Source organism: Phascolarctos cinereus, unplaced genomic scaffold (genome assembly GCF_003287225.1).
Source record: "Phascolarctos cinereus isolate Bilbo 61053 unplaced genomic scaffold, phaCin_HiC Scaffold_726;HRSCAF=1367, whole genome shotgun sequence".
NCBI classification, from domain to species: domain Eukaryota; kingdom Metazoa; phylum Chordata; class Mammalia; order Diprotodontia; family Phascolarctidae; genus Phascolarctos; species Phascolarctos cinereus.
This window is the reverse complement of record NW_027556098.1, coordinates 204,973,972-205,114,200: the sequence shown is the minus strand read 5'-3', so window position 1 is coordinate 205,114,200 and position 140,229 is coordinate 204,973,972. Positions and strand designations below refer to the sequence as shown.

At 36.0% G+C, this 140,229-nt stretch overlaps 1 protein-coding gene and 1 long non-coding RNA gene across 6 annotated transcripts; both read left to right on the top strand.

Annotated features, from left to right (window-relative positions):
* Window positions 1-20,576: 20,576 nt before the first annotated feature.
* On the top strand, window positions 20,577-67,785 carry LOC144454343 (uncharacterized). The gene is made up of 3 exons (XR_013482738.1): window positions 20,577-20,874; window positions 66,617-66,707; window positions 67,157-67,785. It is a non-coding gene; the product is annotated as an uncharacterized LOC144454343 (long non-coding RNA).
* A 17,506-nt stretch (window positions 67,786-85,291) lies between these two features.
* Window positions 85,292-133,224, top strand: ITPRID2 (ITPR interacting domain containing 2). Of its 5 annotated transcripts, none has more exons than XM_021006383.2 (18): window positions 85,292-85,771; window positions 86,387-86,432; window positions 89,736-89,785; window positions 90,623-90,679; window positions 92,669-92,708; window positions 92,807-92,902; window positions 94,978-95,186; window positions 95,894-96,585; window positions 108,643-108,715; window positions 109,855-109,946; window positions 114,783-115,979; window positions 117,124-117,204; window positions 117,314-117,441; window positions 117,813-117,963; window positions 120,954-121,019; window positions 121,743-122,198; window positions 130,724-130,847; window positions 132,039-133,224. In XM_021006383.2, exons 1-17 carry the CDS (start codon window positions 85,558-85,560, stop codon window positions 130,826-130,828), a joined length of 3,753 nt encoding a protein of 1,250 aa, XP_020862042.1. In that variant the 5' UTR covers window positions 85,292-85,557; the 3' UTR covers window positions 130,829-130,847; window positions 132,039-133,224. The 5 variants fall into 5 exon arrangements, with proteins under 5 accessions (XP_020862042.1, XP_020862044.1, XP_020862043.1 ...); XM_021006385.2 differs by having other exon boundaries at window positions 92,804-92,902; window positions 117,326-117,441; XM_021006384.2 differs by having other exon boundaries at window positions 92,804-92,902; window positions 120,954-121,007.
* Window positions 133,225-140,229: the final 7,005 nt, after the last annotated feature.

Genomic DNA, 140,229 nt, shown 5'->3' with positions numbered 1-140,229 from the left:
ACCATTTAATTTGTGTGACCATGGAAAAGTCACTTAATCTTTCTGGGTTTCACTTTTCTCACTTCTAAGGTTCTTTCCAGATCTAATGATCCTATGACATGACCTCAACAACCTTAACCATTTATGACAGATGGGCCAACTAAGTAATCACATTGCTTGCTAGGCTGGGCCCAGCACAATAAATGATTATGGAAGGGAATTTGATTAATTGAATTGGGAAAGCAAAGTCAATTGTCAGATGGCATTTATTAAGTGCCTCCTATATGCCAAATGCTATGCTAAGTTCTGGGGTTACAAAGATAGGCAAAAAGCAGTCCCTCTCAAAGAGCTCACCGTATAAGGTGAGAGACAATACGTAAAAGAGTATGCACAAATAAGATATATACAGGATAAATTGGAGATAATCAACAGTAAGGGGGATCAGGAGAGGCTCTTTGTAGAAGGTGGAATTCGATCTGAGACTTGAAGGATGCCAGGAGGAAGAGAGGAAGAGGGAGAATGTCCCAGGCATGGCAGAGAGCCAATGAAAATTCCTGGAGCTAAGAGATGGAGCCTGGTATTAAAAGGAAGGTAAGGAGTAAGTTGTAAGAAGATTGGAAAGGGAGGAAGGAGTCATGTTATGAAGGACTTTAAAAGTCAAGCAGAAGATTTTATATTTGATCTAGGAGAAAGGAACCATTGGAATTTATTGAATTGTAGGGATTATTGGGGGGGGTGTCGGTACAAACATGGTTAGACTCATGGCTTAGGAAGATCAATTTGAGAACCGAGTAGAGGATGGACTGGAGTGGGGAGAGACGAGGCAGGGAAACCAACCAGCAGACTCTTGCAATAGTCAAGGCATAAGGGGATGAGGGCCTGTGCAGAGAGGTGGCAGTGTCAGAGGAGAGTAGGGGCTGTATTTGAGAGATGTCAGTTAAGTAGACGGAGGCAAGGAAAGAGGCCTACCATTTTTTCTGCAAATAACATGGCATTGGTTTGTTTTGGTGATGTTGGCTTTGTGCTGCTGTTGTTGTTGTTTTTGTTTTTTGTCTCAGTTTCTTATCTGATCTGTCAAACCAAATCAGATTTCTCTTTAATTTAGCATGAGATTCATTCACTTGAGTAGTGATACAAATGAAATCCACAGATTTTTTTTTTAATTTGTAAGTTGATGCTATAATTTTGAATATCTGTCTTAGTGCCTCCCCCACTTTCTTGGTTTCTTTCTTTCTCCTTTCTCTTGTCTCTTCTTTATCTCTGAGTTATCTCACCCCCCAAAATAGTCACTGATCTTCTAATTAGGAACAATGGATGAAAGTTGAAAAAAGGGAAATTTAGGCTTGATACAAGAAGAACTGCTTAATAATTAGAAGCATGAGGAGAAAAAAATGCAGATATATATGAAGCCAAGGTGGTCAACACTATCACATCTCTGGGAATTTTAGATTTGGCCTTGAATTAATCCTGACCTTCACGTTCTCACTCCTCCCCAAGGTTTGGGCTTATACCATGGGGGAAGTATATATCACTTATTGATCACTTGTTTTTCACATGTACATCAAGTGGACATCACTTGGTAATCAGTTGTTCAGTCCCTGACAGGGACCCTAGACCTTATCTACAATCCATAGGAAGTCGACCCATTCTTTTGACTTGTGTGGAGGGAAGTTTCCATAAATACACACAGCCAAGCCTACCCTCTAAGACAATTAAAACAAACTATCAGCTAAATCCAACTGACCCAGAATACAGTACTTTTCCTGGGTAGCTGGAAGCCCTGTCTACCAGTTGGCCCCTCTGTACCAAGAGCTCCTCATAGCAACTCCCAACATGACCATCCCCACCTCTTAAATTAATTCTCCACCCCTCCAACTCCACTCAGGATCCCACCCATCACACTGAGACAGTGCCAGAGACCTGGTACTCAGACCCAGATTGGAACAGAAACCAGGATCCACCCCACCCAAGGATCCCTGTTTACCAAATTGAGACACAATGGATAAAATTACATTGAGAAGTGCAAATACATTGATGCTGATTTCTTCTTAACCCTGAATCCCACAGAAGCCCCTCACACCATAACGTTCTCGGCCTTTTCTCTGGAAATCACAGCCTGCCCCCCAGATGGCATAAACCTGACTGGCAATGAATAGTAGTCCCTACTGTACCTCCTACCCCCATGACACTCATCACACCCCTTCCCTTCCACCAGTGCATCACCTTCAGGACCTCCTACCAGCTTTCACAGGCCCTGGTATCCTGCCTGAGTCCCTTGGAGTCCCCACTGAACTGATGATGTGGACTTCCCCCAGACATTTGGTTACAACTACTAGAAGCTCTGCCTACCCTTTGATTGGGACCAGTCTAAACAGAGGTAATTCTTATGCCCTCCCACTCTACTGACATAAACCGGGGCTTTGCCACAACAACTCTAAACTCAGCCTACCATGTGAAGACTAATTGAAGGCTCCCTCCTCAGGATCACTGTCTTCCCCTCACTTGCTGATGGACTTCAGAACACTGTTCTCTAGCCTACCTACAAAGGAAATAATCACCCACACAAACACAAGTCCTCATCAGGCACAGTGGCCACTGGGACAATAACCCAGCTGCTGCAACAATTGGACTTCCCTGAAAGCTTCCAGGAGCCCAAATGACCCTCCCTAAGAACCTGTCCCTTCTTTTGTTGTCACCTGGAGCCCTTCCTACCTTCCAGCAGGAAAATCACCATCAACAAGCTAGCTGTTTGGAAAACTTAGTAGTTGACCGTAAAGAATTTGATCCTGATCTTTGCTATCCCCCAAATTCTAATTACAGGGTTTTAAAGAGAAGTATGATCCAAATGACATCAGGGATAAAAATAAATCTAAATAGTGCATTTCAACACAGAAAAGTAGGAAAGGAATAGCCTTAAGTGTCATTAAGAGATGGTGAAGGAAGGCAGAAGCGGAGCCTAAATATTAGAAGGAAAAAATTGACAGGTTGGAGAAGAATGGGTTACAGACAGAGGAACAAGAAGGAAAAGATAAAGTTCCTCTCATAGAATGCAATGTTAAGACACTACTGTAAATAACCAGTGACATAGAATATGGGCAAAAAAAAATAAGAGAAAAAAATTTGGATTTGTTCTCTTGAACTTAAAATGGAGATCAGATGTCCATTTTGGGATGTACAGTAACAATATACTGATGGATCGTTGGTGAGAAAGTTCATGAATACATAATTTTTGAGCAGTAAGCTTCAGACCAGGCTGTTTTGTTTTGTTTTGTTTTAACCCAGCACATATAGCCATGAATTCAGTGAATTCCTTTCAGCAAGGAACAGGCATAAATCAGGAGCCAGCTAGAGTTCAGTGATGTGACAAGTACTATGCTTTGTGTTTTGTTTCACATTTTTACCCAGTATTAAGTAATTAACCAATAGAAGTTGAAAGATAACTCATTTTTCTTTGTTTTACTCAGGTCCCAGTGTGCTTTAAAATGATTTCAAAATTGATTTTTTTTTCTTTTAACCATGAAAGTACTTGCAAACACATATCTAGAGAGGCAAAACAACATTAAATATAAGCATGATTCCAAACAGGATGAGTTAAACTTATGTACTTCAAAACTGGTTCTATTCTTTAAGATTGGATTCTCTGAGAACAAAATGCAGAAAAGGAACATACAGAGAAAGGGACAACAGTTGTAACCCTACAGGATTGTCCAGAGAACATAATGATCTCATTCTGAAAATTACCCTCCTTGAATAAGTTAACAAAAATGGAAAGCCCTGGATCCAGATAAAGCCATCTAAAGCAGCACCTAGCTGTGTATTATCATAAAGGTACTTAGGTGGATAATTATAATGTTATAATAGTCCAAATTATTTAATTAGCAAATAGTTGATCACCTACTATGTGTAAGACAGTGGAAAAAAATGAAACAAATAACTAGTGAAAGGTGATAATAATAATAACTGACCATTTAAAATTACATCAATTTTATGGAATACTTGTATAGACATCACATCTGGCCCTGTGAAATAGTGCAAGTCTCACTATCCTCATTTTATGGATGAAGAAACTGAGGTCAGAGAGTTTAAATGATTTCCCCAGAGCCACATGGGTAGGGAGTATGAGAAGCAGTGCCCAAAATCAGCTCTTCTGACTCCCCAGTCCAATGCTTTTTCCATTATACCAGATTGTGTTTATTCATGCGTGCGTGCATACACACACACACGTATATTTTTTCTTTAGTGTACAGAAGCATAAGTGGAACAAGGCAGAGACTGTTGAACATAAAATGACAATCCTGCCTTAAACAGATCTCTTACTTATAATCCTCACATATGATATGAATGGCTTCCCTGGCCATGTGAATGAAGGGACTATAGTTTTCTCTTCTTGACCTGGGATTTCCTTTCTCTTCTTTCCTTCCTCTCTTCCTCTCATGCTGAAGGAGCCTCTTCCCATTTCCCTCATGCAGGCCTACCTCTCTCCTCCACAGTGTTTATCCAGAGCAGGATCTGCAGTCCTAGGAATAATGGTAGTGAAGGCAAAGAGCACTTCTCCTCTCTCCCCTTATAGATGCTTTCAGGGCTACCCATTCTTTCATTCAATAGCATTTAGTAAATACCTACTATGTGCTGGGCTCTCAGGGTGCCAAGACAAAAATTCAGTAGTTCAGCCCTCAAGGACTTACTACTTCATTATATCTCCAACCCCACTTCTGTCTCTGAATATTTTCACTATATTCTCCAGTTTTTGCTCTAGCTCCTTTGACAAAATGCCAGAAAATAACATTTTTTAAAAGAAGGGAAAGCAACACATTATGTCTAAAGTGGACATTAATATTACTTGGATACTCTATTTACAAAGACACACCACTATGTGACCTTTGTCTTTCCCTAAAAGGTCTAAATTGGGAGCAGAGGAGGAGGAAAGGGAGGAAATTTTCCCTATGAAGGGAGAAGGATGTTAGACTGCTCTCTCATTTAATTGGGAATTTTAAAGGTAGACAGGATTCTGAAAAATAAAGATGAAATCTGAAATCCTTCTATTTGTCTTTATCACAAGGATCTGGTTCCTCTTTCCCTCCTTATGTTAGTCATTTGTGCTTGTGACATCAGAATTTCATTCTGGAGAGCCTGCCTTCCCACTTGGTATGACTTCATCAGTAAAAGCCTTTCTCTGACTTGTATGAAATCATCTTCCCCCAAATCTATGTAGAATGTGTATTAGCTTTCCCCTCCTAGATTTAAGATACAGCCTGACATACAGAGAAATCATGTCATGTAGAGGAAAAGTAAAAGGTGGACTTCTATCAAAAAAATCTGGTTTTGAGTCAAAGATGTCATTTATTAGCTGTGTGAACTTGGATAAGTGATTTTGCCTCTCCCTGCCTCTGTTCACTCTTCTATGAACTGTGAGTATTAATACTTACATTACAAACCTCCTAGGGTTGTTGTGAGAAAAGTGCTTAATAAATTGCAAAGTTTCATATGCTTAGAAGGTTTTTGTTCTTTTATTTCAAAATAGACTGTAAGCTCCATGAGGGCGGGGACTGTTTTAGCTAAACTTTAAATGCGCCCTATATAAAGAAGAACCTAGGTTACACAGTGGATAGAGCACTGGGTTTGGGGTCAGAAAGACCTGAGTTCAAATGTGGCCTCAGGCACTTACTAGCAAGTCACTTAACCCTGTTTACCTCAATTCCTCATCTGTAAAATGAAATGGAAAAAAATGGCAAGCTACTCCAGTATCTTTGCAAAAAAAACCCCTAAATGGGGTCCCAAAGAGTGGGACACAGGTAAAACAACTGAACAACAAATGTGTGTCCCAGCTCCTACGACAGTTCTTTGTTCTACCATAGCAGGTGCTTAATAAATACTTGTTTTACTTGTAGTCAAATTGAAAATGTACTTTATTTCTATTTAAATTGTATGTAGTTTGTCTTTTAATGGAGAAGCTCATTTTTTAGGAAAATGATCCTTCATAGAGAACTTGCAAAAATGTAATATAGTTTTCAAACTTTAGCATTTACGGGTTAGTTCCAAGCAGTTCAAGAATTCTTTACATTGAGAACGTAAGGACAACAGCATTTTAAAGGGATATTAAGGCTAGTGAATAATTTTAAATCTGATAAATTCTACCTTATCTAAAAGAGAGTCTTTCAAACTGGCAAAGATTCTAATATGTCAAAACAGTCATCACAGATCACTTGGTTTCAGTTTTAAAAAAAAGATATGCATTGTTGAATTCTGCACACTGTTCAGTAGTGTACTAATTGACAAAGACATAAACAACTGAATAAAGAAAGCTAGCATAGGGGCAGCTAGGTGGCGCAGTGGATAGAGCACTGGCCCTGAAGTCAGGAGTGCCTGAGTTCAAATCCAGCCTCTAACCAAACACTTGACACTTACTAGCTGTGTGACACTGGGCAAGTCACTTAACCCCAACTGCCTAAAAAAAAAAAACTAGCATGAATTTTGACATCATTATAGGATCTAGAAAATGTTAGACACTAGATCCAACAGGAAGGTGGAGACCATTGCAACATTATGAATATGGTTGTGAAATCTGAATACCATTCTCACAACCAATGCTTTCCTAAAGCCCTACTGAATTCTAGATAGCAAAACAAAACAAAACAAAACAAAACACGTACAATGAAAAATCCTGGAATAAAGCCAGTCTACTTTCATTGTAGGGTTGCCCATACCAACACTGCTTCTTAGGTTGCTCACAAGAATAGGATTTATGAGAGCAGGATACTTTTATAGACTTGATGTGATGAATAATATAGCACAATTATGAGCAAGGATGATAGAAGAAAAAAATCTGAGGCTATGCCTCAGTGAATCCTTGTGCAATGCAGCATGACTACATGCCTGGGAAAGGAAAAACTTATAGACCAGTTTGCATACAGCTATAAAAAATGGAGTTGCTCTTCCTGAATATTCTTGGGCCAGCTTTGAGTCTAGGAGGTGAAGTGATAGGACCTTTGGAAAGAAGCTATAGAAACTCGTTAATGTATAAACCTTATTCATGCACCTTACGAAAATGAATGGTGATCCTGAACTGGTCTTTGAAACCACACCTATACACAAAGATTATAATTATAATGGTTCAGGAACATCTCTTAAAATGAAAGATGGCCGCATATAGTAATAGCCCAACCCCACCCTTCAACTTAATAGTAAAAATTTAGAAATTTCAGCTATCTAGGATACAGATACCAAGCTAGAAATGAAAACTCTTTTAAATAGTGAAGAAAATAGATACTATAGAATTCGTGCTGATTACTCTTCAAGAGAAGCATAGAGCCCCCACTTTGGCCTAGTTTGATTTTGAATTGTGGCATCTAGTAAAACTGGCTACTTGATTTCCCTGGTTACCTGGGAGGGAACAAAATGGAATTATTTACTGTAAAGGTAAATAGCACCAAAAGTCCTCAAATTCTAGTTCTGATATTTATCTGATGGCAGCAAGGTGATGTGATGGAGACAGCATGGAGTTTGGAATCAAGGCAGACCTGAGTTTGAATCATGTTTCAAAAACTTAATAGCCATGTGACTTATCTTTGTATCTCCATTTCCTCATCTATAAAATGGGTAATAATAGAACCTACCTTTGGTGAGGGTCAAATATGTTAGCACATTTGAAATGTTGTGTGAACCTTAAAGTGCAAGTTAACTGGGTAAAACATTTCATATCTTTGGGCCTTAATTCCGTCGTCGGTAAAATAACAGGGAAAGTGTTTTTGCTAACCTTCAAATACTGGATAAATGTTAGCTACTTCTACTATAACTTACTAGCTGTGTAACATTTGACAAGGGCTTTAAACATTTAGGGCCTCACTTCATTTGTAAAATGAAAGGATTGGACTATATTGTCTATAAGGTTCTTTCAGTTAGAAATTTATAATACCACTGAAACAATCAAGTAGCACTTGGCTGTTAATGGCACTTAATAAGTAATAGGTTAATTTGGAAGAGAATAATAATATAATTTGGGGAGAATAATAATAAGTTCTGTTTCAGACATGTTGAGTTTAAGCTGTATACAAGACATCAAGTTTTAGATATCTAAAAGGCAGTTAGTAAGACAAGAGCTCAGGAGAAGGTTAGGGCCAGATAAATAGATCTGGAAATCTATGTAGAGATGATAATTGAACCCAGGGTACTGATGAGATCACCAAATAATATATTACAGAGGGAGAAGAGAACAGAAGCCTGGGAAATACCCATACTTGGTGGTGTAATACATTCAGAAAGTGGATATAGTGAAATAGTGAAAATATAGTGAAAATAGATTTAGAAAGAAAATGCTCCTTAGCTGCCTAAATTATTAGATGCCTTGATTAGCTGTTAACTTCAAGTATATGCAATTTTTTCAATACAGAGGTAATAAATCCATTTGTTCTTTCTGTCTTCAGGACACAACAACTTCAACAAAAAGGAAAAAAATTGCATCAAATTGAAGCAGGAGAGATTTTGGTTAAAAATAAAGTAGAATAACCCTGGTAAGGGACAAAACCCCTAGAATGTGAAGTTTGGAGGCAAGAGAAAAAATTGGTAACAGCTAACGTTTCCATTGTACATTAAAGTTTTCAAAGCACTTTAAATAACATTATCAAATTTTATTCTCACAGCAATCCTGTAAGATAAGCATTGTTGTTATCCCCATTTTATTTATTCATATTAATGTTTTTCAATCAACAAGGATCAATTTCCCCTGACCCCCACCAGCACCTCACTGAAAAAGCAAGAAAAATTAAATCCCTGTTAGAAACATAATAAGTGAAATAAATTCCAGTATTGGCCATTAAAAACAAAAAGTCTCATTCTGTGCTCTGAGACCATCACCTCTCCATATGGAAGACTGGTATGTTTCACCGTGAAGACTCTGGAATTGTGGTTGTTCTTTGCATCATTACAGCTCATTCCTAAGCCTTTCAAAGACGTTTGTCTTCACCATATCATTGTATTAAGTGTTCTGGTTTTTCTCACTTTCATTTCATGCACATCTTCCCAGGTTTTCTCTGAAACCATTATCTTCATTGTTTCATATAGTAAAATAGTATTCCATCATATTCATATCCCCAACTTTCTCTTTACTGACACTGCCTCCTACTCGGTATATTCGTCTTCTCTTTCCTTTCCATTTTTCTTTAAAATCATCGAAATATAATAAAATCCTTTCCAGGTTCTCTATCTAATTAGACTACCCCTATGACTTCTGATGGTGATAGGATTTTGAGGAGACACATACATCTTTTTCTTACATTAGAATGTAAATAGTTTATCTTTGCTTAGTCCTTTATGATTGTTCATTCATATTTACCTTTTTTTGTTTCTCTTGACTCTTATATTTATATTTCAGTTTCTACGAAACTTTGATCTTTTCATCAGGAACACTTAAAAGTTCTCTGGTTAGTTAAAGATCCATTTTTTTTTGAAGAGTAGAATTATTTTCATGTTTACTGAGTAAATTATTCTTATTTCTAATGCTATATATTTTGCCTTCTAGAATATCCTATTCCATGCCCTTTGCTCCTTCAGAATAGTGACTGCTAACTCTTGTGTGATCCCCACTGGCTCCTCAGTACTTCAATTATTTCTTTCCAACTGCTGACAATATTTTGTCTTTGGCTGAGAAACCCTGGATTTTGACTATATTGTTACTAAGAGTTTTCATTTGAGGGTTTCTTATGGGGAGTTTATTGGTGGATTCTTTGTATTTCTACCTTGCCTGCTAGTTCTAAGAAATCTGGGCAGTTTTCTTTTATTATTTCTTAAAATATTATTTCTAAGCTATTTTTTGTTAATAGCTTTCAGGAAATCAAATGATTGTCTGTCCCCAATCTGTTTGCCAGGTAAATTATTTTTACTATATGTCTTAGTTTCTTACTTTATTTTAATGTTACTTGTTGTCACATTAAGTCCATAGGTTCTTTTTGATCCATTCTAATTTTTATTGAGTTTGTTTATTGGGAAAGTTTTTGTACCTCTTGTGATAATCTCTTAATTCCCTTTCCAATTCTTTCTTCCATCTCTCTCTCTTTTTTTTCATTTTTTTTTCTCTAGAGTCCTCATTTTTTGGGGGGAGGGGGGGACAAGTTAATCAGAGTTAAGCGATATGCTCAGGGTCACATAGCCAGTAAGTGTCAAGTATCTGAGGCTGTATTTGAACTCAAGTCCTCCTGACTCCGGGGCCAGTGCTCTATCCACTATACCATGTAGCTCCCCCTCATTTAATTTATAAAAAACTTTTTAAAAATTCTTGCTTCATCTCTTCCAGGAATTCTAGTTGAATTTGTGCCTGATGTATTTTTCTTTAAGAGTTTGCCTGTAGATGTTTTGAAGTCATTCTCCAATTCTGGATTTGTGTCTTGAGCATCCCTTTCACCATAGTATCTTTTTATGGTGAGATTTGTTTTGTTTGCTCATTGTTCTAGTCTTCATGATTTGGACTTTTTGTTAGGGCTGGGCTCTGTGCCCTTCTGAAAGGAATACCTGTACTGATACTGCTGCTGCTTTGGGTATTGAGAATGGTATTATTACAGGATTTCAAGGACATGCAAGTTTTCAGTGCTCTCAGAGTGCTCTCAGTAAGGACATGGTATGATCACTGTCCTCCTAGTTTGAGCTCCACAAATTCCTAACCTGGCTTTGGGTCTGAGCAACTTTCCTGTGAGCTCATCCTGCTGGAATTTGAGTAGACTGCTGCTGGCCTCAGCCACTGTCAACCAGTTGGCATTGTTGGAACTGTAGTTTCTGTGACAGAACTGCAGGCTCCCCTTTGGTGTGACATTCCTGTCCTGGTCATTCTTCTACAGGCTTGAAGGTGGACTTGAGGCTCGGAATAAGACCCTGCTCTGCTCCTGGGATCAGAGTCACAAAGCACAAGTCACAAATGCTTGCTCTGAGCTTACTTCTTGCTCAGTACACAATCTAATGCCTTCAGTGGATCCTTGCCATGGAATACTACTCCTGGCAGTAGGTCCTCTCCTCACCCATCCTCAATCTGTGACCAGACCTGGGTAGTAAGCAACAAAGCTTCTAATTAGGACTTGTTCCTGGATCCTGCACAAGAATAGGCCTCTCCATGCCGGATCTGGGACTTCTTCCCTTGCTTCACAGTACCTCTGTGCAATGGAATGCTCCTCATGGCTATTTTTAGTCTCCCCATCCCACATCTATACACCTCAAAATAATGACTAAATATGGTATTTCTTGGACTTACTGATCAAGGCTTGGTCTGATGTATTTTATATATTTGTGTGAAGGTGTTTTGTTTTTGTTATTTTTGGAGGGAGTCAGTTTTACTTCTTTCTACTCTACCATCTTGGTTCCATTGCCCATTATTCCCATTTTAAAGATGAAGAAACTGAGGTTGCAAGTTGTTAAGTGACCAAGATCACACAGTTAATAAATGTTTGAAATAGGATTTGGTTTTCCTGACTCCAAGTTCAGTGTTCTCTTCATTGTGTCACCTATTTGCCTAGAAAACAACCTCCTTGCCTGGACATAGTGGCCCACAGTCTGTACTGAACCATCTAGAACTAACTAAAGGTTGAAGTCTGTGCCAGATGATTTTTTTCTAGGTCTCTTTCAGTCTATAAGAAAACCAGATGGTCAAAGACTTCACTTTGCTTTTTTTTCTTTTCTTCTAAATGGTGTGCTAGTTTCTCCCATTTAGGAAACAACATGTACCATAATTTTAAAGAGTAATCCTTTCAGGCTGTTGAATATCAGGCCATTCCAGTGGTTTGAAAAAATTAAGGAATGGCACAAGATACTTTTCAATTCCCATAGTGGAACTTTATTCCTGGAAGGATCTTGCTTAAGAAGTTTCCTCTGTCTTTTAAAGGAGTATACCTCTCTGACATCCCAGAAAATTAAAGCCAAGCCTCAATAGCATCTTGTTGGAACTCTCAATTTAGAAGATAACTATGATGAGGTCAATAGAGGCAAAATAAAAAGCTCAGATGGAAGAGAGAGGTTATAAAAATGATAGAGTCCATGATGCTTTGTAAAAGGGAAATAAGCATGGATAGATATAGATATAGATATAGATATAGATATAGATATAGATATAGATATAGATATAGATATAGATATAGATATAGATATAGATATAGATATAGATATAGATATAGATATAGATATAGATATATAGATGTGCTTTCATTATTTCCATGGTACATATGAGGGAACTGAGGGAAACAAGGTTAAACTGTGCCCAGGGTCGCACAGCTAGTAAATGTCTGAGGCTAATTTGAACCCAGGTCTTCTTGACTAGAGACCCAGCACTCGACACTGTGCCACCTAGTGGCCTTAAAAACATCTTTATAAAAAGCATCATGCCTTTATGAAAACATCATTGTTATTTCCCAACACCCACTCCAATAGAACCTTCCTTTGTAGTACAAAAGTATGGTTAAGCAAAGAAAATACAAAATTAACCACGTCAAAGAGTGTATCTTTTATTCAACATATACAATGTACCACCTTTCTACCTTTTTATCACTTCCCTGGCTCATATGTGGTCATTGCATTAATCTGAGTCCTGATGTCTATTAGTTTTGTCTTCCTGTACATTATTATAGTTCTTGTACATTTTGTTCTTTTGTTTGTGCTTACTTAACCCTGCATCAGTTCATACAAGTTTTCCAAAGTTTCTCTGAATTCTTCCTATTCTTTGTTTCCCATTACACATAATATTCCATTACTTTCATATATCACAATTTCTTCAGTTATTACCCCATTGACAAGTAGCCATTTTATTTAGGACCCTCTCCTTAAACTCTACATGTTGTTCCATTGCAGTCCATGTTGCCAAGATAAGCTTCTACAAATATATTCCTTTTCCTTCCGTGAGTGATAAAGGGTAAATTAAAGAATAAAGAACTTTTAAGTCATTTTCCTTCTTCACTCAAAACCATCTTCCTTTCTCCCTGTTCCCTTCCCTTGTCACTATATTTACAATTGGAAATATCACAGAGACATGTTGGATATCTTGTTTGAATTGTCTGAGGCAAAATAATTCCTTTGAAAACCATAGAACAGATGCCAACAAGTTAGTCTGCCAGCTAGAATGTCATCTTTTAAATACCTTGTTATGGCAGCAATAAAAAAAAAATCTCAAAAACAATGAGCTATTTAGAATATCAATCTTCCATTTCAGTGCCAAGAAAATTAAATCTGGACTGCCCATGATCATTCGACTGTGCTTCAGTGTTCCTGCTTCTCTTCTTGGAACCATGTTGTTATTTCCTAAATCACTGTGACCTATCAATTAGACCAATCCATTAATTCAAGGTACTCTGAGTAATATGTTTAATATAAGTATTCATTTTATGACATCATTTATTTGTTATACTAAAACAGAAAGAAAATCTAACTACTACAATGATGTAAAAGGACAATGTCCACTCTGGCCTAGCTCTCAATACCTGAGGGCAAGAACACCTGTCAGATAGCAATTTTCCAGAGCCAGGAACAATCAATATATAAGATCTGTGGGAGGCCCAGCTTCCTGTATTCCTAGATTCTGGACCCAGTATTCTCCAAATGAGTGCCAAACCAGCTTCCAGCTCTCCCCAATGTTTCTCCTTTTCCTTTCCCTCCCCTATTTGACCCTAGAAGTGCTTGGTTTGGCTGTGTCAAAATAATAAAGTTAGTAAATTGGGTTTGTATTGTCATCTTTAAGAGAGGAAATGATTGTATAAGGTTCTTCGTATCTTTTTTTTTTAAAGCGGACGTTATATTGTTAAAAACTTGATATGAACAAGGAACTTACATTTCTAAATAACTTACCCAGCAATGCTTCCTGGTTACAAATGATCTTCAGATAAGTAAGAGAGACTCAGTGATATTAACCAGAGTATTTTCTGTTTGAGTTATAGGGTCTTCTTACATAATATTTTGTCATAATTTCCAAAGTTTAGCAGCTTTTAAACAAATATTGTCCTAGGAGTTTTTGCAGATTTCAGTGCTGAATTTCTCCAGTGCTGTTGTTTGTTATTTGGAGGAATTTGGGTACAACAGATTCATGTTCTGGAAGTTTCCTTGACCAAGGAAACATAGCAGAATGAATACGAATAGTTGTTTTCAATCTTAGGAATGAATGCATGAAAAGCATTAAGCAATTTACTAAGTGCCAAGCACTGTGCTCAACCTTGGGGATGCAAATACTAAAGTAAGAAAGAACTTTCTCATAAGGACCTTGTATTCTAATACAGAGAAATAATGTACTTGCAGGAATCACGGCCAGGGAAGGATGTTTTAACCTGGAAGTTTCTAGGATGGTCAATGGAGCCACAGGGGAATAGCCTGACACATCTTTTCCCGTAGTAATAATTATATTCATTTTATTATATCCCAGAGCAAGAGAAAGAAAGCTTGGCAGTAGGGGATGTTGGTAGTGGCAAAGGGCAAGGGTGGATGGTGGGAATATTGGCCTGGCTCAGAGGGATATAAAGGATAGTCTGGCCTGGAGCCCCTGGATATAGGGTTTATGTGAGTTTGTACATACTTACCAATCAGCAGAGCTCAGTCTCAGGGTAGGAGTCTAGAGATGAGTTGATTAAGTTCTCAAAGCATGGTCTTTGGAAATCTAGTGGTCCAGAATATGCAGCAGCAGGGCAGATGCAAGAAGGACTCCTGGATGGCTTGATCATCTCAGTTTTTAAAGGCCTATTTTCAGGCCTTTCTAAAGTTATTGATTCATCCAGTCTCTTATTTTTGGTTTTCACTGACTTCTTAGCAGACAGAAAGTATGGAATTTAAATTGAGGAAGTGGTGTGAAAGTTTTAGCTTAGATCTAAGATCAAAACAATCTTCTATTCAGACTTCTGTACACAATCACATCAGAGGACGCCCCATCCCACTCTGACAATGGTGGATCACGACTTTATGGAAGAGAAAGCTCTGTTTGTATCATTTACACAACAGAATCAAATGTTGTTCTAAAAGATGATGGTGTTCTAAAGGGAATCCCACATGACTATCACAGCCTGAAGGATGATAACTAGGATGGGAAATATCCATAACAGATCTGAGGCAGAAAGAGCTAGAAGACCATCACTCAGTCCCAAACAAAGTTCTGTGAATTTTCAGGCAAATGTGGGGAATCCTGTATATGTCCATCATTTCCTCAGAATTGGTAGAAGCTACGGAAACTCCACAACTAGTGTTTCTCCTTATTATTTATTAGACATATTTTGAATCTTGGACTTTTCAACCCAAGCCCTCAAAACCTAAGTGTAGGGAATCTCCTTTATTTTAATTTTTATTTTTAGGCAATTGGGGTTAAGTGACTTGCCCAGGGTCACACATCTAGTAAGTGTCAAGTGTTTGGTCTGAGGCTAGATTTGAACTCAAGTCTTCCTGACTTCAGGGCCAGTGCTCTATCTAGCGCACCACCTAGCTGCCCCAGAATATCCTTTTTTTTAATCTTCTTGTAATCATAATTTTAGAAGTAGAAGGCACCTTAGAGGTTATTGAGTTCAGCCCCCTGATTTTAGGAATAGTTATGCTAGACGTGTGAATTAATTGGTAGAGAGAACTCCCAGGAAAAAAAAAACTCCCTTTATCAATGTAAGTTAGCACCTTCTGTGCAAATCATGATCTTAGAGCACTAAGATATTGAGTGACTTTTCCAGAGAAAGTCACTCACAACCACTACATATCAGAGAAAAGACTTGAACTTAGGTCTTTGTGACCTTAAGGCCAGCTCTCTAACCACTGTACCAGGCTGTCCCCATTTTACAAATAAGGAAACTGAGACCCAATAAGGTTAAGTAATTTTCTCAGAGAAAGTAGAAAAGCTAGAATTTGAACTCAGATTCTTCTAACTCTAAGCACACCATACCTTCTACTGAGTGCTGCTGGCTGTCCAAGATTTTCTTTGACCAGGAATTGAACCCAAGACATAGCAATGAGAGTTCCAAATCTTGAGCATTAGGCAAAAAAAGGAATGACTCCCCTGACATAGCCAATTTTAATTCTCATTGTCTCCAGAGTTATAGAGAAGACCTATGAGATCAGGTGTGGTTAGAGGCAAACCTACAGCTAATTCATTCTCATAGGGGGTCTGAAACCTGCCTGAAATCCATCAGTTCTAGATTTTAATGTACCCTTTTTCATCTCTTCTCATATGGGTCAAATGACCCAAACCCAAGGAAAACTGGAATTCTTTTAGTAATTACAGCAGGTTAGGAGGTTTTGGTTCAGCAAAGAAATTATGTCAGTCTTATTATTTTGGCACTGGGTTCAAAGGGTTCCTGTGGTCTGACAAAATGGAACATGAGTTTGCTTATAAAGTTATGCCCTGGCCCTCTCTCCCAGAGCCAAGCTGGCTAGATTTCCCCCTCAAGGTGCTAGGGTATCCTGAGAAGCTTGTAGCATGTCTCTTTCTCTGTCATCATATGTTTGAGCCCCAACTGACAAGGTTATTCCAATTTATTAGGGGAAAACTAGCAACCCCCCCCCACTTCCATTTACCAGTAAATATCAGGTAACTTTAACAGAAAGATATTTTCTTCAAAGCTATAACAATAAAAATAAAAGAAATATCCTCCCCCCCACCCACCCCATACCTTCAGGACATACTCTCCTGTCTCTGAGGAAGTAGGCTCAAATCTTAACAGTTCCTACATAGGATTAGTTCTTACATAGCATCAGTCTCACTAAGTTCATATCCAAAGAGGGCCTTACTACTTATGTAAATCCTTATTTCAACTCTCATTAGCAATGATCCTGAAGATCAAATATCACTCTTCGTTCCCCTTGAGCCTTGAGGCTGAGTTGGCTGTAAAACCCATGGACTCTGGAAATCTGGGATGCTATGGTGCCCTCACAACCTTTTAAACTGTCAAGGTTGAAGAGAATCTACTTCCTCCACCAAGAATGGGGTGGGGGTTGGGGGTGGAAATACACAGAGGCTAAAGACTGAGGCCTGTTTCTAAGAGGTAACAAAGTAGAGGAAGAAGCCCTAAGGCTGCTCTTCTTAGTGCATGGTCTCTCACTGGATATTGTGAATAAATGAGTCATAAAAATCCCCAAGATTAAATGAGAGAATAAAGAAAACAGCTAAAACTGACAGGCCTATACAGGTGAGTGGGATGGAGAAGAGGATGAGCCAGAGTTGTGACTTAAATGGAGTCTCAAAGCAAAGGATCATGTGCAAAGGAGCATTGGCTTAAACTCAGTCCAGCCTGGGTGGGTTTACAACACAGAGTGTTTTCTCTATCTTGGGTCAAGTACTGGGCATATTCCCAGTGTTGGAATGAAATGCATAGCACGAGGAAAGCTAAAAGGACTCCTGTACTGTATATAATCTTTAATACTTACCTTACTGGAAGGGCCAAAGGCACCCTTGTGTATATATAAAATTATTTCCAGTTGAACAAACATCAGAATTTCCAGTTGCTGGCAAACAGTGCATCCACAGAAAAGAAATATGCCAATTACCGAAGCAAAGTGCCATGAACAACATAATTATATCTAAAGGATATAATAAGCAAAGTTTTTGATTATTAGATCAAATGACGTTGTATAAATAACATAGTATGGAGAGCTTCTTGCCAAAACTTTAGCTTTATATGGCCTCAGTAAAGTTACTTCACCTGTTTTACCTCAGCTTAAATATCTAGAAAATGAGTTTAGAACTAGTGTTTTTATAGAAATGAACCCCACACTGATTACCAGTCAATTCTTATCTGGTAGAATATTCTTTCATTTTTGTGATGATTCCTAGTACTCACCATGGCCAGTACCTCTCTACTCTCTATTAAAGAAAAAATTCATGATATATAGATATGAGATTTCTGTATAGTCTATAAACCTCTGGACTCTCTTGATTCTTACTTTAGCTGTGTTTTAGTGTGTGTGTTTCACCACCCTTTCCCATGTCCATGTTTGCATTGAAATCATTGAATACTTAAGTGTGAGTTGATTTAATTTGCAGAGTTTATGCAGTTCTTCACAGAACAGCTCTACCTACTCACTCTCTGCAACAAATGTTTGCATATAAACTATAACCTCTTCATGGTTCATGAAACAAGACATTTGCAAGTACTTATCATGAGTGCTGCAACATAAGATAAGCAAGTGTCTCATAAAAAGGATTTTTCTTGTTCCTTTTGATTTCGAGAAAAAAAATTAACTTAACCAGTTCCTAGATTTGTCTTTCCAAGGAGAAACTATAATCGATATTTTCATTCAGCTGCCACTTTGTTTTGTCTCCTGGTGAGAAGATTAAAATTGTCATGATTCAGTTCTTCTAGTAATATGTGCACTTAACAGTCACTGGACAGGTATATTACATTTATGATGCCAACAGTCAAGTTAATGTGCATAGATAGTCTAAAACCACATGATTCTTTGCCCCTTCTGCTTTTTGGGGTTTTTTAAAGGTTTTTTTTTCTGTTACTCTACCGTAATCATTGCAGAAACAAAAGGAGGACTCGGAGATCTGATGGCCACTTTGTATTTTTATTTTGGGTGGGTTGACTTGACCAAATAACTAAATATATCACCAATGGTCAGATTACTGGTGATGAGGCTCCAAGTACTTAAGCTGGTTCTCAGAAAGCATAGACTTTCTACTGACTTTCTATCATTGCAGAATATACCACAGCTTGTACTTTACTCACATAGCCTTTGGGAATTCCCATTCACCTTCAAATCTCAATGAGGGGGTTAAAGTAGGATTTTGTGTACTGAAACTGATCTAGACAAACCAAGTGGCTTTAAAATTTGTTTCTGGGAGCACTTTTGCCCATGAATCTTGTCATTAAACAACAGGATCCTAGTCATTAACTACTTTTCCTGAACTTTGTCTGATCTGTAAAAACCCAGGATTATAAACCAGCTAAATAAATAATATTTTTAAAAAATTAAATTAATAACTTGTTTCCTGTTTGTTTACAATAAAAGGAATGTAAAAACCCTAAAATAGACATATTCTGAACAAGGATTAATTAAGCTTTAAAGACTGGAAGAACTTTGGATTAAATATTTTAACAAGGTCTTTAGTGATGCTACCTTAGGTCTCTGTTAAAAGGTTTTATAGAATCACAAAAGACTTTCCTTCTCAAATCTCCCTCCACAGCCTACCCCAGTTCCCTGAAACTTCAAACTTTGTTAACTCCTTCGGGTTAAGATCATGTCTCTGGAAAGCTGCTATTATCATGAGAAGGAAATCCATTATTACATTAAAATATATCAGTAAAGTGAAGGAAGACCACAAGAGAGGTACAATTTGCTGGATAGGAATAATAAAAGAAAAGGGATATAGAGTCATTGGAAGGCAGAATTGAGTAAGATATCAAATTAGGTAATTTGGTCAGCCAGGAGATGTATGAGAGTGCTAAATACCAAACAGGACATGGAAGTATTGGTTTGTACAACAGGGAACCGAAAGGTAAGAGGCCTGAGGACAAACTTTACCTACTTTAGAAATCTGCCTAATGTTTGAACCTGAGAATGATCCAGAATTTAATCCAGTGTGTTGCACATAGCAGGCACTTAAGAAATATCTTGTTTTGTTTTGTTCTGTTTTTTAAATTGAATCATAAATTGTCTTTGAAATTTTTAAGTTCTTGTTCGGTCGTTTTGAGTCATATCAGATTCTTCGTGACCCCATTTGGAGTTCTCTTGGCAAAGATACTGGAGTGGTTTGCCATTTCCTTCTCCAGCTCATTTTACAGATGAGGAAATTGAGGCACATAAGTTTAAGTGACTTGCCTCGGGTCATATAACTAGTAAGTGTCTGAGGCCAGATTTGAACTCCAGAGGAATCTTCCTGATTTTAGGCCTGGTACTCTAGCTACCGCGCCACCTAGCTGCACCATTTTTAGTATAACTATAATATAGAATTCATGAGTCTGTGTTCTACTGGAAAGAGTATATTTGTAGTCACAATTTTGAACCCTGATTGTATCACTTATTGCCAGTGTGTCTTGGGACAAGTCATAACCTCTATAGGCTTCTAATTTGTAAGATGAAGGGATTGAACTACAGGACCCACCAAATTCTCTTTCAGCTTTGGTTCCATGATCCAACATTTCATATAAATAATCACCATTTACCAAGTTAGTGGTACTTTGTTAGCAATAATAATGTATCTACTGTTTAAGATTTGCCTGGCATTGACCTTTGAGAAAATCCTCAAACACTTTGAAGGCCTAAGCAGGTGTAATTTTAGGGATCCCTTAACTTCCTATATACATCTAATGCTAGTACCAAGGAAGGTGAAATTCTAACTTTTGAGTAAAGGAATATAATGCTACATTATTGTGTTAGAATTGCCTAGTTCACCCCAGTGGCTAATCAAAGCTGCAGGCAGAATTTGGGAAGGGAGAATTCATTACTAGAAGTGGAACAGGGCCAGGATAGTATTACCACCAAGTCCCTATCTCTTGAACCATCTCTCACCTTTTCATCGAGTTCCTTCAGTGACAGATACAACAACACAAGACTGGAGTTTAAAATGAATAATACGAGTCAAGGAAGTGAGACAGGTATGTAAATAGGACCCAAGGAAGGGATAAGCTAAAGGAATGTGCAGGCTGTTAATTAAGGCTTCTTTTCAAAATGAACAATCTGATGTGTTTTGAGAACTGTTATCGGTCCTTCTGCATTTTTGAAACATTCTTCTTTAGTCTGCCTTTAATAGCAGATGTGAGCTAATTGCTGTGAGTTAATTGAAAAGGATTGTTTTCTAGTTGCCAAGAAACAGATTTCTGACAATATACAGCCTAATATGCTTACGGATCAAGCTTCCTGATTTTTCTTTCAGAGTTTAAGAGTACATGCTGCTGTAATTCAGTTGTACCCTGAGAAGTACAGCTCTACAGCAGAGGTGGTCAAGCAAGCTTTCTACTTACTACAGCTTATAAGGTAAGAATTGGGTCTTGAAAGCCATTACTTTGTTCCCTGCACATAACTTTCCTGTATCACCTGAGTGCTTTGGTTTGGAAAGAATCTGTGTATTTAAAAAGAGAAGGTTTTTAGATTTGGGATGGTTTTTTTTTTTATGGCAAGGGAGACTTCTGTGTAAATTTGTAATCCTTTGATTTTTTGCCACTGGAAGATTCTGGGAAGAATAGGTAGATGTTCTGACAAAAGTCCGTTTGTGCTGGCATAGTTTGGAGGTGTTCTAAGTTTGGTCCTTGTTAGTTTCTGGGTGGCAATAACACATATACCAGGCAATCCTGAATGCATGTCAGGGCTAAGCTATTACAATCACTGCTAATAACTAACTGAGTATTTATATCAATACTGAGTTTGTGGTACTTAGGTTGCAACATTTATATTTTTTAAGTAAGAAGGGAGAATTTCGACTGTGCTATGTATATTCTCTCACCCTTTATTTCTATCTGCCCGTGTATTTTTCTTAAATTTACCTCTTTGTCTCTTTCATTTGCCATTTGCCTTTTCATTTTTTGTTGGTCTTGGATTCACTTGGCTAAATTAAGAATTCAGTTTGTTGTGAGGTTAGTTCCTACTTGAAAAGTAAAGTCTAGGCATTACTAGACTAGCCATCTGTTCTCAGTGTCAAAGCACCGTAATATAAATTGCTCTTATGGGGTGGCAGCATAGAGAAACTGCTTAAAAATGTTGTTCTCAATCAAGATTTCTAGAACAGCTAAGTCTCTACTTCCCTTCTTTCCTCCCTCCTTTTCTCCTTTTTTCCATTCCCTCCTACCATCTCCTCTTCCCTCCTTCCTTCCCTCTTTCCTTCCTTTCTCCCATTCTCACATCTCTTCCTTCCTTCTTTCCCTCCCTCTCTCCTTTCCATCCCTTTTCTCCACCCCTCCCCCACTCATTTCCTTTCTTCTTTCCAAGCTTACATTTGGATTTTCTCCCCCTTCTGCTGATTGATGAATGGTCATCATCATTTTAATGGTCCAAGCAAAACAAAGTAATGGAATCAGGATTTCCTTCTTTCCTTCTTCCTTCCTTCCTTTTGTTCCTTCTTTCTCCTTCCTTTTGTTCCTTCCTTCCTTCTTTCCTTCCTTTTCTCCTTCCTCCAATATATTTTCTATCTTATTGATCTATCTTTTCTAGTATGATAAATTCAGTGGCTAGCAATTCTTACAGAATTAATGATGCTTGAGCCAACAAGTGTCTAGTAGCATTATTTCAAGCCTGAAACTATTAAAATTCAGAAATTTTATTGATCTGTGCATAGACTTAGGTTGTGTCCTGCATGCCCAATAGATGCATACCTAGACCAGCATAAAGTTAATGAATATTGGACATTGAAAGTGAATGTCAAAAAATTGTACAAGACCATAGTGAGAATTACTACTTTTGATCTGCCTCTTCAAGGTCACAACGACCAGTCTTTTCCTTGACACTCCTCCTTTTCCCTGGCATATATCTTTTGAGAGTAATTTTATCTATGGAAATAGATATATGGAAATAGATAATATACAGAAAATTATCCAAATACTTAAAATAGGTTTTTATTAGTTTAGAACTTCAAGCTACCTAAGTATACATATCCTACACATTATGATTTCTTCTGTTGCAGCAACTCTTCATGTGATCATATGATTTAAGTTTCATGAAAACGATCTCTAAAACTTTGTGGACACAGTTGTATGAAATAAGTTTGATGAAGCAATCAGTATACATGAAAGGATACTGTTATGGGTAAATGTGCTCTACCCACTGTTTACTTTAAGCTGCCAAGCTAGAGATTTTTCTTTTCTTGAATTCACTAGAAATAGCAAGGTTTAACTAGTCTGCTAACAATCACAATCCTATCACATATCCCACTTGGACTCAAAGCACTACTTCTAAGACTCAGAAAGCAGTAATTCAAACTAGCTTATCTGAGCATGTGCACAATTTACTTTTATAAATATGAAGTTTTATTGTTACTCAATTTTTGTTGGTAGCATGTATTTGTTTCCAGGTAAGATGTTATCAGACTTATACCGTTCCTTTTCTCACTTTGTCAGAAGGCCTGATCTTTACCTAGAAAGATAATTTGGCTAATTCTAGGGCATTACAGCCCCATAAAAGTACCCCTGCTGACAGTGTTTCTACATGAGTTCTATACTTATGGTGGGAGGACTTACTTGCATTATTTTTAATTCAATATTTTATTTTTTCCTTAACTATAATTTTTAATATTTGTTTTTTTAAAATTTTAAGTTACACATCCTCTCTCTCCCTCCTTCTCCAATCCCTCTTTGAGAAGGCAAGCAATTTAATATAGGTTGTATATGTTCAGTCATGCAAAACATATTTCTATGTTAGTGGTGAAAGAAAACAGACCCAACAAGAAAAATAAAGTAAAAAAAACCTTCAATCTGACTTGTATTATTTTTTCCACTTAATAGCATTTTTTTCCAATAACATGTAAAGATAGTTTTCAACATTCACTTTTATAAGGCTTTGAGTTCCAATTTTTTTCTCCCTCACTCCCTTCCCTCCACCCTCCCCAAAGTGACAAGCAATCTGATAGGTTATACATGTACAATCATATTAAACATATTTCCACATTAGTCAGTTGTGAAAGAAGAATCAGAACGAAAGGGGAAAAACATGAAAAAGAAAAAGCAAAAAGTGTGAAAATAGTAAGCTTCGATCTGCATTCAGACTCCATAGTTCTTTTTCTGGGTATAGATAGCATTTCCCATCATGAACCTTTTGGAATTGACTTGAATTATTTCTAAAAGTTATTTTGGAAGATGATTTCTGACAGTAACCATCAGTCTTAAGCCACTTATATTACTTATAATTTAGTAGACAAGGATGAGATGATTATAATATTAATAAAATCAGATATAGGTGTTTTATATCATATCATGAAAATCCTTTACTTGAAAGATCTTGTTTCCCTTTCTAAAACATTTTCAACCTTTTCACAAAAAAAAATGTATGTTAACTGAGATTTATTTGATCCTATGTAGAAAGTACTTCAAAAAAGCGTTCAAAGAAAAAAAAAACCAACTCAGCTATAGCGTTAATGTAATATAATACAACTCAAGATAATTCAAGTTGGACTTTACTAGTAGTCTTGGTCAGTTCAGAGAACATGATGGTCATAATGTCATGGAAACAAACATACTTGGAAATGACTTTGGAGATTATCTAGTCTATGGCTATTTAGCCTCTATCTGAACAGCCTCTCCACTTCAGTAATGGAGAACTCACTACCTAATAAGCAGCCAATTCTATTTAGTGAGAGTTCTAATTGCTATAAAGTTCTTCCTTATTGAACTGAAGTCTTAGACCCTAGAACTGTAGCTTCTTACTAACAGTTCTGTCCTCTGAAGCTACATGCAATAAGTATACTCCCTCTTCTAAAACAGACATTGAGATACTTGAAGATCACTATTGTGTGTTACCAAATCTATTTTCGTCTGGACCAAACATGCCTAACTCCTTCAAGCATTCCTTGTAATATGTGATCATCCAGCATCTGCTTAAGAGCTGCCATTGACAGCGAACTTTGTAAACCCATTCCATTATGAAAGACCTTCGATTTTTGGTATTCTCTTCTTAATAGCTGACATTTATTTCCCTTTGACTTTATATTCCTATCCTCCAGAATCAAATTCTCCCTCTCTACATGACAGCTCTTCAAATGTACAAAGATCACTCTCGCATCCCTGAAAGTCTTCTCAAGGCTAAACATTTCCATTTCTATTGTTATTCTTTACGTGACATGGTTTCCAGGCCTCTTGTTGTTCCAATTCCTCTCCTTTCAATACTCTTTAATTTTCAGCAGCCCTCTTAAAATATGATACTCTAAACTTAACACTATAGCTATAGCTAAGATTTATATACTGCTTATTACATGCCAGGCACTATGCTAAGTGTTTTACAATTATTACCTCATTTGAGCCTCATAACAACCCTGGGAGGTAGGTACTAGTATCACCCCCATATTATAGATGGGGAAACTGAGGCCAAAAAAAAGGTTAAGTGACTTGCCCAGAGTTACACAGCTAGTTAGTAACTGAGGCTAGATTCGAATTCAGGTCTTCCAGACTCTAGGCCCAACACCCTATCCCAATGTACCACCTAGCTGCCCATAGCTCAACTACTGAAAAATGTATTTTTAAAGCAAATAATAAATAAATACTGCTATTAGTAGTCAGGCAGGCAACAAACATTTATTAAGCACCTACTATATACTACATACTAAGCCAGTCTTTGGAGATATAAAGACAAAAATGAAACATTCATGTCCTCAAAGGGCTTACATTTTATTAGGGTGACAACATGTTCATAAACGAATATATATAAGTCACTTGCATGCATATACTCCTTGTATACACACACAAACATATAAATATGCATGTGTAAATACAATTCACTTATATATGTGCATACACACACATACCCACACATATACACACATACATATACTCTAACAACCTCTCTAATCTCCAGCTGATCCTCTAAGTCTCTGAATTGTGAAAAGTTGTCAATCTGCATTAGGAGAAGAACTTTCCACACCAGGAGTTCCCCACACCATGAAATCAAAGGCCTGCATGGTTTCCCTCCTCCCTTCTACTCCCCAAAAAATTATTACCTCTTTCCTTCCAGGTTTATTTCATGCAAAAAAATGACAAGAACAACTTCATCTCCATCTAAATCAGAATAAGAACATTGGATTGGATCTAGTATAGAATCCAGCAATTTACAAGTATAGATATCCTTTCTGGTTGAAACTAATTCATAAATCAACACTCATTAGATGAGATTGTTTAACCATCTATGAACCCAACCACATTATTTCTGTATCTGCATTTCTTCATATTATTCATAAAGATATCATAAGAGACTTTGCCCTATGGCTTGCTGATACCAAGATAAACTATGACTGTGGTAGCCCCCCAATTTGCCAGTTTAACATTTAGCTACATGGTACCATCGTGCAGCAGGGGTATATGGGATGTTCAGGGAAGACTAACATCTCTGTTGTGAGGGCTTGCCAAGCCCTTTTCAGGGCTGCACATCCACTTTTGACATCCACCTGCACCCAACTCTCACTTCTGCCTCCAAGAAGCTATAGCATGTACAGTGGGCACACCCCAGCAAAACCATCTCCACAGATGGGCTAAACCAGGTTGAGGTTAACCAACAGGCCTCAAACTCATCATTGAGTTAGGGGGATGTCTATCCCAAGCAGGTGAAGACTTTCCCTGCAAAATTAGAGGATGAGAGCAATTTATTCTAATGGCCATGAAAGTGGTGAAATAGCTATTAGGCAGAGCTTAGGAACTTGGTCAGACATCAAAATGCCAAAGTCATCCGTTATATCCTGAGCCATCACCAATAGTATTGACTTTTGTCTTGCCACAGGACTTTAGTGACTCTAGAAAAGACAGTGAGATTATCAACTTTACACAGCTCTGCCTCACTTAAATCCAATGCATGGCCAAGTCAAGACATCACCTTGTGATGTCATTGGCCCCCTTTGAAATGAAGGATAAACATCTGGCACCATGAATACAGCACCAGAGTCAGAAAGATCTGAATTTAAATCCAGTCCAGAGACTTACTAGCTGTGTTACTCTAGGCAAATCACTTAGCCTCTGTTTGCCTCAGTTTCCTCATCTGTAAAATGGTGATAATAATAGCACCTTACCTCCCAGGTTTGTTGTGAGGATCAAATGAAATCACTGTAAAGTGCTACGCATAGTGCCTGGCATATAATAAATGCAATACAAATATTAGCTATTATTACTATCATTACTATTATTTTCCATGATGGAGAAGATAGAAATAAAATAGCAGTTGATTACTGCTGCTTTCTCTGAATGTGTCCCATCTTGACAATGCTCCCTTTAAAATATAGTGCCTAGAACAGTACACACTATTCCAGCCATCGTCTGACCAGCACACAGTACAATGGGACTATTATCTGACACTGTGCTGCTGCATCAATGCCGCCTAAAATCACATTAACTCTTTTTGAAAGACACATCACACTGCTGACTCATAGCGAACTTATAATCAACAAAAACCTCAAAAGCTTTTGTACTTGAATTGCTGCCTGGGCACTTCTCCCTGGTCCTACACTGCTACTTTGCTTTCAAGTTGTATAATGACTTCGCATTTATCTCTATTAAGCTGTTTCTTCCTAGTTTCTGCCCCTCATTACCCTGGAGGATCTTTTTAGTTTCTGATTCATTAATAATCCCTTCCAGTTTCATGTCACTGACAATTTGGTAAATGTACTATTTGTATCTTTGTTCAAATCTTTCATTTTTTTTTAAAATCAGATAAGACATAGGCTAGAATTAGGACTCACAGTATGACAATAGAGACCATCTCTAAGTGGAAACTGCCAAGCGAAAGATTATTCAATTACACAGTAGTTTTTAGATAAAGATTTTAATGATCAATCTACCCAACTATATTATCAAACTGTATCTCAAAATGCCTTGATGAAACACAAAATATACTATGTTTACGTTCCCCTAACTCACTGTTTTGTGAAGCCTGTCAAAAATGGAAATGAGATCAGTCTAACAATAACTTATTCTCAGTGAACCCATGCTGGTTTTCTATGATCATCACATCTTTTTTTAAAGTGTTCTTAAAACATGCATTTAACAATATATTCTAGAATTTTTTCCCTCCAGGATTAATATCAAGTTCACCAGTGTAGTTTCAGGAATCTCCCCTCATCTTCATTTTGAAATAGATACAGTGTTGGACTATGTCCAGTCTTCTAGCATCTATTTCATTTTCTACGTTCCTTTGAAGATCACTGATAGGATTTTAATGAAATGTCTACAAAATTCTTTCAGTGCGCTGGGATGTAATTATTCTAGTCCAGGACACTAGAATATATTTAGAGCAACTAGTTACTCTTTTATTAACTTATTCACCTATAATAAATTTGTTTCCTCTTATCCATGTTTACTCTACCCTATTCTAGTCTAAAGAGCAATTTATTTAACAAAGAATATAGAAGCAAACTAGGAATTATGTAATTCTTTTTTTTCTATTTTCTGTTAGCAGCTTAGTAGCACAGTAGATGGAGGAGGTGGCACGATGATTGGAGTACTGGACCTAGAGTCATAAAGACCTGAGTTCAAATTCAGCCTCAGATACTTACTGGTTATGTGACCTTGGGCAAATCACTTAACTTCAGTTTCCTCCTCTACAAAATGGAGGTAATAATAGTACAGGGTTGTTATGAGGATCAAATGAGATATTTGAAAAATGCTTAATATAGTACCTAGCATGTAGGAGGCATTATATAAATGATATTATTATTATACTATCCACCCCAAGAAACAGGTCTCATAGCCCACCTTGTTCATTTTGTATTCCTCTCAAATACCGACATTTGTTCTCTTAGTGTTTTTCACAAACTTTGGTTCATATGGTAGTAGATTTAAAGATGGAAGGTATCTCAGAAGCCCTAAAGTCCATTTTACAAATAAGGAAACTCAGGTAAAAAAAACAGGTTCAGTGACTTGCCTAAGATCACACAGGTAATAAGTGTTCAGAGTGAGATTTGAACCTGATTCTCTGACTCTAGACCCATTGTTCTTTTCACTGTACCATGAGTCCTCATTAGTTTCTGTGATACAATTTTCCATGTCCATTATTATTATTATTATTATTATTATTATTATTATTATTATTATTATTTGCCATAAGTACCAGTGCAGTCCTTGGACTGTTCATCTGTTGTCCTTACTGTCATTGTACAATTGGCCCTTTTCCTTTTCTAATCTTATTTCTTTGATAATATATTTCATATCATCCCTCCCCCACATAAGATATGGTTGGCAATATAACGTAGCCTAGTCATGTCTGACATATATCTCTCTATCGCTTTTTAGGTAACCCACAATTTTTAAGCTCTGAAGATTATGCTTAATGATTTGTACCAATATACAAATCCTGGAAGATTATTTGTGTTAAAATAGGTTTTGTGATTTTATATAACTTAGCAGCTTAGAACCATGAAAAGAACTACACATTCATTCTTCATCATGTACCCATTGCTTCCATCTTTGTCTTGATCCCATCTCATCTCCACTTCTGTAAGCTCCCTAATTGATTATCCTGCTTCCAGCCTTCTATCCAGTCAAATCTCCCATCAGTCACCAATATAATCTTCCTAAGGCACTGGTCATGTCGTGTCCCTGCTCAAAAACCTTCAGCATCTCCCTGTTGCCTGTAAAATAAAATACAAGCCCTCAGCCTGTCATCTAAATCTTTCTACAATCTGGCTCCAAATTACTTTTACCAACTTTTTTTTTTATGACTCCTTTTTAAGGGTTCTGCATGTCAACCAAACTGGACTATACCTGGATAGCAAACTTGATTTTCCATTTCCCACCTCTGTTTTACATAGGCTGCCCCAATGCCTGGCAGGAATTCTTTCCTCATTCTTGGCTTTCAAAATTCCTGCTTTCCTTCAAAGTTCAATTAAGGTATCACCTCTTTGAAAATGATCAGCCCAATTGCTAGTGCTTTCTCCCTCCTCAAATTGCCTGACATAATATTTATTGGGGTATTTGTGTTATCCCTCTCAGAGAATGTAAACTCCTTGAGGGCAAGAACTATTTTGTTTTTTTCTTTAACATCCTAAGATATGACTAATGGATGTTTAATGATGCTTAATGGATATTTATTGCATTTTTGTATATATTTCAATAATTCAGTTGAATTTGATTAAGGAGCTTTTCAGCCTGCTTTTTAAAGGGAGACATTCTAGTGACTGCATTTTAGCACCCAGGAGCTGACAAAGATGATTGACCCCCAGAAGCTGGTAGAGCCAAGTGTGAAAAAACATGAGATCAAAAGAGGCAGGGATCTACTGTATGAAGCAGAAGCGTGATGACCAACAAAAAACCAAAGAGAAGCAGTATGATGACATCATACAGGAGTGTTAGAAGTATGAGTTCTGTTGGTCCCGTGACCCCTAGATGTATGTTTCAGCATCTGTTTCCCAATATGTGGCTATTTATTTATGTTAGTTGGCCACACATGTTCCCTATGTGCACACCCTCCCTGTATAGTTGTATGTGTTCTCTGCATATATGTTATCTCTCCTTGGTGGCATAGTAAATCATGTGTGACAGAAAAGAACCTTCTCTTGTCACTTTTTTTGCTGTGCTAGTTAATGAAATGACTTTCATTTAAACTGAGGTGCCCTTTGGCTGAATGACAAAAGTAATCATATTGCTAGGGACTTCTTAGCTATGGTTTTGAGTGGGTGCTGCCCTGTATTTTACCTTGAATTAGGGTTAGCATTTCTGAAGGCCAATGTGTAAGACAGGTGTTTCAGGAGCTACAATGATATAACTGTCTCTAGCAACACGGCAATTGGTTGGTTGTTGGACAGCCTTTCATATTTAGTATTCTAAGAGTTGAATTTTTAGGTCTAAGACGATATAATTCTCATCTTCCTTTTCTGCCATTCCCACTACAAAAGTTCAGGGCAACTACAAAGGAATAAAGGCAACTTTGCATTTTTTCTTGTTTCAAAGGTTGCTGTAGCTCCCTCCCCCAAATTACCTCTAACTAGCCAACAAGCCTCTCTGAACTAAGCTAGATTGGTCCTTGGACAGCAGACACAGTTTGGCTCCACACTAGACCTAAAGCCTTTCTAATTTGGGAGACCATGCCACAGCTTGGACTCCACTAGCTTTGCAGAACCTTAATAGTTCTCCTTAATGGTACAACAAGGCAATGGACTAGGACTTTTTGTGAAGATCATTTGTATATGTCTCTTTAAAAATCTGAATAGTATATCTTTCTATTCACATGCCTCCCCCATTTCTACCTCATTGGTATCATTCACAAATTCATCATCAGAATTTCTTCTCGGGAAACCTTCCATCCTTTCCGAAACACCAGAGACATTCATATCTTATACTCTTTTACTTTATCAGACTTAAAATTATGAAAATGATTTTAAATAGTCTGGAAGATTTTTAATACTCTAGAATTCCTATGTTTTGCAAGCTATTGTTTTTAAAATAGATTTTACTGATATATTTTGGTTTTGTATCACCTATATAATTGGGAATCAAACCTATTGTTTTAAAGTTAATATTTCATTCACTAAGATAGATCTGAACTATGTTTTGTATTGTTCTTGTTTTTGACTTTTCCTCCCTTATTTTACCCTGAGGAGGATGAGATGTCACCTGATGGGTGGTAGCTTCAGTGAAAAAAATCTGCCAAAGCTTTCATGTGTGGGGCACCTGGGTGGCGCAGTAGATAGAGAACCAGCCCTGAAGTCAGGAGGACCTGAGTTCAAATCCGGCCTTCGACCAAACACTTGACACTTACTAGCTGTGTGACCCTGGGCAAGTCACTTAACCCCAATTGCCAAAAAAAAAAAAAGATTACGAAACTTTTATATGCCTCTAGCTTCTTGCTAGGATTTAGCTACTGAGTAGTAGATTGATTATGACCCTCTGTCAATGGAAGGAGTTCCCACACCAGGAGTTCTGCCTGTTGAATAAATCATAAATCCTCCAAGCATCAATGAATTCATGTCACTTAATGGCATTGTCAGAATACAGTTACATGATCGTCTTTGCCAGCTGAAATAAAGAAGTGCTGTTTCTTAAAAATACGGAACAACATTATTATGTTTTTAGTACAGAGTTAGACTGGTCACAGATAAAACAGTATTCCCTAGCAATATACAGCACATAAAACAGAAATATTTAGTAAAGGCCTGGTCAGTGTAGGATCTTACATGGATGTTAACTCTTTCCTCTGATGTGAGATTTATCAAGAAGTGCTACCATTATAAATATCCTATTTTTTTCTTATAGCATTCAATCTTGCAGAGAATGAAAAAAAGTCATTAAGTACCTTAAAACCTGAGTTGGCTGCAATCATTCTTTAACTTCTGCATGTCAGGCCATGAAGTTAGTCATACATTCATCACCAGAGAGATTTATATTAAAAATGTTGCTACCTTCTTTTCTAAAGGATTCTAATATTTACATTTGACTCATACTACACGGGTCATTTCAAGCAACAACAAAAAATTAAGTTGGTAAGTTTGCAGAGCTTCAAAGTAGAGAATGCTTAATCCCGGGATAATGAATATCTGTAGCAACTGTCCAATTTGAAACACTCTCTCTTGAATTTTTTATATAAAGTAAAAAAAAAGGATCATTGTGTAACTTCAATTTTTTTAATCTGCTCTTAGAAAAAAATGGTTATTTCTATGTATTGGAATATGAAAAAGTGCTTCTTTTTTTCTCTCTTTTTTTGTGAGGAGTAAGTCAAGTTTCATTTCAATTAAAATACTGAGGTTTTCTTCTCTGATTAAATTAGAGAAATGAAGGGCTTAAAGGTGCTTTTTGTAGTTCTTAATGCATTGCAGCATTTCTAATTCTGAATGAGAATTACTTGGGAGTAATCTCATGTTGGAGAAAGAGTGCCAGGTCTCAAATTGGGAAGATCACTATGAAAAATCTCAGCAGTTATTTGGTAAAAGACAAAGTAAGGATGTTGCAGAAAATGCTCCATTATTTGAATTGGAGAGGGCATCAAATAGTTTAAAATCCCCTCAGAGTTAACAACCAATAAACCATGAGTGTGCTGAATGACCATTCAGGATGAGGTTATCCTCTAGAAAAAAAGACTGGGGTGTCCACTAATGCCCAAGGGGCTTGTGAGCAGTTTTCAGGAGGTCTGTGAACTTGGTTTGGGGGCAGGGAGGAAATAAAATTTCATCTTTTATTTTTTAATTAACCTCTAAATGAAACATAGCATTTTCTTCTGTTATTCTGAGAAGAGGTCCATAAGATTCATTAGATTGTTAAAGGGTCTATGACATAAAAACGACCCCCTGTGGTAGAACTTAACAGGCAGGATTTTGCTAGACCTTCTTGACACTAGTTTCTCTGGGGAAAGCCAGAGATGGGACATTCAAAGTATTTAACTTTATTAGGTGTTCTTAAGAAGTTACTGAATAATAACAGTTCTCTGTTATCAGGTTTACCATTAATTTCTTTGCTAGAAGCAAGGCTTCTAGTCCCCAGTGACAACACCCAGGACAATGAATCATATTTGAAATAAGGAAGGAAAAGTATTCGTCAACTTTCCCATTGATTCATAAGAACCCCTAAATGTACCAAGCTCTTAGAAAATGTTTTTGAAGGAAAGGGTTGGGGTGAGTGGGGGGGCACTGCTTAGTGTTAGCATTGAAGGATCTGATCTCAGATACTTACTTAGCCCTGTGACCCTGGGCAAGTCATTTAGCCTTTTCTCATCTAGAAAATGAGGATAATAATAGTATCTATTTCCCAGGGTTTTTGTGAGGATCGAGTGGGACAATATCTGTAAAGCATTTTGCAAACCTTAAAGCTCTGTGTAAGAGCTAGTTATCATTATTTTCTGTTAGTCACACAAAGAATGAGCAAATGGCTGTTTTGATTCACAGTGAAAGTATACATTATTTGTAACTAGTCTGGGGATATGTTCTTGGTTTCCTGATTAGGACAAGAACTGTTCTTCATCTTGTTTCCATAACTCCAGAACTTGTACATAGTACTTAATCACCCTTCATGGACTAGTTGGTCACTGATTTTATGAAACTGGGGAAATACTTAAGAAGATGAACATTTTCAGCTGCCAAATCACAGGCACTTTGTCACTTGTTATATGTTTTGCTTACTATTTAAAATCTCTATCTTTCTTAGATAAAAGAAAAAACAAACAACTTAGCGTATGGTGCTTAAAGGGAAACAAAACCTTTCCTCTGAATATGCTGCTGTCAGAACCTTTTGGATGGTAGTCAAACCCTTCTGTAATTTCCTGCACCACTTTTAGCTTCCTTTTGCACCACTCATTCCAAGTATGCTCATGGAACGTCGAGGAGATGCCAAATATTGTTTTGAGTGTTGTACTTTAACATAACACAAACAAGCTTGCTCCAGATATCTTAAATCAGAGTTCAGAGATAAAGGCGGAAATACACCTGTGCTTATATAAATATATATATATACACACACACACACACACACACACACACACATACACACACACACACACACACACATATTGCACCTTATTAGAAAGTTCTGTATTGGAGATCAATTTAGCTCCTGATCAATTTCTTATCAGTGAAGGGTGGAGAAGAAAGGATTATTTGAGTGTGTCTCTTTTTTTAATCCTTTAGTCATAGGTAGTAACAGCTGGGAGTGGGAGTTGAGGAAGAAACATTTTTATCACCCATTGTTATCACACAGGTTTCACGGAGATGAGATAAATGGAAGCCTAGCACAGAAACTTCCCAGAAAGACTGCTGAATATGAACCTAGGCAGAGTGATGGGTTTTCAATCTTCTGTCCTTAACTTTTTAATGTAGGATAATAGAAAAATCAATTTAGAGCTGGAAGGGAACTTACAGGTCATTTATTTTAATCCCTTCATTTTACAGATATGAAAACTGAAATAGAAAGAAGTAAAATCAACTTGCCTAAGGTTACACAGGTAGCAAATGGTAGACCTGAATTAAAACACAAATGCTCTGACTTCAAATCAATTTAATTCCATTCAACAAACATTTATTAAGCACCTACTACATGCAAGTCCCTGTGCTGAGTGCTAGAGATACAAAGACAAAAAACAAAATCATTCCTGGACTCAAGGAGCCTAGAGCCTAATGGAAGAATAATAAACTTTCTGAAAGCAAATCTTGTTTATACTGAACTACCTGGTTTCTTGACAGGGCAGCTAAATGGCACAGTGGATAGAACATTGGGCTTGGAAGATGAATCTTCATGAGGTCAAATTCAGACTCAGACATTCACTAGCTGTGTGACCCTGGGCAAGTCACGTAACCCTGTTTGCCTCATTTACTCATCTGTAATGTGAGCTAAAGAAGGAAATGGCAGTATCTTTGCCAAGAAAACCCCAAATGGAATCACAAAGGGTCCAATGTAACTGAAACAGTGGAACAACCATAACAAGACCTTCTGACAACCCGAGTTTTGGCCATAGTCACAATACAGCTTCCTCAGTCATTTATCAGTGTTAATAGGCCTATAATTAATAATCCTACAACGGCTGACTACTTGGTACTTTTTTTTTCTGCTTAGCAACTGAAACGCAATCGCTGCTATACTTTAATCTCTAGTTTTCATGAAAACTTTAGAGATAGGGAATGGGCCACAGAATCAGGGAGTGAGAAATAGCATCGTAGACCTAGAGTTGGAAAGCATCTTCGAGATAACCTAGTTCAATCTTTTCCTCAACAAATGAGAAAACTAAGACCCATAGAGGAAAAATTACTCACCCAGGGTCACCCAGGTAGAAAGTGGCAGGGCCAAGATCTGACCCTGGACCCTCTGCTTCTAAAGTGAGGGCTATTGCCACTACACTGCATTGCCTTCCCTAACCTGGATGGAAATGTACCCCTTCCCTGAATTCCCTTAGCATTTATTTGACTTAGTTCAGGTGCCACCTCCTAGACCTTTCCTGATCACTCCATTTGCTAACACTCCTAAACAGTATTTATTTACCATGTAAATAAGTACTTTGTATTTGTCTTTGTACATGTTGTATTCTCCCAGTAGAATGTAAGGTTCACGAGGGCAAGGACTTTTAAAAGAATTTTTTTAATCTCCATTTCCTGGCAGTGTCTTACATGTAAGAGGTTGATTAATAAAAACTTGTGGAATTGAATTGTTACTGCATACCACTTATATGAAATGTAATAAAGGGTCCATATTATAGTTCTATAGAATATTAGTATAATTATCCTCCCAAACAAACTATAAATTCCTAAAAAGTAGGGAAAGTGTCTTAGTTACAGCTCACTTTTGCCTAGTACTTTAAGGTAAACAAAGTTCTTTTCTTACAATCATCTGTGCCACAGGTAGCGTAAGTATTATTATCTCTAGGAAACTGAGGCCCAGGGTTTCACAGCTAACAAGTGTCAGGTTCAAACTGAGCTTTATCCTGATTCGTGGTCAATGTTTTTTTTCTTGACTTTTCTACGCAACACACTGATTTTTCTGTGCACACCTAGCACATAGTATATGCTCAACAAATTTTTTTTTAATAAATGAAGTCATCTTCTCAGTTATTACAAATAAAGTGAATTGTCCTATTCAACATTTACTAAGCACCCACTATATTTTATCACTATTAGATGTTTCACAGCCACACTGACAGGCTTTAATAACTGAATAACATTCATACATACTATAGCCTGATATGTTTTCAGTTTGCAAAGCATTTTTCACTTGCCTCACTTTATCTCATTTTATCTCTACAACTATCATTTGAGGTAGATAGGGCAGAAATGATTATAACTCCCATTTTGCATATGGGGAAACTGAGGTTCAAAGAGTTTAAGTGATTTGTCTATGGTCACACAGCAGGTTAGTGACAAATAGTTTATGAGAACTCAGATGTCTTGACTTCTAGTATAATGCTTTTCCCGCTTTATCAAGGTGCATCCTTTGTACAATTTGTCAGCTACTAAGAAAAAAAAAATTAAGTCTTCTTACTGCCTCTATAATTTAAGCAGATAACAATAAACACTTTCCCATCACTGAAGGTCTTCGCGCAAAAGCTGGCTGAACCTTTGTTGAGTATATTGTAAGTAATATTCTTATTCCACCTACATTAGGTTGGACTAGATAGCCTTGGAGACCCTTTCCAGATCTGAGATTCTGTCACTGTTAGTCTGTCAATCAGATGATAGACCTTCTTTCTTCTCCCTCCTCCCTCACCCTGCTCTAGGAAGCCTAAATATCTCCTAAGAAATTATTTCCTATTCAATTGTTTCAAAACCTTTTTTCCACTGACAACTATTGCTGAATGAATAGATTAATTCTTTAACCGTGTAGAGTCCTTTGACAAGCCTTTACAGTAAAATGTTGTAAGACAAAAAAAGGATGAATTTCTTATGAATTCTCTAGGGGCAGTTAGGTGGTGCAGTGGATAGAGCACCGGCCCTGGAATCAGGAAGACTAGAGTTCCAATCTGATCTCAGACATAGTAACACTCACTAGCTATGTGACTCTGAGCAAGTCACTTAATCCCAATTGCCCTCACAAAAAAAAAAAAATTCTACCTAATTCAGGTCTCTCTACAGGCCATCCAGGAACAAGATTCATTTGGTTACAAAGGTCATGAATGTAATTATGTCTAAGAGACTTAAAACCAAATAAAGTCAACAACATATGATGCCTCTTGTTTGCTCAGTGTACCCAAACCATTTGCCTTTTTCATTTACGTTCTTCAGATGGTTTTTTTCCTCTTTGTTGCATTGAGAGATAAGAATGATTTTTAATTGTTTAGCTGAATTAATTTCTTATTGGGCCACAAATATTTGAACAAAAATAGGGAAAGGTATTTAAAGGAGACTGCAACTTACTTTCTCCATCTTCACCACAGTCATCATAAAGCATAATCGAAATAATTCTGTGACCTTTATCATGAAGAAACGGAAGTGGGAGAAACATTTTAGGAATGTTTTCTTTGTCTCCAACTGTAATATACAAATACCACAAATGGCTAGAGAAGTTTCAACTCAGAATTTTACTAGATAAGCTAACTATGTATAAGACTTTATACAATGCTCATAAATACTGGTGGAGGGGAAGTCAAGGCTGTTTTCAAGTAGGTTTGCATCATGGGATTCTTTTTGGACTCTTCCAAATTATTCCTAATCAAAACCTGTTGTAGATTACAGTTTGCTGTATGGCATATGGTAGTTACTCAGGCACTAATAGCTAACTAGAGTTAATGGATAAATGAATTTTCATCAACTTCTTGCCTCTGGTTGAAAAAATAACGTATTCTCTGGCCACAATTCTTTTATGCTTACTATAGTTAATCCATTAAATATCCCTAATTTGTCTTTAAAACTTCTATTGGGAAACAAAAGATGTGGGTATAAAACTGTCACATACATACATATGCACATTCTTAGTAGAGAGGTGTTAGAAGTGTAGAGATATATTTTTAGACACAGCAAACATTTTTGTTTTACTTGACTACATGTATTTGTTACAAAGTCGAGGATTTATGAAGGGATAACTCAGTGGGTAGTATTAGAGATACAAAATAAAAAGAAAAAGATATCACTAAAACATTTAAAATTACATTCATAGAAGAAAAAAGTTAAGTTCAGAAGAGCATACAAACAGGAATTTTATCACCATTTTATTACATTTAATATATGCTCAAAAAAACATGTAACAAGAGTTCATGGGCTCACATATAATCTTTTTTTGGTTCTTTGTATGTTAAAATGTTTGTGTTTGTTGATGATTGTCAGGTTCTTAATTTAAAAACAGGAAAATTTTGAAAATTTATGACAGGTCTGAAAAGAAAAGAAAAGTAGAAAAAAGAAATGAAAAGAAAAGAAAGAATGAAGAAGGTCTTTTGGGTACATTATGGAATTTGAAAAGGGAAAGGATTTGATGTGAGTGCTAATTGCGTATAACATCTAACACCTGTATTTTCAAAAACAACTTACTTTCTATTTGACAGCCCTATAGCTACAGTTTCCTGAGATGTCATGGCAAAGCTTGGAAAACATTGCAATTCTTAGAATCATAGGATCCTAAAGTCAGATAAGGCCTTTGAAATACCATATCCATCTTCTTACCCTGTGCAGGAAATCTAAATGGTTTTCTAGCCTCTGCTTAAGTGCTACCATTGACAGAGACATCTTGACCTCATACAGCTGGCCATTCTATTTGTTAGTAATAGCTTGTTATAAAATCCATGCTTACATTGAACTGAAAACTTCCCTCATGTAACTTTTACCTACTGGTCCAAGTTCTACCTTCTGCAGTTACAAATAATAATTCAACTCCCTATTCTATATAAATCATTCAGATTTATGAAGATAGCTATTGCTCCTTTCCTTAAGCTTGCTCTTTTCTAGGCCAAACATTCCTTCAATTCTCCCTCATATAATAGAATTTTAGACCTTTTGTCTTCCTTGAATATACTCCACTCTGCCAATATCACTATTAAATCATGGCATCCAGAATATTCTAGTTGCGTTATTACCAATTATTGTGTATAGTGAGACTATTATCTTCCTTGTTCTTACTTCTAGAATAGAAGTGAATAGAAGGTGAATAGAAGGCTAACTTTGCCAAACCTGAAAACATTTTGAAGGCCAGACTAGATCTTAGACTTTGTTATCTACTTACTTTAATAGATACATTAAACCTAAGGTTAGTTATTAAAATATCTGCGCATGGCATATATCAATATAACTGAAGTGACATTTTGCTCTTTCCAAGGAATCTACAGGAGCTTTTAAAAACTCTTCCCTAGTATCACATATGAAAAAGCTTATAATCCTGCTAGAATTTTCAGATTCTTCAAAACAAGTATCAGTGTCTTTTAGTTACAATTAACATCATACTTTTCTATTTTATGTTCTTAATTTTTTAAAAATATTGGTTTAATCATACATCAATACTTCAGAGATCCATGAATTAATGAATAAGTAAATGAATATTTATTAAGTACTTACTATATGCCAAGTACTGTGCTAAGCACAGGGATACAAATAGAAAATTAAGTTAGTCCTTGCTCTCAAGCTCACATTTTCATTGGGGGAAACAACATATATAGGATGATTCAGATGCAGGGTGGCTAAAAAGGCCCCAAAATCCTAAGGGTGAAACTGCAGGACAGAAGACAAGACCCATTTATCCCTAGGGTTTTTTAGTAGGCCATATGGCAGGACCTAGGGATGTAGAGAGCTGAAAGAGAGTAACAGTGGGGTTGATGTTAAGGCCCAATGGACCTTAGGACACAGAGTCAGTGCAGACAGCAAAGTCTAGTGGTCCTCCATCTTACCAAAAGGAGGTTGACTTCTTTGCAGATCCATGGTTTCAATATGGTGACCTTAGTTATAGCTCTTCATTAGTTACTCTGGCTAAACAAATTCATCTCCTGCTATCTAACATTCTGGTGATGAGACCTGGAATGAGACTTAAGTCAGTCCTCAGACAGCAAACATATAATCCATAGTCAGAACCAGACTTTGAGTCTTTTCAGTTTGGGTAGGATTTACCAGAGTTTATTAAGGTCCACTGGTGAAGCCTTTTTGAGAACTTTGTGTCCCCTCCATGCCACGGTAAGGCCTCAGAGGAGGACTTAGTGAAGATTGATTACATTAATGCTCCAAAACACTCTCAACTTTCAGTGTCTCCAAATGATAGAATGATTCATTTAAATTCAGGTGACTATTAGCAACCAAAAAGTCTCTGTGGTAACCACAGGAAAAGTCTATAATTTTATGGGTTGAAAAACAAAAAGTAATATTCATTCTTTGGTAACTAGAAAATGAACAATGTTTAAAAATCCCAGAACAAATGTGTTTATTGGTTTGTTTTTAAACTAGCTCAAAAAATAATTTCAGGGTGGAGGGGGAATTACTTAGTACATAAGTACTGGAACAGAAGTTTATAATAATAATAATGATAATCTAATAAATCCTTCTAAGTGTCTTTAAGTTCTATTTCTCAGAATACATTTTAGCTGTCTTTAACCTGGCTCCATAAATGAATTATTTTTAATATTTTGATAACTTTATTCCAATATAATTGGTTTCCTTTCTGTAATCTTATGCATTTTGTTTTACACATTTCAAAGCATTATTCTGAGAAGGGCTCCACAGGTTTCACTAGAAATCCAAGAGGTCCATGACCAAAAAAAAAAAAAAGGCTAAGAACCCTTGCTCTGTACTTTTTAAGAATGCCACAAATTTCAGGTAGGAAAACAACAACAACAAAAAGGTGATTTGCTCATCTTCATAAGGTTCAGTTTTTTTATTAATGCAAAGGTAAGAATCCTGATTTTTAAATTAATTCTTGCTCTTGTCTTCTTCAGGCTGGCTGTCTTCCAATATTTTCATATGTTGCATTCCATATTGTTCATATCACAAGTTCAAGTGCCTGTCATGTTACTGAATAGCCTAGCCTCCCTTGCTTTGTTTGCACATTTCAAACATTGTTAAATTACCCATTGCAGACCATTAGATAGTTGTCTATTATGACCTATATTCATAGATGGAACTCTTTTCCACAAATATTCTATTTTAAGTAAGCGTAACAGGAAAATGAATCTAGAAGCCTGTGATTTTTTGAAAACTGAAATATTTTAAATACATGCATATATGAATATAGTGGTTTATTGCTAAAAGGGATTTACATATATTATCTTATTTGATTATCACAATTCTGTGAGGTGATTGGTATAGATATTAGTATTACTATTATAGACATGAGAAAACTGAAGTCCACAAAAATCAGGTTACTGACACCAAGGCAGATGCCTGGTAAGTGACAGAGCCAGGACACAAATTTAAGTTTTCTGATTTCAAGTCAGAAGCCTTTCTGCTACATCATGCTTTCTAGCTTTACAAAACTAGACTACAGTCTTTTCTATGTTTTAAATTTCATTCTCTCTATCCCCTCTCACCCTGCCCCTCCATTATCATGTTTAGACCTTTGGAATGGAAAATTTGTCTTGTTTGTTTTTGACTTGGCCATACAAATAAAAATGTCAAAATACTTGTTTGTTACTTGTTCTATTATGTATTTGAAATGGGGAGAGTGTTAATCTTCCATTTACTTTAACCATAATAATGGAAGAAGACAAAGCTATAGTAGAAATATATATACACACATATATGTAAGTATATATGTGTGTGTACATATAATGACAATCCCCTAAACATCCTCTACTCCTTCCATTAGCATAGATGATGGGGAAAATGATGAGAAAGGGCCCCCCCACTAAGTTGGGTAGTTGCTGAAGTTGTATTCAGAACATGGTGGGAATGGTTGTAGATGGCATTATAATGGGGAGGCAATCCATATCCAAGTAGGAGGAAGCAATGCTGATGAAAGCTACAGGACTCTTTAAGGATGGCCATGTGACAGTTGGTCCATTATAGGCTAAATGTTTGAAAAAATAGCTAGAGAAAAATTAGACATATGTCAATACCTGGCCTCCCTTGCTCTATAACAGCACTTGTCACAGGTGACCAGTTGATCAGAATGACTTTCTCTGAAGAAAGAAGAGGCCCTTCAAACTCCTCTTTCCATTTAATTTCCTTTCTCCATTAAAACCATTCCATGTTGTTATGTTATTTTTAGCTTGTCATCTTTGAATAGAATATATGTTCCTCCCTCCATCTCTTCAAATGTACAGTGTCTGGTACACATTGATCACTTAATAAATGCTTATTAATTGGTGACTGACATGTTCCATTCTTTTAGGGACTTCATAGGTTTTCATCAACTTTGATAAAATAATTTTTGATAAATTGGATTCAATTGAACAAACATTTGTTAAATACCTGATATGTTAGAGAGCATTTTGCTAAGTGCTAGGGAATATACAAAACTTAGATAAGACATGATCCCTGCCTGAATGGAGCTTACAGGCTAATATGAATGTGATCTATACACAGACAACTAGAATACATCAGATTTTCAATGGAGAGTCAGCAGGAGAGTCATTCAATGGATGGAATGCTAGATTTCAATAGAATAAAGAAGATATTAATTTGAATCTCTTCAAATATTTACCAGCTGTGTGACCGTGAGCAAGTCATTTAACATTTTCAAGCCTCTGTCTCCTCATCCAAAAGATGAGGATAGTAATACCACCTGCCTTGCAGGATTACTATGAGAGTCATATTAGATAAAGCAGGTAAAGTGTTTTACAAACCTCAGCTATTGTGATTAACATCATCAGAGAGTTACAAAAAAAATTATGTTAGGTCCAATGGGGTAAAATAATATTGACTGAAGAAGACTTCCTGGGGGAGATGGAATTTGAACTTAGCTTTAAAGGATGGGCCTGAACACATCAGGCAAAGAAAGAGAGAGAGGAAGAATATCCCTGATATAGGCAATAATAAAAACAAAGGTGAGAGAGTCCATACACTTTGGGTAAACAACAGAGTATATGTAGAAAAAGTATTAAAATGAAATAAGTTTAAAAAGAGACATTGGCAAAGCCTTGAATGCCCAATTCAACTTCTGGAAAAACTCAGTGAATAGCAAGGAGTTTGAACCTTACTTGGTAAGTAATAAGAAACACCCCCCCTCCAAATTTCAGGGGAGAGTGAAATCATCAGAGTTATATATTTAAATTAAAAAGAAATTTAACCTGTCAGTATATAAAAAAGTGGACTGAAATAAGAAAGGGTACACACAGGATAACCTGCTAGGAGGCTATTGCAATAGATTATATGGGTGGTTATGAGGACCTTTTCTGAGATGGTTTTTTGTCTTAGGATCCTTAATGCCATGCATAATAAATGCTTCTTCAATATATGAATAAAATGTGACATGTATTAAGAGGTTGAACCAATAGAATTCATGAGAAGAGAAAAGAAAGAATCAAAGAGAGTTTCATAATTTCAAACATGAATGGCCAGGTGAAAAGTAATACCTTTATAGAAAAAGAGAAATCCTAGGACGAACAAGTTTAGGGTAATACGTAACAAGTTTGGTTCTAGACATGTAGTTAAATTTGCAGTGGGATATGCAGGAAGAGAGAGGTTTCCTGCAAGTGGTATGATGTGGTCTAGACTTCAAAAGAGAGGGCAGAGATGGAGTAAAAGACTTTGAGAGTCATTTTTGTAGTGGTTATAATTAAAGCTTCAAAATGAATGAATTTGCTAAAGAAGAGGAAAAAAAAGATGAGAAAACCTAGATCAGAAACTTCAGGAATATTTACTTTATGAGAGTCAGGAAAAAGACAGAGACATTGAAGAAGAAAGAAGGAAAAAAATAATAAACTATAGTGTCTCTGAAACTAGAGAGGGATATGGTGTCATGGACAGGGATGATCAATAATGTAAAATGTCTCAGAAAGTAAAAGAGGAGGAGTATTGGAAAAAGGCCATTGGATCTAGAAATTAGGAACTTATTGTTGACCTTTTAGAAAGCAGTCAGTGAATAAGCATTGATCAAGTGCTTATCATGTTCTAGACTCTATGCTAAGCATTAGGGAAGAAGGGCATAAAACCAGATCCCTGACCTTAAAGGTATTTACATTACAATAGAGGAAGAGGAAAGAAGGTGGGGAATGGAGCTTCTTTCTCCTGCCCTAATCTCCACTCTTCTGAGGGAAGAGGAGTAGAGAAGCAGGGTCTTGCTTCTGACCATCTGCCTCCCATTTCATATGGTGTTTGCTCCCAATCCAATATCCAGCCTCCTTTGGAAAGAAGAATGGTGCCCTCCACTCCATAATGAACATTCTCTCTCCTGGTCATACCCTTCACATCCTAGTGATTCTGAACCCCCATATAACATTATCTGAATCCCATTTCCCACTCCCCACCACATGATTCTTTTTTTATTCCCCTAAACCCTTCTTTCCCAGAGTTACAACCAAATACCACCCAGCCTTTCCACTGTGCCCTCTAGAATGCCTGTTCCAGAGGCAACAAACTTCCCTAATCCTAAATCTTTTCCTCTTCCATTCCTTTCATCTAGTAGCTATTATTGAAACCTGGATCCCTCTAGATGATATAACCTCCCTAGCTACCCTTTCCAGTTCTAGCTGAACCTTCACTCATTCTCCTCAGCTTGCTGGTTGAGGCAAGGAAGTTGGAATACTTTGTGTTCCCTATTGCCACTTCCAGGTTCTCTCCTACCTCCAGCACTCAGTAACCTTTTCTCCTTTGAAGACCATGCTATTCATATCTACTCTGCTAAAAAATAGCATAAGGCCTGAATGAACAAAGTGTTTCTTCCTTTTTCCTTCTCTTCACTTGTGTAAGTTGAATGATTCAAAATGGGGGCAAACTCTATTTTCATATAACCTGAGTGCTCACTAATGATCAGGCCCATTCCACTGTGATTGCTACCCTCATCCTTAATACAGACTCTATTTACCCCCTAAACAGATATGCAAGAAAATTTTCTTTCCAGTGCCTGTATCAGTCATCTGAAATAGAGCTGTCCACATCAGTCAGCCAACCAGCATTTATTAATCACCTTAGGCGCCAGGTACTATGCTACATACCTAGTCACCAAAAATATTCAGTACATCACTATCCATGGTACCTCCAAATTTATCTTCCTAGTGGCCTTTTTTGCATAATGAATGTATTTCTTATCTTAAAGGACTAGGACAAAATAGAAAAAATTCTGCCTGGGTTTATTGGATTAAGCAATTATTTCTCAAGTATCTGCTATATATGTAGCCATTAGCCAGTGAAAAGCAATATTTTGAACCAGTAAAACTTCAGTTTCTTTAGGGCCAGGATGCTTTTTGTTCGTTTGTTTTGTCTTTGTATCCAAAGTATCTTTCATAGCGCCTTAGATACAGTAGGTTTTTAATAAACTGAATTATAGTTTCTAGGAAGATGGCAGGGTAGGTCAGAAAATTTCAAGCTCTCTAGATTTTCCTCCACAAAAGAGATAAAATAGCGCCTCTGGGCAAACACAGAGTGGTGAAAATAAAAAAGAGTAGGGGCAGAAAAGGGGTCCTCCTGGGACAATCAGAGAAGATCTGAAGAAAAATCCCAGGAGGAAATTTCCTCCCAGTGAAGAGTAAACACCTCCAGGCTAGGGACCTCTTAAACAACAAGTGGTAAACCCTGGGGTTAGCTGGTTTGGGAGGCTGCCTCAGCCCCAGCCACAGGACTTTTACCACACCCCTCCACCAGACAGTGAGGGCAGTTGGGTATCTGAGCCTGGGAAGATTGAGGGAACCCCTGTTGACAAGGAATGCCAGACCCAACTGTGCTGTGGGGACATGAGGGCAAAAAGAAACCAGCACATGCCTGGTGAATGCAGAAGCACAGGACACCAATGGCTGTGGGCACTTACAGGAGGCTGGAGGTCTTTGTTTGAGTTCAAGGTTATAGGGGAGAACTGAAGAGGATCTGAGGCCAGAGGTACCATTCCCCCTACCCCAGCACTACAGGTGATTATAAAAACTAAACTATTTTTTAAAAATGCACAGGCAAAGGAGAAAGAATCCAACCACAGAGAGCTATTATGGGAATAGAGAAGATTAGGATCCGTCTTTAGAGGAGGATACTTCAGCAAAGAAACCCTCTTCTGCCCCAAAGAGTGATGTCAAATGGTCACCTGCCCAAAAAGAATTCATTGAAGAACTTAAAAAGAGACTTTAAAAATCAAATGAGAGAGACAGAGGAAAAACTAAAAAGAAAAATAAGAATAATCCAAGAAAAATAAGATTATAAAAAGAAAGTCAACCAATTAGAAAAGGGGATCCAGAAATCTTTTTTTCTTTTTCTTTTCTTTCTTTTCTTTCTTTTTTTAAGTGAGGCAATTGGGGTTAAGTGACTTGCCCAGGGTCACACAGCTAGTAAGTGTCAAGTGTCTACTCTGAGACAGGATTTTAAACTCAGGTCCTCCTGACTCCAGACTAGTGCTCTATCCACTGTGCCATCTAGCTGTCCCAAGATCCAGAATCTTAAGCAAGAAAATGACTCCTTGAAAATCAGAATTGGGCAAGGGGAAGCCAGTGAAGTTATAAGAGACAAATAAATTTTTAAAAATATACAAAGAATGAAAAAATACAACACAATGTGAAACATCTCATAAGAAAAACAACTGATCTGGAGAACAGATCAAGAAAAGAAAACATAAAAATAATTGGATTGCCTGAAAGCTATGGTCACAAAAAGAATCTTGATACAATAACATAAGAAATAATTAAAGAAAACCGTCCTGAAGCATTAGAACAAGAGGGAGAAGTACAAATAGAAAAGAATCCACTGATCACCATCTGAAAGATATCCTACAAGGAAAACTCATAGGAATATTACAGTCAAATTCTGAAAGCCCCAGCCTAAGGATAAAATATTCCAAGTAACAAGAAAAAAAAATTTATATATGGCAGTACCACGATTAGAGTCACACAAGACCTAGGAATGGCAATACTAAAAGATCACAGGTCTTGGAACACTATATATCGATGAGCAAAAGAACTGGGCTTCTGGCCAAAAATATCATACCCAGCAAAGCTAAGCATAATCTAAATTTAAAAAAAAACAAACATGGATATTTAATGAATTGTCAGACTTTCAGGACTTTGTTTTAAAAAAAAAGCAAGAAAATCCTAAACTTAGTAGAAGATTTGACATACAAGAGCAAAGACAAATATAAGGTATATACCAATGACCAGTTACAAGGGACTCAGTAAGGATACAATATTTATCTTTGTAAAATGTAAAACCTATATCTAAGATTGTTCTTGGTAATTAAGTAGCTTACAAGTAAGACTGGGGCAGACCTGAGTATGATAGGACTTCAAATAGCAAAACTGTTCAAGAACAGCTAAAAAAGTAATTATCTTAAATAAACAAGGTGCAAGAGGAAGAAACAATACAGAGGAATTAGATGGAGGAGGGGACCTGTTAGCTCTGGAAACCTATTTTCATTGGGAATGGGTTCAAGAGAGAAAAATACATATACATCTAGAAGAGTATAAAAATCTTCTAAATTTAGAAAGAAATAAAACTCTAAGGAGATAGGGAGAGAGAAGAAGATAAAGGAGGAATATTTAGAAGGGAGGGTGAAGGAATAGGTCAAAAGGGGGATATAGAAGGGTATTTAGATTTAGGGGAATGGGAAGATAAGGGAGGGATTGCTGGGGCAGTAGGTTAAGTAATAGGAGGGCAATGTAGCAAGTAGGAGTAAAGTAAAGGAGTTAGGAAATAAATAAATAAGGAAATTAATAAATAAGTTAGGAAATAAAAGATGCAACATAAAAATGAAGATTAGGAGTAGAATCTCTTAGGGAAGGTATATGTTTATATATATATATATATGTGTGTGTGTGTGTGTGTGTGTGTGTGTATACATGTATGTATAAATCAATATCTATCTATAAATACATCCATGCTTAATTGTAGCCTTGGGGTTTGGGCTGGGGGAAAAGAACAAGGAAAAAAGAACAAAGTAAAAAGTGTACAGCAGAGAACAAAAGAAAACCTACAAGGAAGAAAAGAAAAGATGGACAGCTTTCAATATAACGTGCAGTATTTGATATATAGGCTTTCTTGAAGTGAAAAATTATTGCTATATATTCTGAATCCTCTCCTATGTTGCGCTGTGCACATGATTTTTTTTCTTTTCTTATTTTATATTTGTTTATAATATTTTCTTTTTCTTTGCTTATTATGTATTTAAGTTTTAATATTTGTCTAAAATAATTTTTTAAACATAAGTTGATGTACCCATTTCTTTTCTTGTCTGGGTTCCTGCAGAGTGTGTGTGAGTAGGTGTGTATGTGTTTTGTTGAATGACTTGTGAATTTGGTAAGTTATTTTTTCCTCTAGAAGACTGGCACTGGTATGTTTGAGGTGAGGAGAAGAAAGGTGAGGAGGAATAAGAATAAGTTCTACAGAACTATGAAAAGGGTGGGTAGGTAGCTCTGACTCAAATCAGCTGAGAACCCAGTCTGTAATGCAAACAGTACACTATCAGGTAAGTATCACAAGACTACTGAGGTTTATTTTGCCAACACTTTTAGCCACTAATGAATTCAACATTTTACCACAATTCTGGACCTTTTCTTTATAGAAAATATATGAGGTCTTCAAAATCGAAAGATGCATGACTGCTCCATGACTGTCCAAAAGGCCATCATAAACCATATACAAATATTTCCCTGGTTTATTATTTAGCAAGCAAAACAAACAAAAACAACCTCATTCTGTAATTGCAACTTAATCCATTAATATAATTTCCATTCACTCAGTCATTCATTAGTTGACTCACCTAACAAATATGTGTGGTTCAGAGTGACCACTCATGGCTTGACAATGGTTAGAATAATTTATAACTAGTTCTTCTAGTGCTATTTACTGTAATCAGATCTGGATTCCTGACAGTATGTATAGGACAGAATGTGTCTCATTCCTTGCCCAAGTCTTCATTTCAAAGGACTTTTCTGTTGAGTTATCTGGATAATTCCACCTTGAGATTCATGGGCTGTCATAGATTTGGGTGTGTATCATGTGATAATGGTATGAGGGACTATTGCTCACAAAAATGTATATCCTCGTTTCTATTATACTCTGTCTCTTGCCTGTACATTGTGTTCCCGTTACATCTTAACAGAAAATAAGAGGACCTGTCTACTCTGGATTACTCAGTGTAACAGTCAGTGAACATTTATTAAGGGCCTACTATGTGCCAGGCACTGTTCTAAGCACCAGAGATATGAAAAGAGTCCCTGTCCTCAAGGAGCTGACAACCTAATGGAGGAGACAACTAGCAAATAAATACATACAAACAAGCTACATACAGGATAAATAAGAAAAAAACTAAAAGAGCAAAAGCCCAAGAATTAAAGGAATTGGGAAAAGCTTCCAGTAGAATATGGGATTTCAGCTGTGATTTAAAGGAAGCTGGGGAAGCCAGTAGGCTGAGATAAGGAAGGAGAGCATTTCAGCATGGAGGATAGCCAGAGAAAATGCCCAGAAACAAGAGATGGAGTGTCTTATTCATGGAACAGTCAGGTGGCAATATTACTGGACTGAAGAGTATGGAAAGAGAATGAGATGTAGAAGACTGGAAAGTAGAAGAGGGCTGGGTTGTGAAGGGCTTTGAATGCCAGACAGAGGATTTTGTATTTGTTCCTGAAGGTTATAGGAAGTCACTGGAGTTCACTGAGTAGAGAACCGACTTCTTAGGGCATAATTTATCAAAGGGAATTACCACACACATATACATGTATGTGTATACATACACAGACACAGTATGCACATATAATATATATGTGTGTATATCTTATTCCCTTTTGTTGTTGTTTTTTCAGTTTTGCCTGACTCTTTATGACTACACATTTGGGTTTTTCTTGGCAAAGATACTGGACTGGTTTGCCATTCCCTCTTCAGTTCATTTTACAGATGAGGAAACTGAGGCAAATAGGGTTAAGTGACTTGCCCAGGATCATACAACTGCTAAGTGTCTGAAGCTGGATTTGAACTCAGGAGGATGAGTCTTCCTACTCCTGGTCCTGTGCTCTCTCCACTACACCACCCAGCTGCCCTATCTTATTCTCTACCCAAATATATTCTTTATTATGTTTAATCTATACCTGTCAATAATTAAACAATTGCTTAATTGTTTAATCTATGCCTGTTAACAATTAAAATCAATTTAAAATTCAAAGAGCCTAGAATGAAGCAATGGCTGTAAAAGTCATCCAGTGACAATGAGTAAAATTATGTATGGGAATCTTCAATTCAATTCAACAAACATTTATTAAGTACCTACTATGTGCAAATCACTGGACTGAGGTTTGAGAATGCAAAGATAAAAATGAAACAATCCTCATGGGACTGCACTCATTCATAGAAGGAGGTAGAGAGGTACAAAGCATGTACAAAGTAAAACAAGCTAATTTCAAAAAGGAGAGGATACTAGTAACTGGAGGGCCACAAAAGGCCTAATGAAGGAGGTCACACCTAAAGTATATTTTGAAGAAATCTAGACATACTATAATACAAATATATTCACATACACTGTATCATAAGTAGGAAGACAATGATTCTTCTGTAATTCAAGTTGGCATGCACAACTCCATTTTAATCATTTGGTAAGAATTAGGCAGTATATTTCGGTTTAAGGTATTTCCTAGAGATCTGGATTAGGGTTAGTATCATAGAAATGGGGAAGAAGTGCATTGTAGAAGTGAGGAGAGATGAAATGCTGTGTGTGAGGAAGAGCTAGCAGGCCAATTTGACCAGAACACAAAGTAAGTGAAGGAGAATAATATAAAATAACACTGGGAGGTAATTAAGAACCAGATTGTAGAGTGCTTTCATTTCGAAGAAGAAGAGTTTACATTTTATCCTAATGAAAATGGGCAGCCATTGAAGGTTTTTTGAGTTCAGAGGGAAGAGAGGCCATACTTAGAAATGTATTTTAGCAGTATCAATTGGTGAACAAGCATTTGTTAAGTTTTTAGTATGTGATGGGCACTGTACTATCGGTAGTTGTGTCAAGAACACACTGAATATGGAAAAAATCAAACAATCACAAAATTTCAGAATTGGAAAGGGCTAGTTACCTAGTCCAACCTATATCTGAAAAAAAATCCTTCAGCAGCACTGTTCAACAGTGGTTGTCTACCTTCTGCCTGAATTCTCTTAGTGAGCAGTGAAGATATTGAAGGCAGAGAGATGAGTGAAGAAGTTATTGCAATTTTCCAAGAAAGAGGTGAACTAGAATAGGGGAGCCCTGAATGGAGAAAAAGGAATAGATGAAAGAGGCATTATGGAGGTAGAACAAGATGTTAGATTCCAAAGTAAGACTGATCCCAATAGAACTCAACATTCGGTCATTCTTTCAACATTCAACAAAATTTTAAGTGTTGTGTGAAGATTGCTGACCTTAGTATTGGAAGAAAACAGAAAGTTTAGATAAAGAAGAATTACTGCCCTCATAGAGTTTATTTCCAGTGTTTTTATACTTTCTGGATAAATTTGTCACATTCTATATGCTTACTTCCTAGCATTCCAAAAAATAATTATTCAAAATTATGCATGGGGCAGAAAATATTTCTAAAATGTAGCCACTTCTTAGTTGTACAACAATTGAATCATCTACCTAAAAATGTTTTTTTTAAATCCCAAAATATACATATATAACCTCTCATTTCTACCTATTCCAATTCTACCTGTAATTCAAGGCCCAATTGAGACCCAACATTTTCCTTGAAGTCTTTCCTAAGCACCCTAGTAGAAAGGAGTGAACACCTAGACAACTTCATTTGTCATCTGTCATAAATCGTTTTGCATTTTTATCTTTCGTGTTCATGCATCTTGTCTCCAAAACAGTATTACTCACTACGTCCTTGAGAATAAGGTCTGTATTTTATCCAGCCCAACATCTTTGATATAGTAGGTTCTCAGTAAACATTTGTGGACCGATTTGTCTTTAGGCGATTTGGGGAAGCTGACTGTATTCAAGAGAGCCCTTGGAATGAGACCTTAAAGCTCAGCTCTTTTTTTTAAGTACTTTAAATAATGGGGGAAAAATAAAAGGTTACAGTTTAAAATTATTCCTTCAGGAATACTTTTTCTTCAGCTTAATTCTCTTTGTAGCCAAAATAGTATTTAACGTATCCTCTTGTCATATTCTGAGGCTATTTGCTTCCAGTGCTTTGAGAATGATGACCTTGAAAGGGTGTTGCCAGTTTAAAGATCTGCCAAGAAAGGAAGGCGGAGTTGTGTGGGAATGAGGCTTTGTTTAATCAGGTTTTATAATTGCTTTGGTGCAATGTTTTGCTGAGACATGTTGGGAACAGTAATCCATGGTAACATGTACTCAATATTAATTCACAGCATAAAGCACACATTATAATGTTTGAAGGATTTTTTAGTGATCCACTTAGAAATTCATACAGCTTGAAATGACAGATAAAATGAATTTTATAATGGATAATGGATGTGCATGAATCCGTTACTCTGAAACAAAGAAGAGTCATAGGAAAGGTGATACTAAATATCCATAGAATATTTTTTTTTTTATTTGGAGAGTAGAGAAAGACTGACCAAGCAGCTCTGGTTTGTGAGATAGCTCAGATAGTTCAGATAGCTTCTGGATAGGAGGGAATCATGAAGAAAAGTCACTGAGTATGAGGAATTCTGTAGTTTCAAAGTATGAATAACACAACTGTATCCCCATTAAAATTAAACTCGAAATACTGAACACTGCAAAGGTTATACTCAGTTACTAGTGCAGAATACATACCTGATTGGTGCACTGCCTAAATATTTGGAAGAACATGATCCTACACATTTAAAATATTGAGAAAAGAAAATAGCAATAAGGCCAAAGAACTGGGAGGAGCCCTAGAGATTGTCTAGGTCATTGTCCTTGTTTTACAGATGAAGAAGCTGCCACCCATAGAAATCAAGTGACTTACATGCACACAGCAAGTAGGTGGTCATGTGGGATCTGGCACCAAGTTTTGAAATCTCCCAGTCCAGTGCTTTTCCCACCATATTATATAGCTTCTATGACCATATCCAGCTGCTCTATCAGACCAGCTGTTTGCTTCTTCATGTTCCCTACTTTGCTCTGAAAATGAACATTACCTCTCATTGCAAAGCATCAGACAAAGCTTATATACATATCCATGTTGGGTAGAACTCTCTGCTTGCTCACATTTTCCTGCCCTCGTCTTACTCTCATGTTGGCTCGTGTCATCTGAATGTTTGGATTTAAGAGGTCTTATCTGAATGTAAAAAAAAAAAAATAATTCCAAACTCATTCCCTTACAGTCTATTGGGTTTCAGACTATATTTTTGAAGTAAAAGCAGACAGAGAACTTGATCATGTCAACGAAGGAATTGTGAAATTCCTTTGATAGAGTGGTCCTCTATTTTTTTGTCCAATAGTTCACTAAAAGCTAATTGTATTCTCTTTTGGAGAACTGTTATAGGAAGGAATCAATCATAAAATTGGACTGTAAGGACATAAGAAAAAATGCTTTTGGATGTTACAGTATGAAATTTTTGATGAAACTGATCCCTTTATTTTCTGCCTGCATACTCTGTGATGCTTAAAAGGTGAGATAGAAAAGGCAAGGACTAAAGGTAAGTAAGATGAGTTCAAAATGTGGCTAAAAACATGGCACACGTGGTAAGGCCTCAGAGGAAGACTCTGATGAAGGCCAGCTCTAGAACACTGCAATAAATAGTGTGCATAATGTTGTGGAAAAAAAACAAACATAGCGTCATCAGGTGTTTGAGCAGACATTACCATTCAAATCTGAACTAGCCAATAGTAGTTCACCATCTGTCATGTAGTCCATCCTATAGTAGAAGGTCTGGAGGTCTGAATTCTGGATGATGTGATCTGATCTTCTAGAATGATGTAATGATAATGAGATGTGTAGCATCTTTATTGATGCATATTTGTTATATCACAATCCACAATAAATTTTTGGTTCTATTGTAAACTGTAACCATTAATAGTTTTTGTCTGCAGAAAAAGAAAATATCTATATTTTACTCCATATTCTATGGAGAAGAAAACATAAAAGGATGGTGCCAACTATAAAAGTTTATATTTACCTAGTATAATTAATTCTTTAAAGACACAAATATCAAATCAAGAATAAATAGGCCTTAGGCAGCTAGGTGGCACAGTAGATAGAGCACCAGCCCTGGAGTCAGGAAGACCTGAGTTCAAATCTGACCTCAGACACATAACACTCACTAGTTTGTGTGACTCTGGGCAGGTCATTTAACCCCAGTTGCCTTACCGAGAAAAAAAAAAAAAGGATAAGTAGGTTTTAGTAATTTTCTTTCAAAGTGACCAAAGAAGGAAATAGAGCATTTGTTATTTAAAATTTCAGGGAGATCCCAATACCTTTTCCCCTCAATCAGTCAAAAATAAGTTCACCTGAATCATTTTTTGGCTACAATAAACCATTATGAATCCTAGGCTGCCCAACACCAGTATAAACCCTATAATCACTGCTCCTACTTGCTGGCCAGTGCTTATAGGATCATCTATCTAGAGCAAGAAAGGTCCAAACCCCTAATTTTACAAATGAAGAAACCAGAGCATGGTCCAAATTTGTTCAGGTAGTATCAGAATCAGAATTTGAACCCAAGACCTCTTACTCCAGAGCCCCATATCTCTCCACTGTTGTTGCTGTTCAGTTGGTACAGTCGTGCCTGACTGTTCATGACCACATTTGTTTGTTTGTTTGTTTGGCAAAAAAAAACTGGAGTAGTTTGCCATTTCCTTTTCCAGCTCACTTTACAGATGAGGAAACTGAGGCACAGGGTTAAGGGACTTGCCCAGGGTCACACAGGTAGTGTCTGAGGCTGGATTTGAACTTAGGAAGATGAGTCCTCCTGACTTCAGGGCAGCTGCCACCCAGATTCTCTGTTGTACTTTTATTTTCTTTCATTTTATTTTTCTCTAACTCTTCAATTTCCTCTAATTGGGACTTACCAATTACTATACTACCTATCTGCAGCTTCCTACCTTAACTTCCTTCCTTGGATTCACCTTGCTTGTTTAAATTATGCTACCTATACTTCAAGTGTTATTTGTTCACTATTGGATCCCCTATACTTTGCAACCAATGGAATCCACCACATTCTATCCAGTTGGGGGGAATACCAATTCTGGTTGCTTTTGGCCAGCTTCAACCTATTTGTCATATAAATGCTAGTGAAATAAACAGCATACATATACATTCCAAACATAGTATCCTACAATTTCATTTTCATAAGATCCTAGATTTAGACTACAACGGACTTCAGAGCTCATCCAGTCCAAACTCTTCATTTCAAAAATGAAGAAATTCAGACACAAAGAAAGTAAGTGATTTACCCACGGTCACACAGGTTGTAAGAGGCAGAGCTACTATTTGAATTTAGGTTCTCTGACTCCAAATCTGTGTTCCCAAAAAAAGGTATAGATATAGGACAGCCTTTATTTTACCCCATAGAAAAAGTTTAAGATGATAAGAACTTGCAGGAGTTTATTGATAGATATAGAAAACATAAAGTACTTATAGTCTATCAGCTTCTCCCAGAAGGAAATGAATTTGGAATTGATATCAAAGTAACAATTCATTACTCTAGGAAATTCCTCTTTCCCACAGATTCCTTCACAATTTACTGGAGACTCAGTACTATCATGTAACTTAGACCACCAACCCCCAAGGTAAACACATTTAGGGGGCTGCTGAACAAACACTTCCATTTTCCTTCAGACCTGCGTTGTCTAAGCAACTCACAGCAATAACAGGGAAAACTAGCAATACCAGATCTCCTGCCTTGCTCTCCTCCCCCTTCCCCAATTCATGGCTCTAGTCCCCTTGCTGCGGGAACTGCATTAGCAAGCCTTTTCCTCCTCTGAGAAACTCTCTGTTGAGGAAATCTTTCCATAGAAGGCCAAGACCTAAGCTCTTGAACTTGGGGACTTTCAAATTTGAGATTACTCAGGAGGTAATTCCTAAGGCTGGAAAAATCCACTCTCTGGATTTTTCCTCTCAGGCCATGTGTAAGTACATATCTGCATCTACCATGTGCTTCTGCAGAAGCTCTGTCAATTCCAAACTGCTTGTGCAGGCAAAGTCCAGCTTCAGGAAATCTACTCTCTGAACTGTACTCAGAAAAGGAAACAGAAAACTACTAGGAAATTCAGGTCCAGGAACCTGGGTGAAAACACATAGTTAGTCATATGCTTCTCCTACAAACTACCACTAATTACTCCTGGGGTCAGGAAGAGCAGTGAAATTCCTCCTTTACCCTTGCCCTGAATAAAGATCCACTCTGTTGCACTCCAGTCTGGAAGTCCAAAGGCAAGAGACATATAGAATTGGGGCAGCTGGGTGGCGCAGTGGATAGAGCACCAGCCCTGAAGTCAGGAGGACCTGAGTTCAAATCCGGCCTCAGACCAAACACTTGGCACTTACTAGCTGTGTGACCCTGGGCAAGTCACTTAACCCCAATTGCCAAAAAAAAAAAAAAAAAAAAAGAGACATATAGAATCAGACAGACAGCTAGACAGACACTCCACATACACAAAAAGATAGTGAGGAGAGACAGACAAACAGGGACAGAGACAGATTGAGAAAGCAAAGAGAGACAGAGAGATAGGAGAAATCAGCTCATTTTTGTAGATCATAGGACAGGGTCAGTTCTGATAAAAGTCTGTCAGCTGGACTCTGTTGTCATCATCTTAGAGGAAACCTCAGCCCCTGGAAACTAATCAGATGAGTCTCCTGTGCCCTTTCAGCAAGGGGCAGGTAAGTAGGCTTACTCTGCATGAGGAGTTGTCCTTCAAATGCCTCAACCAGGCTACATCAAGGGTGGGGGAACCTATGGTCTCAAGGCCACATGTGGCCTCAAGGTTCCAGGTTTCCACCCAGTGGGCTGTCCTATAATCTCTGTTGATTGGGAAGCATATATCAAGTTGCTCGATGGCTCCTTTCCACACGCTCTCACCTCCAGTTAAATATTTGCTGTCCTACCAAAACATGCATGTACTTTGGGGCATAGTGATCCATAGCCCTTCAAAGTCCAGGGACTTCCCTGGGAACCTGGGGAGATCCAAGCACTGCCTTCTTCTTCACTGCCTCCCCCATTGCCTTGTGCTGAGACTCAGCAAAGCTCAAACTACAAAATTCACAGACACTTCTTATTCAGTCTCAAAATTAACACCTTTTTGCGAAGGCCTAAATCTTCCCAAGTGGTCTGGAGATTTAACTTACATACATCTGTTATTTTTCCAGATTACCTTGTCAGATTCTGGAAGCAGATAGAAAGTGTTAATTTGAAATGAAAATTTTGGCACAAATCTGATGGGATTTGGAGCTTGAAAAGGACATTCAAAACTTCTAGTTGAGCCCTCTCATTTTATATCTAAGGGAACGGAGGCCCAGATAAGTTGACTGACTTACCTGAGGTCACACATATATTATATAGTAGAACTGAGACTTGAATTCAGGTCTTTTGATTCCAAATCCAATGTTCTTTCCACTACAAACTTGAGAAATATTTTCATTTTACTTTACTGCTATGTGTATGGACATTTTCCAATGAAAAGATTTTAAATGTATATTCAAAAGGCTTAAAAGTTTGTCAAGTCAAAAAGATTATAAAGTACATATGGACAGGAATTTTTTTTATGATTCTGATGAAGTATGAGAGAGGACCTTTATAAATTTAGGTGTGAGAAAGCAACTAGAAATCTTACTCACATTTTAGACTTGAAAGGTGAAAATGAGGTGAAGAATATTTTTGAAATGTTAATAAATATTTAGAAAAAAGCACAAGAGGACCTAGAGTGTGTATGTGTTTAGATTTATTTTGCGTAGCTCTCAAAGTGGTGTGTGCATGTAACCACTAATTAGTGAATTAATGACAAAAAGGCATTTATTTGTACTTCTGGTTATTAGTACATACCCCAAAAAGAATAAAAAATTTGGAATAACTATAAATATTGTCCATGGGACATTATAGAATGGGATGTTAGGATAAATGTTTCTTAGATAGAAAAGAATAAGTAATCACTATTGAAAAATAATTACATCTTAACTTCATAAATGCACACACATATATAACAAGTTGGTATAGTTATTTTTTAATAATACTCCATAGCTTTTAATATTGTTGTATTCTCAAAACCTTCCTTTTTCTCTTGAGATCCAGCCTATTTCACCAACTGCCTAATGGACATCTCCATTGAATGTGCCAAAGGCATTTCATGGTCAATGTGTCCAAAACAGAAATCATTCTATTTCCTGACAAACCCATACTTCTTCCTAACTTCCCTATTTCTGTTGAGGATGATACTATCCTTTAATTCACCCAGATTTCCAATCATGGAGTCATCTTTGCCTCTTCTCCCTCATCCCACATATCCAATCAATTGATGACTTGTGTATTCTGTTTCCATAATCTCTCACACCCCTTCTCTTCCCTCAACTAATACGGCCACTATCCTAGTTATTGCAATAGCTTCCTGATTGGTCTCCATGTTTCCAGCCTATCACCTCTTTAATCCATTCTTCACAAAGTTGCCAAGCGCATAATACAAAACCCTAGCCTGACCATGCTCAGAAGCAGCCATGGTTCACTGAGCCTACCTTTAGGATCAAATATAAAGTCTGCTCTCTTATAAAATCCTTCACTCTCTGGCTTCACAAGCATTCCTGATGAATTGAATATTACTGCCTTCATCCATTCTACATTCCTGTCAGATTACCCTACTTGTTCCCCCTACATGATCTTCTCTTTTGTCCCTTTATGCCCTTGTACATACTATGCCTCCCACTGGGAAAGCCTAGCTTCTCTGAAGGCTCAGCTCAGATATCATCTCTTATTCAACATCTTCCTCTCTCTTGCTCCCTTTAGTGTTTTTCTTCCTCCTTCCCAAATTACTTTCATTTGCATCGTATTTGCTTATCTGCATCCATACTGTCTCTCCTCCCCTCCCTCTCCCCAGTAAAATGTAAACTCTTAGAAGTATTTTGTTTGACTTTGTAATCCTAGCACCCAGAATAGTACCTGGCCCATAAGTAGACACCTAATGCCTGCTGTGTGCATTCCCATTGTTGAATTTAGGATGGGGAGGAAGAATGTTGCATCTCTCAATAATTTTAGGAAATTTTTTTTTTCTGGTCTGGACCTGTATTTGTGTCAGTATCGAAAACTCCCAGTGAAGAAGTACATGGTAGATCCTGAAACTTCATAGTCTTAGAGAATTATCTGGGAGTACTTAGAGGTGAAATGACTTGCCTAGGGTCATCACACAGCCAGGATGCATCAGAGGTGAGATTTAAACTTAAGTCTTTTTGACTCCAAGAGCAGCTCACTTGACTCACTTTCTCTTTATTATTATTATTCCTGTTGTTAATATTACTCATAATTTTTGGCCTAAAATTTCAAGTATTTTTAAAGTATCTAAATATTTCTTATATTTGAAATTGAATTATCAACTGTTGAAATTACAAACTGTTTCAAAGTTGTTCCAGCAAAGGTAATCAAAGTGGTTTTTAAATTACCAAATGGGAAACTACAATATCTATTAGATAAAATCCAGAAACTTGTTTCGCTAAATTTGCTTACAAATATTTGATTAAAAACAAGATGTCACTTAAAAAAATTAAAGCAAGTTATCCAACTTTCTTTAATAATGAAGGATATTAGTTATAGTAGATCCCAGACACAAAAATACATTTAGACTAGTAAATCTGAAGCTAGAGAAAAGTATTTTTTAATAAAGGCTAACTCTTTAAGCATAATTGTAAATGTTTATAATGAGCTGACTTTAATGGCACTCCAGGCTGAAAAGTACTGGCCTGAAAATTAGGAGAGATGTATTTTAAGAGAGATGGATTCTAGCCCAGAATCTTCCACTAAGTACCTGTGCGACCTTAGGCAAATCACTTAACCTCTTTGGTCCTCAGTTCACTTATCTATAAAATGAGAGTGTGGGACTCTCTAAGGTCCGCTCCAGCTCTAACATTGTATGCTTCTATGAGAATGCCTTTGAAAGGTGTACGTGCTTTTAAAATTTATATCAGTGCCTATGGAGAGGGTATTACTGGATCATGTCCAACCATAGCTAAAGCAAACAATACAGCAACTGAAAAGGTTCTTGCGTCATTTGATTTTATTTTTTTACACTACAAACAATACCTGGCAAGTAAAGAAAGACTTCTGAGTTGTGGTTGGCACAGTAATGCCTGGTCAATTGCACCATGTATTTAAACAAAGTAGGCACATTTTCAGAGTATAGAAGCCAATCTGGGTGCTTATCTGCAGTTACCCACATACATAAGTGCAAACTGGAATGCTAGAATGTGACTGTGGGTTGAATATACAAGTTCCAGTTGTGTACACCACAAGTTCCTCATACATTTGCCTACTTTTGTTGTTTTAGCATAGATTCTGTCAACTAGTACTTACTAGCTCTTCTACATCTAGCCCCATGGCCGTTCTCCAGTTTTCATTTTTCTTGACCCATTTGTTGCATCAGACACCATCATCCATTGTTCACTCCCTTTGCTCCCACGACACACTCCTCCCTGTCTTCCTCCTGCCTCTCTGGTTATAGCTTCCTATCTCTTTCACTAGTTCTACTTCTTCATATTCTTAAATGTGGGCTTAACTTTATAGCCTCTTCTTCCTAGTTAATTAGGGAGAGAACTTGGAATGGCAGACTCTGGACTAAAAGCCAGAAGGCTTGAGTTCTGGTTTTCATTCTTCCAGTTGCCTGTATGATCTTAAGTCTTTCCCCCTCACTAAGCCTTAATGTGTAAAATGGAACAGTTTAGACTAGATGGTCTCTAAATTTACCTTCAGCTCTGACTCTATAATTTATGGTAATTTGGGCAAGAAGGAAGAGTTCTCAGCATCTGTCTCTATGGGGCCATTCTTGTAACAAGCCCATTGCTGTCTCTGTGCTCTTTACCTTTGTCTTATCCATCTTATTTGAATGCCTGTCACACCAACATCTCTGATTATCTGTTGGACATTGTTACTTGATTGTTCTATTATTAAAAAGTAAAAATAACCCAGCAATAGCACTTCTAGGGCTGTATCCCAAAGACATCATACAAAATATTTATAGCAGCTCTTTTTGTGGTGGCAAAGAATTGGAAATGGAGAGGATGCCCATCAGTTGGGGAATGGCTGAACAAGTTGTGGTATATGAATGTAATGGAATACTATTGTGCTGTAAGAAATGATGAACAGGCCGACTTCAGAAAAACCTGGAAAGACTTGTATGGTCTGATGATGAATGAAGTGAGCAGAACCAGGAGAATGTTGTACACAGTAACAGCCACATTGTGCGATTATCAATACTGATATACTTAATGCTTCTCAGCAATACAAGGATCTGAGACATCTCCAAAGGCCTAATGACAGAAAATGCTATCCACATCCAAAGAAAGAACTATGGAGTTTGAATGCAGATTGGAGCACACTATTTGCTATTTTTTTTCTTCTGTTTTGTTTCCTCTTTCTGGTGGTTCCTCCTATTGGTTCTAATTCTTACTTACAACATCACTAATGTGAAAATATGTTTAGCAGGAATGTATATGTACAGCCTATATCAGATTGCACACAGTCTGGCGGGGGGAGAGAGGGGGAGAAAAATTTAAAACTCAAAAGCTTATGGAAATGATTGTTGATAAATCAAAATAAATTAATTAAATAAAAATAAAAAACCAAATGCTTCACTTCCCTCAAAACCACTTTCCCTTCTAGAATTTCCCTAGCTCTGTCAACAGTATCATACTTTTCCCAGTCTTGTTCAAAATCAATGAGTTATATTTAATCCCTTACTCTTCTTTGCCCCTCACATCCAGTCACCAAGTTCTGTTGATTCTTCCTTGGTAATGTCTCTTTCCATCATTACTGCCAACACCCTCATCTAGGCTCTCATCATCTTAGATATGATTGTAGCAATAGTATCCTAATTTCTCTCACTTCATACCTGAGAAAGTGGGATTTAGTTTAGATTAATTAGGATGTCTAAAGAAAGTTTAACAAAGTCAAGTGAGTAGTTTCCGAGTTTCAGATTCAGAAGAATAAGAATTTACTAATATATGTGTGAATGTATGCACATGAATGTATATATACATTTAAATATGTATTTGTATATACACATATCAACACAAATACATATACATATACTGAGGTTGATTTATCTTTAGGTAGGCACCTAGGGATTATTCTGGATACTTTGCACTATAGTTTGAACAAAAACAAAACATCTTTGTAAAATATATTTAGAGAAGAGATTGTCCTAATATCTTTTTGTTACTAAAGAAAATAGAGAACAAAATGGTTATAACATGCTACTATAAAATCTGAGTCAAGCTTTTTCCTGAAATGAAGGGATATAAACATATATATATGTATATATATATATATATATATATATATATGTATATACATATATATGTGTATATGCACAGATTTACATACACACACATATAAGTATATACTATATGTGTGTGTGTACATATATATATATGTACACACACACATATATACATAATATATGTATATAAAATTCATATATTTATATTTAGGACCTCACACTATTCTTGTTTATTTCCTCCACTCTGATGGAATTTAGTTCAATAACAAGACAAACATTAGCATGCCTAATAAGGATTTAGGCTCACAGAGCTTCAAAGGTTAGAGCAGTTATTTTTACATGGTAAGGGACACAGGACTCGAATCTGAGCCCATAGCAAGTTAAGAGAAAACCTTTTTTTAGTACCCATTTTTAGGGGAACCTGTAAAGTTTCCATGTTTCACATTATCCTGAGCAGCATTCTGGCAATAGGAAAAGATTTGTGGTTCGCTCTTTTACATTGATGCTGTCATCACATTGCTCCCTTACCATATTGCCTTCTGTCTATACTCTCTTCAAGTCAGCCACTTCCTTTTTGCCATTTGTGCTTTTCTTGGTGTTAGTTAATTCTGTTTTAGGTTCTAGCTCTTTCATTATTGTCTCCAGTGCTCTGCTTCTTTTTTTTTTCAGGCCACTGAGCCTTGGTCTTCCTTTATTCTAAGTCTCTTCTCACAAAATCATCCCAACTATGGGAAAGGGAGGAGTAGGCCCAGCAAGGTTATTCTCCCAGAAAAAAGAAAAAAAGCATCTCTACCCAGGGAAATAGAGCAGTCTCCACTACAGTGTCAAATATTACTAAAACTAGGAGCCTTGTAAGTTAAAGGGGCATATAACAAAAACAACATAGTTGTTTGGGGGCCTTGGTTTAAGAATTAGGAGACTGGGTTCTAGACCTGAGTTGGCTAAATAGCCATGTAACCTGGGGCAAGTGAACGCATCTCTGAGGTTCATTTTCCTCATAGTTGGTCTTACCTCTGTCGTGCCCTTTTCAACTATAAAATTCCACGATGATTAGAATTACAATGATAAATAAAGGTAAGGTTGAGAATATCTGAAATAAAGTATATACTACTTAATGGCTGATGCGGAAGTTATCAGATATATGAATTGTATAATTCTATAGCACTTTAAGGTTTGCAAAGCAATTTACAAACATCTCCCTTGATCTTCATAAGCTGTTGCAAGGTAGGTACTACAGGCATTATTATACCCTAGGAAAATGAAGCCCTGAAAGGTTTAAATTACTTGCCTATGGTCACACAACAAGTGCTTCGGAAAGGTCTTAAACCTATTTCTCTTACGGCTTACCAGTCAAGCTCTCCTTCTTCTATATCACACTGCCTTCTAGAGAAGTAAAGGAAAGCAATATATAGCAAGGAGAAGCATGGTAGTTATCCTTTAATATCCCAAATCCTGAGAGCAACCACAAAAGGTAGAGAATTGAGAACATAAGATACACTCTTCTGCTCAAAAAAGGCCAACGCTCTTGGTATCTAGGCTAGTATCTATTTGCATACATGTGCATTTTAAAAATATACACTTAAACAGAAGCAACACTCTGAACTTGTAGAATCAGGCACTCTTGTGGAGGAAGAATAATCTAAATGTACAATTGAGAGAAACATTCCTTATTTTCCTCTTCCAGGTATTCTTTCCTAAGGAAACTTTGCTTGCACAATTTTAGTGTTGATAAGTTTCTTTGTTTCTAATATTTTTGCATTCTCCTCACTTTTCATAGGTACAAGCTTAAACTTTTATAGTTTTTTTAAACTTGAATATTCTCATGTCAGTAAATTTCCATCTATGAAAGTAACTCAGCTCATTGCACTAAAATATGAAAAATGTCTATTTAAAGAGGAAGTCATAATCTTACTTGTATCATGGGCCCCAAGTGTAATATATAAAAATATAGTATATGGTATAGCCTAAGTGACCTCAGAATAATGTTTTAAATACATAAGATTACAAAAGAAAAACTATATTGAAATACAGTTAACAAAATAGTTTTAAAAGTAAGCTTATGAATCACAGGCTAAGAATACCTGACTAAAAAACTCCCTTTGAGGAATGGCAGAAGTCTGGTGATAAATGTCTATCAGTTGTTTTAAAAAAAATAAGTGAAAGTGTATTATTTTATTTTTAAAAATTAGTAGTAATCAACATGAAACACCATTAGGTGCTAAACAAAACAATTACAGCATAGATTATTTTTTCTTGGAGCTTACCCACTAGGACATTTTTTTGTATATAAAAAACACGTCCTGAGGGACATATAACTTCATTTTGTTGAAAATATTTTAAGAGTTTAGAGAATTTTTAAAAATGCATTTATTCTAATCAAATCAATCCAATATGCCTTTATTAAGCACCTTCTGGGTTCAAGAAATTGAGCTAGAGGTTGGAGATACAAAGACAATCTTACAGTCTTCATCCTCTAGGTACTTAACATTCTAATATAACCAACAATAGTGATATATTGAGTCTAGTGACTGTGGAAGTCAATATATGATAAAACCTTAAACTGAAACTTACATACTAGGAAGCAAGAAGAGAATCTCATAATTGCGTTTGGGAACAATCATTGGAGTCCATCACTTTGCTGGAAATGTTAAGAAAGACAACATTAAATGATCAGGTGTGATTTTTGCAAATAAACATGCTGGAGTGAGTTCAATACTATTTAGGTCATGAAATCATTTGATCAGGACTAACTTGTTTAATGTTTGATCATAATTCTGTTCAGTGATAACTGTTACTGGAATAGGAGGCTCCCCTTTCTTTTGAATCACACATTTATAAATGGTTTTAAATGCAAATTATATAATATGCATGGTGTCTAGCCAGATATGCTTATTTGGAGCATAAATTCTATCTCATAAAGACATTCATGGGGATTTTAAAAGTCAAATGGAGTAGAAGTCTCAGTAGTAAGAGAGCACAATAAAAAGGGGTAATAATTTTCATATAAAAGAATTCCTTTGAGTATCTGGACAATATGAAATAAGTTCATAAAACTGTCAGATTTTTGCTGCAGCTCTTTAAAACAGTCATCATTTGATCACTGCACTTTTTTTTAAACATGTTTATAAGCTATTACAGTGAAAATGCAATATGAACTCTCTAAGCAATACTTCCCCATTTCACTACATGTGGTCTTTAATCTTAAATCTGATATTCTTGAAATAACTGAAAATGCATGTCTTTCTCCTAGCCTTGCTTGCACTGGATTTGAACTTTTAGCAACTAACTTCTAGTCCCCAAATATTTCTGTTTTGATTCTTTTTTATTTTTTTAATCTAGAAAATATTTTCAGAAATAACAATCTTGCTTATTCTTGCATATTTCAAAGCACAGAACACTTTTTTTCTAGTTTTTTTTTTCTTTCTGGCTGCTTACAACATCTTACTCTCTCATGTCTTCATTTTTCCCACTCACTGAACCCAGTTTTGGAAAAGCAATGATTTGAATTAGCTGCTCATTTTCTATAATTTTGAGTCAACTGGACTGTTAGTTCTGGGAATTTCATAGGTTTGCTAAAAAGTCAGGAAGGTGAGGCTTTTTTTTTTCCACTTTTGGAATCAAATCATGCAGACTGAAAAATAAAAGTGGAGAAAGAAAATAGTACTGGCTCTACCTTTTCACAGCTACAATGAAAAAAGTAGTAAGTTAAAGCCAAATCAAGACTCTATTATTTTGAAAACCTATGGCACATAGTTAATGGAAATTTTTAAAGCCTTTATATATTGTATAAACACATGTCGAATAATTTGAGTTTCTCATATTTTCAGTGAATATTATTTGAAAGAAACTCACATTCTATTTAGAACAAGTTTGTAGGTAAGTTCTATTTTATCATTTATGTTATGTTTTAAATAACTGTGTTTTGTGAAAAACCTATATATAAGATGATATATTATGATTAAGAATCATGTTTTTCCTCAAAAGGAAAATTTTAGATTCTTTTTTATTTCACTTCAGGCTCTGTGGAAAATAAGTATTGCATAACATCTGATTCTTTGTGTAAGAAAATTTGTACTCTAAGGTGAAATAGAATGTGTATTGCAAATATTAATATTAGTAAATGCCACATAAGGTTACATAATTAAACTTATATCGATGTTAAAAAGCAACAAAAGTCAACAGTGATTTTTATGAAGATGATAAAATTATGATTGGGATCAGGGAAACATACAAACATAGAATTTACTCTAAAAAGCGAAACTAATGCATTAGATTTTGTTTTGTCTGCTCTTCCTTAGTTGTCACTCAGAATTCCAACTTAGCCTGGACTAAGCCGAATTCACAACATCTGTTACCAGAATCTTCTTGGAGATGAGGATATTTAAATGAGTAAGACCAAGCTTCACTTTTAGCCATATCTATTCTTTTTGGAATTTCCTCTATTAAAAATCTAATGTTAGTTTTAACTTTATATTTGACCTCATAGTGTAGTCATAACCCACTTGAACTAGGTATTTGTCTCTTCCTTTAGAAGCTTGAAACAATTGAGGTAAGAAGCTCTCAAAAACGTCCTGATGGAAGGTTGTCTGTTTCTTTCTCTAGATAATACCTTCTGGCAATATAAACCAATTTTCTTCAAATTAAGAATGCGTAATTAGGAAATTATACTCCAGAATTATCCAAATGATAAAAAACAACTCATCCTTTTAGCAAGTAGAACATATGCTATAAATTAGCAATGTTGTGATATTGCTTAACTGTAAATGTCCCAGAAACCACTAAACCACTAAACCTTATAAGTTTATTTCCAATTCTTTGCCTTTATACTTCTGAAATAGGAAGAAGGAAAAAACAAACCAAATTCTTCTTTGGAGGAAAATAGTGTTGGCTCCACTTGTCTACAGCTACAACTCAACGAGTAACAAGAGAAACAGCATGGTCCGCTGAATAATGAGGCTAGTCTTTGGGACAGAGCCTGACACTCAAAGCCCACCTCATGCACTAGCTGTATGATTTTGGGTAAGTCACAATATCTCTATGCCTCAGTTCCTCATTTCTTAAAGGGATTGGATTCAAGGGCCTCTGAGGTCCCTCCTGGCTCTAAATCTATGATCCTTTGAAAATTGTTCTTTGGGATGAGAAGTTTAGAAAAAGAAGCAATTGTATCATGAAAATAGGCAAAACAAGTCCTTGATTTTTAAAAATGTATAAAGAGTTTATTATGAAACTGCAACATTTTTAGCTGTCATGAAGTATCATTTCTGAATCTTAAGATACAATTCGTCCAAATAAAATAATGGCATTCTTCTGTCCTAAAAATCCACAATAATTTTTATAAGCACATATTGTTTGTTATCCTCAAATAGACTTTTCCACAAGTTCCTGTTGATGGTTACCACCTCCCTTTACTTAATACTGAATTTTTCTTGTGGGAATTATTTCTATTTACTCATTTTTCCATGTGATCTACAACCTACAGTCAAATTATGTATATTTATCACATGCCAAATTCATGTTTGTTAGGTTCTATGAGGAACACAGAAGAAATACAAAGATATGGATCCTTCCACCCAGAAATTTATAATCTCATTGGGAAGGATGCATTGATATTAAATGGTGCTTTGTATCTATTTGAGAGTGTCTGCTATTCTCTGCCTGGAATGGTTTATAGGATGCAAAATCTCTTACATTTCTATAGCTTCTACCCTAGCTTTCATTACCTCACAACTGGATAAGTGGATTACTGGATTACTCTAATAGTCTATTAATTGCCTTTCATCTTTCCTTCTCCCATGCTCCTTCCCCCCTAAAAAAAGAAAATCCATCCTGCATACTATTGCCATTGTGTTATATTGAAAAGAATGCTGCTTTGGGAGTTAGGGACTTGGATTCAAACCCTAACCCTGACCCATCACCCAATTTTGATAATTAGTGCCAGTAGGCAAGTCATTTTTTCTGAGCCTCAGTTTCTTGATTGTTAAAATGAGGATAAGGATGATGATAATAGCTATACTGACAACCTCATAGAGTTGTTGTGGGGAAAGTTATTTATAAATCCTAAGTACCATAAACGTGAGATACCATGATATTACTCAACTGCTTAAAACCTTGTAGTTGATCTATTCTGATTTTCTTCACTTTTTAGTTTGAGTGTTAGTATAGTAGAGTGAAGAAAGAACGAGTCTAAAGTCAGAAGTACTTAGAATAAAGTCTTGCCTCTTACTTGGCAAAGTCTGTGTGACTTTGGGTCACTTAAATTCTTGCTACCCTAGCCAGCTCTCTATAATACAAGCTAACATTTATACAACCCTTTAAGGTTTGCAAATTGCTCTATATCTTTTATCTCATTCGACCTTAACAGTAACCCTGTGAGGTGGCTGCTTTTATTATCCCCATTTTTGCAACTGTGGAAACCAAACTGAGAGGACTTAAGTGATCTGTCCAGTTCAAAGTCCCATAGCTGGTATCTAAAACAGCATTTGAACTCAGGTCTTTTTGATGCCATCTAGCATTCTATGTATCTGCTATACCGCTTAGCTGCCTCTAAGAATATTAAGGTGCAGAACAATTGCCAAATCAGCTTTGTTAGAGGATGTTTCCTCACTCAACTCCCCAAACCAATGAAGTCACAGGTTTGGACAAAAGATTTCTCAGCTTAACATTCAAGGCTTTTTATCAACTTTCCCCAACTTCTCTGTCATTCATCCCTAACACTTTCTTCTACTGCAGCTAAACTGATTTACTTCATATTCCTCAACCCTGCATTATTACTCCATGCCTTTATTCATGTTCTTTTGTGCTCTATCTGCAATATTGGCTCCAAGGTCCTCATGGCTCATACTCTTGGTCCTATGGGGATCATCTCCAGCACCTGAAAGAGAAAACATTACAGAATGGAAACAGACACCGTGAGACCCATTGCTCAGAGCAGAGGTAAAAGAGAGGGAATAGAGAAGGATTTTCCTTTTCTTGTCCCAACAGATAGTCCCAGAAAAGAACATAGCTGAAAGATGGGTGGAGAAGATGGAGGAAAAGTGATGAAAATGCTCGGTTTTGTCAGTTTTAAAGCCACAGGTAGCCAAAGGTAGCTACCCCACCCTTGTGGTAGAGGAGGTATGAAGCTCCATTTTAGATAAACTGGGCATGCTCAAAGGTCTCTGAAGGCTGACTCCTAGAACTAGGCATACATATATATATATATATATATATATGTTTGTATATATGCATATATAATATTTTTATGATATACTTGTATTGTGTGTATATATACTGTTTATTTGTCATGAACTAAAAGAGGGAAATCAAGGACAAAATCCACTGGGAAAATTATCAACTTCAGTTGTTTTCAACACCTACTTAAATTAAGTCTTTTCAACTTCGTTAGGATTTTTGCTTTGTTTTTGTTTGTTTCAGACAGCAGGAAAATTTTTCTAAGGGCCTTTGGGCCCTTTATCATCCTCACATTTGTCAGCTTGACACATTTGTCCTTAAAGTGAGATATTGACACATGTACCAATGTGTGTGTGTGTGTGTGTGTGTGTGTGAGATAGGACATGTTTACATGTCCTATCACCTTCCTTCTAGAAAGCTTAAAGCTCTTAGGAGCTTGTATGGTGTCATATTATTTATACTCTTTTTGGTACTTAGTAGAATGCCTTACTACTAGGCACGTGATAAATAATTGTTGAATAAATTAATGGAGCTGTACCATAAAATGAACAATTACTGCATGCTTATTCTTTTATTATATATAAAATTGTCATTATCTTCAGAAACTTAATAATTCTAGTTAGCATTTATATAACACTTCTATACATAATCTAATTTGATCTTCATGATAAACCTGTGAAGTAGGTATTATTATTGTTCCCATTATTCCCATTTTATAGTTGAGAAAACTGAGGCTCAGAGAGGGTAAATGATTTGCCTAAGGATGGGTCACACAGCTAATAACTGAGACAGGATTTTAATTCAGTTCTTCCTCACTTCAAGACTAACACTTTATCTACCATGCCAAACTACCTCCATTAAGATAACTTCTGCTCTAGACAATATTTACATTTCTCTTAACTCCAAAAATACATTTAATAATGACTTTTCATTGATATAGCACTTTAAGTTTTTCACTGCTTCCTTCATAACTAAACTGTGATGTGGTGCTATCACATTCCCCATTTATTCTTAAATTAGTGAGTTTCTATGCTGAATCACCATATCAGAAAATTCCCCAGGGCAAATCATGCCCATTTCTCTCCAGCCTCCATTTTTAACTCTTAGGATTTTTTTCACCTTGTTTATCATGGATACCTTCCCCCAGACAATGTTTAGCTCCTTTTAAGTTTGTTATCTTTCACCATTGAATTTAAACTCCTGGAGGGGAGGAGCTGTATTTTTCATGTGTATTTCCAGCACTTAACACAGTGCCTGGCACGTAGTCAAGTACTTAAAAGCTCTAAGAGGTTCAAATGATATCACCTAAAGAGTACATTTCTGAGAAGCATTGAATGGAAAAAGTATTAAACTTGGGCAAATTGCTTATCTCCCAGGACATTGGTTTCCCCGTCTGTAAAATGAGGGGGTTATTAAAAACTCTAGAAAGCATAGGAATAGATAGAGCTCTTCTTAAAATGATAAGTAGCATCTATCTAAAATCAAGATTAAGCATTACCTGTAATGGGGATAAACTAGAACCCTTTCAGGGGTGAAGCAAGGATGTCCATTATCACCATTATTTTAATATTAAGCAAAAAATGCTGTCTATAGCATATAGTTATAGCAATAAGATAAGAAACAGAAATGGAAGGAATAAGCATAGGCAACAAAGAAATCAAACTATTACCTTTTTCAGATAATATGATTGTATACTTATACTAAAAATCTAGGTGAAACAATGAACAACTTTAGTGAAGTTGCAGGATATAAAATAAACCCACACAAATTATCAGTTTTTCTATATATTACCAATAAAACTCAGTAGGAAGAGATAGAAAGAGAGATCCCATTTAAAATAACTGCAGACATTATAAAATACTTGGGAGTCCACTTGCGAAGATATACAAAGGAATTGTATGAACACAACAATAAAGCACTATTGACATAAAATAAAGACAGATCTAAAGAACTGCAGAATTTCTAATTGCTTATGGGTTGGCTGAGCCAATATTATAACAATAATTAGTTTACTTATTCAGTGACACAGCAATCAAACTACCAAAAAAGCATGCCATAGAGCTAGAAAAATAATAATAATAAAAGTTATCTGCGGGCAGCTAAGTGGCACAGTGGATAAAGCTCCGGCCTTAGAATCAGGAGGACCTGAGTTCAAATTCGGCCTCAGACATTTGACATTTACTAGCTGTGTGACCCTGGGCAAGTCACTTAACCTCAATTGCCTCACCCCCAAAAAAAATTATCCATAGGAAAAAAAAAGGTCAAGACAAACAAGGAAATAAATGGGAAAAAAAAATGTGAAGGAGGGGGTCTAGTAGTGTCAGATCTCATACTATATTATGAAGCAATAATCATCAAAACAATCTGATAATGAATAAGAAATAGAGTGGTTGATCCCTGGAATAGATAATGTACACAATATACAGAAGCAAATGAGCTACTATTTGATAAACCCCCAAATCCCAGCTATTGGGGCAGGAACTCATTATTTAACAAAAACTTTTGGGAAAACTGGAAAGTAGTCTGACAGAAACTGGAGTAGACCAACATCTCACATCATGTACTAAAATGTGCTCAAAATGGGTCTGTGAAGGGGCAGCTAGGTGGCGCAGTAGATAGAGCATCTGCCCTGAAGTCAGGAGTACCTGAGTTCAAATATAGTCTCAGACGAAACATTTGACACTTATTAGCTGTGTGACTCTGGGCAAGTCACTTAACCCCAAAACAAAAAAACAAAATGGGTCCATGTTTTAGATGTAAAGCATGATAGCATGAGCAGATTGGTGAGCATGAAAGAAATTGTCAGATCTTTTTCTTCCTTTATTTTTCTTGCTTTTTTTCCCCCCTCACAACATGGCTAATGTAGAAATATATTTTGTATGACTTCATGACTTCATTTTTCTTGACTTCTCAATAAGAGGGTAGAGGGCAGAGGGAAAGAAAGAATTCGGAATGGAAAATTAAATTAAATTAAAATTAAATAAAATGAGGGGGTTAGACCCTCTAAGATAACCTCTAAGGTTCTTCCCAACTCCACATCTATGTTCTATAATTTATATCCAAGGCTTCTGATTCTAAGTCCAGTAGTTTCCACTACATCCTGCATTCGATGTTCATATTAACTGAAAAGTTTAATTCACTCACAATAATCATTTCTCTTTGAAATTAGTTGCTTATATATGAACGTGAGGGTTTTCAGTGGAGCTTGGTTTTAGCAACCTGCAGAGTCAAACTAAAAGCTCTGGCAGGAAGGGGTTCATCAATTTTCCATTGACGAGTTCAAACTGACAGTCAAAAGTATTTTTACAATGAAAATTGAGTCAAGGCTATCTGATGGGGAAAACAGGGATTCTAAATTTTTTTCAGAAATAGATCTTGGCAGTTAAATTTAAGTACTATGCAGTTAAAAGTACCAACTGTCTGTTTTACTGGTTTCTCTGAATTGAGTGAAACTTACTGTTTTGGTCCTTTGCCTGATCAGTCAATTTCCATTTACAAATGAATCAGAATCCAAAAGAGCTAGCTCTAAAATGAGCCTGGCAGAAATATTTTAACTAAATATATTTTAATCACATGTAATTTTACTTATAAAGGTGTTTGTCAAACATGATGCTTGCCCACTGTTTTGTACATTCCATTGAAAATCTGCCAAAGCAAATATCAGAACAATATTATCCCGGGAGAGTTACTACACAGGAACATCATGTTATACTGCTATTTGGAACTAGTTCGTACTGATTTAAGTTTATAAGAACATAAAATGTTATTTATTTTCCTTGGTATGTTATTTGAAAGTCGAATCTTCAAAATGGACATTTTCTATTTAATGATAGAAGGAAAAATATAAGGAATTAAGGTATTTGAACCAGATTACAAATCAAAAACTTTACATATTAATTTTATAAATCTTTAACTGAACAAAAACATAAGGTATTTTTAAAAAAGAATTAACCAAAATGTTTTACATATACAAATACAGCATTTATATATATGTGTGTGTGTATACACATGCATCTCGAGGTAGACATACTGACCTACTTTCTGTCCATCACACAGGATGTCTTATCTCTCATCTTCATGTCTTTGTATTGGCTGCCCTCATTCCTGATATGCTTTCCCTTCTTACCTCCGACTCCTGGAGATCATGATTTCCTTCAAGATCCAGCTTAAGTGCCACCACTGAAGGAGACCCCTCTTAGTTACTTCTCCTTGCTCCTTCCCCCTAAATTATTAGTGTTTTCTACTCAAAAGTTACTCTGTGTTCAAAAATTACCTGAAATACCTCATATAACCTGTATATGAATAAGGGGTCGTGGTGTGGGGATCCTGTTCTGTAAGGCTACGTATGTCCACATGTATCTACCAAGGAGGTAAGAATAGATATCACTAACATTGCTTTCCCCAACCCTTTTCCAAGGGAGGTCTTGATTCCTGCAAGGAGGGGAAGCCAAAGTTTGGGGCCAGAGACTGGCCACTCTGTTCTCCTCAGACAGATGAGATGCCAGGCTAGAATTATAGCTACCTGTTTCCTTAATTATTATTGGTCTAGGGAATGTAATTTTCAGGTTCAAGCCACAGCTTCTTAATTACTTTTTAATGTTATTTCTTAATAGGAAAAGAGGGCACCCAAGCTTTATTTCCAAGGCTTGTTGTTTTTCCCCCAGATGCCAGTCACACAATGAACAAATACACAGAGCAAATAACCAAAGAAACCATTATTTAAGTTGATAGTAAAACAGAAATCAGAGAAAGTGTACATATGAGAATGTATACCAGATAATAACAGATTGAATGAGGTATCTCTTTGGGGGTAAAATAACTCAGCTAGAGAGAGAGAGAGACACCCAGATTTCACTCAGGAGGAAAATTCCTCATAGTCTCTGTAATGCAGAATCAAAGTTCTACATGTTGCTTCTTCCCAGAGTCTTTCTCTCTCTTTAGCACCTTGAAGAGACATCTTCTCTCTTGAACCTGAAAGCTAGAAGAGCCAAGAACCTTTCATCTCCTGTTCTCACCAATGCTATTCCCTCCTTCCCATACCAGGCACGGGACATTTAGTAAATCAATCCCCCTAATGGAGCCCATGACTTCACTCACCTCTTTGAACCTGTTTCTTCATCTATAAAATGAAGATTACATCTTCCCCAAAGGGTTGTTATGAGGATGAAATGTGAAAATATACACAAAGCAATTTTGCAAACCTTAAACCCTATACAAATATAAATTATTATTTGCCATTAAATGCCTAAAATATATAGGAGCCTGCATTTATATTTTAATACACACCTTTACTTCTTGTATATGGTAGGGTTATTCAACCTTAAATTAAATATAATTATAACAAGCCTTAAAGGGAACTATTATTAAATAATATTACTAAATAAACAGCTTTAATAATTACATGTGATATTATTAGTAATATTGCTATTATTATTATGGAGTAGGATTTCTCTGCAACACTGCCCATTGATAGAAGCATCATTAAATAAATTAATCTAAGTAGAGACACGCTGTCCATCCATTCTTCCAGACTTGGGATGGGATGGGGGTTAGGGGTGGGAGGAGAAAGACTCAACTGAAGTATTAACAGCTTGTTTTAATCTTGGCAAATTATTATACATTTTGAATTACCAACAAATTTGTTCATTGCTATTCTTATTCCTGTGTGTTTGTTCATTTAGCTGCTTTGTAAGTGAAAACAATTCTGCTCTTACTTTTTTCTGAGTTTTGGGTATGGATTTAGTCTAAGAAGAATGGCCATACTTCAGGCAAGGTCTCCTGTAACAGACTCATAAGCTAAACCAGTCAAGCCTACTCCTTCCTATGAATTTCCTGTAAAGTTTCTTCAAAGGCAATTCTAATTGATAAAATTGAATCTTTTCAAGGCAGAATCAAATGAATGTTAGTATTTGTTATACCTACTACAGTGGTATTACTTTTAGTCATATTAGAGTAAATTACAGGCAGCCAGTCCATTCATAAGCCAATAAACAAAGAGGTCAATGCATTTTCAGAGCCATTGCCTAATCTGATGCTTTAACACATTAAGGAACCATATTCAATCCATTAATAAGCATTTATTAAGTGCCTGCTATGTGTAAAGTACAGTGCTAATGCTGAGAATACAAAGACAAAAATAAAATAGTATCAGACATCAAGAAGCTTACATTTGAAAGGAGGTAATAATGATACTAATAATGCTAGCTAACCTTATTATAGCACTTACAATGTGCTTGGCACTGTGCTGAGTACTTTACAAATTATCTCATTTGCTCTTCCCAAAAGCCCTGGGAGTTAAGTGCTATTATTACCCCCACTTTACAGATGAAGAAAAGGAGACAAACAGGGGTTAAATGATTCGCCTAGTGTCACATAGCTAGTAATTGTCTGAAGCTGGATTTAAATTAATTTGTATTTTTCTTATTGCTTGTGCTTTATAGCATTTTTATATGGTTGGTTTTTTTTTGTTTTGTTTTATTTCCATATTAGCCATATTGATTAATGAAAGAAAGTTGAAAAATAAATTAAGTGAGAAAGTATGCTTCAATCTATACTCAGAGTTCATCAGTTCTCTCTTTACAGGCATTTTTAATGTTGAGCCCTTTGTTGCTTCCAACTCCACCACACCTCTCAGATCTGTCCCCACTCTCTATTCCTATAGCTTCTATTTTGTGCCAGTTTGGTTTAGGGGTGAGCTCTGGCAGTCATAATATAGAGAATGTGCTACTTTTAACCACACACACACACATCCTTCAGAGATCTATCATTTCACTGGTGTAGGTATTCCCTCCACTGACACAGATCACAACTTACTGGGGAGATGATCTTCAAGAGTTATTTTGTCTGAAAAATCCACTTCCCTGTAGCCAGTGGTTAACGAGCTTAGTGATGCTGGTCCTCAGATGACAGGGGCACAACCCATCACTGGTCCCATATTCAAGGTCTCTCAGTCTTAGTGACATCAGAGAGTCTGCTCTTTTGGTCCGAAAGCCCAGGATCCTCTTTGTTGAAAAACTTTGTAGGTCTTTCCTCACTCTACGCATTTGTGTCACTTAGGTCTTCTCAAGGCCTAGGAGTAGTAGTCAACTAAGTACTTGGCAAACAGAGAACTTACACCTTACATCTATTTTAGACGATTACTGGGAAAGCGGGTGGAAGGCTAACAAAATGGGTTTCAGTTGAACTGTATCATCTTTGGTCTAGATTTATCCCCAAATGTATAGCTGAGACTCTCTACGACAGTCTTCTACAGATGTTGCATTTTAGCTTAGATGTGACTCTGGATGTCTCACGGGCTGTTTCAGCCAAAGCATCTGAGTGAGAACACCTGCTGCTTTTTTGAACGCTATAAAATGAAAAAAAAAATCTCATCCAACCAGCTATTAGCACACCAAGGTCTCAATTGGCCCATGTTCAAAGCCCACTGATGTCTTGATCCTCTCCATATCCAAATCCCCCAAGCCTACCAGTCACATTGACGGGCCTCTGACCAAAAGCATCCTGCCAGCATTGCCCTCTTATATAAAAAACTTCAGCTTAGTTGTAATGTGTTGCCCACTGCTACCTAACGGGGCTAGGCAAAGGGTATACCCCAAGGATACTGTGTTGGAGGGTTTTTTGGTACTTTTGTACTGTGATCCCCATCTCCCCACTACTCTGTGAGTATTTCAACTTTCATCAAAACACAGATAAATACTAAATATATGTTCTACAATTGTCTCAGAATATATGTGTGCGATTTGTCTTAGCAGCCTAAGGAAATAATTATTCTGCCTCAACTGAACAGTCATATCCTTGGCTCCTTGAAGGCAAAGACTTTGCTTTTGCATTTGTATCTCTACTGCTCAACACAATACATTTCCTTCCTTCCTTCCTTCCTTCCTTCCTTCCTTCCTTCCTTCCTTCCTTCCTTCCTTCCTTCCTACCTATAATAATAATAAATAACAACAATAATAGCTAGCATATTGCCTGCTATTTACTAAGTGCTTTACAAATATTATCTCATTTGATACAACAACACTGGAAGCTATCCCCATTTTACAACTGAGGAAACTGAGGTAAATGGAGGTTATGTGACTTGCCTAAAATCACACAGCTTATAAGCATCTGAGGTAGAATTTGAACTTCAAGGCTTGCTGACTCCAGGTCCATTATTCTGTCCACTTCATCAACTAGCTGCCTCTATGAAATTCCTGCATCCTCACACAGTTCAGATACTTTAAGCTCAAAGGTTATTTTTGATCGAACATTGAAGAACCTTTGATTCACTGAAAAATAGAACCAACCTTAGCAGTGGTCTAGCAGCAAATCAGACAGGAGGGAGAACAATGAATCAGAGGCAATAAGTAGGATTTCTTGCATTGAGCAGGACCCACAGTGCGTGAGGACAACTGGACAGGAAGAATGTCGAGGCTGGAGCAAAATTTACAAGTGAGATAAGATTAAGAAACTGGTTCTGTCAGGGATTAAGGCTCCCACTGGGCCTGGAAATGGTGCCAATACAAGTATATTCCCATTGTAGAATGTCAGTACCCTTAGACTATGAAATAGGATGCATTTGGTTGGGGTAAAATGTAGGATAAAAGGAGAAGAAATGAAAGAAGTAGAGAGGATAGTAAAATATATACAAAGAAGAGGCTGAGAATCCAGAAAGTATATAAATGTATGGATGATATAAAGGTCAGGTTAACAATTAACCCAGTGAACCAAAAATTAGTGAACTGCATAAAACTTGATAGCAGTTAACTTTCTGTCTATTAAGAAGTGAAACTAATTTCCTCACCAGAATTAAGGGTGTTGGTTTTCCAAAGCCTTCTTTAAATTTGTCCTGTAGTGAAAGCAGAGAGGAATTCCATGAAATGAGTTTGGTGTTTCCTTATTTAAAGGTCCACAGACTTCTTCCCGTTGCTTAAGAACAAAAAAAAAGTCTTTTACAGTTTTTTATTGACAGCATTATAATGGATATGTAACAGCTTCCTGTTAAAAAAAAAACCTAGTCTATAAATTGACCAATGATATTGGAATGTGTTTGCACCATCACAATGGTTTTTCTTCTCCTGTGTCTATAATTAGTGAATTAAGACTTCCTTAAATATGTACTAATGCAGCAGAATAAATTTTTTTCTATGACAATGAATTTTTATGACCTCTTTGGTCCATTCCAATAACTCTTATTCTAATAGCATTTTTGGAAACTTAGTTTTAAAACTCTTTCAATTATAGCAAATCGTGCAAAGTGTCAGCTTTAACTTAAAAAAAATGTTTTTGGAGAGACTTTAGCTCAAGAGCTATTAAAAAAAGTAAGTAAAACAAAACAACCTGTGGACTGACCTTTAACCTGTTGTTCTTTTCATTTAAGATTACTCTATTAATATACTTGACCATGAGTTGTTTGATTAGCATGCATGTTTCATACCTTAACATCTTGGCCAAATGATTCCCATCAGCTGGAATCCACTTGCTTTTGTCTCTTAACAGCTAGCAATTAGGTTTGCATTAGTTTTCTGTTTTGTTTTGAAACTTAGTTTCAAAAAGCACCTCCTTCAGGCTATGAAAACAATTTTTGATTGTGATTAAATACTAAATCCTATTAAATTGCACAACATTGTGTTTGTACTTTAAAGGCAGCATTAAAATAGTTAGGGATTAGTATTATGCTTTGGTGAAAAAAGTCGTGCAAGCAGCATGGATACTACTTTAATCATTTAAAAATAATGACTGTAAGAAAAAAAATTGAAGGCTCTGGGGTTCTGTATGTGGAGAAGAAAAAAAAAAGACTCCTTTGGGTTTCTGTTGTAAGGGGTGCTTTGCTGGGATGCTACTTACTTTAATCAGCCTAGGAACAGGTTTAAAGGATTATATGTTGAATTTAAATAAGACTTTAGAAACAGTTTATTTGTGATTGTCATATCTTTATATGAGTATTCAATCAGTCAAAAGGAGTGGATTTTTAGATTTAAACCTTTCAGAAATTAGAGGTTTGTGTTTAAAAGAAATAACAGGTCATATCTCTTACTAGAAATATAAATGTTATTTGGATAGAATTACTAACTCAGTTATCTACTCTAATATTAAGTGGAAGCCTCTGATTTTGAGCTCTAGCCTTCTGTTTCTTACCTGTATGAAACAGGTATACTTTCCAGTTAGATGTAATAAATGAAAAGATTGTAGTTCACAGAAGGCAACAGCAAGAAATTGTTTACCAGGACCAGATCCAAAGTCTGGCAGTTATACTATCTCCCCCCTTTTTGTCCACCTTTGGATTTGCCAAGGCTTATTCACTTTGGCTTTATTTTAAAATGCATTACTGGTGAGTGAGGAAAGGTTTGTACTGTGTTTTCAATGACTCACTCAAAAATGTCTCCATTTAAATGATAAATTTCCCTATTCAGAATACAGATATTTTTCTTTTTGTTTTAAGATGGGGATGAAGAGAGGGAGGGAAAGGGATGAAGGAGAGAGCAAGAGAAATGCATCAGAAGAAATCAGTTTTTATTTATTATCAGTTTTTTAATTTATTCAGACTTGGGGGATACACAATAAGTATTATTAATTCGATTGTGAACTCCTTGAGGGCAGAAACTATCTTTTGCCTCTTTTTGTATCCCTACTCCCAGTGCCTGGCACATAGTAATAAATGTTTATTGATCAATTAATTCATTAAATGAAACTTCATTTTCGTGAATTTTTACTGAAGTCCCACCTTGATGCTTCTGAAGGCTGGAGATGATCCTTGGTTCTTTTTTTTTTTCTTGGATATAAGAATAGTATGCTTCAATCTGTATTAGACATCATCAGTTCTTTCTCTGGGGATGCATAGCATTTTTCGCCAACTTCAACTCTGAAGTCCTTCAGAGTTGTCTTGGATCATTATATTGCTGAGAATAGCTAATTCATTCACAGCTGATCACTGTACAATACTGCTGATACTTTGTACATAGTACATTTCACTTTGCATCAGCCTGTGCAAGTCTTCCCAGGTTTTTCTGAGAGTATCCTGCTCATCATTTCTTATAGTACAATAGTATTCCATTCCCCAATTGATGGGCATCCCCTCAATTTCTAATTCTTTGACCCAGAAAAAGTTGCTATAATTATTTTTCTACATGTAGGTCCTTTTCCTTTTATTTTTTAACTTTTTTGGGATACAGACCTAGTAGTGGTATTGCTAGGTCAAAGGGTATGCATGGTTTTATAGCCCTTTGGATGACCCTTGGTTCTTGAAGGTTATAACAAATAAGAACAAACTCTGGAAGGATCTACCAAAAAAGTATGCTTTAGTGTACAGTTCTCAAGATTTACTATACCTCTCATCTAATGGCATGCCAGGCCCCCAAAGCATGGTTAATGTATATTTCTTTTATTTTAATCACAGCAACTCTTAAAACTATCAACTGAAGAAACTGAAGAGCTATTATTATTCTCATTTTACAGATGAGGAAACTGAGTGTGAAGGGACTTGCCCAGGGTCACACAGCTAGTAAATGTTTGAGGCAAGATTTAAACTCAGGTCTTTCTGACTCCAGGTCTAGTGCTCTGTCTACTGGACCATCTAGCTACCTCTGATTTTTATAATAGTAATAATTGATATGTTATAGTAATCATATATGAGACAGCATAGTACAATGCAAACACTGGAGTCAGAGGACCTGAATTTGAATTCTTTTTCTGTAGCTTTGAGCAAGTCACTTGACTTCTGCAGCCTTTAATTTCTTTATCTGTATAATTAGAGACTTGAATTAAACATCCTCTAAGGTCTTTTTCATCTCTAACTCTATGGTGATATGATTTCTAGAATAATCCAAGATATCTATCCTGCTTTTATGGAAGATTTCAAAGCTACCAATGAGAACTTAGTATAGTTCTTCATTACCTATTTGTTTAAATATGCTTAACTTTATGAATATGTTTAAATATGCTTTCTAATATGCTTAAATTGTCTTAACTTTCTGTTTAAGAGGATGCCATTTGTTATATTTATAATGACTGCAAAACCAAAACTATTCCTGTTACATAATCCTGCTTTACTTCATTGTGGGTAAAGTATACTCTTAACCTGCTGCTCAGAAACACAATATTCACCCACATGAAAAAAGAAGTGTATTCTCAACAAGGTTTCAATAGCACTTCAGGAAATTTAGTACCAGGAAGAAAACAAGAAAATTATAATGTGTTAATTGCTAAAATGAACAGTAAAAAATGACAGCTCAAGTCATTTAGAAGCTTAAAATCAAAATGTGCTAGAGTTTAAGACCAACTTAGACAGAGCATTCAAATGATTGGTATATTGGGAATTGGGTGTGTGTGTGTGTGTATGTGTGTGTATACACATACATATATGTGTGTATGTATATGTGTATAATACATGTGTGTATGTATGCATATATATACATTATATATGTGTGTGTATACACACACACACACACACACATACATACACGTTGTTGTGTTTGTCCTTTGTTCTTAAAAGGGACCATGACATCAGGGAAGTGATGGAATGACTTGCAATGATTTGAGGGAGGAAGGGTGGTGCAAGGTCACTAGCCTCACTTTCTCCTCCACAGCCATCTGGGACCAGTGGCCAAATATTCATCAGAATGACTGGAGATGGCCCAGGATGCAATGGGACACCCTAGCCCTTTTAAGCTAAGGTCTTTTCAGGTTCTTACTTCGAGTGAGGAAACACCCATTCAGAGAATAGGGGACACACACAGACATACACATCAATCAAGGGATTGGTATATTGGGGATTGGTTTATCAGGAAATAGCATGAACAAAGGCACAAGATGGAAATCAGTAAGTATGTACTATGTTGAAAGAACAGTTGGGGTCTGTTTGTAGTGGTAGTGGAGGAAACAAATTCTGAAGGAATGGGAAATACTGTTGGATAGGTCATACAGGTAACATTTGGAAGTAAAGTGTGCCTTCAGTATCCTATCTTACTTTCCAGTGTCCCCCACCATCATCTTCTTTCCCTGAAAAAAAAATACATATGTGTGTGTGTGTGTGTGTGTGTGTGTGTATACACACACACACACACACACACACACACCTCTCCATCTTGGTGTCTAAATGACTCTAGAGTAATTCAGTGATTTCATTCAACATTCATTTATCCACTTCCTACTGCCTTGTAAGGCACTAGCTAATACTTAAACAAATAAGTAAATCAAAAAAAAATAATTTGAAGAGAGAAAACACTACTAGCTAGGGGCATCAGGAAAGGCTTCCTGTAGGACTGGACACATGGGATAAGACTTTGTTGTTGTTCTTTCAGTCATGTCCAATTCTTTGTGACCCCATTTGGTGTTTTCTTGGCTAGGATAATGCAGTGATTTGCCATTTTCTTCTCCAGCTCATTTTACACATGAGGAACTGAGGTAAGTGACTTGTTTGAGGTCACACAGCTAATAAGTGTCTGAGGCCAAATTTTAACTCAGGTCCTCCTGACTCCAGTACCACCTAGCTGCCCTAAGCCAAGCCTTAATAAAAGATAAAGATTCTAAGAGGTGGCTGTGATGAAATGTATTCTAGGCATGCAGGACAGCTTGTGCAAAGATACAGAGACTGAATAAGGAGTTCTGGGAATAGCAAGTAGGCCAGTTGGCTAAAACACATAATGCATAAAAGGGAATAATGTGAAATCATTTCCAAAGAAGGTTGGAGCTAGACATCAAACGATTTTAAATGACAAGGTAAGTTTGTTTTGTCTTAGATACAATAGAGAACCAGTGAAAGTTCTTGACAAGGAAAGTAACAAAGGTAGATCTACTTACTAGGAAGATGATTTTGGCAGCTCTGTGAAGGATGGTTGAGAAACTGAAAACAGTAATACAGGTGAGAGGTAATGAGAGTATAAACTATGATGGTGGCCATGTTAATAGAGATGGGGATGAATGGGAGTGAAATTTTGGAGGCAAAATCCAAAATACTTAGCAGCTAATTGGATATGTCCTGGTGAGGCAGAGTACATCAAAAAAGCGAAAAAGATTTAAAACTAAAGTGGCTGTTTAGATGGTAGTTCCCTTAGTTTGGAAGACAAGCTTAGGGATGAAGATAAGTTCTATTTGGGGCATGCTGACTTTGTCTATTGGACATGTCCAACTGAAAATATCTAGCAAGCAGTTGATGATGTGGAACTGGGATTTAGGAGAGAAATTTGGTCTGGGTATCTCAGATATAGTCTATATAGAAAGTTGGTCACCAACCAAGTTGGCCAATAGAAAATGCTCATGTTGACCAAATCAAAGGTGTTTGAAGCTAGGATTTGTCTAGGATTGATTTGAGGTGGAAGAAATTGCAACTTGGAAAACTAGGTTAGAAGCTATTTAAATAATTCACAGATAAGGTTTTAAGACCTTGTTATATTCTACATATGGTATTCTACACAAAGCCTCGTTCTTATAAATTCTCTTAAGAACTGAGATTTCCTTTTACTTTCAATGGAACTAAATTTGACTGATTTATAATTAAATGTAAGTACTCAAACTCAGAAACTTAATACGTTCCCAATTGTATCGAGTCCCTGTTATCATGATTTTTTAAAATTTTCCTATTAAGAGTATGTTTATGGAAAACATTAATTAAAAATGGTAACAAATGCTACATCTTGTTCTTCAGAAGCTAGTCATTGGATAAGTAGAAAAGTTTGAAAAGATTTATCAGGTTAGTTGTAACGTTTAGGGGAATGGAGTTGCTTTTAACATTATATCTGCTTCTAGATCAGCAGCTGACAGTATTTTTGTAATGTGCTTTGCTTATTCCAGCAAAAAGATACGCTTAAGAATCTTTACAGTAAACATGATTTCTGTACAGCTTCAAAACTCAGGAAATTTTTTCAGCATCCTCCTTGCTCCCTTCACCAACCCCATCTCCTTCTTTCCTCGTTCAATGGTTGCACTAACACAGAAAGTAGCCAGGATAGTCGAGGGACAAACAACCAAGACAAATCTCCACCCTCATCTCCCCAAGCATGGAGTCAGCACTACCAAAAGGACTTCAGGTTCAGAAAATGTGACAATGGCCAAATATCAGCTGTGTACCCCTCCCTCTCTGTCTTCTCCGTGTTAAAAGAAGCTAACAAAATAGTGTTGGGACTATCAAGATGGCAAAGTCAGGCATTTTAAGAACCCTAAACTGTTGGGGGGGGGGGTTCCACATAGAAAGGAGCACTTCATTTTCCTGTGTAAAATGGGCTATGAATTTGTTAGAGGGGGAGGGCAGGTGGAAGATGCTTGTTTCCCCGACCCTACCCCCTAATCTCAGTGGGGTGTGAAAGCGCCCTGAATCCCAGGTGCAGTAAGGGGGCAAAGCACCCTAGGTTTGGAGTTGGAAAGCTTGGCTGGATTCCTGGCTCTGCCGTTCTCAAGGAGGCGAAACCTTGGAGAAGTTATTTAAAAATCCCCGGGCCTCAGTTTCCTCTTTGGTAAAAATAAAGAAGGGGGTGCACGAGATGAGCTCGAAGTCCAGGGTAGCCCTTCTGCCAGCTTTGTAGCCAACACCCCGGAGCAGAAGTGGAATGTCAGTGACTGTCCAGACGGCGGCCGCGGGAAGGACAGCGCCTACCGCCCTTCCCGCTCAGCACCACCCCTCGGCGCACGCGCGCGCTTTTATAGGGGGCCGGAAAGGGGGGTGGAGACGCCGGGGAGGGACGCGCTGACGCCAGGTCCGCGGCTGCGGCGGCCACAGCAACATCAGCCGCAGCCGCGGGGCCGCGCGAGCCTCGCTCGCAGCCGCCGCGTCAGCCGGGGGAGGGGGTGGGGGGTGGTCCGCGGGGGCTGGGGCGGCGCAGCTTTTTTGAAGTCGAGCTCCGGGCTCTCGCCTCCGCCGGCTTCATGTGAAACTTCTCCTGCCCGCCCCCTCCCCCGTCCCTCCCTTCTCCCTCCCTCCCTTCCCAGTCCCCTCCTCCTCCTCCTCCTCCGCCTTCTCCCTCTCCTTCTCCCCCTCCCGGCCCGCGCTGACAGCAGGGCCGGGGGCTCCCCCGCCGCGCTGTCTTTGCCAGGTTGACGGCGGAGGGGCGGGGGCCGCTCAGCCCGAGCCCCCGGAGCCCCCGGCGCGCCCTGGGCCGGGATGGAGAAGCCCTCGGCGGTGGCGGCGGCCGGCTCGGAGGAGGAGGTGCTGGAGTGGCAAGTGGCGAGCCGAAAGAGGAAGGCCTGGGCCAAGTGCCGGGACTCCTGGCAGGCGTCGGAGACTGAGGAGCTCTCCACCGAGGCCACGCAGGAGGACGACGACGAGGACGAGCCGGACCTGGCCGAAGACAAGCTGCCCCCGGCTGCAGAAAGAGGTCAGGCCCGCTGTACGTCCGGCAGCCCCTCTGTCGGCTGGTCCGCTGGTCTGTTTATTTGTGGGTCTGTCTGTCCGTCCATCCATTCGTCCGTCTGTGTGTCCGTCTGCCTCCAGGCAGGGACTTTCATTTCTGCCAGGGAGGGGGGGGCTGCTTGAGATTAACGATCCAACTCTTTGAATTCAGCCCCCCCAACACCCCCCCACACCCCCATCCCAAGACTGTGAGGCTATCCTGGATTGATAAGGTTCGTACCAAGGGTGGGGGGAACTTTAAAAAAAAAAAAAGCATTTTGCAACTTAAAATGCTTCGGTTGCCCTCTGTTGACCAAGCAGTATTCAAAGTAAACAAAAGTCAAGTTAGAGACTTCTAGCCTCGGAGATGGAGAGCTGATTTTCTTTCTTTCTTTCTTTCTTTCTTTCTTTCTTTCTTTCTTTCTTTCTTTCTTTCTTTCTTTCTTTCTTTCTTTCTTTCTTTCTTTCTTTCTTTCTTTCCTCAATGCTTCATTTTGATGTGCAGCTTCTCGTGTCTAAATATGACCAGTTTGGGACTTCCTCCTTGGATGGAAAGTATCTTAGTACTAATAATCTGCCTCCCCAACTCTTTGTTTCGTAGGAAACGTTCCAAATGAAAAGATCGCTATATGGCTCAAAGATTGTCGGTAAGTCACTTTTAATGAGAAAGGAGGAACACCCAAGGGACTGTATGCTTGCCCATTTTCGCTTGATTCTTTTCAGCTTTAAGTCAAAACAGCCATGACTGATTTTTGTAAGTTGTTACTTTTCTGTTTTGCTTGTTTGTAGTAACTTTTAACATAGTGGAATCTTTATGTATCCCTTGTGTTGATTTTTAAAAGAACTATCACTTTATTTGAAAGAAGCTTTACAATTTAGATGTTTTTTCATAAGATCAGTGATGCAAACTTGAATATGCTTCCTTGAATATATACTGGAGCAGATGATAAATTTCTCTGCCTCCTCTATGTTTGGAAACTCATTAGAACAGGTTTCTTCTTGTAGTTTTATATTTGGAGCATGAATTTATCCATGTCACTGGCACTGAAAGAAAATAGCACCTTGAAGGCATTTGGTGCTCTGCAGTAATTTAATTATACTCTTCTGAAATAGTGAAAAATGTTTTGATAAGGTATGTAAAGTGAAGCATATTTGTTTGTAAATTTGGCTCCTTTACAGTTTGCTTTTTTTACATTTTAATTATTTTGCAGGTTACTTGCTTATTATAAAGGTTTAGTGAACCTTTAGCTTCAGAGCACCAATTAGGCCTTGTGTCAATGATCATTTTAATATTTCCAGCTCAGGCAACTGATGACGTTTTCTTAAAGTAGCTCATCCTTTGAGAATGTCCTCTTCAGTTTATTTTTCTTCCTTAGAGGCAGATGAAATCCTGACATTTTTGATACTGTTTTTGATAAATCCCTTAGAATCTCTAAGCACTTTTTAACTATGGAGTTTAATTCAAAAAAAGCAAGATTTTGTGATTCAGTCATAGAGTGAGTCTACAGTTAAGTACTTTAAAGATCATTTAATCCAGTCTCTGTCAGTAGGGAAATTGTGCCTGGTTATAAGGTGATTTCATTTGTTTTCCACCTGCTTAACTTGATAGTGAAGCTCTAATTTGTTTAATGGTGTTAATGCTCAGTTGATATTTTACGTGTTTGGATGGAAGATTTGTGTAAGTATATTTAGTGATTCTTGGGGAAAAGACCATGAAATTCAGTGGATCAGATTTTATTCACTTCTGATCATGACTATAATTGTTTTGGATAATGATGTTTTCTTACTTGTTTAGGTTTTTTTAAATATTCAATCTCCTGTTTTAATTATGGGATTGTTATTTTTTGTATTTTTTTTAGAATCTCGAAGATATTTTAACTTTTAAAAGAATGTTGTTAAATTTTATTGCTTTAACTCAAGTGTGTGTATAGAAAATGTATTTCTTTGGTAAGAACAAGAAAAGAAATTATGCCTTGTTAACTATGATTTGCAGAGTTGAAGCATTTGTAGGTAGAATATGATTACATAGGAAATAAGAGTCAATATTTTTGGTTTTTAAATTGCAGCCTTTAAAATAGGTGCAACCAAAAAGTGTTTCTAGTCATAAGTATTTACCTTTCATGAAAATCCTTGAACTAGTTAGTATGTTAAGTATGCCATTCATTCTAGACTGATTTTTAGTCTTTTTTTCCTCTTGAATCTCATTCTTCTTCCTTGCAATCACACGCATTGGGTACAAATGTGGCATTTTTACTTCTGAGAGCTATAAAAGACAAGAATTTTCTCCCAGGTTGGCCATACTGTTACAGATTTAGCTGCCTAGAGGAGGTCTTAAAGTAGGATCTCTTGGAGAGAATAAGAATAAATTTTGAGATAGTTTCTCAAAATGAATTTTTGTGTTTTTTTTCCCCCAAATGGGTGGACCATGCGTAATCTAGCATTGTGAAGCCCAATAACCTTGAATATAGTATTTTTATTTAAATGTTCTATAAAATCTTGTTTCAAACTGATCTCTCTTGTATTCTGCTAGAATTTTCAAAATAGACACTTCATAAGTCCCATCTTTATTTTAATTACTATTTAATTTTTTCTGGAAGGGGAAGCAAGAGTTGTTCAGATTAGACATAAGTTGGCTAAATTATCATCTAAAAGAAAAATCCTTTTCCCCTCCAAGGATTTTTTTTGGGGGAAGGGTAGTCCTTAATCATTGCTTGCCATAGAAGTCAAAGAGGGTTTTTGGAAGACTGTCAATTATGCTGGGGTTTTGTTTTTGTTTTTTGTTTTCTTTACTATTTACTGTTAGGTGCATGTAACAGTACTGGTATCCATAGAAATAATTGCCAATGTCTGATTGCTCTAAACTAAAAAAGTGAGCATTGGGAAAAATTATAATTGTTAAAGCAAACCACACACAATTAGATGTTTTAACATATAAGAAAAATCTTAGTTCCCAAAGTTTTATTGAGATATACCCTATAAGTAACTTTATAACACGTACAACATTGAGTTTGCTTGATCTGTATTCTGATATACCTAACATTTTGAGGTTTGTTAATTTGATAAGATTTTTTTTCTCTTCAACTGACATTGTTAGATTTATAGCACCTCTATAAATTGCTCCAAAAGGACAACTTTTATTGTAAAAGTTGTGTTGCAAAGCAAACCACAAATCTCGTGCTATGATTTACTTTTGAAATGTTCCATACTGATTTTAAGTGGAAAAGTATTTTTTCTTTTTCAAAAAAGAAATTTCCAATTCATCTGGCTTTAACAAACCAAGACAATACATTCTTATGAACAGAGATCATATTAGCAGTGATTAGTTGTGTGTAGATTTTAATGTTGATATCCAAGATTTTTGACACACATTTTTAAAATAGTCTTTCAGTTGTTTGTTCCTGCCTTATACTGAAGCCTGAACCTTAGAAGGTTTAACAGATTTTTTTGTAGTCATTCTTGAAGTCTAACAGATATGAAAACGTGTGGGAGGTTGGTTTTTTTTTTGGTGGGGGAGGGGGGAAACAGGGATTCATAAAATGTTAAACCTAGAAAAAGAAATGAAACTTAAGAAAATTGCGACTTGTTTACAAGTAGTGTCAGATTTTCTTTAAGTTTCTGACATAAATAATTTTGATTTACTTCAACTCTGATTTTTTTATTTTAGGAGGGCTAATCTAATATTTTAAAAAGAATGTCAGCTTATGTCAGTAATATAGTTCTTGCTCTTGATCAGTGACAGTTGAACTAGTCTTAGTGAACTATTTCCACAATAAACAATTTCTTAATTCTTTGAGTATTACACGTGAAATCAGTTTTCATTGCTTGTGTATGTTCTGGGAAGAGTGTGAAACTGTGGTTTTAAACTTGTTATCATATAGCCTGTTAAGCAAGGATGTAAAGGAACAACATTTTAAAGAATTAAGACAGTTATGTGTGTTATGTGGTTTCAGAACACCTTTGGGAGCTTCACTAGATGAGCAGAGCAATATTACACTCAAGGGTAAGAAAAAGTAACTTGTCAGTATAATTTTAAAAATGTGATTTCTGCTGTGTTTTATTTTGGATTAAAAACATATTTAAGTCAAATGCAGATGTATAAAATTTGCTGATACAGATAGAAAGTTAAATGAGAAGAACTTACCTATTTTAAACCATAAAAGCAATTATTTCATGAAACTTGCCTCTTTTGCATTTATAAGGCTTAGTTTTCTGATAGAATTAGATTTGGTAGGAATTTAACAGTAGTAAGAAGTGTTTGTGTTGAGTGAACTGGGTAACCCTTGATATAATAATTCAGTATTTCTTTGCTTATACTTAACTTGCCACACCTGAAAACTCACCACCTGTGCAAAACTGAACTTTAAAGTTCAAAGTACAAGAATGTTCAGGTAGTTACAGAGCTAATAAAAAGCACTTAGAGTATCAGGAGATCTAGTTTGAACTCCTGTGTTTTAATATGAGAGGGTAGGAAAAATGACTGCTCTAGGATCTGGTTTTCAATGAAACTCCTAAATATGTTATCTAATTAGACCTCATTAAAAAATAACAGGTTTAAATGGCTTGTAGGTAGGTTTGTGAAAATTTAATGTGGGCAGAAATTATTATTTTAAACATTTACTTATTATTATTATTGCTTTTTAAAGCCATTCACTATGTGATTTCAGTAGTGATAGCTGAATAGTTTCAGGGTCTGAAATATTTCATTATATTTTACAAAATATTTTGCTTGGTTAAATTTGTTATATTAACTGTAAATATTTAACCAGAACATCACCTTGCTATTTGGGAAAGAAAACACAATACTAAGTTTTCTGAATTCTCAAATGTTAATTTTCAGGTGTGCTTGTGAAAAATGGAGGAAGTTTTGAAGATGACCTGTCTTTGGGAGCTGAGGGTATGTTTGCAGGAATTATATGGTTTGAATGCAGTACATATGCTTTTAAATAAAATATATCATCCAATATTTACTTAATGGCAAGCAAATTGAATGTAATTTAGAGTTGGCTATCCAGTGAACTAAATTTAGTTATGTTAAAAACTACTTGGACTTATCTGCCAACATCTTTCCTGTGTGCTCTGATGTTCTAGTTATAGCATGTAGGATTAGTATTAGAAAGTTTGTGGAAAAGAAATTAAGTTTTCTATATTCCTTCCTTGAGTACCGTGCTGAAATTTTGTATGAAAAGAATGTAGAAATAACAGAAAAGAGAAGGAAAATAAAATTGATATACTTTGAAAAAAACAAATTGAAGCTGATTTTAGTATGAAATAAGCTAAGATCATGCTGGTAGCTGCTATCTGTCATTGATTGACTACTGTTTTTGTGTTTTTTTTTATTTTCTCCCTCTCCCTGCCCCTCCCTTCAAAAGATTATAGAACAAGGACGAATGGAACACATACTATAGTTAGGATTTGTTAGAAATTAACAATATGGAAACCAGTCATTTACTGTATTAGTTGTTTTAATAGTATGCTAATGCCACAATTTTCAAATTGGTTCTTTGTTTTGAGAGCAAAACTTACTAGATTAAAAAACAATTTGGGTGTTTTAGGAGTAAATGCTTATTTTAGTGGAGAAGTTAAAGTTGTTTTTAAGTTTTATAGCTCTCCTTTTGCATTTTTTCAGGTCAAATATCACATTGCTAGCAGCTATCATTATTATGTAATTACTTTTATGCTGCTTACTTGAGGATAAAGACAATTATTCATAGTTTTAAATTGTTCTAAGGTTATAAAAACTATTAAACTCATCTATGTAAGTAATACTTTTAATCTTTGGTTGATTTAAAATAATCTACCTAGGCTGGTGTAGCTTGAACTGTAAAGAGTGAGAACTGTAGAATAATTTCTAAAGATGTTATTTGGGTTATTTTTGTCAGTATGTTCTGAAGTACTAATTTTTTCAGTGAACTTGAGTTTATTGATTACCTCTCAGCACATTAAAAGTTATATAAAAAATCCTTTGTAAAAATACATATTATTATTGAGAACGACCATGTTTGCCACTGGTTTTAGCAATTTCTCAGAATTGAATGATTTCATAAGGACCCAAAGTTATATATTTTTTTAAAATTTAACTCTTGTTCTCTTCATGCAAATATTTCCTTGGTTATATTAATAACGAATAGCTGGACCAGAAATGGAAAATGAATAGTTAGCTGAAATGCATATTGCTAAGCATTATGTTTTATTAACTGTCTTATTTTGCATGTGTGTAAAAATTTAAGAAACATGTAAAATAGCTGTTTAATGGATGTTTGGTGAATTGAATCATATATGATCATTTTTTTCTTATTGTGAAATAAAAGAGTTTTAGATTAAAAAGGAAATGTGCTGTCAGAATCAATAGGACATATATATATATATACATATATATGTATATATATGTATATATATATATATAAATGTGTTATATAGTAAAAGTTGGTTGCTTTAAGTGGGTAACTTTTTAGCCTTTAAGAAAAGGTATATTAGAAATATAAATGTTTTAGATTATACAAAGTAATGAGGGCTAGACATCCCCTCCTCCCCCTTTTTAGGCATTGTTTTTTATTTCTATTGTCTACAGTTTCTAATTAGCCCATTGGGTCTATTTCTAATATGTGCTGTATAACCATGTTCATTTGTTCCAAATAATTATGTAAAGGAATTCAGTTTGTAGGGATTTTTCCTTCTTATTTCAAACACTAAAATGGAAGACATAAGAAATATATGACTCTCATCTTATCTCTGCCTTATACCTAATGGTATGCAGATTGCTAGCCAAGGTGGGAATTTGGAATCTAGGGCACTTATGATCCTGTGGCTAATTTACTTTCATATGTACTATATCATAGTAATCATGACTAGTAAACAATTTTATGCACTTTTTTCCTCTCTGCAGCTAACCAACTGCATGAAGGTGATGCTCAAACTGAACCCTGGTATGTATTTTGTTTGGCTTTCTCTTATTAAAACAATTTATCAGTAAAAGACATTATGAAAAGTAAAGTTTCATGTAGTTTGTTTATATTCACAGCAGTAGTGTCTTGGCTAAGGAAAGACGACTTCAGTTTCATCAGAAGGGGAGAAGTATGAATTCTACTGGCTCTGGAAAAAGTAGTGGAACAGTATCAAGGTAACTCAGTTATTTTAAAATCATGTGGAATTAAATTGTGTCACAGGTGTCCTCCCCTCCTGTATTGTCTTCCTAATATAACCAAATCAAATTCAAAATATTTCATTTTCTAGTGTCAGCAGACATTTATTTATTTTATTTTTTTGGTGAGGCCTAGGGTTAAGTGTCTTGCCCAGGGTCACACAGCTGTGAGTGTTATGTGTCTGAGGCTGGATTTGAACTGAGGTACCCCAGGGCAAGTGCTTTATCCACTGTGCCACCAGCAACAATGACAACAAAAATAACACCTGTGGCACACTGGTTGAACTGAGTTCTGAAGATTGGTTAACCTAGTTGACAGGGTAAAGCAGGGGTTCTTAGCTTTTTTGTGTTTGTCATGGACTGCTTTGGCAGTCTAGTGAGGCCTATGAACCCTTTCTCAGAATAAGTTTTATATAATTGAAGACCATGCTAAATTTCAGTTAGAATTTAAGTTTACAGACTCCTTGAAATCTATCCAAGGAGTCTTTGACAATTGTGGACCTTGGATTAAGCCCTGGTATACAGGGAAGTAGGAATTAACTTTACTAATTTGCTGAACCTTGAACCAAACCCACATAATAATTTTAAAAATTAAACTAAACTGAAATTCTGCTAACCACACACAGTTCTCATGAACCAGTTTGAATTAGAATAAAAGCTATATACTTTCTAAAATAAACTCTTAAACTGGAATTTTACATACTCTCTGATAGCTTTGGTCTTTGTTTTCAAATTTGTTATTCTTTCTTCCCTGTTGTTCACAAAAACAAACCCCAGAATCTGAAGTAGTTTTAGAAAGAAATTTATTTGATCGTTTGGGGGGTAAGGGTAGACAGAGCATGTCCAGAGTGAAAGAGCAAGTGAGCAAGCAAGCTGGAAAGATGGGGTGGTTCCTCCTCCCTTGGTTCTAAAAGGTTTGTATTATGTAGGATTTTGGCAAGTATACCTCCACATGAATCACATGTACATGTGTTCAATTAAGCAATTTTTGCCCAGAGGACAACTTGAAAGCAGGGTAGATTGAGATGGATATTAGAAAACAGAAACATTCAGTAAAATTTGGGCAAAACCAAAACAGCTCCTGAGTGTGGTAACCTAAAACTAGAATACTTTGGGTGGATCCAGAGCCTAGGGGAATGCAAGATACCATGTAGCCATCTCTAACATTCCTAGAAAGTTACTGGGGTCAGGCAGCATTCTAGGTGCAGATCACATAAAGCTGGATTTAAACAGTATAATAATTTTTCTGAACAACATAATAAATCATTTTCCCCATAGACCTTCAAAGGTGCTATCTTGGATTGCCAGTGGGAGCAGAGTGGAGGGATGATATGTGTTTCATTGAACTACCTTTTTTTATTATATCCTGTTGTGCATATCTCACTGCTTCCATTGCCTGAGCTGAATTGCTTAAAGGATTCAGGCCCCACCCTATCTTACTATATTTGTCCATTGCTATCTGTAGTGTCTCACTAGAATAAATGACCAAACCTGAGGGACAGCAAAAAAAGCTCTACATCTCTTGGCACCAGAGTACTTTAAGTTTCATAGGCTATTTTTATTTCCTTCCTAATGAAGAAATTTCTTCTATAACTTTACTTTCACTTTACTTACTCAAAACTTCCCTTCCCACCTTGGGGGGTGTGGGGCTGTGGGGAGAGCAGAAAAGGAATTCTACTGCATTTCATTAGTGGAAATCCACTAAAATGGTAAAGTCTGTAAGGTAAGGATTGATTCATATAGAATTGTGTTGATTGGTTATTTTTTAGGGGTATTTAGTCAACTTCCTAACAAATTCCTTGACCGTTTGTTATATAGTATTCAATATCAAGGACAATGCATGCTTAAAAACTTATGAACACCAAAATAGATAATGGCTTAAAGAGAGAATAGCTACAGGAAACATTTATTTTTATTTTATTGTACTTTTTATTTTTAAATCTTAGGAAAACAGGGACAGATTATATTAGTTTTTAATTTGTATATCAAGTCAGTTTGAGATTTTTGTCTTGGCATTTTGTTTTATTTAACTTCTTCCTCCCCCCCACCCCAAGTGTTTCAGAACTGCTAGAACTTTATGAAGAAGATCCTGAAGAAATTCTTTACAATCTTGGATTTGGACGAGATGAACCAGATATTGCTTCTAAAATTCCATCAAGATTTTTTAATTCATCATCATTTGCCAGAGGGATAGATATCAAAGTATTTTTAAGTGCTCAAATGCAGCGGATGGAAGTAGAAAACCCAAATTTTGCTTTAACAAGTAAGTTTTTTTTTAATGGAACAAGTTATGATTTAGCAATCACAGTAAATAGTTGTCTAATTTTCTGAACATCCTCATTCTTCAGAAATAGTACTACACATGCACTTTAATGAAATGTTACCTTTATATTTAAAATCATAAATAATGGTTTGAGTAACTTTTTATTATCTCTAATAAAAAATGAGTAGTCTAACTTAGATTCCTATAATTAATTTACAAAACTCATTCTGTATATGTCTCTCAAAAATAAGGTATACTTACAACCTGTATCGCTAGTACTAAGAATAATTTACTTGCAAGAAACTTGAACAGTTGTACCTCAAATTCATCTGTCATGTTTTAGTTCTGGAAATAAGAGGTAGGAGAGAGGGGCCATTGTAATCATTAGATGAAATCATAATCTAAAATTTCAGCAGTTTTCCTTAATCATTTAAACTCATTGTCTTTGTGTTTCCTTATGTATTCTCTGAATATTTGATAGGAAAATAAAAATCTGCCAGGTGTACCCCACATACACTCTGTTGCCATTTTATATTTACTTTGTTTTGTCATGTCAAAAACTGATAAGTTCTGTCTTTGTGCTAATACATTCTATTCATAAAGGTACAAGTAGAAGTTATATAAAACTCAAAAGAAGAAAGGATTGAGAGTTTTTCTTATTTAATATAACATGTCACAAATTTAAATTTATTTTTGTCTTCATGTAGGTCGTTTTCGTCAAATTGAAGTGCTTACTACTGTGGCCAATGCTTTTTCTTCTTTATATTCTCAAGTCTCTGGGACTCCATTGCAGAGAATTGGTAGTATGTCTTCTGTGATGTCTAACAAGGAGACAGATGCCCCTCCACCTTTAACTCGAAGTAACACTGCAAGTCGATTAATGAAAACACTATCAAAACTGAACTTGTGTGGGAATCAGCAAGCAGGAGAAAGTACCCCATCCCCAACTGCTGAAAAGGGAAAAATTTCAAGTGTTCCATGGACTGAAGAAAATGGCATTAAAAGTGATCAGAAATCACCTAAAAATGTAAAAAAGAAAGATAGTTCACCTTTGTTGGCCACAGTGAAAGAAGAGGTATCTGGTAATCCAACAAACATTACAGGCAGTGTTAACATTGAAAAATTTTCTGATGAAGTAAATAGTAACTTAAGCCAAGGAACAGATGATCAGAATAAGGAATCCCAAAGTCATGAAATTAGACAAGGTGAACAATCTGGCATTATAGACTCTAATTTCAGTAGTGACTTCAACATCTCCAGCAATAGAGAGATAGAAAGCAGCAGTGAGCTGAATAATGTACATACATCCACACCAGATAAAGAACCATGTGTACCAATACCAAACCCATCAATAAAAAATATAATGATATCGCAAAAGGACTCCTTTGAGATGGAAGAGGTAAGTAGAATAATACTGGAGCTGTGTTCAAGTAAAGTGCAGTTTGTTTTTTTTTAATCAGTCGTTAATCCTTCTAATTCATATGAACCAAAGAGTTTATAAAATGAAATTTATCTGATAAATGAAAAAAAAATTAAACCTTTCAGGTTTTGACAGTGTTGGTGTTAAAAAGAAATTATCTTATTCATAAGTAAAATAAAGACTGTTTGCTGATGTAGGTGTGATTTTACGTACACACATGTATATATGTATTAGTATGAATGAAGAACTTGTAAACAGGTTTTGTTGGAGGTATGGGGAAACAACGTGAACATAGTGAGCATTTGGAAAAAAGGTAAAGTATATATACAAAAGGAGAGACAATAGGCATTCAAACATATATTGGTGGCACAGTGGATAGAGCACCAACCTTGGAGTCAGGAGGACCTGAGTTCAAATCCAGCCTTAAACACTTGACACTTACTAGGTGTATGACCCTGGGCAAGTCATTTAACCCTGATTGCCTCACCAAAAAAAAGAAGAAAAAAAATTTTACTTTACAGTACTGACTAGGGTTAATTATGTATCTAGAATAGCAGAATTGGATATGACTAAAAGATTAATTTGATCTGATTTGATAAAGCTTAGATGAGCTTGCTTTAAACAGTAAGAACTAGTAACCTCTAAGTTACTGATAGAATATAAATTCTTGAGAGTAGAAGCTGTTTATTTTTGTCTTTGTATTCCTAGCACAATGCCTCAAGTGTAGTAGCATTAATAAGTGCTTGTTGATTAATGATTTCTTGCTCTTTGAAAAGCTTTATTGATGGATCATGCAGAGTGATCTGCAGTAATCAAAAATTTGGTATCATCTAATTTTCTTGCATTTATGTAGGTCCCTCCATTTCTACTAGCTAGCCTTCCAAAAGATTGTAACTTACTCTGATTTTACAAATTTTGTGTGTATGTGTGTATATGGGGGTGGGGGGATTATCTAATTTCTACCTTCTGAAATTTAATATCAAGTTCTAATTTATCCTTGAACTAGAATTCTTTTGAAAAAGAAATTCCATCCTGCTTTGATCAATACTTTTTAAAAATTAATGATTTGTTACCCATATTAAAATAGTCTTTAAAATACAATGTTCATCTGCTAAGATTTGGATATACTGTTTCCTTTACAATAATTTGATGGCGTACTAAAACCAGTGTACAGACTATTTGCAGTAATTTGTTTCTTTTAGTCTCCTGTCACAAAGTAACATAGAACCTTAAACATTGGCAGTGGTATTTTTTTTTACATCTTTAATTCTTTTAAATTGCAGATGTCTTCTTTATCCTATAAGTATCAATGCTATGTGATAAACACTCTGAACTTGGAACTCTGAGGTCTTACAGTGTAATATCCATTGCTGGGCCAGAGGGAGGAATGTGCATTCTTAGTAATCAAGTGAAATTGCCAGTCCCAGTCTCTTCTCTGAGCTTTAGTCCTATAGCTTCAATCACATATTAGACATTTTACACTGAATGTCTGAATTAAACATTTCAGACTTTGAGACATCTTAAATTTGTTATCTTTCACTCTAAACCCTCCCCTCTAGCAAATGTAAATGTTTTTGTCCAAGGCATTATCATCCTTCCAAAGTCTCTGCTTTATAATCTTGCTTATCCTTGATTCTTCATCCTCCCTCAGTTCACATTTCTAATCAGTTGCCAAATCTTGCTTGTTTCCACCTTCCCTTCCCAACATCTCTTCTATTCAACCCCTTTTCTTTACTCATGCAGCTACCACTTTAGTTCAGGTCTTTATCACCTCTTGTTTAGATTGAAACAGTCTAATGGTGTCCTTGACTCAAGTCTCTCACCACTGTAGTCCATGCTGCACACTGCTGCTAAAGTTATTTTCCGTAAGCTCAGTTCTGACATTCAGTTCCCTACTTAACCAATTCCAGTGGCTTCATATCTCTGCTAGAATAAAATCAGAACTTCTGTGTTTACAGCGTAGCCCCAGCCTTTTCAGCTTTATTACATCTTCTCTGCTCTGTGATCTAGCCAGACTGTTCTTTCTGGTTCCTCACTAATGACATCCCTTTTCCATCCCTTTGCATTTCCCATCCTCCATACTTGGCATGCATTCCCTCTTTACCTCTGCTTCATAGAGCACCTTTCTTCCTTTATGATGTAGCTTAGGCACCATCTTATTCATAAAGCCTTTTCTGATAATCCCTTCCTGCCCTTGACCCCAACTCCTAATAACCTCCCTCCCAAAAACTACCTTGTAATTTATCTACTATATGTGTTGTGCATATATATTTATTAAATATATATACATATATATAAAAATATATATTTATCCTGTAAAGATTTTTATATGTGCTTGTCTAGAATGTAAGCTCATTGTGAGTAGGGAGTATTTTATTCTTTGTGCTTTTATCTTTAGTACCTTAGTATAAAATCTGGCACATGGTAGGCACTTAATAAATACTTGTCCATTTTTTGTAATGGGCATATATGAACAACCATCTTTCTGAAGCAACTTTTCTTCCAATTAAATTGGAAGGAAATTGAAATTAGAAAACAAAACTGAAGAAATATACTTAGATTTGAATCTTAATAAACAGGGGCATCAAGAAGAGAGCTCTAAGATAACCAGTATTCCAAATAGGACTTAATCAGCTTTCTTAATATTAATTGTGAAGTTTCTAACTACAGCATATCTGAGCAAGGGAAGTATCAGAGGTGATATTCAAACTGGGTTGGCTAGGCTTCAGTGTCTTTTTCTATCTGTTGCAACATGGTGGTCTTCAAGACCTTTTTCTAGATATCAGGTGATCCTAATTTGGGTCTCAATCAGATAATGGGAACTTAAGGCCATAAGTAGTGTGTTGCTAATTGTCTTTTTTCCCCTTCTTTTTGATTTTTGAAAGCGGAAAAGTTCACCTCAATCCAGAATTTTAGGGTTGGCTCCTAGATAAAAAACAATGTACCATCATAGTGCAGTAGACTTGTAGATAGGATTCCTGGGTTTTTATGTTGCCTTAGGTACTTGTTGTGTGACTTTGGACATATCACTTAACCTTTCAGAGCCTGTGTCTTCACCTGTAAACTGGGAATTAACTTGTACAACTTACCTTATAAGGTTGCTGTGACTAAGCACTTTGCAAGCCTTAAAAGCACTATATAAATATATTTGTAGTTGCCATTCTATGTAAAATTGTCAAAAAGCCAAAATAACTCTAGATTATAACATTAGATATTTTGGTAAGATCTGAAGGAATTGGAAAACTTCCTTTTCTTCAAAGTACATACATATATATATGTATATATAAACCTTGATTTGTTTAGATTAAATTGAATGTTTCATAAGCACATTTGAAATATGGAGAATTAAAGGGGAGAACATCTTTGTTATTCAGGTTCATTGAAATATAGATTTAAAATGACTAGCACTATATTTTCAAACTCCACACCCTCTCCCCACCCCCTTGGGATCCTTAAAGAAGGTTTATTAAACAATGGATAAAGACGGGAAGCGTGTTACTTTATTTCCTTTTCTCCTGCTTAGATTTGGGGCATATTGACAGAAATGAGAACAATCGTACTAAAGCAACTTTTAGATCTCAATGAACATGCGTTGTAACTTTTTGCAGTCTCTTTCCTTTGAATTTTGAGTTCTGTTGGGAACTTACTTCCTGTGAAGACAGCCAGTAAGTATGAGTAAGAGTTCTTTCAAAAGAGTCTTTTTTCAGTAAATCAGCTCTCTTTAGTAGTTTAGCTGAACATCAGTTAGTCAGTACCAGAGGAGGGAAAAGAGGCTTTTGGGTTGGTAGGTAAGGCATTAAGTTCTAAAAGTGACATTGTGCCAGGAGGAGAGGAATACTACCAGGGTCAGAGGTGAAAAGCTTTGGCAGCAAGAAGTCTGGCTTTTGAGAACCTGGCCATGAGAGCAAAGAGATACTATATATTAAATGGATAAAGAGCCAAGAAGCTGGGAAGACTAATCCAGGTGTGTAAAAATGCAATTGTTTGCCACATTTAAAATAGCCAAATACCATGTCTCAATTTAGATGCCAGTTTGTTTACATTGAAGTATTTTCCAAACTATTCAAAATTTTATTTACTTTTTCAAACTTACAAAATCAGAAATTTGTTTGGTTTTTCTATTCATAATGACAAAATTACATATGGCTTCCTTTGTTCTCTGTAGACAATTATGAGTATGTTACTACAGCAATGTACTTTTCAAAGCAACAGAACAGTAATATAAGTGACTGATTGAGATCTAAATTGAAAATTACGCTACATCAGCAATGCCTCTTTGACAAGTTAGGAATACATTCTCTCTCACAGAGTTACCATTATGTAACATGAACTAACTGATCATGCATTTCTAGAGAGATTTGTTTTGTTTCACTTACCTCTGCAAGAAGTTTCTATGTGATATTTTCCTTATATCCAACTGATTTGCCCAGGGCCAAAGAATTAATATGCGAGTGTGCTGCTGATGACATAGCTATTGGCCATATATGTGGATTTGTGACCCTTTCATTTGTAAAATATGTCCAATATATATTTGTGTGCTCTAAGTGAAGTTGCTACTGTTTATAGATTTAGCTGACATTCGTTTTTTTGATTCTTCCCCTCCTAAACTTCAGAACTTTTTTTGCCAAAATTAGTGCACTCAAACTGATTTTTAGACTTGTGTTTAAATCCCAGTTGCTTTATCATATGTTCTTTTGTGCTTGACTACAGTACATGTGAACAGAACAATGTTCATAATTATTTTGCTCTTGCAGCATAACTAATTGTATATTTTGCTTTCTTATCTAGATTGTAAATTTTCTTAGGACAAAGAAGGACTGATCTTTTTTAAAAATAAGATGTTCTGCACAGTGATAATTTAGTAAATATTGTTAAATTAATAAGTTTGAATGTTTTGAGCTAAGCTCCCTGCCCTCCCACTTTCTTATTCTTTGTAGAAATAGTATGTCTGTGTATAACTGAAATATGTATATATAAGTTAAAATTTATAGATAATTATAGGATATTTTAGAGTTTGATGTGACCTCCTCATATCATCCATTTCCATATCCCAATCTTCACATGTGAAAAAAACACGCTAAGTGAGTTCACAGAAATCATGTTGCTAGTTAATGGCAGAGGCAGAACTAGAATCCAACACTCTGGCTCCCAATTCAGTTGATGTTTTTTCCACTACTCTCATACTACCTTCTTGGTGTATAATATAGTAAGATTTTCTTTTGGATTTTTTGGTACAAATCTAAATTGATTCAGTTTGTTAAAATATGCAGCCTTGGTTTTATTTATTTATCTATATTTGTTTTTTGAGGACATGCGGTATGGTATGGAGGGTAGAAAGCCGACCTCAAAGCCAAGAAGACCTGGGTTAATTCCTCCCTCTTACTGCATATTAATTCTTTGACTGTAGGCAAATCATTTAAATCCTCAATGCTTTGGGGCAGAGAAGATGCAAACCTTCCCCTCATCACTGAAGTCAGATGTTCAGTCCTTATTTCCTATAATTTTCCAGTAAAATACATTTTCTTTTTATTAAAGATTCCTGATAAAGACCAAATTTAGAGTTAAAATATCCACCTGTTGATAGCTGCTATGTAAAAGAAGATCAGGAGTGTTCTAGAATATAAAATTAATACTATTAAAATCAGGGCACAATTTTGATAAATAATAGAACAATCAGTGTTTTTACCATTTTTCTGGAATACCACTTTAGAATATTCTTAAGTTGTTTATCTTTTACTGTGATGCATATATAATCTTGGAGAAATTTTTTTTAAGAGAGCGGAATTTGGTCATTTTTAAAGTAACACAAATATGTTCTGTATATCTTAGGAATTTCTAATTCCAGAATGTTGAAGACAACAGGAATTCATCTTTCCTACTGAAAGCCTTTAGAAAGGTTCAAAATGAATAAAGAATACTTCTCTGGGCATCTTTAAGGGATTGAAAATGTTTATTAGGAAAGGGGTGTTACCATGGTCTTATGATAGTTTGGTCCATTTGAGATTTAAACATTTTCCTTTGCCAAAAAAAAAAAAAAATATATATATATATATATATATATGTATGTATGTAATGTATATATGTATGTATGTAATATATATATGTATATATGTATGTATGTATGACACAAATGTTCTATTTTGGTAGTCCATAGAGCAAAATATTTTAAGTTTAGTCATTGTTCTGAGTCTATATTCCTGACTCCGCTGCAATGATTATTAAAAATGTCTAATTTAGGAAGTAGAAAATAGTGATTAAGATTTTAGCTGCTTATCTAAGTAAAGTAAGACAACTATCAAGCTGTCTTGTCAGAAAAGGAAAGGAACAGTTGAAATTTAAGGAAACTGTTGATCAAAGGATCATGGAATAAACTAGAAGTGGTTTGATTATAATCTTGATGGCTTAAATTTTTTTCTTTAAGAAGATAGGAAATTGGTCAGTTATAAAATAATAACACAGCTATGTGGCCAAACTGCATTTGGGAAATCGCAATTTTTTTTTAATGATTCCAAGTTAGTGCTAGGTAACACTAGTATTTTTCTGATGACAACATGCAGAACAACTAAAGAATTGATTCTGCAGGTCATCCAAAGGGCAGCAGAGAGATGCATAGAGAGCGTGAGAAGTCTATAATATGTTACTAATGAAAATTGTGCAGGAAAGTGGTGCAAAATACAGTATCCAAAAATACATGTAACCAGAAAAGAAGATGGATAGGCTGGTCCCAATAGATAGTCTTTGTTCCATTGGCATCCATGAAATGTAAAGGAATCTACAGGATGTCATACAGTGGTCTATGTGTACCTTCCTATGAAGGATTTATAAAACTCAGGAACAAGATGAAAACAGGGTGAAAGTCATGGTTGTATTGCATTCTCAACCCAGTCCTAGTGGAGGGAATACATACATTTTTCAGAATCTGTCATGGCACTATCAAATTATGCTAAAAATAGTGAAAAGAATTTTTTTAAACTTCCCAGGTTTGTAGATTTTATATTTTTATTCTTTCAGTCTTCCTAGTTCAGCCATTTCCCCTGCAAAACCTTTGAAATAAGCATAAGATCAGAGCTCATATTAGAAGTCATTGATGGAAATGGCAGTTGATGCCCACATTTTTGGTCCAATTCTTCCACATTCTCTCTCTGCCACTAATAGTATCAGAGAATCATAGAATATTAGAGCTGAATTAGACCTTAGAAGTCATCTAGTCCAGTTTGCCTGTTTTGTAGACAGAGACTCTTGAAACTAGAAAATCATGTGACTTGCTTAAGGAGTGATAACTAAGAAATGGCAGAATTGGGACTTTAACTTGCATCTTCTGACTTTAAGTTCAAGATAGTTTTTACTAAATTTAAATTTTGACATTGAGCAGAGTCACTTTCACAGGATCATAGAATTAGATCTAGAAGGGATTTATAGGTTACTTGGTACCATGCCCTCATTTTAGAAATAAGGAAACTGAGGCCCAAGAAGCTGATTAACTTGTTCAAGGTCACACATCTGATAGGTGGGAGTGACAATATTTGAATTCAGGTGCTTCCACATTGAAGCACTTTCTCCATTGTGTACCATGTTTTCTCTCACTTTTACCTTTTTAACCTTAGTTTTCATATATAAAACAAAAGGGTTTATGTCATTTTATATATAAAATATACACAGTGTGTATATGTTTTATGTGTGCACATATTGTGTGTGTATATGCATATATGCTTTTCATATATAAAATGAGAGGGTTAGATTAGATCATAGGATTAAAGATTTAGAATTGAAGGGGACCTAAAAGACAATTCACTACAGCCTCCTTATTTTATGTATAAAGAATCTGAGTTCAAGTGATTTGCCCAAATAACAAGAATAGATTACATTTATGTAGTGTTTTGATTTCCAGATTCCTTGTAGCTCTATGAATCCAATTTATTTTGGGATTGAACATTAAGGTTAAAAGAGGAATTTGATGTTAAAAATGGATGTGAATTTTTTCAAATCATAATAAAAAACAACCCTTAAAAATGTAATGTACAAACATTTCAAATAGGCCTTTATTAACTATAGTTGTTGTTTTTCTCTGTAGGAGTATTACATTGAAACCTGACATTGTACTTTGGATCACCTTTTTGGTTAAACTCTTGACTGAAGTTGTTTGATAGTTTATGAAGGCCCTAGAAGGGTAACCAATCAAATTATGCAGATAGTGAATAGTGTTACATAAATGTTCCAGTGTTTTTGTAATCATTTTGTCAATGAACAGAATCAATATTAACTGTAAAACTGGAAGGAAAAAAAAACATTTACGTGTATTTGGTTGTATTATTTTTTACTTCATTCCATTGTAGTTTCTGGTACATTTTACAGAGTACATTATTATGGCATAAGTACACATATTTTTTTGAAGAAATAAAGTTAATACACAGTACCATATGTAAAAAAAAATTGTTAGTACATTTTTTTCCAGAGATTTTAATGAGCTTTTGATCCAAAGTTGTGACAAGTACTATATCCACAATTGTCATCATTTACCTTATCTGTTAAGAGAGAGGTCTTAATAAACCATGACTAAAAAAGCAAATTAAAACCAGAGGAGCCAATTTTTGCTGGTGATAAAATTTTTTCCAAAAGCCAGAAAAGACTTCAGTAATATATATATCCATTCCATATCATTTTTTGCTTAATGTGGTAGCACATGTTGCATAAAATTATGACATTTTAAATATTTTTTGCTCTGTTTTAATAAGTTACTAAATGTTTTTAAAATTTGTGATGTTTGTAAATATTTAATTTAGAAGAATAATTCTTTTAATATTTATAGAATCTGTAAGAAGGGGAGGAATTTAATAGGTATCTATTTCAAATATTGTCTATTGATGATGTTTTATTTACAGCATTTTATTTGAGGTAATGCATTGTTTAGAGATTCAGTTATTCTGTTTTATGACAGATTGCAAATAGAAGGATACTATCTAGCATTTACTGAGGACCTTACAGTTTGCAAAATGCATTTATGTAATTGAAAAACCGAAACTTTATAGTTTAGTAAATTGTAATGTTAAGTTGAAAGCTGAGGTTCCTGGCACATTTTTCTTGTGATAATAGTGCTGAGTTAAAATTACTTAAAGTGAATGTTTCAAAAACAAAAAGTCTAGACTTGAATACAACCTAATAATAGATCTTTTGTTGAGTATGAAAATAAAATGCATTTTGTTGGCTTTTGAATTAAACAAAGCCTTTCCTGTTGAACTTTTTCCTATGTGCGGTTTTGGGGGGGAAAAACCAGTTATATAACACTGCGAATTTTATGTATTTACAAAAGTTCAATCTATTTTTCACATTTCTGTAATTGAAAATGTTATTTGGAGTTGATAGTTTCAAACAATAATGTCCTCCAAATATTTTAGATGATCATAAACTGTTGTAGATAAGACTCTGAGGGAATAAAGTGTCATGAATTTTTAGATATGTGTAATAACATCTTTGCCTGGTACAATCCTGTAGAAATGAATTTGTCGGTTTTTCAATATAGAGCCAGTTGAGCAAGTCATCTTGCCTCTATAAGCTTTGGTTTCTTCACTGTAAAAGGATAGGTAATAGGTTGATAATTTCTTTAGGTCCTTCCAGCTCTTGACATTCTGTGTTTCTGTATTTTGATGAAGCTGTTGTAAACCTTCTTGGTGTACGTATATATCATTAAATTATATCATGCTACTAATCAACTTTATGTTTAATGACATGATGGCTTTTTAGATAGTGTTGTTAAGATTTAGATTTAAATATGCCATTCTTATATCTAATATGTATAATAATGTACAATATTTAATATGTACAATTTAATATGTACAATATTTAATATGTACATTCTCAGAAGCATTCTGTGGTTTAGAACTGCAGACTTAATATATATTAAGAGGCTCCCACCTACTGTTTGGAATATACACATGTGTATGTTTCCTGTTTTATCAACCTTTTTGAAATTTGCTGTACTATTTCCATTTAAATTTTACAGGATAGGGCCACTGAGATTAAATATCCTTAAATAATGAAATTAGTGTTGAAATTATTACTTAAATGAATGTTCTCTCTATTTTAAAGATATTTGGTTTTATAAATAATCCAACAAAAAGACTTAAGCATATCTTATAGCTAGATTTGTATAGTTTTTAAGACCTTATAGTGGGGGGCAGCTAAGTGGCGCAGTGGATAGAGCACTAGCCATGAAGTCAGGAAGACCTGAGTTAAAATCCAGCCTCAGACCAAACACTTGATACTTACTAGCTGTGTGACCCTGGGCAAGTCATTTAACCCCAATTGCCTAAGGAGGAAAAAAGAAAACAACCTTATAGTGACAAAAGTTTTAATTAGGTATTATATTCAACTGATGTTTTATTTAGTTCTTTAATGTTATTTTCCTCCATAACTGTCTAAATATCAAAATATAACACTAAGTATATACATTCTAAGGTCTATATTGTTAAAATTTTTCATAGTATGTGTGTGGGAGAGGGTGGGCATCAAGTCTCATTATCAGAGGGGAAGAAATTTAACCTTATTTTGTCACCTTTGTACCTCAGCTACCTGTCTACTACTGTTTTGATGAGATTTTTTTTAATCTTATTGGAATATGTTTAGTAATTGTAGAAAACTGTAGATGTAAATTGAACAGGCTAGTAGGGGCCATGGTCAGTATTTGGAAAGGGTACCAGGGTACCTGAATGTACCTGAATGAATGCATGCATGCATTAATATGCGTACATACAGCATCATAGGTTTGATAAGAGATCCATCAAAGTATGCTAGAAGGCCCCTTTTCACAGGTTCTTGGTGTGAGGACAGAACTGGAACTAGATGGCAGTTGCTGATAATTTAAAACTTGTACTCTCCAGATGTTTAAACTGACCATAAATTGTAATGTAAAACAAAGGAATCTAACTAGCCTTTTTTTGGGAGGGACGAGGCAATTGGGGTTAAGTGACTTGCCTAGGGTCACACAGCTAGTAAGGGTTAAGTATCTGAGGCTGAATTTGAACTCAGTTCCTCCTGATTCCATAGCTGGTCCCCTATCCACTGTGCCACCTAACTGCCCCTGAGACTTTTTTTAATAATACTTTTTTTAGAAATACTTTTATTTACTGCTAGAAGGTACTATTCCTCATGATACATAATTACTTAATCTGTGATAACTCAAGTCCCAATAAACTTTGAGAGGACAGTAAGGGTAGAGTTACCATTTCTACACTTTACCTAGAGGCATATACACCATGTCTAGTTTCTAACTGGATACTCCCAGAAAAGGAAGTTAGGGACAAAATAAGCGGCTTGCCCCTGCAGCATTTTTTCCTAGGCAGCTAGGTGGCACAGAGGATAGGACCTCTGAGTCGGGAAGACCTGAGTTCAAATGCAGCCTCAGACACTTAGTAGCTGTGTGACCTTGGGTAAATCATGTTACCATTGTCTGCCTCAGTTTTCTCAACTGGAAAAGTAAGGATGATAATAATAACACCTATGTCCCAGAGCTGTTAGGAGATAATACTTGTAAAACACTTAACAGGGTGATTGGCACATAGCAGATACTTAGTATTTCTTCTCATCCCTAGGATTGCTTCTACTTAACAGAAGTTTTACTTTTAAAAAGAGACTTTGTCATAAGATTCTGTGTTCTGTTTAATATTGATTTTTTCATCATTAAATACAATTGTTTATATGTTCAGTTATTTTTATTTGATGGCTTATGACACTAGAAACTATTATTTTGTTTTGTAGTAATTAACTGCACAATTGTTTAATTATTAAATTGAATTATCAGGGATTCCAGCAACTAAAAGATGAACTTTGTTTCATCTCTTTTAAAATATAACAGCAGCTTTGATGGATTGATTTGTGGTTTCATTCTCATAGGTCACTTTCTCCAGCCCTTGGCAACCCATCCATAAATGTTATTGGACTTTTTTTACTTAAATTAGCTTATGTCCTGTTGCTGTTAAGCATCTATTCTCATTATTTGCCGTAGAACATTCTGACTCTTAATGATTTGAATCTCTTCCATAGGTTCAAAGTACAGAGGGAGAAGCACCACATGTTTCAGCCACTTGCCAGCTGGGTCTTACCAAATTAAAAAGAGGTAATCAGATGTTATAGCTATTTGTTCCTTGGGGCTACTGCCAAAATGTCAACCGATTTGGAAATGGAATTTTATGTGATTGTCAGCATCAGGAATATATGTATGAGAATATATGATGAAAATCAAGAACTAATGTGTATTTGTTACATTATTGTTTAGAAGATGATCTTTTTTTGTGTTAGTAATGAAATTCTTAAGCTCCTTCTCTTTTCTTTTCCATGTCATATTCATTTCTTTTTTCTGGTTAGGCATTAGATTTTACCACCATGGGAAGGTAGGGATCAGAGTGGTAAGGCTATTAACTACCATCTGCATTTTTAGAACTTGAAAATATGATGGTATTCTGCACTCCTTATTTGTTAAAATGTCAAGTAGGGCCCCTTGTTTAGAAAATACAGAGCCTTGCCTAACACACAACCAGTAGTTAATTAACTTGGTTAAAATCTCTTCAAACCACTGTTACAAGGTGATTGGCACTGAAGCCTTTCTCCCATCCCTATTTATAAATCATTAGCCCATTATAAAGTACCTTTGATTTTGAGGCCTCTTACATTTGCTTTTGAGAATGTAGCTAAAGCAAAATTGCCAGCTCTTTTTAAGCCTCAAAAACAGTGATACTTGCAATAAAGGAAGTGGCTAATAAAGAGGTGGGAATCTTTTCTTAAAAATCATTATACAAAATTTATAACCAGTTTTTCACTATGTTAAGATTCACACAGACTTTTCTGTGAAGACAGTTACTATCCCATTTCTCTCCCCTTTCTCTGCTGGAGTTTTTGTGGTTCATTGAGCCCGTAAGTATACTTACATAATTAGGATTTTCTTTTTTGTATGTAGTTTAGAATTACTTTTCATTTCAGCTGATTCTTCTTTAAGAATATAAATCAACATAAAGCTTATTCCTAATAGTAACATTTGAAAGGATTTCTGACTTGTGTCAGTGATAAATATTTTAATGTAACAGGCATGTGAGCCCCTTAAGGTTTAGTATTCAATGGAAAATCTAGATGAGCTTTTAACTTTTGAAAATATTTTATATAGCTCAGAACAAAACTTATGCTCAGTAATATTAGTATAAAATTATATTTCTGTAACAATGTCTGAATTAAAGATTTTCATAAGCATTTTTTTTTTGGTAGATCAGCTATTGCGTACTGCAAGTCAGCATTCTGATAGCAGTGGTTTTGCTGAAGATTCTTCTACAGATTGCCTTTCACTTAATCACCTTCAGGTAAGAAGTTTATAATTCAGTGGTTATCATGATACACTTTCTTCATTCTAAACAAAATATGCCACTACAATTTTTCTGTTTAGGACCTGGTCCCATCTGGTAACTTCTCCTATTGTAACTTAACATTGAGGCCATAATTCCTTCTGGCATTTAGATAAACTTATTTACCCAACCATCTGCATACTGACTCTTAAGTTTTCATTTTTTAAAAACTCCTGTTTTGGTAATCATTTAAACTCTCTGTCTGAACTTTATAAGTTCTTCATTTTTGTTTTGGGACTTCTAGAAAGCCAAGATTATTTCAATAGTTTACCTTCTAACAACTAAGTTATATATTTTGTATTATGTTTCCTATCCTAATTGTGTTTTTTGAGTATTGGTAGTGTTTTTTTTTCCTTAATGAATCATTTCAGGCCCTCAACAATTCTCATTAGGCACTATATTTTGTATACTAAATGTCATACTGCTTTCTATGATATAAGACTTGAAATGTTCACAAAAAGATAGTATCTTTCCTCATGGAACTAATGGCCTGGTTAGGAGTACATAGTGTGTATTCATTAAAAAACTTAAATCATCTTCAAAAATATCGGTGACTGAAAATTAATTTATTGATAACAGTAAAATAAACTTGGAGGATATAAGGATCAACAGGAAAGGGGAAACATTAAAGAATAATCAGAATGGGATGGAATGAGTCAGGAAAACCTTCCTTAGCTAATTTTGGATCCATATATTTAGAGGGAGGGCAGCAGGGAGAAAATAAATAGAAAAATGGGATGAATGGTCAGAAACATAAAGGTGGCAAGTATATAAAGGATGAAAAATAAGACTGTTTAATTGGAATTGTAGAGAATCTGTGTTGTGAATTAGTTATAATAGTGACAAAATATGAAATGGGAAGGTATAGAAAATATTGGAGCACTGAAGAACAGATAGAAGAAATGAAGTTTATTATTTTAAACATTACTATAGAATATTTACCTGGAAAAGCATAATTGAAAATGGTGTTTGAGAAACATTACTAGAAATAGTTGTGTGTAGGATGGATTGGAAAAGGAAGTTAGAGGTTCACATATAAGCAAAGGAAGAAGCCTGGTTCAAGAGAAAGAATGCTGAACATTAAAGACAGACTTGGGTAAAGTTCTAATCGGACTTTTGCTGTTGCTGTATGATGTTAGACAAGTTAGTTCTCTTTAGGAAAAGGGTTCTTAACCTTTTTTATGCCATTGCATCTTTGGTGGTCTGGAGCAATATGTGTGCCTTCTCAGAATGTAAGGGTTGCAAAGGAAAACAATTATATTGGAATATAATTATTAAAGTTTTTTTTAAGTCAAATTCATGACCAAAGGGTTATACATACCCTTTGACCCAGCAATAGCACTATTAGGTCTGAAATGGAAGAGGACCTATACATGCAAAAATATCTATGGCAGCTCTTTTTTTGTGGTGGCAAAGAATTGGAAATTGAAGGGATGCCCATCAATTAGGGAATGGTTGAACAAGTTGTGGTATATGATTGTGATTGAATGCCATTGTGCTATAAGAAATGACAGATATTTGGTTTCAGAAAAACCTGGAAAGATTTACATGAACTGATGCAAAGTGGAATGAGCAGAATCTGGAGAATATTGTACACAGTAACAGCAATAGTGTACAGTGATCGACTATAAATGACCTGACTATTCTTAGCGATACAGAGATGTAAAACAGTTTTGAAGGACTTAAATGAAAAATGCTATCCACCTCCAGAGAAAGAACTGATGGAGGCTGAATGTAAATCAAAGCGTGCTATTTTTTTTTCATATTTTTTTCAGGGGGAGGGCAGTCTGTTTTCTTTTGCAACATTACTAATATGGAAATACGCTTTGCATGACTGCACATGTATAACCTATATCAAAATACTTGCTGTTTTAGGTAGGGGGGAAGGGAGGGAGGGAAAGAATTTAGAGCTCAAAATTTTTAAAAAATGTTAAAAAATGAGTTTATATGGAATTGGAAAAAAATAAAAGATTAAAAAAATAAAGTTCAAGGGTCCTCAGTTAAGAACCACTTTGAAGCACTCCCTAATTTTACCTTTCTACTCTCCAGATTCCCAGCCAAAAGTGATTATCTCCCATACCTCAGAAATTATTAAAACACTACCTAGATCTCTTCTTAAACTTTGCTCTGTTTTATTTTGTATTATATTCATTTGTTTTATGTTGTATCTTCCTACTTACAACCAAATTTTGAGTTCCTTGAGAATACAGACTCTATGTGATTTTTCAACTTTCTGTCTCTCACTTCCTAGTGCAGTACCTTATAGCTATGCTACAGAACTACAGGAACTGGATGGAGTCCAAAGAACTGGGTTTTAATCCTTGGTCTGTCAGGATTAGTAGTACTTTAATGTCTCTAAGTATATATTTTTCCTACTTAGGTTTCTTCCTTTCCATATGTCCCTAACCTTTAACTTTCTTTTCAATTCATCTGATACAATTATTTCTAACAATCTTTCTCACACACTATTTTCAGTTATACTTTTCTAGGTTAAAAAAACTCTACGTAAGTAATGTTTAAAGTAACAAACTCTATTCTGCTATCTTCTACATAATTCTCCAGCATTTTATGTACCTTCCCATCTCATTTTTTGTACCTATACTCCTACTTAATTTGTAACACAAATCTTCCACCGTTTCAGCTAAGCAAAATTGTTCTCCATCCTTTATACACGTGCCCACCTGTGTGCTTCTGACCATTCCATTTTTCCATCTACCTCCTGAGGTATTTTGATTATATACTTAAAGTATATTTTCATCTGCAAAATGCAGATAATTCATTTCTTCATTACTTTTTCTCTTTATAGAGCTGGTTTTAGGGTCAAATAAGATTATGAATGGAAAATATTTCATAAATCATAAAATGCTGTATTAATGCCAACTATTATTATATTCAATTCAGCAAGCTTTATTAACTACTTTCTACATACCAGACAGTGTGGTAGGTCTCAGGGTTACAAATACAAAGAATGAAACAGTCCATATTCTTAAGCTGCTCACGTTCTAATGGGAGAGAAAACAAACAAATATACAAGGTATCCCAAAAGTCTTAGAGCAATTTATGCTTTAATTATTCAGTTTAAACAGTTTAAACTGCATTAAGACTTTAGGAACACTGTGTGTGTGTGTGTGTGTGTGTGTGTGTGTGTGTGTGTGTCTGTGTCTGTGTGTAATATAAGGGTATTAAATACAAAGAAAAATAAAATGTAGTTTGTTTTGAATATGTTGAATGATAAATCGAAGGCATCCCAGTGAAAATGTCCAGTTGGCAGTATGGTGAAGCTCGGGAGAAAGACTAGGGCTGTATATACAGATCTGTGAATCCTCAGCATAGAGTAATCTTGCATGTACATTGTAAACTGACTCCTTGCTTTTTGAAAATCTTTTTTCATATCAGAATCTCATTCCTAGTTATGAATTTTATTAATCTTTTTAATGTTGACATTCTTTTTTACTTGTTAAAAGTTGCTATTTTGGGTGGATTCAAACACTAGTATAATTACATAATTTCTCAGAACATAATGCATGTGCATTTCTATGAACCGTTACTTTATTATATATTGCAAAATCTTTATAACTTTAATTTTGGGTTTTAAACATTTTGCTTGGTACTTATCAATACTAATTTTAGATTAGTATAGGAGATATCTAATTTGGGGGAAAAACTTATTTTATCCCATGAAGTTGATATGTTGTCCTCAAATGTTAAAATATGTATAGGCCTGTGTAGATGTATGCATATTGGAAAAGTACAAAAAGTAATAATTGTTATAAAATTAGAAATATGAAATTTCTTAATACTGGTGATTTTATGTGAGCTAGTATTATGATTTCATGGGGCTTTTTTTTTAAAGCCACAATGAGTCAGTGTCCATTATAAATGTCTTTACAAAGTTATGACAAGATGCCAAAATAGAGTGAATAAACAAAGATATTTGAAACTAGGATTTGCTTTATTCTTCACTTTTGCAGATTTCACTTTAGAAATGAAATCTTTGCAACTTGAGCAGAAATCTAGGCTAATTTCTATCATTTCTGGGTCAAATTTAAGTAAATTTTTGTGAAGTTAGTACAGTGTACATATTATTACCTTTCTTCCTGTATCAGCAGCCATTTTTTTAGTGACAGTTCATGGAACCAAATTAAAATTCATTTTTAAAGGTGAAATCTATGGCAGCTGTAAAGCACGACTACTGTTCATTTCTATTATGATTTAAATTAGGAATCTATTCAGATCAATTCCATACTGAAATTGCTTTTGAACCTTATTTTTTTTCATGACTCTAGAACACAGTAGGGGATTCCTTTCAGGAATAGGTTAGACATGATGAATAAATGAGCATTCATGTGCCTCAGGTATTTTGCTAAGCATTAGGAATGCAAATAGAAGAGCAAGATAGTTGCTGCTCTCACTTTCTAATAGTGGGAGACAGTACATATAGAAGGGTTCAATTACACTTCAAGTTGAAGGCTCAGGGGTCCTTTCTTCCACTGCCAAATTGTGATTGTGTAATTTATTAGAACTGTAGCTAGAAGTTATCTTGGAGATCATCCAGTTGACTTTCACAGTTTAGAGTTGAGGAAACTAAGGATTTAAGAGTCAGGGGGCCTTTTCATGATTGACAGAATCAGCATTTGACCCCAGGTCTTCTGACTTCAAATCCAGTGTTCTTGCTCCTATACCATATTGCCTTACTTTCCAATACATTAGTAATGTTAATATAAAAATCTCCTGTCAGTCAGCAGTTGTATTTTGTATTATTCAGCATCCACTCTCCTTATATGTCCTTCACAGGTTCATGAACCTCTGCAAGCTATGGGAAGCAGTGCTGATAGCTGTGACAGTGAGACAACAGTTACATCACTTGGTGAAGACCTTATAACACCACCTGCAAAAGACCAGCCTTACTTTAATGACTCTGAGGAAGAATCTCTCATACATCTCCTAGGAGGAAAAGAGAAGATAGCAACAACTGTTGAAAAGAGAAAGATAGATAATCAGAACCTCCTGATATGTGAGAATGTACAGAGTAAAGGAAGTGAACAGGTTGCCCCTAATCAAGGAGGTCCTGTTACTGAAAGTGAAGATGATTTACCTCCAAGAGAGACACGTACTGTACCGCAGGCCCCAAGTACTGAAAGTGATGTAGATAAAAGTAATGACTATGAATTTACCCAGTATACAACACACCACATTCTTAAATCATTGGCTTCTATTGAGGGCAAATGTGATCATCTGAGCTCTGAAAAAACTATTGATTCTCCTTCTTCAATTGATAGAGTTAATGTAGCTCTACAAAGGGCTCAAATGAAAGTCTGTAATCTCTCTGATCCCAGAGTAGGGCGTAGTCTGATAAAATCCAAAGATTTGTTAAAACAAAAGTACCTATTTGCAAAGTCTGGATATCCCCTAAGAAGATCTCAGTCTTTACCTACCACCTTACTGAGTCCTGTAAAGGTTGTATCTTCTGTAAATGTCCGATTGTCTCCAGGAAAAGAGACTAGGTGTAGTCCACCTTCCTTTACCTTTAAATATACACCTGAAGAGAAACGGGAATTAGAAAATGAGGCAGTTGAACAAGATAGCCATTCTCTAGTTAAATCTACACTCTTCATCTCTCCATCTGTGAAAAAAGAAACTTCACAGTGTGAGATCAACAAGTTGGTGGAGGAATCAAATCATAGTAGAACTTGTAACCGTTTATGTATCCCAGCGCCAATCTCACAGTCTACCTGTTCACTTCATTCTGTCCACTCTGACTGGCAAGAAAGACCTCTGTGTGAGCACATGAGAACACTTAGTACTCACAGTGTTCCAAACATGTCTGGTGCCTCCTGTTGTGCCATAGGCCCTCATTTGGGTTGCCCATACTCACACAGACCTAGTAACTATTCTTATCGTTCATGTTCTGTGAATCCTCCTTCTGCCATTGAAATGCAGTTACGGAGAGTACTACATGATATCAGAAATTCACTGCAGAATCTTTCTCAGGTAAAGAAAAAAAGTTGTTTTTAAATTTGAATTTTTAAAAATTTGTTGTCTTAGGTCTTATTTGTATTTACCAAATAGCATTTACAAAATAGAAAGTGCATAGCATATACTCAGCTATACTATAATATATTGATAATTCAACAAATGTTTATTAAGTACCTACTAGATGCCAGACACTATGCTTAAAAAAAAAGGAGCCAGTAGCCTCATAGGTTCACTTTCTTTTGGGGGGAAATCAACATTTTCACAGACAAATGCAAAGTAATTTCAAGGAAGAGTACTAGTAGCTACTTGGGGGATCAAAAAAGGTCTCTTGTATGAGGTGCCATTTGAGCTGTGCTTTGAGGGAATTATGAATTCTAAGAGACATGGGTAGTAGAAGATAGCCTAAACATAGGCATAGATCCCAGACTATTGTATATGAAGACCACAGATTAGATTTATTGAAATGTAGGGTGGAAGAGGGAGAGTAATGTGAAATCAGTCCAGATGGACATCTGGAGCCAGATGGTGAAGGACTTTCAGTGTCAAACAGGAGTTCATAGTTTATAATAGAAACAGTAGGAAGCCATTGAGGTTTCATAATCAGAGGAGTGGCATGGTCAGATCTGTGTTTGAGGAATACCAACTTTGTGTAGAACATGGATTAAAAGGGTGTGAGACTGGAGGCAGTTGTAATATTTCAGGCAACAAGTGATATGAGGTATTGATAGTCATTAAGAGAAGATTGAAAGGATGGATAGCCACTGTCTCAAAATGCCCTTTGTTTTTCCTGTAAAATGGGAATATGAATATTATATTGCCAAACTCAAGAGTTGTTGTGAGTAAAATACTTTGTTAATTAGCTAAGTAGTATACAAATGGAAACCATGATTAACATCCATAGGTTTTTTTTTCTGTGATTTTGAGTGAGTTACATGTTTGGAAGATTTTGGTTTTGTTATTAAGTTGACCAACTCTTAGTTCCTGTTTAAAAATTTAATTTTAAATTAATTTAAAAATTTATTTGCTATACCAAAGCAAAATAGGAATAAGGTAAATGGTATAGATCTCAAATTTTTTCCTTTATTTATACTTCCTTAGAGATGTTTTAAGCTATTAGGAGATATAGGAATTTAAAATTTCATAAATTCTCTTTGTATAGTATCCATTGATGAGAGGGCATGATCTTGCTGCTGCCGCCCCATTTTCTACTCAGAGATCATCTATTCTACCTCTTTATGAAGTGAGTTTATAACTTTAAATGATTCTGATATCTTAAAAATATGTATATTTTACATAGTTTAGAAGTGAAATGTAAGCCAGAATATTACAGCAAAACAGTTTTATTTCAGAATACTTTTCAGGAACTACAAGTAATGAGGCGAAGTCTGAATTTGTTCAGAACACAAATGATGGATTTAGAACTGGCGATGTTACGTCAACAAACCATGGTTTACCATCATATGACTGAAGAAGAGAGGTAAAAAAGACTATATTGTCTTCTTTATTTAATTAGACTTTTTGATGTAAAAATAATTGCCAAAATGATGTAAGCGGTTTGCTTATTTTGCTTAGCAAGCTATATTTCATTTCCTGGGTGAAATGGAGAATAGAAGGGACTAAACATCTCTTTTATATTAGGTGTCTTTTTGTTTCATTTTGTTGCATGTAGACTTGAGGTTTTATGTAGGAAGTGAATAAAGTAGTAGGTTTTCCTAATCACCATTCCTTATGGAACTTGGAACTTTTAGAATCCACTATTAGCTCTTTCTAGTTGTTGTCTGTCTAATATTACCGTAATGCTGAAACCTCCCTTTCATTCACACTTTTACATATAATTAAAAATGATAGATATGAAGTTGATCAACTTCAGAGTTTGAGGAATTCAGTCAGAATGGAGCTTCAGGAACTAGAACTGCAGCTGGAAGAACGTTTACTTGGTCTGGAAGAGCAGCTTCGTACTTTACATGTCGCTTCACCTTATCGTTCTTCAGCACTCATGGTGTGTATAACAAAGTGATTAGCTGTATGTCTCCAAATGAATTGTTTCTTTTTTCTTTTTCTTTTTTTGCATGGGAGTATTAAACTGAAATAATTTCTTCTGATAGCAGAAGAAACCTGCATTATTCTTAAATGATATTTGCTATAGTTCTTATGAGAATGTAGAAAATAAGATCTCAAAGTAAGATCTCTCTAAAAGCTTCATTTATTCTATTTAAGAAATATTGTTTATGTTTAACATTCCTTTCTTTTTAAAATTTTGAATTCCAAATACTCTCCCTCCCTGCCACCACTCCCCCACCCATGGAGAAGGCAAGCAGTATATCAGTTATACATGTGAAGTCGTGCAGAATGTATTTCAGTATTAGCCATATCACTCACACACACACACAGACACACACGCACACACACACACACACACACACACACACACCCTGACAAAATAAAGCGAGATTATACTTTAATTTTCACTCAGAGTTCATCAGTTCTCTCTCTGGAGGTGAATAGCATTTTTCATCATGAGTCCTTTGGAATTGTTTTAGATTATTGTGCTGATCATAGGAGCCAAGCTTTTCACAGTTGATCATCCTTACAACTGTGCACAATTATCTCCCAGTTCTTCTCACTTCACTTTGCATCAATTCACTTTTTCTGGAGCTACCCCCCTATCATTTCTTATAACACAATAGAACTCAATCATAATCATATGCCACAACTTGTTCAGTCATTCCCCAGTTGATGAGCATCCCCTCAATTTCCATTTTTTTGCCACCACAAAAAGAACTACTCTAAATATTTTTGTACATACAGGTCCTTTTCATTTTTCTTTAATATCTTTGGGGTTCCAACCTGGTAGTGGTATTGCTGGGTCAAAGGGCATGTACAGTTTTATTACCCTTTGGGTATAGTTATAAATTGTTCTTCAGAATGTTTGGGCCAGTTCAAAACTCCACCAGCAGTTTATTAGTGTATCAATTTTCCCTCATCCTCTTCCACATTTGTTATTTATTATATCTGTGAGATACTACCTCAGAGTTGTTTTAAAATGCATTTCTCTAATCAATAGTGATTTAGAGCATTTTTTCATGACTATAGATACCTTTGATTTCTTCTTCTGAAAACTGCCTGTTTATATCTTTTGACCTTTTGTCAGTTGGGGGAATAGCTCTCATTTTTATACATTTGATTCTATTCCCTATACATTTGAAAAATGAGACCTTTATCAGAGAAACTTGCTGTAAAAATTTTTGATATGACTTCATTGTTTGTAGTACCTTTTAGCAAAATATAGTTTCCCTGATTTTCTCATTTAATTAGGTCTCTTTTTGCTTTTGCTTTGTCTGAGATCATGATTGCTCTTCCTGTCTTTTTTACTTCAAGTGAAGCATAATAAATTCCGCTCCAGCCTCTTTTTTTAACTCTGTGTATGTCTTTCTGTTTTACATGTATCTCTTGCAAACAACATATTCTTGGATTCTGGTTTCTAATCCATTCTGCTATGTGCTTCCATTTTAACGGGTGAGCTCATGCCATTCACATTCACAGTTATTACCAACTGTGTATTTCTGTCTGTCCTATTTTCTTCTGTTTATCCTCCTCTCTCTTTTTATCGTGTCCCTCCTCAAAAGTCTGTTTTGCTTCTGACTGCTTCCTCTTTTAATCCTCCCTTTTTCATCCCCCTCTTCCTCTATTTCTCTTACCCCATTTCCCTTTTATTTCCCAATTGGGAAAGATAAATTTCTATACCCAGCTTAAGTGGTGTGATCTAATCTGGGGAGAGGTATAGTCACTGTTCTCCTGGTCATTACCCAGGAAAGGTCCCTGTTCTCCAACAAGTGCTACTTCTTTCTTGCCTTATAACTGAGAACAGGGCCCTTGCTCCCTTATGATTGACCACAAGCACTCCTTTCTGCCCTGGAACTGTGACCCAGAACTCCTTATAGGCAATAGAGTTGCCAAACAGTGCCAGCTGCACCCAGTACCAGCAAAGGATCCCCCTGTAATTTCTTTCTAGCCCCTTGTCTGATCCCCTTACAGTCTCTTAACTCTGCTGCCAACCTCCTAGTTGTCTTACTCTGACCTTTTGGCTCTGCCACTCCAAAATTTGATTTGAGGTGTTATTTCAAAGTTGTTTGGAAGGGAGTTGTTAGAAGAGTTCAGCTGAATTGCTGCCTCTACTCTGCCATCTTGGTTCTGCCCTTCTATTGTTTTCAAACAATTTCAGAATGGAGAATATTAGGGAGGAATGTTAATATTAAGTCAGTGCAAAGTCAGGGTTTGAATTTAGAAAAAAATTACAAGATAAGCTTGTTGTATCTAAGTTACCTTTCTTTTATATAACATTGACTCTTTATTTTACCAATATTAATTTTGTTTTCCTTTCCTTATTTTTCATGTGTGCTAGATTCCAATCAATTGAGGTTTTAGGCTGAACATTTTCAAAAGGAATGCACAAATAAGAGAGTGAGAAAAGAGATGGAATTTATTTTCTTACTGCTTCTACCACTGTCCATATTTCTAAATATCCTTCTTGTGAAATTTGAGTCTTTATAGTTTCCCCCTTTCCAACAACCATAATGTACTTTTCTAAAATAAATGGCTTTTCATTATGAATATATTACTTTAACTAGCAACCAATTAAAACTAAGTAGAGCAGAAGAATATAGGATTAGAACTGTTAATATATTTTATGTAAATCTCCCAACACCCATAAATTGATTTTTTGGTTCACTTTGAAGTCGGCTTAAAGTAATAGCAAATTACTTTGAGAAATTATATGCATGTCTGTGACAAAATAGAATCATAATGGTTATGATATAATCTTATTTTGATAACAGCTATTAAAGTCACTCCTATTTAGTAAATTCTATGAAAGTTGGAAGTGACTTCTATTACCCATATAGGCTTCTCCAAATAGTGTTCGACCAAGTCCTTTTAGTATTGTATAGGAATATTTGAAATTTAAAAACAATTTTTTTTTTACTTTTCTAGGGAATGTATGGAAGTAGAAGTGCTGATAACTTGTCATGCCCTTCTCCATTGAATGTAATGGAACCAGTAAGACTTTCTGCTTTTAAATCATTGGGGAAGGGAATGATACAAGATGATGGCATTTCGTAAACATAGATCCTTCTTAGTGTAGATGTAGTATATTAAACTATATAGAATTTAGGTAAGTTAGAAAATTGCCTGGATTGTAAGTTTGACATTCTGAAAGTCCTGTACAGCTTTGGTTGTTTAGAAAGCTATTTAGTTAACCACAGTGATTTCTCTTTATGGCTCAAAGAATAAAACACATCATCAAAAGTACCTAACATACCTTTTAAGGAATTTACATATTCAGGCTCAATACTATATCTTTTAACAGTAATAAAATAAAAAGTTATTGAGTCTCTGAATCATATTCTGACTTTTCTTTTGAAGTTTTTTAAATGACTTGAAGTCACTTTGTGGAGAGGAAGCATTTTTAATAGTCAGTTTTCAACGGTTAGATTTCAGAATGCCTTTGTTATAACAGGAAAGTTACAATAAAACATTGCATTTCATGGGTCACTTTTAATATTTATGTCATATTTTGCAAAGTATTTAAGTTTTACTTGTTCATATAACAAAGGCAATGTTTATAATGACTAAATTAATGAAGTGGTATCTGTATATATCGTGGTTTTGTTTTTGTTTACTATCGTAGCACTTGCTGGGAATTTATTCCTTTAAGTTGGGAATCATTGTTTTCTTTTCTCTCAAGGAGAGAATACAATAACTTACTCTCTGATTTTCTAGGTCACTGAACTGATGCAAGAGCAGTCATATTTGAAGTCTGAACTGGGGCTAGGGCTTGGAGAACTGGGTTTTGAAATTCCTCCTGCAGAAAGTTCAGAATCTGTTTTCTCTCAAGCCACATCAGATTCTTCCTCCGTGTGTTCTGGTCCCTCTCGTGTAAATAGAAGAGTAGTCTCTGCTGACTCAGTTGGCAAGGCCAAGACCCATCTGCCAAGCAAAAAGGTATTTCGAGCTTCTGTGGCCTTAACACCAACTGCTCCTTCCAGAATGGGCTCAGAGCAGACCCCTCCAGCTCCTGAAAATTCTGAGGAAATTAGAGTAGTTGAAGAAGCTATAGAGTCTGTGGAATCTAAACCTGAAATGGAAGAAAAACTTGAAAATGTGCCATTGCTGCCAGCTTCTGAGGAAAGTCAGAAAAATATGGAGCATGATGAGTTACAGCAAGTCATACGGGAGGTGAGTAAAGTATGTTTTAATTGCTTTAAGTGGGTGCCTTGTAAAGGTTGGAGGTTTTATTTAAACTTAGCTCACTGATTTAAGAAATACTTGTGACTCCCTGTGTTGATATGATTTTCAGAAAATCTTTTAGCTGAGTTGTATACTGAGTAAGTGATTCTTCATTCATCTACTAAGTGGCTTACTATTGCCTCTTGGGTCAAATATAAACTTCTCTGACTTCTAAAGCCTTTAAAGTTTGGTGCCAACTTATCTTCCAAGACTTATTATACATGGTTCTCCTTCCTTCATGCATGGGCTAACCAAATTGCTTTTGTTTCTATTCTATTTCCTGTCTCTGTGCCTTTGCACTCATTTTCCACTATGCCTAGCATGTACTGCCATCTTCCTTTCCTCTTAGAATCCTTTGTGCCCTTCAAGACTCATCTTAAGCACTACTTTCTATAGGGAGCTTTTCCAGATTCCCACCTGTCCTCCCATGATTCTCCCAAACTCCTGTGTTGTATCTTCCAATAGCATGTAACCTACTTGGGGGCAAGGACTATTTAATTTTTTTGTCTTTTACCCTCACTACCTAGTACAGTGTTTGGCATGTATTTGGAACTTTGCAAGTGCTTTTTGGTTGATTTGTATCTGTTAAGCCAAATCTATAATGGGAAAGAAGTTCATGAACTTTGAAAATACATTTCCCAGCACAATGTAGAAGTTTATGGACTGATGTTGAGCGGAAAACTACTTCCCTTCATGTATTTCATTTGTGAGAGTAAATCATCATTTGTTTTTTACTTTTGTAATTTAAACTAACATTATTAGAATAAAGGGAATATGTATATCATAGTAAGGGATTGAAAGAATCTGTTCTATTTAGTTTCTTTTTGTAGGTGGGAAATGGTGTGGGGAGACTTTGAAACCTATCAGCTGAATGACAATAGAGAAGGGGAAGAAATGTGAATAATAGGATATTTGGATTATGTTTTGGATTTAATCCCAAAAATTGCATTAAATTTGTTCTCCTGTTGGAAAGGGAATTTTGTTAGCTGGGAGGAGTCACAAAATTCAGGGTATTTTTGGCAGTCTAGTTAATAGAACTATAGGAGTATATATCACTTAATGAAAGAAGAATCTGAAGATAGACAACTGTTCTGATGGCTTCAATCCTTGTTTGACTTAATCTTTGCAGTCCATCGTTTCCTTTATTCAGTATTTGCCCAGCAGAGGTTAGACTTCAAAATCTATAAGGCACTAAGAACTTGGATTCTTCCCCATTGGTTAGAAAAGAAGGTTCACAAAATCTCAGGGTTGGAAACAACCCTAAGACAACCCACATAAAAAAAAAAATGAAAGAAAAATAAATTTAAAAAATTAAAAAAAAAAGTCCTTTGAGAGCAAGGATTATTTTCCATTTTGTCTTTGTATTCCCAATGCCTTTCACAGAGGTGTTCAATAAGCTTTTAAAGTGAATTGAATCACTATAACCTATAGACCAAATTTTGGGAGGGAAAAAATGGTGATGTTAAATGCATTGCTTTAGTAGAATTCAGCTTTAGTGACAGAACACTTGAAGTACAATATTCCTTTTTAACAGCTTTCTTGATACCCTTGTTCAGTCACTAGACCTTTCTGTGATTTAAATTTTATCCTTTTCTGTTGTTTTATGTGACCTTACATTGTGAAGGAAGAAGGTAGGCTGCCTTAGGATATGTTTGGGTGGGTTGTAATGTACGTGAGCAATGGCCTATAACTGTTTACTGCTATTAAAAAATACAAAGCTACTTACCAGAATAGCTGAATATGTTCCCACAGAAACTAATTCAATGTTAAATGTCAAATGCTGAACAAGTAGTTGCATTGTTTTATGAGAATTCTTCCTTGCCTCATTGAAATATCGATGCTTTGGTTTATCACTTTTAAGTTTTTTCTTAAACATCAACTCTGCCAATATAATTTTAAATAGCAGGTGTTTTACTTAGCTTTATTGTAATTTCTTTCTGATATGAAAAAGGCAACTTTTTCCCATGGAAAGGTTGTTGAAATTGAATGATACGTAACTATGTAAGTAATGAGTTTTTTTGCTTCAAATCCATTTTGACAGTATCCTGGCCTAGGATTTAGTCATGGGTTTCAATCTTAGTGGATAGATGTATTTATATATACCAGATTGCTCCTAAAATGGATTTTACCCCAGGAATCAGATGCTCTCCCCCACTTTCAGGGGAGTCTACTGCTACCTAAATAGAGAACACTAAATTACTCTAAACACCATAGGGTGTAAGGTTTTCAGAGGCACTTCTGTATGAAGTTGTCACTTTCAGCACTGAACTGTGTCTGTCTGTGTTTACATTACCTTTCCCATCACTTCACTAAATTGAGTCTTGTCCTTTATTAACTTGATGTATTCCAATAATAACGGTATCCTATCATTCCCTCCTGGACCTAGTGCTCATTTTTTCCTCTACTGCCAACGTTTTTCAGTCCTCCATTCCACTTCTTATCACCCCCTTGAATGCTTTGTTATCCAGATTATCTGGGTAAAATCTCTTTTCTCTACTTCCTTTGTATGAAACATCCTGTCTTCTTCCAATTTATCCCAATAGGTATATTCTTTCTTTCCCCCCCTTTTTATTTCTTTTTATGCTTTAACCTTTTTTATTGTGAGCAAACACTCTAAATCCTAACCTTCTTCCTTTCACCCCCGTGCTGTAACTGAAATATGATTCTCCAAAATTATGTGTTTTCTCCTTTCACATGGAAGCCTCACTTCCCAGTCCCTCCAATTCAGTTGGTAAAGTGATGAGATCATATCCTTGCTTGTCAGTATTTCTAGGTCATTTATCCTCTATCCTTTTTGCAACTTAAGAGAGAAAAAAATCTGTACCACTCTGTCATTAGCTACTTTTGACTACTCAAGATCCACTGACTTTAGAATTTAACTTAGTCTTTCTCCTTACCTTGTATTCTGATCTCCTTTCCACAGTGCTCCAAAGCCCCTACATTTATTTGATTTGTTAACTCCTTAAGGACAGACAGGGACCATGTGTTTCTTAATATAGTGGTATACTCTACAGCATCTGTTACCTTGTCCTGCACATAGCAGGTGCTCAATCTGTTGAATTGAGTAGAGTAAAAATAAACTACTTATGAAGAAAATTGTATTCTCAAGATCAGTCCATTGTAGCAGTACCATTACTGATTAAACACTTCTTTTATTTCATGCTCTTTCATTGGAATAGCCCAAATAGTTGGGGGAAGGAGGAAAGGAAAAGGAAATGTCCAGACTTGTCAGTTCATTGGTAAAAGGAATTCAGGGTGAGTAACAATCAGAACTAGCTGGAGCACTGAGAACATAATGACTTGCTCAGGGTCACACAGCCAGTTTGCATCAGAGGAAGGACTTGGACCTTAGTTATGTACATGGTGTCTTACCCATTAGAATGTAAGCTCCTTGAGAGCAATAACCATTTTTGTTTTTTCTTTCAGTTTTCAATGCTTAGAGTCACAGTGTCTGGCATGATTGGTTAATTCCTGACTTTGAGGCCTTCTATTTATCAATGTGTAATACTGTCTCTCTGTAGAAACTGTCAGTAATAACCCTCATCGTATTACCTTTCCTAATGGAATAACTAAAATATCAAATAAGTTAGAAATTTGATTATTGTCACATAGGACAGGATTAATTCTGGAAGAGGTTTTATTAGCATAGTTTCTCTATGCTTTGCACTAAACTTGGATTTTAAGAAAGGTTTCTACTTTATTTCATTCTCTTATTTGTGTCTTTGAATTCTTTAAGAACTCATATTTTCCTTTTAATTCATTTGTCAAGCCTCTTAAACTATTCTGCAGGGTGTTGCAGTTATACTTTCTTATTTCTGGGAGTGTAGTTGTTAATTGCAGTATTATTCCTTTCCCCTGGAGGTTTCTTCTTACTTTTTTTAAGCCTATAGTGTTTGTTTATTCTATTAGGGTTTCTTTTAAAAACATATTCCCTATAGCACTAGGATGGTGTAGGGTTTCCTGTAAGCACCCAGGAAATGCTTGTTGATTGACTAGTAAAATGTTCATTAATATTGAAAAATCGTAAAGGTTATGAATGACTTGGCATTGAGACTGGGATAGAGACAGTTTTCATAGAAACTTTAATTACTAACCATTTTCCTTATTTATATCTTGTAGCTAAGTAAAGAATTCTGATCTTTACAATAGATATATCTAACACTAATTCATTAAAAAATGTAATTCTGAAAAGCTCTTATTCTTATCACAAGATCCTTGTTACTGCTTAAAGAGTAAGAATAGGAAAGGGAATAAAAATATGTGTATGTTTCAATGTAATATGATGCACATGATTATTTCTTCAGTTAACTTTAACAGCAATAACTAGTAGGTTTTGCTAAGTTTATATAATATACTTCCACTTGACATGAAAGAGATAGATGAAATACCATTTCTGGATGTTCCTCAATTAAATTCTGTTCAGGATGTACTTAGAAACGCTTTAGGAAATGGATGGGGCTAACAGGAAAGCATAGAAAGTAGAATTTTTAAAAGCTAGAGGAGAGTATCTTAAGTGCTAATTTGGGAAGGCATTATCAGTTTATTTTACTGTACTGTACTTATTTTAGGAAGTACACGTTTATAGCTTCTTACAAGGGGCCTATTTGGAGGTGATGCTATGTAATTGCAAAGAAAGGTTTGGACAAGTATACTCAGTGTCTGACCATCTAAAGAAGGAAACACTGATAGAATTGCTATTTTTCTTGAGTGTACTATACCCCTACTAAGAATAAAATAGCATCTCTGTGGTACCCTGAAGGGAAAAAAAAAAAAGAAAAATGTGGAAAATATACTAAAATGAATTGTCTAGAAATTTGTCTCTGGTGTTTTTAGATGTTAGAGTACGCAAGGAAGTTTTCTGATGAAATATACTAAACAACAGTTTCTCCCTTTAAAAAGATAGATGGTTGGGGCAGCTAGGTGGCACAGTGGATAAAGCTCCAGCCTTGAGGTCAGGAGGACCCGAGTTCAAACTTGACCTCAGATACTTGACACGTAACAGCTGTATGACCCAGGGTGAGTCACTTAACCCCAATTGCCTCACCAAAAAAAAAAAGCAAAAAAAAAGATGAATGGTAAATTATAGTACATAAATATGCCTTTTAGGTACTTTATTTTCATCAGGAACAAATATTACATTTATGTCATTTTGCTGCTAATGGTGATTATTTATCGGATGTTTGTTATTTTACTTATGTAGCTATAAACATTTTAAACCATAAAGGGACAGAAGATACCATAAGAAAAATATGAAAGTAGATTTATTCTGTTAATTTCTTTTTCATGGTCACGTTGGATCCTAAGAAAAGCTTTTGCAGTTCACTTAAAAAAAAGTGGCATTAGTTTGTATCACTTTCTATCTATAAGCTAATGCTTTTGCAGAATAATCTAGTGCTTTTGTTATAGGCTTATCATTAGGTTGATTTGATGTTACTACATTTAGTTCAACTATATAAGTATGTATTAAGTACCTAGTATGATTTCTACAAATAGTCCCTGTCCTCAAGGAGCTCAGGTTCTTCCAGCTGAAGAAACTTGTACAAGTAAATACAAAAGGATTTCAGTGAGGGAGGCAGCACCAGCTGGGTGGATCAGCAAAGGCCTCTTGTAGGAGGTATCTGGAGCTGAGCCTTGAGAGATAAGAATTCCAAGAAGCAAAGGTCAGGAGAAAATATTCTAGCTACAGGGGACTGGACGGTTGTGCAGAGGCCAGAGCTAAGACATAGAATGTAGATAGGTAGACCAGTTTGACCTGGAAAAGTAAGCTGGAGCCAGATTGAGAAAGGCATTAAATGCCAAACAAAGAGTTCATATTCTAATTTTGAAGCAATAGGAAGCTGCTGAAACTTCTTGAGCAAGGCAGTGACTTCTTCCTTTAGGAACATCAATTTGGCACCTGTGTAGAGGATGGATTGGAGAGGAAAAAAGGCTAGAGGCAGGGAAACTAATACACTAGTGCAAAATGTAATGAGGGTCCAGATTTGTGGTGTAGATAGAAGAGGGTGGTTGAGATGGGTCACTTCACTTCTCTGATCCTCAGATTTCTCATTTGTAAGGTGAAGGGGTTGGACTAGATGACATCAAAGATCCTTTGCAAAAATACCTCCTTTGTTGTGGAGGTGGAATGGACAAGACTTGAAACCGGAAGAGAGTGAAGAATGAAAGATAACAACAGGATTTTGAACCTGAGTGACTGGAAGGATGGGAGTGCCCTGGGCTGATAAATAGGGAATTTTGGAAAGGGAGTCAATTTAGAGGAAAAGATAATTAGGTCTCTTTTAGACATATCAAGTTTAAGATGCTTGTGAGACATTTATGTGGAAATGAGTGCTGCTCAGAAGAGAGGATAGGATTAGCTTTGTAGATTTGAAAACCAGTATAGGTCTGATGAACTCACCAAAAGAGAGCATAGGGAAGAGGACAGAGCTCAAAGCTCCCACTGCTGTGATGGTTGAGAGCAGTGCATGGGTGATGATCTAGCAGAAGAGAATTCCAAGGATTTGTGAATGCACTTAGCACAGTGTGTGCGTTACACAGTAGGTTCTATTTAAATGTTTATTCCCTTCTTTTACCTTAAGAAGGTAACCAGGAGAGAACAGTGTTAGGAAAGCTCTGAAAGGCAAGATTATCCAGAAGAGGAAAGGTGTTGGTCAGAAATGTCAGTGTTTCAGAGGTCTGACTAGAAGGGTTGGGGTTAGAGAAGACAGAGAAAAAGTCCATGGGATTTTACCTTTAAAAGACCATTAGTAAACTTGAAAAGAGCAATTTCTGCCCAATGGTGGGGTCAGAAGTCATATGCACTGAACAATGTTCAGAGGATAAGGCAAATGCAATGAATGTAAATACATCTTTTCCTAGGAGTTTGTATGTGAAAGAGAGAAGGGATGATATGGTGAAGGGATGGCAGGGTCAGGTTTTTCTATTTTTTTAGGACGGGTAAGATCTAAGTAAATTCTGTAGGCAGCAGGAAGATAGAGAAGGTTATTAAAGAAACAAGTTCTCAAAAGAGATAGGATAATAGACACAAGTGGAGGGGCTGGCCTTGGAAAAGCAGATTGCAGATGTGAGATAGAGAATGAGAGAGTGGAGTGCAGAGGGGGAGCTCATAAAGGATTGCTTTTGTTTTCTCACTAAAATATTGAGAAGAGGTCCTTTGCTAAGAGGAATAGAAGAAGGAGGGAATGATGTCAGTGATGTAAGAAAAGGTTTGGAACAGACTTTGAAGAGTGCCCTAGAAAGTCAATCAGGTTCTAGTATAGGTTACCTTTTAAAACCTGAAGGAGATTCCATCTGTAACTTGGATGTTCAAGGGCTTTTAAATCTTTACTTGATCTTTTGTTTATATAAAACTGAAAAAAGTGAGTAAAAGAACCTTACTCAAAAAATAGAAATTCTTGGTACTTTGTCTATCCATTGTTACTTTTTAACAGTTTCAAATGAAATTTTTCATGTGAAAAGAATTTATTCTATTTACTAATAAATACTAGATAAAATAACTTATATGATACAAAATTTGTATCAGTGATCTTATCCAATGTGTTTGTATTTTATATTGGTTTTTGATATATACTGTGAATGAGAAAAGACTGTACATTTTGTACTTTGTACAGTATTTAACAAACTAATAATTAAATGCGTGTTAAATGTAGTTCCTAATCTTGGTAGGTTATTTAGAGCAGTTCATATTCCCCTTTGAGGTTTCGATGTGGGTATATTGACAATATTGTCCTCTTCTGAATTTGTGCCTTGATCTTCCGTTTCCCCACAATAAGAATCTATGGTCATTGTCTATTTCTGCTTTTTGTTCATGGTGTTTGCCTATTTCCTGACTTTTAAAAAAAAAAAAGAAAAGAAAAAAAGATAAGCTCTTGTGCTGAAGCGAAGGGGACACTTGAATATTTGGCCTTCATGTAGGTCTTGTGTAGGGATGTTTCAATCCTAGTGGATTTCTGTCAGCCTGGAGCTTTGCCTCCTGAAGTTGTGCTTCCCAGAGTTGTGCTGAGGCACCGGGTGATTTGGCTGCTGGTGACGCCATTGCCATGTGGTTTTCCAAGCTTGTCTCTACCAGTTCCCCTGTATGTATTGAGGCTCTTAGGGGTCCTGGTGTTGGCGCTTGCCTGCTCCACCAACCTGGGTCTCAGGATCTCCCCCTAGTATGCTGAAGTGGGGCTTGCCGCCGGTTTGATGGGATGCCTCCCGTTCTGTACTGCTCCGCCTCCCCCAGAGCAAGAGGGACATTTCCTGTTAATACACCGAAGCTTCCTGGGCTACAAGACTGCTGCTCTCTGTCTTTTTCTTAGCTCAGAGTTTTTCCTGAGTCGATATTTTCTGGGCTTTCAGAGGTCAATGAGGTAGGGTGAGAGGGACTTACTTCTTACTTTACCATCTTGGCTCCCAGAAGTGGAAATCTTTGTAGGTTATTTAAAAATTGAATTGTCTTTAATCCTTCCCACACCCTTTCTTTCTCATTTTAGATTAAAGAATCTATTGCTGGGGAAATCAGGCGTGAAATTGTCAGTGGACTTTTAGCAGCAGTATCTTCCTCAAGTAGGACTGCTAATTCTAGACAAGATAAATAGCCATAAATGGGTATTACAGGTAAGTTTTCTAAATTTGCCACACAGACCTCAATGCAAATTAAAGCTCTGAAAAGCAGCTGCTATTTTCATAGTAATTGAGACATTAGTAGGAAATTTTTATTTCTTTTATATCTAACAATAACAGGTAACAGAAATTATCTGGAAGTCTTTGCAAGTCAACTATGATAGTGAACTTGAAGGGACTAGCCAGATTCTTTCTTTGTGTATAATTTTGTTGTATTGACTTATTGCTTGAAATGAATGGCCTTCACATTTTGGGCTCTGATGGAGTGGTGTGGTAATTGTATGTGCTATAGTAAGATTTGACTTCTCAAGTTTATTTGGAGGATCAAACATAAATACATTCTAACTGTCTTTTTATGGTGATAATTTCTTAGAACTCTGTCTTGTGCATTTATATCCAGATATATCTGAATTTGTCAAAAAATATGTTATTCCACAAACGTATATGGATATTTAATAGTTTATTGAAAAGACATATATTTTTTCACTATAATGTTGACAGTGTAGAAAAATATGACACTAGCAAATTTGACTCCTTCACACACACACACACACACACACACACACACACACACACACATGCCGACATGCACATACTGCACAAACACTATATGAATATAATGTGATAAAGGCAGATCATAGGAATGATTGATAAAAGTGCTGGGCTTGGAATCAGCAAGATCTGTTTTCAAATCCCACCTCTCATACTGGCTAACCTGTGATCCTGAATGAGTCTTTTAATCTCTGTGTACCTCAGGCAATTCACTAGGATTTAGCTATCAGCATAGAAATCATGGGCAGTTTGAAACATACATAAATGATGGGTTCTCATACATCTGTCACATATTCACTGATAACACTTATGAAAAAAATCTTTCTAATGACAGTTTGAAAAGAGTGTTTAGTAATTACAGAAAATTAGAGGGATTATTATTTTGACAAATATAAATATGGGGCTGTTACATATTTAGATGAAGTCTAGATCATATTTTATTTTTAGAGACCATATCATAGTAATGAAGTGATTATAACTAATCAATTATTTATAGATATTTAAATCCTTGGGCTGAGAGCAATACCATTAGAAGGGAATATTTTTCCCAGTAGTTAATAATTTTTAAATATTAATATTTGAGAGAAATAGTAATATTCTCTCTTCCTCTTCTCCTTTTTTTTCCCTCCAAAGGTTGATGTGGACCAGATTAATTGTGGACTTTTGGAATTATGACGGTGTACACTGGTGGAGGTGTCAAGTTATCTTTTACTTGTACTTCAGGCGACACTATTGCTGCTGAGATGGGTTACTGTATACAATGTACAATGTTTATTTCTTCTATGCATATCTTTTATTTTTTTAACCATACATAGACATTTAGGCACTTTGTAGAATTTATGGCTTTTCTAAACTATCAAGACTCTGGCAATTTAAAAGAAAACCTAATATTTATTTGTATGTCTATTTTCCATTTGTTTCCCTGTGTAGAATTATATTTTCAAACTTGAAGACTTCCAGACTTAACAGACTTATAAATAACATATTTCTTTTGTCTAGCTTCTTAAAACACTGACCTCTGTGAGGTATTTACTGTGCAATAACTGATTCGTTTTTGAGAGCTTGAAACAACCAATGATTTTTTTTCCACTGCTGTTACTTATTGCCACTCCCAAGAAGAAGAAAATATTCTTTTGTAAAAATTGCTATGAATTCTTGGGGAAGTTACCAGTAACAGTGTGTTTAGAATTAATGAAATAACCTAAAACTACTTAAAGTTCTTACACTGTAAGCCTTATCTCTGCACAAAACAATTAAACTTAATTTTATTATGCTTATATAGTATTCTTTTTTTTTTAATTTGCCTTATTTTAAACACTATGCATTTTTTGCATTGGCCATAGTTTTGTATTATATTAAGAAAAGTTTCCTTTTCTTTGTCTCGGACAAAATTAATCAATGTCAAAATAATGGAACTTGTGACATGAAATAGATAGAAATGGATGGAGAAACAGTTGTTTTGTGGAAAAATGAAAGTAAATATAGATTTTTTTTTCTGCCCCACAAATGATTTTATTTCAGTTTTTATCATCAAAAACATGTTCCAAAGGGGGGGAAATGAAATAAAAGGGGCTACAGTTTGGTTTTGTATGTGGTCAAATCGATGTGTAAAGTAGCATGTGAACATTTGTTGGAATTCTCATGTGTTTATAACTTCCAACTTCTATTAATTTTGAGTTTAAATTCTTAATAAAAAAATAGCTAAAGTAATAATATTCTTTTTAAGAAGTATATCTAAAAGGTTTATAAATGTTTGGATTATCACACAGGCTGATTTCTTTAAAAAAAATTAAAACAATAAAGTATTTATTTTGCCTAATTTTTTGTTATTTGTTTTTCTAAAACTACAACTCTATAAATTTAGGTTAGTTATAAAGGTAATTTCCTGACTAGATGTACATAATCTACTCTTCAGCAAAACAGAAGAATATTTTTTAAAGCAAAGTTTATGAAGAGACCACCCTGGAGGGAACACCACACAACTGTCTGATTTCTTTAGACTCACCCAACTATTCTGTCCCTGATGACAACCATCTGAGCCTAAATAATTCTTCTCTTAGAAGGCTATTTTCACAGCTAGAAAGAAACATTCAGAGTTTAATTTTTTTTAGGTTGTTCAACCTCAAAATTACTGGTTCTAACACATGCCAACAATAAACTTTTTTTCCTTTTTGTATTATTGAGGTTTCTTTTTCACAGCAGTCTTTTCCCAGTATACCGTTTCTTATAATAAAGAAAAGTATTAGTCAAAGCTGACAAAATAATCTAGTATTATAAAGTAGGTGTTATTCTGCACCCATAGTTCTACAATATAAATTTAAGTACCTTACTAATAATAATGATAGAACTCTAAAAGAGCTTAAATGCTTAATTTTAATATACCATTTCTCCCAAACCTACAAACAAATATGCATGGATCAGTGATAGAAAATAGGAGGGAAAAAAAGCAATTCCAAGAATGTTCAGTCATATCTAGTGGTCAATTGAATACAGATAACTTATTTTCCTCAGAAATCTGTTTCATTAAATAGTAATGGAGTTGAGGTTTTTATCCCCACCACACTTCAGAACTTTCTAATAGATTTTTTTTATTGCTCTACTACTCTGTACCAGGTAATATATAGATGTTTCAGGGGCCACCTAAAAGTTGAAGGCATGATTGCTGCCCTCAGATAATTTACAGTCTAGTTGGAGAGGCAGTATATGTATACAGAAAAAAAAAGTAGTACTATAAAGCAGTATGTAAATGCCAAATGAAGTGGTATAGACAAAACTGTAAGAGTTGGAGAAAGATTATTTTGGCTAGAGGTGGTTGGATAAGGTTTTGCTAAGGGCGTGAGATTCCCTTTGGGTTAGAATAGATTAAATAAAGCATTTATTATGTTTATTTTGTGTCTAGCACTGTACTAAACTCTGGAAATACAAATGCAAAGTCACTGGCCTCAAGGAGCTTATATTCTAAAGCTGGAAGATAACATAAAAGGGATGAAGGAGGGTGGATAGTGCAGAAGGTGGGGAGACAGAGTGAACTGAATAAGTGTGGGTTCTTCCTCAAGTGGGGGTTCTGGGGTTGAACCCACAAATGTAAGGTAGAGGAAGATAGCAAGGCTGAAGGTGTTTCAGGCATGTGAAGGCTACTGGGAAAGAGGTAGAAAAGTAGTTTTATACAGTCAGGAGATTAAGCCAGAGAAGTGTTGAAAGATAGAGAAGTTACATATAGTCAGAAAGCAGCAAGGAACTCATTTTTAACAATGGATATAAAGATAAGAAAGCACAAGGTATAGTTTTGGCGACAAGTAATCCAATGTGTATGAAGCAAGAGGTGGTGTGTGGTTTTAGAGGAGTGGACTGACTATAACGCTGGGGATAAATTGTGGAAAGCCTTGAGTGTTAGATTAAGAAACTTTAATTCTGTAGACATTAGGGAGCCATTGAGAGTTTTTAGGAAAACAGGGAAATGTGGCATCAAAATAGTTTCAAGAATATTAGTCTTGATGATGTGTAAGATGGAATGAATACAGGGAGTCTGAGGATAGGATGACCAATTAGGCGACTATAGTAGTAGCTTATTTTTTAGGTGATAAAAGTCCAGGTGCTAGAAATGAGGATGGAATGAAATAGATAAAAGAAAGGGTTAGGGTTAGATGGGAAAGAATGAGAAGATTTGGTGACCAACTAGATATGAAGGACAGGGCAGAGGAGCAGTCTTCCCTCTTCCTCACAAAATGGGGGAATAAAGCCACATGTCTCAGAAATGTGGTTGGAATATGTTTGCAGGAGTAACACATGTGGTTATTCAAGCAGAGTAATCCCTGTTACACAAATAAAGATGTAGCTTTTGAGTTATAATGGCATTCAAAATGTGTATGGCTAGGATTCCATGTCCCATTTGCACAGCTTTCTCTTATCCACAATTACATATGAATAGTCATGTAAATTAGAGTCCCTCATTTCCTATCCCACTATACCTTATTTTATGTGGAGTCATTTTTCAGTTAAGACCAACTTTTTGTGACCCCATTTGGGGTTTTCTAGGCAAGGATACTGGAGTGCTTTGCCATTTCCTTCTTCAGTTCATTTTACTGATGAGGAAAACAAGGCAAAGAAGGTTAAGTGACTTGCCCAGGGTCACATGGCTAATGAGTGTATGAGGCCAGATTTGAACTCAGGAAATGGAATGTCTATGTATATGTGTGTGTATGTGTGTTTATAATGCCCTAGATAGAGACCATCAATAATGAACAAGCATTTACTAAGTGCCAGGAATTATGCTAAGCATTGGGAATACAAACTAAAAACAAAAGAAAACTAAGCACTTTCTCCTTATCACTTGATTGAGAGATGACACACCATTATGAGTGAAGAGCTGACCTTGAAGCCAGGATGACTTGGCCGCTGACACGTTCTGGCTGCATAGTTAGATGGAACAGTGAGTGAGTAGAGGGCTGCACTGAGAGTCCAGAAGACTCACATTCAAATCCTAACTCAATATCAGCTATGTGACCTTGGACAAGTTATTTACCTCTGTCAGGCTCAGTTACCTCATTTGTAAAATAGCAGTAATAATATCACCTACCTCATAGGATTCTTGTGAAGATCAAATGAAATAAGGTAAAGAGCTTAGCAAAACTTAAAGTGTGATATAAATGCTACCTATTTATTATTATGTGAGTGACCCCAGGCAAGACAGTCTGACCTAGGAAGGTTCTGCCAACTCCGAAGGATTCTGACTGACTCCAGGAGGCCTTGGGTTCCCCTTCCTGTCAGTGATGATAATCTCTAATGCAAGAAATTCTGTTTCCTGCTATTTGGCACATACTTAGAAACTCAAGAACTCTTGACATCCCAAACTCACAAGGGTGGCCACGGAGACTAGGAATATCCATCTCAGGATTGCCCACTTATGCTCAGAAGAAGAAAAAAGAGAAATAAGAACGCCCAAAGCTAAAGACTCCTCTAGGCCAGTGCATGTGCTCTTTTTACCATGTATACGAAGTAGCTATTTCTGCTAGGGTAGCAGATTTTTGCCTGCATCCCTCAGGGGTCAGGGTCCTTCACTGGAATTTTCAGAGAGAGTTATTGTTCACATTTAGGGGGTGAGCATGAAAACTTTAAACCTGCGCAGTACTCCTACCTGTCTTTAGCAAATTAACTGGGGTAAGTGGGCACTTTGCCACATTCCTAATTCCAGAAATGTCTCTGGCCTCCTGTGGAGAATTAAGCATTCTCTCTTGAAGTGCTTCCCTCAATAGTCTTGCACCATAGAAACACAACAAAATCCATGGGGCAAAATTCTGCTTGGCCTCTCACAGTGCCAAATTAAAATGAAAAACAAACAGTTCCTTCAGAACAATTGTTAAATTAGATAATCTTAATTAGCCAGGCTCACAATCCAGGAGTCAACCTTGACTCCTGATTCATTCATCACACCCACCCTTTGATCTGTTGTCAAATCCTGTCAATTCTATCTTCACAAAATTTCTTGTAGTCTTCCTTTTTTCTGGCATTGCCATTGTTGAGGTCTAGAGGTTTAGGGGTGCTGGGACCCCATAATTATAACACTTGAGTCCTGCCCGAATAAATTTGACCCAAGCCTTCTTTCAGCCAAAGACAAGGTTTATTAAAGATCGGCCATACTAGCCAGACTCTTAAGGAATATGAACACTTGTGAGGCATTGGCTAGGTTGACAATCTGAGTACCTTAATGGAGACAAGATGGACCTTATATACAGAAAGACTGTGGGAGGTATCTAGGAAGGATCTTGATGGGAGTGACTGGGAGGTCGAGAATGGGATCTAGATAGGGTCAAGGGTGGGAAATAGCCAGGGGCAATTAGAGAGGTAATAGACAATGGAGGGACTGGGCTAGGTTAAGAATAACAGAAAATTGGGAGATTGGGCATAGGCCACAATGAAAGGCCAGTTGATTGGATTTTAGCCTTGGACCACCAGAGAATTCCTTGATCTAGTGGGAGAATTCAAGGAGAATCCCATAGACAAATGGGACCCAAAGGCTCAGTTAATTCAGGTAAGGAGCAAAGGTCTCGGCTTAGGCCTGTACCCTATCACCACCACCCTGGTACAGGCCCTCATCACTCACTACAGGCATAGACTATTGAAATAGCTTGCTGGTTAGTCTCTCTGCCTAAAGTCTCACTTCACTCCAGTTCATCTTCCAATCAGCTGCCAAAGTGATATTAGTAAAGCTCAGATCTGACCATATATAATCTCCCTACTCAAATAACTACAATCATTCCCTATTAAATTAAATTAAATTCCCAGTATTAAATATAAAATCCTCTGTTTGGAATTTAAAGCCTTTCATATCCTAGCTCCTTCCTACCTTTCCAGTCTTCTCAAACTTGATTCCCCTCTATCCACTCTACAATGCCATGACACTGGCCTCCTTGATGTTCTTCCCACAAGACACCTCATCTCCTGATTCCTAGCATTTCCACCACCTTACCCTCATGTCTGGAACAGTCTCCCTTCTCATCTGTGCCTCCTAGCTTCCCTGCCTTTCTTCAAGTCTTCTGCTTAAATCTTGTCTTCTCCCAGAAGCCTTCAGGTTCCTGCTACATGTATTATAGATATGTACATAGATAGTTGTTTGCGTAGCATCTCTCCAATAGACTGTGAACTCCTTAAAGGCTGGAAAGATATTTTTTGCCTTGCTTTGGATTTCTGGGTCCTAATATTATGGTTGCCCTGTAGTAAGCCCTTAATAAATGCTTATAGATTGTTAACTGACTAAAGTCCAGGGACTCTGCTCTAGTTTAGGCTCTGCTTTATTGCTATTTCAAAAAAGTGATTTGAAGCCTAACAGTTCTTTCCCCATTCACACACAAATATGACTCACTTAAGACTGAAAGGTGCATTCTTTCTATAGTCCTCCAGGAGGCCATGGGGTGATGGGTATCATTAGCAACAGAAAGTCACCCCTTCCTCTCTGGTTGAGAACTACTCATTCTTCTGAACTGATCCTATTCCAGTGTGGGGAAAATCTCTTTCAATTCCCAAAATTCATTTTCTCTTGGCTGCTTTTAAAATAGACTGAATTCTGAGAATATACTCTAGACCCTGGAAAATTAAATAACCAAGTTGAAAGACCCAGTGACAACACAGCTAAAGGGCCCAAAAGACAATTTGCAGCAATCATCTTAGATGGACAGTTCTTAAGGACACAGAATATATTCAGATCTGTTGGTTCTTAATGTTCAAAGGCAGTTTTCTCTCTAATTTCTCTGAAATGGAGAACACTTCATTATAAGCAACCACCATGTCTAGATAAATCACTAAATGCACCACCAGAAATATGAATGAAAGCCTGTCTGGGTTCATCCTTTGCATTGTCCCTGCCCCACTTCAACTAGATTATTCTGTTCCAGTGTTGCGAGACTGCATTAATTGTTCTGGGCTGTGCTTGACTCAGACCACTTCCTTGTTAATTTAGGCCTACTATTGGAAAAATAAGAAAAAGAGCCACTAGGTAGCCCAGGGCATAGAAGGCTGGGCCTGGAGTCTGGAAGATTTATCTTCCTGAATTCAAATCTGGCCTCAGACACTTATTAGCTGTGTGACCCTGGGCAAGTCACTTAACCTTGTTTGCCTCAGTTTCCTCATCTATAAAATGAGCTGGACATGAAAATGGCAAACCACTCCAGTATCTCTGCCAAGAAAACACCAAATGGAATCATGGAGAGTCAGATATTACTCAAAATGATTCAACAATAATTGATAATAACATCAAAAATAATGATAGCTAGCATTTATATGGTGCTTTAATGTTTGCGAATACTTTACAAATATCTCATTTTATTTTCACAACTTTGGAAAGTAGGTGCTATTATTATCTTCATTTTACAGATGAGGAAACTGAGGCACATAACCCTTAAGTGATTTGCCCAGGGTCTCACAACTAGTGAGTGTCTGAGGCTGGATTTGAAATAAGGTCTTCCTGACACTGAGTCACATAGTTGCCTAATACAATGAGATACTTACTGTTAATAACTGAACAGTCAATAAATGGAGGTTTGCTTGGGCATAGCAGAATATTCAATAAAGGCATACATTGAAGACACCTAAAGTTAATCCACCAAAGCTCCCTTACCAGAATTGCCTATCATGCTCCACCAAGAATTAGAGAGTGCTAGACTTCCCTCCTAGATGCTTTTTATTGAGCTAAGAAGTAATGTTTACAATCTATCTTTAGGCCCTTTGCCATTCAACTCTTGATTTATTAAAACAAGTTTTAATACTTGTTAAGGAAAAACTAGAATAACTTGCATGTAGGCAGGGGTTCACATATACCTTTGATCCAATGCTTCTACTACCAGACATATACACTGAAGAAAGCCAAAGTCAGAAAAAAAGGTCCACTATATAGTTCAAAATATTCATGTCAGCACTCTTTGTGATAGTAAAGAACTGGAAATGAGGTACATACCCAACATTTGACAAAATGGTAATCAAAGATTATGAATTTAATGAAATTTTATTGTGTAATAAGAAATGACGAAAATGAATTCAGAGAAAAATGAAAGGGTTTATATGAAATTACACAGTAAAAAAAATCCAAAAGAATAATCTACTTAGTGACTACTATAATGTAAATGACAAGAATTTTTAGAGAAAGTAGAACTTTGAGTAATTGAATATCCAAAGAAGGCCCCAGGGAACAGACTGCCCTAATCACAGCTGAGAGGCAAGCAGGCACTAGAACAGAATGTTATTGTATACCTTGGAAGACATCATCGTTGGTTTTTGATTTGTTAATATTCTTTGTTGTTGTTCAGTGAGTCCTGTCAAACCCTTCAAGACCCCA

Excerpts from the sequence above, each read along its gene's own strand:
- ITPRID2 (XM_021006382.2), top strand. The coding sequence starts at position 85,558 with ATGGAGAAGCCCTCGGCGGTGGCGGCGGCCGGCTCGGAGGAGGAGGTG. Across the intron at positions 92,903-94,977 it reads AGTAGTGGAACAGTATCAAG|TGTTTCAGAACTGCTAGAAC; the intron begins GTAACTCAGTTA and ends CCCCACCCCAAG. Across the intron at positions 117,442-117,812 it reads CATATGACTGAAGAAGAGAG|ATATGAAGTTGATCAACTTC; the intron begins GTAAAAAAGACT and ends TAAAAATGATAG.